This window comes from Lepeophtheirus salmonis, chromosome 10 (genome assembly GCF_016086655.4).
Source record: "Lepeophtheirus salmonis chromosome 10, UVic_Lsal_1.4, whole genome shotgun sequence".
NCBI lineage: Eukaryota > Metazoa > Arthropoda > Copepoda > Siphonostomatoida > Caligidae > Lepeophtheirus > Lepeophtheirus salmonis.
Window position 1 is genome coordinate 7,237,469 of NC_052140.2, and position 144,179 is coordinate 7,381,647.

Genomic DNA, 144,179 nt, shown 5'->3' on the forward strand with positions numbered 1-144,179 from the left:
GTTTGCTCTTGCTCATAAGGTCAAATCAAAATTCTATTATTAGGTTATTTTTCGTTCTATTTATCCTTTTTCGTCTCTCATGAAGTTATAGTCAACATTTATATTTCAATATAGCATATTTTGTCATTCAAATGATCGTTACAGAAAAAAAAGAATATTCATTTTGTGATCTAATAGATACTCTTTCATTTTCTGGGAACCAGGCCGGTTGTGGTAGTAAGGGTATCCCTGATTGGAGTCTTCTTGGTTAATTTTTCGAGAAAGCTTAGTGTGAATATACCGTAGGTATTTGTTTTTTGCCTCTAAACCACTTTCATAAAATTCCCTGTTACAGAACACCTGGTTCGTTCTATCAATGATCACTAGGGTGCAATCTAGCTGTGTCCTGTTGGACTGATGTTAATTCATATATCATAACCAATGTTGTTGTTAAGTATTGGGGAAAAAATCAATACAAGAAGGACGACAACTTCTTATTGTGTGGATCCTCTTTTTATTTGTCCCCCCTAAGAAGAACTCACCGGCTCTTTAGAACGAACTTTGTAGAATTGATTCTTGTTACGATCTATATAGGAGAGATGCCGTTTCTTGCTTTTGATTTGTACAGAAACTTGTGGTCCAGCTGGTGAGCGATATTTGGGTTTGACATCCGACAGCTTCACGTCTAGCCCAGTGCTCTGGCTTCAGAGTTATAAATTAACATGTAATCCCACGTATGTAGAAGGCAAATACTTTACTAGGAACTTGGCATTCTCTCGATCTCTAAAACTCACAATCGTACAAAAAGCTAGCTAGTACTCTTTCTAATGCAACAACAAATCATACACCTTCCTGACTTGCTCCCTAAGCTCAACAACAGTCAAGGTAGGAGGGAACCTCGTGCGCAGGTTCGTTCACAGGATTACATATATATATTTGGGGGAATTGGAAAAATTTAACGCTTAAATTTTTTTGCTTTGTCCCAGGATTTCGTCAAATGACTTTTTTTTCAGTAAATTTTTCTTGGTTAAGACAAAAATACTTTAATTTGAGGGCAGAAGTCCCTCCAGCCCTCCCTTGAGGACGACCCTTGCGAGTCAATTGGATTATGATGAGAAACTCCAGCAGCTCAGTGAGTTTAGTGTTGTGAAAGTTTGTAATTCCCATTCTATTGTGGGTATACAATAGAAAAGTTGAGTTAAGATCTTCTCAACTAGTTGAAAATATGACTATAAGATATTTGGAACAAACAAATCTCGCTTTGATTGATTTATTGGTTGATTCTGGGCAATAGGCGAAATTTCTTAGCAAAGTATTTGAAAAATAAACACGTATCTTTAATTATTGGGTCGCATAAATAAATTAAACACTGTGTCTGTGATAAAGCCTGAATGTTTTACTCTTTTTCATTCTTGCAACAAAAGTTAATCCAATCCGTTTTTCATCAAAAGTACACGATTTTACCTCACAGACTGCCGATATAAATATGATCCTTGGGAATTATTGTCATAATATGTATACAATACACGTCATATTCACACCTTCCGGATTATAGAGATGTACAAGAATTTTATTCGAGTAGTCAAGATATGTATGTAGGAAGGTATTTACATATATCTTACATACAATTGACAAAGATTTATGGGAAGGAAGGAAATAGTGATTAAACTTCTTATTTAAAATGAACATCGAACTCTTTTCTTCTTCTAATATCAAAGGCATAAATCTTAATTAATTCAACTGATTTTTATACATATAATTTTTTATAAAAAAGAAAAGGATAAAAAAATCATTCTCTTAATAAAGTACATACGTTTGTAAGTACTGTGCTTAAGACTTTAATCTTTAAATAAGAGATTTATAGTTATGATTATTTTTTATGCTCTCTACAGACAAAAAAAAGGGGAAGGGATCGATGGCTTGATCCTTCAAATTTTTTTGTCAAAGGCAGAGGAAGATAGTTGCAAGTAAAGCGTTAAAGTAAAGTAGCGCAACAAAGCAAATGTAAACAAAAAAAGACATAAATTTGTTGTTGGACATAAAATAGTTTATTTTTTAAACGTTAGATGTCGCTTTTCCATTTAACATTTCATTCAAACAGGTAAAGAGGAGTTGATGAAGGATGAATTAGAATAAACACATAATAAGTGTACTGAATACTTGTAAGTGGATAGATTATAACTAGTCACTAGTATTCAGTACAAAGTTATATTCCCAACCTCAATCTACATGGGTGGATGTTAATCTTACTCTATTAATCATTTTTGGTTCACTAAAGGCAGGGATCCCTTTGTCAAGATGGGCCATGTTCTTGTAGCGCCACTTTACTTTAACGCTTTAGTTACAAGTAAAGTTGTGACGATCCATATTCATTCTCCTGGGACCGTTCTTAATTGTCGGTCCTTGGAATGTTTCCTGAAAAAGGTCAATGGTTTATTGATCCAAATAAGATGTATAATATCATACGAATATATTATAAAGTAATTTCGTATTTATTTCGCTATATATAAATGTTTATAGCACATGCATGCAATATTTTATAAAAATTGTTATATGTTATTTGCTCTCTACCTCCCTTTGTATATTCTGTTCTAGTACGAATATTTACATTCATATATGAAAATTTAAAAAGTTGGGACATATATATGTAAAATAAAATAAAAACAATGTTCAGTAATAATGAGAATGAATTTTTAGAATATAATATTGAAAATAATAGTTTAAAACGGCATTGGCTCCGACTTGTTCATCATGTTATTAAGCGTCAGATGACGATTGGATTAAAACCCTTGGAGAATGTTTGAAAAGGTATAATTTCTCCATTGTTTAAAATTTTAAAAACTTGTCCATATTGCAATTCCATAAACCAATTGACAACCAGTGTTTAATTAGAGGTTAAAGATATTGGTTTAGTAAAAATAGATTTTAGAACAAGTATTTTTTTTTTAATGAATCAATTAAACTTAACCATTCCCCCACTTTAACCGCACTATCAATTGGGGAGTGAGCTACTGGCTGAAAAAGAATATAACACTTAATGTTTTTAGACTAGATGCTAATTATATCGTTATATTGTTGAAGAAAAATAAAAACATGTGAGTTGGTGCGCTCCTATGACCGCTAGTGCGAACACTGATTTGGTCATAAGGAGGCTAAAATAAAATAAAAGCCCGCGTTTGGGTACGGCAATTTTCTGTTAAAATATGTAAAGATAATTGGCTCTCGCCCCTAGCTTTAAAATTTTATTTACAAAACTGTGCTGAAATTTACAGTTATTTAAAGAAAAAAAAATGTTTCAACTATTTACAAATATCAAAGTTATAAAAATAAAAAAAAAATAAAAATAGTTTTCAAGGAATAAATAACAAAACTTTTATAATGTTGAATTATCAAAATTTAATGTATCATAGTAGCAGATTAATATATACAGGGTTCAGAAGCAAACCGTAGACTAAATGACTCATTTTAGAAAAATGTCAATAATTTTATTTTTTGATTAATAATTTTGAAATTTTTTAAAGAAAACTTTGAGACACGACATTTGTGAACATATTCCATCAATATGCCCACCCTCAGCAGCAATCACAGCCTCCACACTGAGGCGGAAATCCTTGCAGGAGTTGATGATGAACTTCTCTGACAAATTTTTCCACTCCTGCACAATGAATGCCTTCAGCGAGTCCACGTTCGGGAGAGATGTCCGGTTAGTCTCCCTTTCCAAAGTTCCTCACGCAGCTAGTCCAACAAATTCAAATCTGGTGAAGATGATGGCCACATGTCCTTGTGCCTAAAATAAGCCATGTTGTCGGTGCAGAACTTCTGGTATTTGGCCGATGTGTGTGAGGGTGCACCATCTTGGCTACCCATATAGTTGTCCTTCGGGTAGGTGGCCTTGAGCAATGGCAGTGTGGTGAACCTCAGCACCTTGTATTAGGCCTCCAGTCGATTTTCTACCCAGCCTTAAAAAAGAAGGGAGATATCATCTTTCCGTCGGACAGCACGAACTCCTGGACAATAGTTTGGGCCGGAAGTTTTGTACAGAACATCTCCTTGACCTCCTCTGGTGATTTCCCAAGCCAACGGTCGTTCTGACGGTTGTAGACCTAATGCACGGTGAAAATTTTCTTGTCAGATAATTTTTTTACTGTGGATCCATTTGCCTTGATCTACGCATGAACTTTCTTCCACCTCTGCAGTCTCCTTTCCTTCAGAGTGTCCATCAACAGGTAGTGTGGGGTCCTTGTGTAAGAGGACAACCCCAAGTTCTCATTCACAGCCCTCCTGATTGTCCCCTCGTCCACGTCAAACTTGTTAGAAAGGTGGTTCATGGGTTTTGTGGGGTCCTTCTTGATCTTCTTCTTCAAGTCCCCCAAGAAACTCAGAACCCCTTTTCAAGTTGTGTCCCCCCCCCTTCCTTCTTTCCTTAAGAGGTCTTTTTCATCCTTTTTCATCGTGGCCACCTTGAAAATGAGGCTCCTGGAGCACTTCACAATCTCCATAATCTCTGCCACCTCAATTTTTGCATCCAGAAGGTCTGAGATCCTCTGCCTTTTTGTGTCTTACTCAATCATGATGAAAGATTTTAGAAATGTTTATGATCGTTTACTTATGCAGAAAGGAGAAGAGATTCGGAATACCCAGGGAAAAATGTTAAAACCTCTCTAAAATTTAGTTACAGAATTTGTATTAACATTTATTAACAGTCCACGTTTTGCTTCCGAACCCTGTATATAATAATTTTTATTCATGATAGATTACTGATCTGTATTTTAGATATGAGAAATGTCGTATATCGTTCCCCAAAACTATTCAGGACCCTGTTTAAGTAAACACACTTGTTTGATGGAAGGTATAATTATTCAAGAATATATTAGAGTAAACAATGATTGGAAAATTGCCACACTTGTAACAACTATTCCCTTTGTATTAAGAGAACTTACATTACTTATATCTATTTTCTCCATACCCAGTAAGTCTTGAATTTGATTAAATTATATCAATTGATAGCAAAAGAATAAATAATTCAAATAATATTAATTAATTACAACAAGGCCCGCCAATCTTCTTGTCCTAGAAATTCGTTCAGTGAAAAGGAAAAAAACAAAAAAAATGACCGAAAAAAATAAAATAATTAGCAGCATGTTTTTTGGTGGCAAAACGCAGGAAGAACCTTAATACGTAAGAAGAAGGAACCACTCCAAGAATAAAACAGTCAAAACCAAGTTTGTGCCCTTAGTGGTCTTGCAGTTTTAGTGGTTCAAGTGGTTCCCGTTCTTGAACCAATAGAACCAGAACCGACAAAGTCGAACCGAGACCCCTATATATTCCATATTGGTCTCAGTTTTTGTGCTTTTGTATATATATTTTGATATATGGTATTATATATAGTACAACAAATAAATACTGTTGAAATGCTAAATGCAGAATTTTTTGCATTAGTTACTGGATCGACGGAAAGTCCAGTTAAATTAACTTTATATCATATAATGTTATGTAAGGTTGCGAGTTATGATGTTTAAACTCTAGTCGGGTCGAAACTCGATTTTTAAAAAACCGGTTTTGAATAAAATAACATTTTTGATAACGACAATGAAAGCCAGAGAGAGGCCATAACTAAGGAGTACCTGAAGGGCAAATTTCGACCAGCCACCTTGAGGAACCTAAAGAGCCTGGATACCTCATACAAAGATCCATTGAGAGGTACTAGGAGACTCAATGTATCAAGAACAAACCCAGATCAGGCAGACCAAGGTCAAAAAGGACTCCCGGAGTCGTCAAGGCTAGGATCGTAAGAAATCCTACGACGAACCTCACCAAGATGGCCAAGGATTTCAACAGGGTACAACAACAATGAAATACCTGATACAGCATGACCTTGGGATATATCCCAACAAATTAAAGAGGCAACAGCGCCTGTCAAGCAAGGTCAAGGCTATAAGACTTTAGAGAAGTAATGAATGTCATTCTTCTGAAGCTGAGGACTGACACGACTCCCAACAGTGTGTTCAGTACGTGCAACATGCAAGTCCTTTCCAGAGAGACTTCGAGCTGTGGTCAAAGCTAAGGGTAACCATTTCAAATGAAGGTTATGTCACATGTTTTTGGAACTTGTGTTCACCTATGTAATTATATAATTATAAGCAAATTTTTAATTAGTTATATAATTCGTACTTTAACAAACATGTAACAGATCTTTCCGTGGACCCTGTATATTCTGGTATATTGTTCGAATATTTACCGTTGTAGTACTTTAAATGAATTAAATAATAAACTAACAGGATAGCAGCTCCAATGGAAGAAGTGTTAATAATTTCTCCGTTATCAATTCGAGATGGATTGTAGAACGAGCATTATATCAGAATAATTGATTGATAACGGAGAAGTGATTGAACACTTCTTGCACTCCAATCGCTGTCGTGATTGTTTACTATTTAATTTATCTAAAGTTCTACAACGGTAAAGATTCGAACTACATATATACAGTACTCTATTGTGTTGTGTTTATATAATGATTATTAATAAATATGATTCAAAATAAATACTTTTTTTTTTGTAAAACAACACTACTTAATTTATCTATCCGACATATACAGTCTTTAAACAAAACCAAATTGGGGAAAGAGGCATAGTAGAACTATTAAATCATACTCCACCTATCCACTAAAAACGATTCCAACAATAGGGAAGAGTTCATAGGACTATAAGCCATAGTTATACTTGGCCCGTTACTCCAACAAAAATCAACCAAGTATCATCTTAAATTGAATTATTTAAGAAATCGTATACATCAATATATTAAAAATCTTTTTTTTGCCAAATATTCCTAATGGTCCTACGGCGAATTGTCCATTCAGCAAATTGTCCTTCGGGTAAATGTCCTTTTGGCAAATTGTCTACAGTCAATTGTCATTCGGCTATAATATTTTCAGCCAATAGTCTACTCATGGATAATCTATATATACTAATGATGGTATTTTAGACTATAAAAATGAAACGATGGTATCAGATAATAGTGCAGGGGCGCCCACAATAAGGTGGGCTGGAGGTACTTTAGCCCCTTCCCCCAAATTAAGGAATTTTTGCTTTTTATCAGATATTTTTTTAGTGAGGATGAAAATATTTTACGAGAAATCAGTGGGAATTTTTTTTTAATAAAAATTTAATTTTCTAATTTTTTTTCCTACAAATTTAATTTTCAGTGAATAGCAATGGATTTTTGAAAATTCTTTCAAGAAATTAAATATTTGAAATTTTTTACAAAAATTTAATTTTTTTAAATAGCTGTCTCATTTCTGACATTTCTTGTGAATATCGTGTTTCAATTTTGAATTTTTTTCACAAAAAAATTAATATTCTAAAATGAATTTTAGAATATTTTTTTCCAAAATATTTAACCTTTTATCAATAGCTATAAATTTTCGAAAAAATTTCAATTTTTTTATTTTTGTCAATAACTGAGGATTTTTGAATTGATATTTAAAAAAATCAATATATAATATATGAAATTTTTTTCCAAAAATTTAACACTTAGTAAATAGCCATTGCTTTTTTTGATTTTTTTTCAAAAAATTATTTCTTGGGTTTTTTTTTTCTAAAAAAGATCCCAAAACCAACACACTCAAGTATAATCCTTTTAACACCCCTGTAGTTGGTCATTAGAAGGATAAATTTCATAATTAAATAATGCATTTTTAAAGACGACAACTTACTTATACAAGTAACAACTTGTACAGACATCACAACTTGTACACAACATATATATATGGATCTATAAGTGACTGAGTTCCTGACAAAACATATACGTATCTACAAAAAATACGAAGAAAATGTTACATCACCAACATCTGTCGATATAATTTTCCATTTATTTTTTTGAGAATTAGAATTGAATTTAATTTTGCTTATGTAACTTGAAGTAACTTTAATCTAAAAATCAATGATTTCAACATACATCCTACATAGTATTAAAATAATTTATGCGAGTGTCTCATGTTCATCCCATTTTGAAAATCAATAATAGAAATACATTTATTTAAAGACAGAGACCGATACAGACGATACAGACGTCCATAAATAAAATAATTTTGAGTTATGTATGTAAAGTTATGTTTCATTCTGATCAGACCAGGTTCCTGGGCTCAGAAGGGCAAGTTTGTTTTTTGATAATCATCAAATGAGAAGTTACATTTTTGCATGAATATATAAGTATTAGATATACTTGGACCTTATTTTAATACCCAAGTCCAGTATACACTCACCCGGATGTCATGCAGTCATTCATGAAGTATTAATATGTAGGCACTTTTGATCCACCTGAGTCACCTCTATGTTGACATATACCTACATTTACTTTTTATTCCATTATATTTGAGACACAAAAACAGCTTTATCAAACAATTTAGTCAAATACAAGTGCGAAACAGATATTACCTAAGTAAGTAAATATTTGTATTGGATTTTGTTCAAAAAAATCTAGAGCGGTCCCTGACCTTTAGTTTAGTCTAGAGGGATCACTAACACAAATTCATTCTACATCTGTCTTGATCGATCCCTTTTAAAATTCGATCTAAATAGATTATAAAGATGAATGGTTGATGACGTCTTGTGTGTTTCATATTTATAAAAACAGTTAAAATGACGTCATATCAAGTTGAAAGAGCTGTATTTGTGTATCTACTACTCTTATCAGAACAATACTTTTATTGGTTCACGCAACCTTTCATATATATAAAAATTTAAAAAAAGCCACAAATTAGTTAGTATTTAGCTAATTCTTCCATACTTTGGAATTTTTATTCGATCATTATTGATAGATAGTAAGAAAATTCGTGTGTATTGTGGGTCTGTTAAGAAAAAAAGAAATCAAAGATTAACGTGGTAACCCTGTTTTAGAGGAGAACAGCTTAGCTGTCATGATGTTTTTTTAGATAAACTTCAATCCGCTGTGACAAGGTAGGAAGGGGAAAAGGAAATAAACAAGGATACTGTTATCAATTACTACGATGTCGATCCTCAATTCTATATTGAGTCCAACAGGGACTCACACTTTTTACTCCGCAACAAATCCTCATTGTTACTCTCCGTCTTTTATGTGGACGAACGAATTTTGTATAGGATTTTGAATATAAATTAATCTATTTTGGAAAGGAAGATCACTACTCAGGAGTTAAATAATAATGACAACAGCTGAGGAAAAGTAAATTCATTCTTCAGATTACTAATTTAAAAAAACAGAACAAAGAACAACTAAAAAATACACCAGATTTTCCTCACTACTGGTAAATATTCAAAGTTCATAGTTTAACAAGAGATAATTTTAATTGAACCAATCAACGTTCAGAACATTGATTAGGGGGAAAGAAGAAGACACATCGACACTAAAAGTAAAATAAACTGTATATTTTTGTGTTAATATGTGTTCACGAAAGATAATGGGTCCATATAGAATGAAACTTCTCTTGGAACTTACTCTGAAATCTTAGCATAGTCTGATACCTTTTTAATTTATGTTTGACAAAAAAAAAAGAGTCTGGATTCGGTTCCAAGTTTCAACACTAAGTGAAATCGAAATAATTGGCTTACGATTTGAAAATGATTAAATTTCAGTACAAAGGCTCTGGCCTCGGTGTTGGCAGAAATATCAAATCAACTAACTCCAGAAAAATCCTATATGGCCAAACTGGATAAAAAAGAATCTATCTCGAACCCAGTGTCAACACTAGTATAACAATATAGTTGTTATTTGTTCTTTATATGAAACGTTTGCTTCATCATTTAAGGAGTCTGATTAGATGTCATCAAATTCTTAAATAATACAGTTAAATCACAAGGGTGAAATTTAAGAAAACGTGATCCTAATTGGAATTAAAAATAATTATTCTTGATGAATCATCTCTATTCAATGAATTTTTTTCATTCTGTAAAGATTCTTTCAATTTCTTTGGACAAGTTATAATTATACATATATTCATTATCAAGTTCTTTTTTTTTATTTCATGGAGACAAAGAATATTTACTGTTATCATAGATAGAATGAATGCATCAGCTCTGACTTTTGATATTTGATATTTCCGTAGCTAGAAACCCACATTAAGCCTTCATGTCTTCCTTGGAGTTTGTATACGCCGCCCCAAAGGCAGAAATATTCTTGCAATATCTCGTGTGTATAATGATATATTTCCCTTCTTAATATAACATATATTTCTTATCTTAAAATTAGTATTTTTGTAATGACCATAGGTTTTTGTGGTTGCTAGCTGAATATACAGGGCGTTAAGATCAAATTGGTGTTTGCTTGCACCGGCGATGCGATTAAGATGCAGCTACCTGATGGCGTCCTTTATTATATTTTTTTTTGCCGACAGAAACGTTGTCGTATGAACATACTTTTGTGAAGTTTTGGACATCATGATAACAGCTGCTCCAGATATAAAGAAGATTGAATTTACAGAGGAGGAACAGCGTTGTGCCGTGACAATGATTTTTGTCAACAAGATTTCAAATTGTGAGGTTTAAACTGGCGTCACATGGGAATGAAGCATGGCCTCCCAGCCCTCCAGATCTTCATAATAATTAATTTGTTTTGTCTGGGTATGTGTTGAATCTAAAAAAAAACGAACATCTCATGCCATCAATGACTTTCTGATTGCCAATATCCGGGAAACAATGGCCGACATGCCAAGGAACTACCTTTTCAACACCTGCTCCTCCTTTTGGGGCCGGATCCAGGCTGTTATTGATGTTGGAGACAGATTCATCAAATAAGCTCTGTCTCAATATTCATCTGTAGAATTCCACCTATTAATCTGCCTAAAAATGCGCCGATTTTTATTTTAACAATCTGTAAGTTTGTTTTTTATTTCCTCAAGCTATAATCACTACTCATATATTCTTAAAGAAAGAACATATAACTTATAAGTACAAAGTTATCACTAGTACGTTAAACACAAATTAAACTGAGGATTTGTTGTGGAATTATAAGTGTAAATCCTTGTTGAACTCGGAGTGAATTGAGGAATTGATTTAATAAGATAGCTCAAACGTTGATCATTATCCAATTAAAACCTCTGTTACTTCCCTAGGGTATTAACTACTCAAATATCCTCGTAATATGAACAAATTTTACAATTAATTATGGAGATTTCAATGTTTATGTATGTATGTATGTGAATTATTTATATACCCGTACGATAAATATGAAAGAGGGAGATGAAAGATTATTAATTATATAATTTGTAATTGATGATATAAGGATAATTGATGAATGTTAACGGTAAATGAGTAATTGCCTTTAGTCTTCTTCTTCTTTTGTCAAAAATTGTTACAAAACTTGTGAGCCCAGTAAAATTACGTCATACCAGGTAACCGTTATTACCATTATACTCATCTCTATTATACAAATTTTGGGAGATACCCTCACGTGAAAACGCTCTATGAAATTGTTTTAATTCATACATATTTAATTATTGCATATTTAGGTTATCAACTGATGAAGAGAAATCAGTTTTTTTTAATCAATATTTATGCATGTGTATTGTGGAAAATACACATGCATACATATAATGCAGAATTCAACTTCTTCTCGTCAGTGGAAGTCGTATCCTTGCAAAAACAGGAAAGGAAATTTTCAAACTCAGGAAATGACTTGAAATCCTCCATTGGACTAATAAATCATTCTTTTTTCATTCTCATAGTTAAAAAAACTCGAATTCTCAAGGTATATTTTAGTATTGAGAATCGATCCAAGACCGAGTCTCCTTCTTTTGGTTGGTCTTGAGTAATTTATTCTATAACTATTTGGACCGATATTTTAGTCCTGGTCGTCATCTCAAACCGTAGACCGGTTTTTCCACCTCAATCTATAAAAAGATTTTCTTCCCTATCCAGATTTATGTGTCTTACTTCCTTTGACATTATTTTGCCGAGATTCACAATTTTAAAACGCACATAAAACTATCCATTTTTATCAATTGCTCTATATAATGTATTTGGAGCGAATTTTAAATGATCCCAATGTATACCAAATTTTTCTCTCTAACAAATATAAATCAAATTATTTGTAAATTTGCGCCCATCAGTATTCTTTGTTTTGAATAGTTATTTATAAATAAGTATTTCACAGGAATAAAAGCATATTCCTTGATATTGACAATAAATAACTAAATACTTGATTACTAAAGACTCATTAATATTTCGAGTTTCAGTGGTTTGAGTTCAAATTATGTCAAATTTTTTAAAAGATATTTTGGACGAGTTTGAGTTATTTACAAAAATAAAAATCGTCTTTACTTATGTTGAGTATTTTTTTAGTTTGAGTAAAACTATAATCCAACTTTACTTCTTAAGAAAAATGTTCACCTATGCCACAACTAGTATCACTCAATGTGACCATCCTATGGAATAAGTACATTTTCTATAGGTGAACAGAAGCTGGTCCAGGTCTTTTGGATCTATTCATTGGATATTCGTTTCCTGTACTCCATGATGTTGGCCTTCAACTCGTTTACATTGCGGTGTGAGATATTGAAAGCATTCGACTCCAAAACGCTTTGCATACTGCAGACAAAAGGATTGAGATCAGGTGGGGATGCCTATAGTTGCAGTAGGCCCTAGCATCACCTTTTTCCTTGTGTTTGAAGAAATATGCTTGGGTGACTACTCATAGACACATAACCTGCACGGCTGGATGCTTTGTTCTAAAGGACCCCTTAAGTTATATGTATGATATTGTAATGAATATATCAATTCAATAGTTTACTTCATGTTCAAAAGTGAGAGTGTTCATGCTCGATAAAATTTTAGGGTACAAGATCAGAGATTAAAAAGTTGCTACAAGCTAATCGTGTTAGTTGTAGAATTATTCACAGTTCTTTTAGTAAACATGAAAAAGTCAGAGAATTTCCATAATCAAAGCTTGTTGTGCGGAAAATACTCCGCACAGGAGATAAATGACCTTCTTCAAATATCAAAATTTTATGACATGATTAAGGCCTTTGATGAGGAGGGAAATACTGAGAGAGCAGCTCATGCGAGAAGACCTCATAAAATCCGGACTAAAAGGTTTATAGGTGGTTTGAAACGATCAATTGACACTCATCCAGATACACCAATCGCGAGGCGCAACCGCAACGTGAGCAAAAATACCATCAAAAATGTCATCAAGATTGACCTGGGTTACTTGTCTAGTGTCAGAGTCTCAAAGAATATGCTAACAGAGCAGAATATGTCTGAAAAAATGACCATTTCTTCCAAAAGGTCTAGAGGGTGACCAAGGAGGTCCACAAGGACGGGGCAAGACTCAGCATCCGCTCATAAGGCCAAGACTGTCCAAGAGTTCTTAGGATAAAAATTTGTCGGATAGTTGGCTCCAATTCGATTGGCCAGCCAAGACCCCGAACCTCAATCCCTGTTATTTTTACCTGTGGGGGTGAGTGGAGAGGATTGCCTGCAAGAATAATCATACATCATTTGACACCTTGAAGGCTTCCATCGTCTAGACAATGAAAGAGTTGGATCCGCATTAGGTAGCAAGGGTATGTCTGGCATTCAGACCCTGTGTACAGATCGTGATCAAGAACGAAGGCTTTCATATTAAATAATTATTTCACATTTGCTTTAAAATGAATAAAAAATATGTCTATCTCTTATACAAGTCTCATAATTAGCCATTAAAATTATTCTGGATTTACTTTGTCCACAGTGTACAGTCATTTTTCGTCGGATTACTAAAATTATAAATTTAGGGGGAAAGCCAACTTGTCAAGAGATTGAATTTTGCTTTTATTTTACCCCTCAGATAATAATAAAATAAAATAAAACTTTGTTGAAAAATCACCTGCCGCACTTTGCATGATAAATAAGTTGTTTTAGTATATCAAAATAAAATGATAACATCAATTGTTAGGTGGTAATTAAAATGAAGAATGTTGTTCTCAAAAGGGGCCTTTAAAGATGTACAAATTGTAGGTTGTACAATATGCTTGTACAAGTTGCAACTTGTACATAATCTCGATTTATACAAAACAAAAAATGAATAGATTCTATATTCCCTGATTTTGGTGGCCTTAAAAATAAATTTATAATTGTGAATATTCTTTTTTGTTTTCCCACAGTTTTAAAAAACTTGGCTTGCCTTATTTATTAAGTAAGTTAAATGATGTTTCATTTCATAAGTATTAAGGATCAAACTTGTGGATATTTGTAAACTTCATTATAACCAAGATGAAGGTTTTCCGTATTCATGAAGTTTACAAATATCCACAAGTTAGATCCTTAATACTTATGAAATGAAACATCATTTAACTTATCAATTATCCGACTCAAATTAAACTTAAAAAAAATATACAAGGACTCGACTCGCGTCGAATGAATTTTAGAATTCCTACCCCTACCGAGAAATTTTCAAATTCATTCGACGCAAGTCGAGTCCTTGTATATTTTTTTCAAGTCTAATTTGAGTCGGAAAATTGATTTTGAGTTATTTCAAGCATATTGTTATAATATAGAATCCATAATAACTATTCTTTAGTTTAGTATACCCTAGGTTAATACTAAATACAAGATTATTTAATCATATAATCGGACTTACTAGAATTTTGAATTTGATGTACCGTACCGACTGTGCGGCAAGACAAACAGATATGACGGCATAGAGTATAACAGCGGTTCTCCAATAGAAACAGTCAAGGAAGGCGATATATAGCTACTCTTGGATGTGGTTATACTCTATGATGTCACTATTAAAAAGCGTGGTGCAAGTTAAACATTTGTAGGAAAAGCATTTTGGTATAACATTGTATTTCTATTAACTTTGAGTATATCTATACTGTTTTCCACAAATTGTCCACTCAAGAAATCCTAAACGTGCTCCTGCTCAGTTACTAATTTTGTGAGCGCGCTCCCACTTGTTTTTTAAGGAATGAGAGGGCTTCTGCTCATTTTTTCAATCGTAGATAATTTGACAACTCCTTATAATTGCAATCAAATTCAACATATTGTACGTTCAACACAGTGGTTGCTGTACGATTTGTGACAACCATACATAATTTGTAATAGCTTATAATAATCCAAATGATTGGTTCAATTAAAATAAGTGTCCCAAGAAAAAGTTTTATTTGTCTTTTGGTGAGTCTTGGGCACCAAAAGTTTGGGAACCCACTGTCTTAGGGGGGGAAGGGGTTGTATTAACAAGTTTTGTGTAATATCACAAAGTTAAGCCTTGAGCCTGAACAAATGTTTCTCAAATTTTTAACTTATCCTTGCGTGATATTTTGAGATCTTATGACAATTTACTACAAAAAGATATAAGAAAATCATGTTTCAGTTGAGAAAATTCGTTTACAAATAATAAGGATTGACCTTCCAATGCTATTTTATTCTTCTCAATGTGGCCAGCTACATGAGAGGCAAAAGAGTCAACCGAAAACAGCAGGGAGTCACAGATACAGCATGGAAAAAAGATATAACTTCAACCGACTATTCTTGCAATCTTTAAAATTATTAATTATCTCTCAAAAAATTTATGTTATCTCCTTAAGAGGTAGGTAGAAAAAGAAAAATACATTCAAATTTATACAAATAAGTGAAGATTGGAGAGGTTTTATCCCTCTTATAAAATGATGGGCGTGCTCCCACTCTCTCTCGTTATTTGAAACAATGAGTGCGCTCCCACTAAAGCTTAAGAATTTTAAACGGCGCTCAATTGAGCACCGCTCACTAATGCTTTACCCATACTAGATTTTTAGTACAATGGAATTGTAGAGTGGCAAGACACCAAAATATGGAATCAAGTCGGGCCACAAGTCTGGAGTCCAGTAGCATTTTTTTTTTTTTCTAAATGTTAGTAACTCATATTTTCAGACTAAAGTTAGGTTGAAATATAAATAAATCAGGATTGCTTCAGGGCGTTATTATGATCATGTTAGATGTTACAGGTGGAATTTTGTGACATATACATAAACTGTATTTTCTTGCGAATCGTTAACGAATTTTTCCAAGTTTATATCTATTAAGATCCTCAAAATTGAAGGTAGTACTTTATATAAACTATAAAATCTCAAAGTTGCCCCCCTTGGCCTCAACCATGCCCTCATTCTTAGGCCTGAAGGGATTGCAGATCTTATTTACGTACTCCTCTAAAATTTCAGCCAACTCCACATCAATCTTTGGATACATTAACTAAATTTTGTACTTATGTTGCCCTGTGTTGTCATTTCTGATCTTTAATGTGGCCATTACCATTGATAATGGTTTTATTGCCCTGTTGAAACTTTGACAGGTGGTAATAATGGGACACATGGAGTTCCAATGCTCATCAACGGAAGCTTGAAGTGCTTTGAGATTTGGTGTCTTTGTCCGAATGGACAACATGCGGACAAAAGGAAAAGTTGAGCAGTTAGTGTGGTCAAAACTTTTTTTTTTTTTTTTTTGACAGAATGGAATGTTGGAACCTAAAAAGGACTGTTTAACCATTATTATGTGTGCCCGTGCACCATCGTTTTCAAGTTCGTCTCGATGCTAATACCGTCATTTATGCCCATTAATGGTCACCATGTTGATTTTACTCAATACTTGTATCATAAAATAAAAAATTATAATAATAATAGGTTGATATTTTTTTTAAAATTTTATATAAATTACTTGCCTTTTTTTTTTTAATTTTTTTTTTTTTTTAATTTGATTTAAAGCAGGGGTCGGGTAACTTTTTTATCATTACCCTAAAAGAACTTGTAGTAAAAATAATTTACCCCAAACTTGTGCAGGGCATCTACAGGGTTATATATATAAAAAAAATATTTATGTATTTGTTTTTATTATTATTAATTTTTTTTGTGGGCTTGATTTTTGGAACTTTTTGAGAAAAAAACCTAAAAAATTAAACTTTTTGAAAAAAAAGAAAAATCTACAGCTGTTAACTGAAATATTTAAAAAAAAATTAAACAATTAAATTTCAAATTTTTTTTTTTTTATTTCAAAAATTCAAAGCTTTTCTCAAAAATACATTTTTTGGGAAAGAAATTTCAAAAATTAAATTTTAAAAATTAATTTTCTTAAAGATCCAACAGCCATTCACAAAAGGTAAATCTTTTGGAAAAAAATATTAAATCTTTTGAAAAAAAATACAAAAAATTATTTTTGTTCAAAAAAATTAAATTCTTTCGAAAGAATTTCAAAAATTATTGTTGTTCAAAAAAAATTAAATTCTTTGTAAAGAATTTCAAAAATTAAGTTTCAAATAAGAAATTTGTTGAAAAAAAATATACCAAATATTAAATTTTTGAAAAAAATTGGAAAAGTTCAATTAAATTTTTAAGGGGAAGCAAAAATTCCTTAATGGGGGGGCTCTAGTGGCATGATGTTTATTTATTTATTTCATTTAACAATATGCAGTAAAAGTCCTACTTTATGGCATGGTAATAATATCCACTCTCATTACCCCTGTTCCCCGACCATTGATCTAAAGGTTTGCAAGATTGATGACATTCATTTTTTCATTCCAGCAATTCATATTTTATACTTCCTAACATAGAGAGTAAATGTAATTAAATAATGCAATCAGAGAGCAATATTATACAGCACACTCTGTATACTCCCCCGATGCTGCATTCAAAACGCTTTCGTTATTTGATCAGAAATAGGTACATAAATGTAATATACATCGGGGATCCACACATATAGTATACATATTGTATTTGTTATGATCGATGCACAATGTCTACAAGATTTAATTAATAAGACTTTATCTACACAGTCCTACAGAATACAAATAAAGTTTTCTTTATTAATATACAGGTCCCGACCTTTGTTAAATAATCAACACGATTTATATTTTAAATGGACTTTCTTCTAACCTATTCAACCAAAAAACTAATACCAATGGAAAGCTGATTAAAAAAAAAAAATAATATATTTCAATTAGCAAGAATACGCTTTATGAAAGATAGCCAACGAAAAATAAAACAGATTTTATTTATATTTAGCTTGTTTATGTTAAAATTATAAACTAAAACGATCTATTAAAATGATATAATGGGTAAATTTCTATCTTAAAACTTCCTTGTATACAATATTTTTTGTTGTCTTCTGTCCATTTGATGTAAATATATTCAAACAAAGCAATTTATTCAAATTTTTGACCCTGTGACTTATTTATAGCCCTGACTAACTTACCCTGTTCCTTCTTGAATCATAATGAAGATTGAATATACATACTAAGATTAAGTCTCTCATCCTCTTATTAATTCTCTTTTTTAATTCGTATTTAGTATACATTTCCCTTTTTCCGTTAGTACAATAATTCGTTTTTTTTATTTTTTATTATTTTGTTGAATTTCCGAATCAACAACCCATACTTTAAAAAACTTTGAGACACGGATAATCAATCTTGTTTTATGAAGAAAAACAACTTGCCCTCCAATCACCCCAGAAATTTGGTCTGATCAGAATAAAACATAGGCCAATTATGTAACACGTAATTTTTTAACAACTTTTATTTTATGTCAAAAGTCTGTATCTGTCTCCGTTTTTGAAATAAAGTCGTTTTTATTATTGTTTTTTTATCACATACATAAATTATTTTAATTATGGGAGACAATGAACTCCAAAAAATAATTATACATTCAGGAAACAAGCAATCTTTATTTACTACTACACTACTCGGCAAATGGAGGTGGAAGAATTAATAAATACAATACTTAAGAAAAATGCAAATTTGGTCAGATTTTGTTAAAGCAAAAATCATTGCTTGGAAAATGTTATTTGTATAAATGATAAATTTTGTTACAGAAAAGGGAGATCAGGTTGAACAAAGTAAAAAGTAGTAAAACTAGGGAAAAAAGATTGTATAATTGATCATCGAAATATTTCAAAATAAAATGTTATACTAAAAATAAGTGTAATCATCTTTATAAATAAAACAAAGTTTCACTCCTGGGCATTCATAATAACATCAACTTTTGCTTTCTTCAATCTAAAAGAATGTTCCATCAGGGGAATTAGGGTATTTCAATATTTGACCAAGTATCATCCTAGGTGCAGCTTGTATAAGCAAATTGTACAAGTTGCAATCAAAAAATAAGATGAAGAATTTGAAGTAATTCTGATGATAGAGATGCAATGGTTATGGACCATCCATTGGATGGTTGATATATTAATGGTGTAATTTAAAAAAATAATAATAACACATCAATAAAAATTGTAATGCCCAAAGATTAATCGTAAATAACAAAAAAAAAATGTGTTACTCTAACGGATCATAATGAAGGGATTGCATCACTTCATTCAATTAAAAGAGTTATAAGTAGTTTTGCGTCAATCCTTTTTAAGAATTAATTATCACAATAGAGTGAGTCCCATCCAGTGAAGCCTTACATGTCGGTCCTATTAGAAGGATAAATTCATCACTCAAAACGTCATTGAGACTGAGCTTTTTTTCTTTTGAATTATTCTGTTATATGAGAGACCTATAAGAAGAGTTACGTTCCGACGTTTCAGCCCTCCCTTGTGACATATATCAAATGGCCCAAAAAGAACTTGAATACAATAAATAAATACTATAAAAAAATGATATTATTGAGCTTAAATACACGATTAATTATGATAAACAAACGAAATAATTACTTTAATTTACTTTATTTCGCAAACACAGTCTTTGCCTTCCAAAAATAAAAGAATCCATTCTATTTTCTTTGATAATCGCAGTTGGCGTTCCTAAATGTATGAGCATTCTCAAACTAACATACTTAGACACAGTGAAATATAAAATTTTATCACATTTGGGAACATTTATAGAGTACTCAATTAATAGAATAGCAACTTGAGTTATATAGTTTAATTTTTTTTTCATTTTTTTGAATTGATAAGATTTGAATAAAGACTCTATTTTTGCAAATTCATCCAAAAAGTTATTGACCCAATAGATTAATCCTCCATTGGACTGACGACATATAGTTCCTCAACGAATCTTAAGTGAAGTGAATTCTTGAGGTTTTTATATGAGCAAATGCGGATTTTGGAACGTGAAGATTTGCAACTTGAAAATGTCATCAGATCTGATTTAAATACCGAAGAGAGGTGCATGTCCAAATACTTAAGCTTTGATTCTGCGTCCCGAATTTTGACATCTTTCTCCTTCAACTTCTTTTTTAATTCCTTTATTTCTGTTTTATGGACACCAAGTTGGATTTGTAGGTTGGTATTCATGTCCTTTTAGATATGTTACCTCAGAAGAAATGTCTGCAATACATTTAAAGCAATTACTATTTTTGAAAGATAAAGTAACTAATTCAAAAACAAAATTACCATTATAAGAAGTTCCATCTACTATTGTTGATGAAATTGGACTCATGCCCTCTAAGGATGTAGGAGGTTCCAAATTAGGAGTAAAGTATATATGATCATAAAATTGTGAGATCTTTTTTTTCCCTGAAATTTGTTCTAACAAAATTGCTTGAAATTTCCTTAATTATTAAATTTGCTTAGCATCACCATTGTTCTCCAGAATGAAAATGGGTTTCTTGGAGTTTTGGGTGAGCCTTGGAACTTTATGTTTTAGATGTTTAAACAATGTTAAAATGACTTGACAGTTGGAGTTCTCTATGAATTGATTTTTTTCAAAATGTTTATAGCACAATCGAGAATTATCTGATGGTTTCAAAAGATTTCTTTTCATTTTTAGGACCCATTGCCTTCCAAGGAATACAAAAGGGCATACCAGGGTATTTTAACTAAATATATTGCCTATGTAAAGTTCTTCACCTAAAATATAGTATCAAATTTTGAATGTTTGGGCTGTGACTCAAACACATGAGGAAGTCAACTATCCTCAAAGCAGATAGCCTGGTGACGTAACTCTACTTATATGGCTTTGTGTTGCATAATATGGCATTACCTCTACTACAAAAAAATATAGAGCTGTCTTTGTTCCTTCTTCTTCTTGTCTTCTAATCAGTATTCGGAAGGTTTATTCGTTGAATGAGAATGAGTTCCTTGAAAACTGTTGGAAAAAATTACCTAACTAATACCAACTGATTAAGGGCCTTTTTTTGTTTCTTTTCACATTAAAAGTTGCAAGATACAATAAAACGACGTATTAATAGAATCTCTCTTAATAAAATACAATTGCACTCGTGAGTACTTAATATTTATTCTTTCCATAAATACACTTCAATCTAATCCATGAAATGATACAATTTGACTCAATGTAGCGAAACTTTTGTTTTTTTAAATCAAAATCTAGTTAATTGTAGTAAAAAATCTCTAAAAAGTAACATTGATTCAACTTAATAGCCATCTAGTGATTAAAAAATAATTTATATATCTCTGAATATTTGTTTGTTTGAAATAAGTCACCGGGTGAACTGTATATAGTGCTCCATGATGTATGTCATATACTGATACAGTATAAAGGAAAAAAAGGAAATACTTTATAAAATGAATTAAATCTTGCAAGCGTTTCGTTCAACTCATATCGAAAAAGAAAAGGAGGGATGTACTCTATATTAAATTAAAAAAATGAATGTGACTTTAGATAATATTTATGAACGAGCTAAAGTACTACCTGGCTCATTAAATCATATTATTATTTTTATCTAGCAGTTTTTATCATTTTTTTTATTCTTGAGGAGAGAATGTCTAAGTATTGAGTGAGTAGCTACGTTTGAGTGTGCTCATGAAAAACGGAAAGTAACACCAAGGACTTTTTGGAGAGTTAACTTCTATATTAATAAAAAAAATTGAAAGTTCTTCGACTCCTAATAACTCCAGGCATTGTCGTCTACGACCGCCAATATTTAATAAAATATTTTCTGTTAATGTTATCTTTTCAGTTATTTTTTCGTCATTTCTATTTGTTTATTTGTTACAAATCATCATCGATCCTATTATTGATTCAATTTCTCAAAAAGTTTTGAAAATATCTAAACTTAAAAAAAAAAAAAAAAATCTTGGATTTATTTAATGCGCTTAGTTTTTCTTTATATGAGGATTGAAATATTTTTGCTGTTCCATCCCTTCTTAATGTATCCCATAATTATAGATTTTTTCCCCTCGGAGCACGCCGAGAAGGCAGGAGCGAGACATATGGTACTACTGAAACCTTTGTTAATATCAGCTGCCTTTTATAGGATTTTGAGGGGATGAAATAAATTATTGGTATAAAGAGGAGAACCTTCTACATTTAAAATGGAATTGATACAGGAAAAATGTCAAAATTATATTTAAAATCATATATTTACTTTATTACGCATTTTTAATCAATTTACAATAAAGATAAGCGATAATTCTTCTATAAGAGAGAGATGTTAACATTACGAAGACCGATTGAATAATGAAGAAAAAGGAGAAAGAGCACAACAATCAACTGTTTTTCCTTTTCTAATTGCTATACTTTGTTTTTTCTTTACAGAGATCCTTTCCTTACCCATATAATACTAGGAATTATAAATACTAGATTTTTGTAGTATTAGTGATGTTTTTATGGAAAAAAATATTTATTAGATTCAAATAGTCAGACCTCTATAAAAAAATTAGGACTGTAAAATTCATAAATCACATTATTGTGTTTTATATAATTCTAATATCAAGCCTATCAGATGCCTCTTTTTTTTCATACAAATATGATCCATGGTTGACAAATGATTTTGTGAATTATTGTAGTAATTTCTCAGTTCTTCTAAACCATTAATAGTGGGCGAACATGAGCCTTCGCCTACAGGTTGCTAGTATTATATACCCATGATGACACCACACGACAATATCTGTATAATATATCGCAACCTTTCCATTCAAAAAGAAAAAAGGCCCAAATCAGTTTGTGGTTGCCCTATTCTTCCCAACTATTGAATTATTCTTCATTTGAATCTAGAAAACTCTTCACAGCTTAAAAAGACCTAATATGAGTTCAACTAATCAAAGTTTAGAAGTTTAAATATGTAAAAAATATTTTATGTGTGATTACATAGTTTTCTGATACCTATCGACCAATAACCATAGGTTATTGACCTTGATACTTGAAAAGACTCTGTTTTTTTTTTTACATATTTAATTATTATGCATCATTGCCTGCTCTTATCAAACAAACAAATATCTAACACATATCAAATTTGTTTAACCCCAATAAGTAGGTATGTAAAGTTTCAATAAATTAAATATATTTATTTTTGAGATTTAGAAAATATTTTGTATGAAAATTAGGAATAAAATGGAGAAATTGGAATCCAATAATCCAACTGGAGTATCCAATGATAATCTTTCGCTCTACGAAAGTGACAAAAGCTACATTAACTAACACAGGAACTCGAATGATAAAAAAACCCACAAAAGTTTATGATTACTCGTCCTTTACTAACTTTAATCAATTAGCAAAATCCATTGCTCTCACTATTATCTGTATAATTGGCATTAACAATGATGAGCTCCACAAATTTTTGAGCATTGCCACAATGCAGTTCTGTATTTATTGATAAAATGTTAATTTATCAATATATCGTATTAGAGCCTTTGATATTTTGTATGACCGGTAATTTCATTCCCAGTAAATTAATTCCCTGTAAAATTCATTCCCGAACATTTCATTCCCTCTTTGAAGAGGTATAGTCAGTGACGTCATACGGTTAATGTTTCTACACTAGTTAGTAGTTTTTGTGTAGGGCTGTAGAGGGAGGGCTCGACAGTGGGCAGTCGGTACTAGAGAGGAGTGAGGACTAGGGATGGATGGGAGACGGATATGAATGATTTATGGTGTATATGGATTAGAAATGACGACATGATAAATCTTTAATAGTGAGCAGGGATGGAATCTCGATCCGTGGTTATTATTTATACCTTGAGAAATAGAAGTAAATCACGTCATTAATATACTTCTTGTTCATCGTCTATCACTACTTGCTCCTGCTCATCCATGGAACATCATCAATTTCATCATCCTCCCTTCCTCTTTTCACAATTCAAATATATGTTAACAATAAACAAGTTTGCTCGGGCCCCTCACTCCCTTCTCCAGGATCACTTAATCTCCCCTGCTTCAAGCTCAACTCTGAAATGAATCCTATAACAATCATCATCATTCGACATAGGATCATGCTGGTACTCGTAAAAGATCTTTAAAATATATTCTTCAGCCCCTTCTCATCCAATCACACATGATCAAACTCTAATACGTAGTTTTCAAAGCAATTGGAAGGAATCACGGAATACTAATGCTACGGTCCGATGCGAAGAATCATTGATATTCATATACAGTCCCTTTCTTCCTCAAAAGGGCTTGACGAAGATTGTATTAGAGTTACTGAAGTAGAGCAAGATGGGGATCTCGTATATAAAAGTCTGCATGCATACTCACAAATGTGTCGAGAAATTGTTAATTCTTTCTTTATGTTTTCTTTAATTTTTAAATTCAATAAGTCCAATAATAAAAGACCTCCATCACAAAATTCAGGTGCATCTATTGAAAATGAAAGTCTAATCAGTAATGGTTGGCCTAAATATATATATATAGGCCAACCAGGAATGATTTGACTTCTGAGCACGGAGAAGAACTAACTTTTTAAATAATTTTAAATGCAAATTATTACCAACTAATTATAATCATAATTAATAATTATTATTTGTATATTTATGTATTTTTTTGTCAAGCACTAATTCAGAAAAAGTTAAAAATAAAAAATGGTTATTTGTTTACGTCTTTCCTTCATACAAAATATTAATAAGGAATTGGAATGGGTATCAAAATCAGCTGACATTTTGGTACCAGACTCAAGGAAAAGAGCTGACAAACCAAAAATCTACAACAAGAACAAAAATATAAGGGAAAGAAATAAGATCTTAATCTTCAGTTATTCCACCGACTGATTCATGATTTAAGATGGTTATTTTTTATAAGATAGTTGTGAATATTTTTGATTTATTATCTTTATTAATGAATTTAATTTTTTTTTTTAAATAAATATAAAGCATACATATAATTAAGGCCAATTATCAAGAAATGTGTTGCACAATCTCATGCATACTTGCGTTTTTGCAATCCCGAATGTTGTTCCTTATTCCTCCTTCCTCTGTTCGTCTCTTTCGAGAAAGTTTTGCAAACATCTTAACGCGAACTTGTCAATATTTTCTAACAATTTTTGTTATATATTTATTATTTCTTTTTCAATTATATCTTGCAGGATTCTTGTTATATCTTTCCAATCATTAATTTTTTTAGTTTGAATAAAGTTGCGAAATCGCTTCTCGGCTGCAATATGAATATACTTGAAGATATCCCTGATACAGAGGCATAAAGATTGGTGGGTATAATCTTTTAGATCAAGGAGTTTTGAATACGGGTCAATATCATTAGTGTCCAAAATACCAAAACCAAGACAATCAACACAGTATCTTCTTCTAGCTGAGGAGTTAGTTCTTGAAGAAAAGATGCAGTATCCGCTTTCATCAAATTAATTTCTTCCTTCTTTTAAATCATCTAGGAAATCGATTAGATAATCGCTATCATCATATCGATAATTGGTAGATCCCTTATCCTACATGAACTATAAAGCAATTATTCTTGGATTTTTTTGACCCTCTAATGATGTTGGTGTTGTGTTCTTATACCTAATAAGGCTGAATAAATTTTCCACTGCATCTTGAGTCAATCTTCCAGTAATAATGAATGAAAATCCTTCATCAAGTAGTTCCTTGGGCAACTGAAGGATGGAAGTTGTCGACAAAATGATACCAGTTTACCATGGCTTCCAATAAACTTTTTTTTCCATTGACGAATGACTTCGATTACATTTTTTAAACTCTGAATAGTTTCATATTTCAATATTTATCAAGATTTTGATGACTTAAAGCCATCATTGGTGATCGAGAGGTCATGAGTTCGAACCAGGAACGAATTAGATCAATAAATTCTGTAATTAATAAGATTGACCCATCAGACTCCTGGATTGTCAAATATCTCAGGCCTACAATTGTTACATGGAAAAAAAAGTCATTGCATACGCAACATTCATTTTTGAAAAGTGGCTGGGTTTGTGACATTTTCAGAAAGCTTTGGAACAATTTTCAATTCCTGAACTTTTTCTCACTCTACTAGTTTTAAAAGATATTTTACAGGAACAATATGGTTTGATAAATGTCTTTCTCCCCAAAAAAGGATGGCAAAATAATTTCAATATTGTTGACTAAAGATGTTCGAAGATTTGTTAGATGATGAGGAACATCATAACGAAAGTGTAAGGTTAATTTCGGATTTGCTGGATGAGGGACGGAGTCAACAATTTCATTTTTTCTTCCAAAATTAACTCCCTACCAACGGAACATTGCCTGGTTTGATAGGCCCATATCTGTGGTAATTGATCTTACACGTAGATCAAATCCTTGATGAAGAAGGGATTCATTCCCTGACGAACCACAAGCAAATCTGAAGAGTGTAATAAACCATTTCAAATTCATAAGAAAGGACATAGCTTCAAAATCAGGCATAAAATAATCGTAAATACATTCATTCTATTTATTTGTTTACCTTAATTTTAGTGCTTTTTTAACTGTTTGACTTGACCAATTGATTCTAGAGTTATTTCCTTTCTTGGACAAACATCTTACTTGATCGCCATTCAAGAACCCTTCAATATAGGTTTTGTGAAAAAACTGAGCCTAAAACAATAAATATGATAAAAGTAATATACTACTGTATCATTTACAGATACCACCTTTTTCGATATATTTTTACGGCTTTTTTTAGTTGACATTATTAAAGGCTTGTTCCTGGCAAGTTTCGCTTGAAGATGCTGTATTTTTGCAGATAAAGATTGTTTTGCAGCTACTGAACTGATACAATTAAAGCATGGTACGTATGTTAAACTTAAATCTCAGGGGCTTCTTGTAAAAAAATGTATTATGAGAATGGGCTTTGAGCTTCGTGATCAGGATAATCTTCCTTATTTGATGTCCCATGTATTTTAGCATACGAATGTTCTAACAATAGAATTCTTTGCTTCCTATTATGTTCTTTGCGTCTCTATTTCGGTTAAACAGGAGATTTCTTTTGTTTTTTAAAATCTTAGAATGCTCAAATAAAGTAGGAATTGCATTATGTACCAAACGCCACCGTCCTTTTGGAGACTTCCGCAGAAATATTGATTCTTCAAAGTGAGCCTAAAGTGAAAAAAATTCATTATGAATAATTACAATATGGAGCCCAGTGACATCATTATAAAACAGCCCATTAATTTAATTTTTACATCCCTCACATGGTAACAAATGTCGATTATATTACTTGGCAAACTCTTGAGTTTTTGGTAGGAGTCCAATTCGCATATTTGATGGCATTGATCCACATCTTTCTACAATTGATGTCTTTTGGAAAATTAAACATTTTCTTGGGCGATAAGCCAGGAAACTTTTTAGTCAAAGTTGAACTATTATGACAATACACTGCACTACACGTTACCATTATGCACAATATATTGTAATTAATAAGTAATGCCTAATTTTAAAAATAGTAATAAAATTAAGCTCACAAAATAGTACATAAATTAAATTCTAAACCTTTAAAATTGCCCTGATGGCAGCAGACAATTTTAAGCCAATCAGCAAAGAGAAAAAAAAACAACCTGTTCTTCTTCAACTGATCGTCCACTCTTTAGTCCCTTAGTTCTTACCAATGCTGATATCTATGATGTCATAATTATTTCTTTGGTACGCTTTAGTATAATATTTGAATACGACCTTCAGGCTTAGGCTGGGACATGGCTAAATGGTTAAAATGTTGAGACTATCCTGCTACATTGTGAATTATTTATTCTAATTGTAATGCGTGCATAGAGTGCTAGAAAACTCTATTTTAGTTATATTTTCTTAATGTTTTGATAAATGATTTATTCATTATAATATTATGTGGATGAGGAAACTCGACGTTGATTTATAATTAATGTATCATTACTAATATGTAACTACAGTTTTCCAACAATAGAATTCGTCTCCAACCAATGTCATTAATCTTGACTCAATATATTTTTGATAATTATGTTACATTAGGGTGATAATCCATATTGAGTAAGTACTAAAGCTTAGTTACTAATCAATGTCTAAGAAAAAATTAATTGTCACTCCATACCTTTGTTAAAAAAATTTTCTATTCAACTTTTTCTATCCTTATCATCAAGTCCATGAAGTATAGTGTTATAGACTACATTGATTTTATCCATCCTTTTTGTTGATTTGGAAATATTTTTTTTATTGATTTATAGTTATAACAATGAACTAAAGAATAAACGTTACATTGCGACTTAAAAAGGTTTGATAAAAAAACTCGTTTAACATTTAGTTTTTAGTTATAAGGTTCCGTGAAACTGTTTCAAAATTCAATAAAATTAAGTCGATTATTTGACACTAATTGTAATAAGTAATGAATATTTTAGAGCCAGGAAAACCTCAATGGACAACACGCTCGGCATAAATTATTCTAATTCAATGTGCGCAGGTTTGTGTTTCGGTAGAGAAAAATATACTTTATTATATGGACATCAAAGAAGATTCCTTCAGATGTAAATGTAAAACTTAATACCTAATTACTCCATCTTCAATTAAAAAAATAATATTACAATTAGTCATATAATGATATATTTTATTTCGAAAATGCATATTTATTTTGAAATATTTACAAATGAAAAGATATCAATGTTTTTACTAATGACCCAAGGTTTAAGGAACGATTATTCAACCAAAGTGAGCAAACGAAGAGTTGTTAATCTAATCAAACTGTATAAGAATGAATATACAGGGTTCAAATTACAGATAAAACCCCTGCCTCAAATACTTTTTAATAAATTTGTCTACTTCCTTTGAAAGAGAAATAACTCCCAGGAACGTGAGCATTTTTCAAAATCCTCTTATCTCAAAATGATATCGTACTACGACACTCCACTAGATCTAGAAACTTCAAATCCTCATAATGGTGCCTTTACAAAGGACGAAGAAAATTCTTGTTATAATTGGAATTATTAAGAAATATTTGTCATACTAGCATCGTCTGTTTCCTGAGAAAGAGGGATTTTGATACGATTGATTTCGTACTGACATACATTGAACACTTAAAATGAAAAATTGGAGTATTTGTAAGATCGAAAAGTCATAAGCAAACTAAAATAACTTTCTCAAGATGTAAATCTTCAAAATTAATGCCTTTTTATTCAATTGATTTATTGGTATTTGACTTCATTTACATGCAGATGTTTTAAAGATATTTAGCTCTCATGGGTTTAAATTAGAATATCTTTATATTTTGCCCTGAAATCTGCCACATTGCCGCCCTTCTTAGCTGGAATACCGATATTTTCTAGCCTGATGTACCTCTAGTTTACTAACAAAGGATTAATGTGTTACTCAACCCCTGAAGATATTTTGTCAGACAAAACGGGGCCATTAGGGATATGGCAACCTTTCCCATTCGGCATGCATAGTGTCCAAAAAAGACAAATTTCCAAAAACTCTTGAAGAAACTTTATCAATGGCTTTGAAAAGGGAAAAAGTATTGTGAATATTTCAGTATGGAGGAGGCCTAAGCTAAATTAATTAAATAAAGAGCTAATTGCAATAAATAGAGTTAAAGCTTGACCTCCCAACTTACTATATACATATATATGTTAAGGGGGTTCAATTTCGTATTGTATAAAAAAATAAATGAACCTATATGAAGTTTGGTCTCTTGTGAAGGATTTGAGTATTGTACAAAGAATGATGAATTAACAAAATCATATGAACAATCCTAAAAAAAAAAATCGTCAGACTTGAACGTTCATTTACTAATAATAATTGTCATTACGTGCCAGTATTATCAAGAACGACTTTGTAGGTAACTCTTGTTTCGAATCAATAAATAGATTTGCTTTTTAGTATTTTGAATACATCTCTAAATCAAATAAGAATGATTTGGAATTACTTGTTATCTTCATTACAAATCTCAACCATTTCTTCAAAAAGTACTAAAGTAATTGGTAGTCAGAAATGAGAACCAAGGTCGGTTTTAGCGGGCGTTAGGTTAGGGGAAAAGATCATTGTTGTGGGGAATTTCCTTTCTTTCCTTTTTAAAACTTGATTTAAAAAAAAAATAATTTACCTTCTTTAGAAAATAAAATATGGAGCCTTTGTCTTCTGTTTTCAAATGACATTTTGTCAAAAAAAAAAAAAAAAAAAAAAACAGTTCTTGAGCGGCCCTTTTTAATAAATTATATGTAATACAGAGCGCGACAGGGAAATTCTCCGCGTCATTAAAATCATTTTTTTTTTTTGCCCTAATTAGGATTTCAGGAGACATCCCAAGTAATGTTCAGATAAGTTGTTTTTTTGCACATTGTTTTGATTTGATTAAAATCTAACGAAAAGTGAGTAAACAGGAATATAAAAAGGCAAAGGGTTTCGGATCTTCTCGACGCAGATGTTGATCCAAAAAGAATTTCATACATTGTCGGCGTGACCATCAGAACAGTACAAAATGTCAGTGTGGCCAAGAATAATGGGATAGAGGAAGGCATAAGTGGAGGAAATGGTTTGAAGGGAGATGCAAGATTTCTCAAGTCCCCTGAGGCCACAAATAAGGAAGATCCAACAGCATCAATGCGCCACTTGGCTGATGAGTTCAACGTGGACGAAGTCACCATCAGGAGGGTAGTTCATGATGACCACGACCTTAAGATATTTATCAGGACTCCAAGACATATCCTCCCCGACAGGATGAAGGCCTTAAGGCTTCGGGGATGCAAAAAGTTCTTAATTACTTGAAGAGCATCCTTCGACTGTGAAGACCTTCTCAGACAAGAAGATCTTCACAGTCGGCTAGGTTTTGAACCACAGCAATGACAGATTTATAAGAAGTCCAGGACAAAACATCAGGCCCAAACAATGTGCTTGGGAGTCGTGGCCCCTGATGGGAATAAAATGGATCCCTTCTATAAAGTCCTGAGGTGGAAAATCTTGCCCTGGCTGAAGGCTAACTGCGGACTTAAGATACGGCCATGAAGTCATAGAACTTTTGCAAAAAGCACTATGCTGACTTCTGGGACAAGATCTTTAGGTCCTTTTTCAGTTCTTATCTCCATTCCCTTGACTTCAGTGGTTGGAGCGTCTTAGAGAGCAAAATTGAAAAGACATGATACAGAAATGTGCATGAGCACAAGGCCATCATCAAGAAGAAATGGGCCAAAATGTCCGCCAATTATATTGTGACGACCTGCACCAAGTTCCTACCTATTCTTGCGGCTGTGATAATGGCTGGAGTCGGGCATAGTAAATAATTCTTGGCAAGATTGATTGGTAAAAGTTTTTTCAATAACATTTTTCATTATACTTTTCTAATAAAAAGTTATTAAGGGTTAAGTCTTGCTTTTTAATCACGGAAAATTTCCTTGATGCACTGAGTACAGAGGGGGATCCAATACTTGCAGTAGGATGACTAAATAACGAAAAACGTGATTTTTTTTGGAATCAAGAGAAGACAACTCTAAATCAATTTGTGACATGTTTAAATTGTATATTTAACTCATACTTTTTATTAAATATGTCCTCTTTTATAAACACTAGCAAAGGTTTACCCAGCAATGCTCGGGCCAATGAAAAATTCAAATTTAACTTCAATTTATTCAAAATCATAAAAGTTATGGACAAAATAAGAAATAGGTGAAAATTGCGCTTTTTTTTTTTTTTTTTTTTTTTTGGAAACAAAAAAATGCATTTCCAATCAAATATTGGATTCATAGATAAAATAGCTGTTAAACATCTATTATTATGTGTCAAATTTATATGCTAACACATTTACAGACAAATTTATACAAACTTTATTTAATCTATGAATACAATTTTCCATTGGAACCACATTTTTTTTGCTTCCAAAAAAAAAAAAATAAAGTCCAATTTTCACCTATTTCTGATTTTGTCCATAACTTTTATGATTTTGAATAAATTTAGAAAACGCCTTTATTCGTAAAGTTGTTGTTGAAACATCAATCACTTTTTTCATTGATAACTCAACCCTCTATAAAGTCCTTTTGATTTCCAAAAATAGTTTCTGTGTTTTGTATCTAGAAAAAACACCTCCTATATGACCCTCCCTTAAAAATCGGCACCACGCCTTAGCCTGACCAGGTTTAAAAGAGGTCTCCTTTCAAAATTTCAGCCTCTTAGGTTAAACGGTGTTTAAGAAAACACAGAAACTCTATTTTATATATAAACGGATAACAACATCGCCACGCCGGCGAACAGATTCTCCAAGACGTCCTAAACAATAAAGTATAAGGGGTTTATCATCAGGACTGGAGTTTGGCCACATGGAGGCAGGATAGAAATTTTGGTTTTTCTTGCTTGTATTGGGATGTAACTAACTTTTTGAAATTATAGACAGTCCGGATGGAGATGGCAATGGTCACTACAGCCTGCTCGTTATTGACATAAACGCAGAGGAAATCGCATACCGTTGCCTTTTTAGCTGTCCTTTCAAAAAATTTACACTTAGAGACATTGTTTATTTTGCTTCAACTGTCGTTTGGTTGCGTAATAAAACCTAGCAAATTAAAAATAATGGGAATAAAATTGTAAGAAAATACTACAGCAAGTCTTGCGTCCACACTTTGTATGTGGTGCAAGTTCATAAAAACAACCTGAACAAAAATCAAGAAGATGAGAACATCCAAATATATCAGCTTACTTTATTTACCAAGTGGTCCCTTAAAATCTGAACACTTTGAGTATTAAACTTCAACAAATATAATTTATCCAGTAACAAAAGAAATTCAACATAATTTATACTATAAATAGATGTTTTATGAGCTCTTTTTATCATTAATGTAGCAGCCCTAACGGTAATGATGCCTTCCAGGCAGCTGCAGTATGCCCGTCACACACGAAAGATGTAGTCATCTGTCCTGGCATCCCAGAGCTGCTATTGGACAATCCCTTTGAGAGCCTCGTTATTAGGATGACGGACACCTTTTGGTTGCAGTCGAGGGGTTTGGATCAGGGCTATAGGGGGCCAATGGTCTCAAAAAAAAAGTTGAAAAGAACTCAAAAGAGTCTTGCAACGGAGATATGGGTCTCCTTCATTGTTGGTTTCAAAAAAGGTCTCTCCACTCACACAAGCCTCATTCCACCCACTTTTTTGATAGCTCTCTACAAAGTCTATGGGATAAACAACAAGCCATCTTGCATGGACTCCTATGGACTTGAAGGAATTGGCCTGAGCTGTTTCTTTCAACTCCTCCAGGTCCAGTTTGTACTTTTTGCTAGAATATTTCTTCCTCTCCATGTTACGGACTTGCTGACGGCGTAGATTGTGGTCCTGGAGACGGCCAGCGTCATGGAGTGCGTGAATGGAAATTCGTCGATCACGTTCAAGTGTCACTTTCTTGACTTTTACGTGAGCTAGAGAGCTCAGGTTTGTTTGCTTTTTTAAATTATTATTTATGTTTTAGTATATCGAAATATGAATTAATTGCAATCTTCAACCTTCATTAACTATTGAATTAGTATGCCCGGACATTTTTCACATTGCCTGCTCTAACGGGCTTTTTTCAGATTGCTCGGGGTGTTCAGATTCCAATAGACCAACCGGTAGGTACATAGAAGCCAATATTTCATAGATTTATTTGATTCAATTATAGGTCTTGTATTCAAATTTGTGGCATGAGTTGAGACGCCCAAGAATGTGTGCTATAGTTTGGAACCTTTATTGATCTTAAAAAACTTATATGGGGCCTGATATGCCCTTTCAATTAAAATCTGTCGATTTCTCTTTTTTTTTTTTTTTTTTTTTTTGGGAATCGATTTTGGGTACTTAAAGTAATGTTAAATTGTGACACATCCTAAAGGTTTCATAAGAATAATTTGTTGATAGAAATTGACGATAATTTGTATAAGAATATAAATGTAATCAATCCAATCCTAATTTTATGAGAAAACATTCCAGCTTGATTTTGTCTTGACGAGCCACATATCCTCGAATGATTTTTTTTTTTTTTTTTAGAAAATAATATTTTATTTTTAGATGAAAAATTATTTTTCATGGCATATTTAAATATTGGATGCATATTTCGTAGACTTATGTTTTTATGTTTTTTTTAGAAAGATTTAAATCTATTTACTTTTTTAAAATGATCTCATTTTTTATAAATTATTCAATCCTCTTCTTAGAGAACACTTATCAGTGTCTATATTTCAATTTTTTAAACTATCAGGGACAACAGTCACAAGCGGAGGGTTGTTCAAGTGCTCTCCTTTTAGAATAGCTCTGACTACAGCATCTATATTAAATATTGGACTTTATTCTTAATTATAAATTCGAATATCTTCTCTCGTTAACAAGATTTAATTCGAGTTTAACAAATTAACGTTTTTACCCCAATAAAAAGGAAGAATAATAATAAAAAGGTCAATAGTTGACAAAAAAATACATTTTTGATGTTTTGAGATATCATTGTGAGCCCTAAATTGATCCAATAAAAATGTCAGAACTTTGAGAGCAATTTTATTACAATATTGCGAAATCCCAGATTTGAAGCTTTCCATTTAATCAAATTATTACGTAACTCGTTACGTTATCATTTGGCGTAGCAACTTACTTTTAATTTGTTTTTGAAATATGAATGGTTACCTTGTTCGGTGTGAATTGGGCCTTGGCCAATGATAAATGTGCAATGTTTCCTTTTTTTTTTAAAGTTTCACTTTTCGGAAATGATTAATTCTTTTTAGAAAGACGATCCAATAATGGGAGAGCCGTCAGGCCTATTTAAATTGAATTTATTATCATCAGAAAAAACTTCAACTTTAACTTTGATCCCATGTAAATTTATACCCCCCTCCCCCACTCGAGTCGTACCATCTTATGAAGAGATGTTATTCTATAGCAAAAGTTGAATAATTTGTAATGAAAAAACGACCTTTAGAAATTAGAAAAGGAAAAACAGATTTTCCGTGCCCTCGTTCTTCTTTTTTGTTCACCATTTAATCAGTTGTCGTGGTGTGTTAACTTTTCGCTCTGAAGTATGCAATATTGCCTATCTTTGATGTAAACTATCTTAAAAGTGCATAATAAAATAAATATATCGGAATTTAAATATATTTATAATATTTCCCTGCACTAATGCTATTTTAAACGTAGAAGATTAACTTCCCTATACCAGTAATTCATTTTCTCCCTCCAAAATCATATAACAGACAGCGAAAATTAACAAGGGTCTTAATTCATTAATCCATATGTCTTTCTCCCGCCTTCTCCTTACGCTCTTACACAAATCCCATCATTCGGAATAATGCATACTTCAGAGTAAGAAGTTAACACCACAACGCCCGATTAAATAAGTAACACAAAGGAAGAAAGAGCACACGCAACAACGGTTTTTCCTTTTCTAATTTTTTAAGTTAAGGAGGTAGTTTTTTCATTACAAACTACTCAACTCTAATTATTATTTTGTTTTTGTCAGATAAGAAAGTTTGGCATCTTTTGACCTGCTCCGGTATTTTCTACTTTTGAAAAGAAGGGAAAATGTGTTTAAGGGAAAGTTCTTTAAAAACTTTTGAAAGATTGTATATTCTTCAAAGTTTAGCATTTTGTCAAAAATAACTATCGAGGTATAGTCCTCCTTCCCCCTCTTTAAAAAAAAAAGTTTTTATTCAATAAAGAGTTAGTTAAAAAAACAAAAACAAAATTAATACTAATCCCTTTAACAGGATTTAAAGCCATTAATGAAACAAACGCCTTTTATAGAGAGGTGTAATTAATATTATCTGATTAATACTATAAAAGTATTTCATCATAAAATATAGCCTAAGGATGATATTATGTTACTCCTGCTATCAAATTTATCGTTCCAGGAACTCATACATCAAACTCATCTATTGGATAATACTTTTACATTATTTCTTATTCCCCATTTTAATGTCATATAATCAATTTAATGAGCTAGCTTTTACGTTAAGAATGATGTTATATGGTTTTGCACTAGTGTTGGTTTCGAGTACACATTTTCGAGTTAATTGTACTTTGTTTCACCACGTCTTGATTTACAACTTAACTCAAAAACTCAAAGACAAAACAATGTAGGGATCGTTTTGATATTTTTTTTTCTCAGCTAGGGTTATTGACTATATTTAAATCATAGATAAAATAAAGTGTACAAAGTGTTACTTGAGGGAGCTCTTCTCACTTAAAATCATCTCAGCTCTTTTTGGAAGATTAATAATATATTTGTATACTAGCAAATATAAATAAAAAAAGTTAATAATATAAGAGATAACACTCCAACAAATCATTGGTGTTACCCTCCATTTTTCATGAGCACAATCAAACCTAGCTTCTCACTAAATATTTAGACATTTTCTATTCAAGAATAAATAAATCTCAATAAGAGATTGAGAAAATAAAATTAATATGATTTGATGAGCCAGGGAGTACTTTAGCTCGTTGTTAATCCACTTTTAAAGTTATATTTCTTTTTGTATAATTTATGGGAAGTATTTCCCGTTTTAATTTTTTTAATTTTTTTAAATACAAGTTAAACTGAACGCCTGCAAGACTTCATTTATTTTATACCGTGATCCCTGTATATTATACTACCTTTTTTTCTTTATATCATAATGTTATATGAATCAAGGAGTACTATATATAGTACACCCGGTGACGTGTTTTCATTCATTTATTAATTATTTTTTACCGTCTAGATGGCTCTTAATTTGAAACAACGTTACTTTGTAAAGACTATTTTACAATGATTCACAAGATCTTGTGCAAAAGAACAATTCTGTCAAATTTTATCAAGTCACTAAATAGTACAATTAAGTCTCAAGGTCGCATATTGAAAAGACTTAATTATCTCAATGGAACATCCTTTTCGATATAAGGAAGCAGGAGTTGATGTTATTATAGATACTCTGGAGTGCAATTTTTTTTTATTAATAGAAAATAAAAGGTGTGGTAAATGAAAAAGCTTGGTTTTGATATTTTTTTTTCGCATTCCATTAATGTTTATCTCCTAGACAATAAAACAGTTCTATCATGTCGGTCAGACTCAAAGACTTCCAATATTTTCTCCATATTTTGCCTAAGCAGAATGTGTTACATCCTTGACATGAAAATTACAGGAACGGAATCGACGAAACCAAAACAACTCGTGATTGACTGTTACAAATTTAGAAATTTAGGACCATACACACTATTCATATTTTCAGCCGTCTGATTTGCTTTTTCTCCTTGCTCGAAAAAAAACCGGTAAAATATGCTGCATTTTCTCTATGACGCGCTCAAAAATACCAAGTCAAACAATCACAAAACTGTCTGAGACGTTTTTTTAGTACAAAATTTTATGTTTCTAAAGGTATCTAATGTAAAAACCAATCGCACTCATACAACACGAGAATGTTCTCGGTTGACGCCATTTTGAAAAAGCAGAAAAGCCGCTATATCACAACTGAATATCCAGACAATGTCTCAGCTTCAGAACAAAATTCCGAGTGGAATCATGGTGTTAGGCGTTGTGAGTCTGTCCTCCCATTTTTGTGTAGAGAGGAGCCGCTCAATGCAGATGCTTACATCAAAATTCTGGGTAAGAAAGTTCTACCTTGGGCCAGAGAAAGTTTGGGGAAAACTTTGTGTTCACTTAACACGGAGCTCCTAGTCATCCCCCCATTAAGGCCCAGGCCTTTATTAGAGACAACTTTCTGGACTTTTAAGACCTCCACATTTGGCCACTCTCCTCTCCAGACGTGAACCCTTGGGACTACTCTATCTAAGCACATCCAGAGGAGAGGATGTTTTCTACTCCTTACAGGAGTGTCCCGTCTGTAGAAGCTTCCATCTAGAAGGACATCGAGTCTGACTCCATAGTCAAAGTCTGCAAGAGATTTAGGCCTCGTATTGAGGCAATTATTGGAGCTGAGGGTTCAGATATGAATAAAAGCTGTGCCAATCACTATTTACATATGATTTGTTAAACAAATGACCTCACAAAACCTCTTGCTTAAACTATTCTCTTGAAAAATTGAATAAAATAGAATGTGTACCAGCAGATAAGATCAACACTGTAGTTTTGTTCATATACGATATTAACACCCTTAAACAATCTGAACTTATCAAGGACCTGAATATTAATCTATTACTAACTATGCAACATCCATAAAATCACTCGTTTAACAGAACCAACTAATTCTGAAAAGGGAAAAAAGAAGTAAAAAATAAAACAAACAAGTCGAAATTTTCGATTTGGAGTTTTTGAATTCTGTGTGTAGTTCGTATTAGAACAAAATACAAGTTATCGAGGCCAGTTTCCCCTTTAGAGCAGAGACCATTGGTGGAGTGGAACGATTTTTAGAGGGTAGCCATTGTATGAGCTTTAGTCCCTACGCAATAGATTTACAAAAGTTTATTCATTATAAAATTATTTTGCTCATTGACAGTGAAATTTTTGCAGTCTTAGATTGTCTTTCGATTTGGCTCCCCTTCATTATTATTTTTTTTTTTTTGTATGAAATCCTTTCGTCGGCCTTTTTCTTTGAAGGTAAATATGTACACAGTCATAAGCCATAGGACAACTTCTACAGCCAAGAAAGTACACATATATTTATTTCTCGAAACATCTTTTTGCACTATTGTAATCAACGGGAAATTTCCTTCAAAAAGAGTGCCAGTTCATTCCACATGGCTACCATTTGTGGCAACTACAGTTCTCAGACGCTTTGGAACTGCTTTAGACGCTACAACAAGTTGTCCCGAACTATGGTGGCATTCAATTCCTTGACGTAGCGGTAGGAAGTTAGAATAACATCCATGTCCAGAATGGACTATATGGAGAAGTCCATCATGTTAAACTTGGTGTCTTAATACCTATGGGTCACTCTGTATATATTCTGTAAAAGTTGTGATTTTGTTCAAGTTGTGACCTGTATATGCAAATTGTACAAGTTGCAACCAAAAATGAGATCCATAATTTGAAATGAAGGATTTACAATACTTGAGATGAGGATTATGTAAAAATTGAATTTTCATGGATGATCGAAGAAATAATGTTGTATTTTTTGCTATTTCATTACACATTACTAAAATATAAGTATTATGTGGCGCATTATAAAGTTCTTTTGGAAACAGAGCATATGTATAGTATGACTTATTACTAGTGATGGGATGATTACTTACAATCAGGATCAATATCCGGGATAATAATGTATTCCGATTCTTATTTATTTCCGGTATATAACTATTTATTACTTTACTAAGTTATTTGCTTTTAACTAGAGAATTTAATATTTGAATTTTTTTTCCAAAAATTTAATATGGAAATTTAACTTCATTTAAAACAAAAAATCAAAAAAACAAAATTTTTCCTAATTTATTTTTATAAAATCTATTTTTTGTGAATAACTATCTATTTGTGATTTTTTTTTTTTTCCAAAAAATTTAATGTTTGATTTTTTTTTAAATTTTATATTTTATTTTTTAATTTTTTGAAAAAAATTTCGAAAATCCAGAGCTAACTAAAATTTCTTAATTGTTGGGGGGGGGAGATACAGCCCCTCCAGACCACCCCTCCGAAAGCACCTTTGTAATAAAATATTTGAATACTTTTTAAGGTCAAATACAAGGGCATTTCTAGCTTTCATCATTTGGGTGGCTTAGCCCACCCAAAAAAATCCACAACGTAATATAATTACTAGTTTAAATAGGTTTATTACATATGTTGCGTATAAGTAGTAATTTGTATAAGCGAATTCTACAAATTACAACCAAAAAATGAGATGAATAATTTAAAATGAAGGATTTACAGTACTTTGAATAAGGATATTTCAATCATTGAATATTTCATGGATGATCGATCCATTATTGTTGTAATTTTTGATTATTTTATCAAAAATTACTAATATATAAGTATTCTGTGGCACATGAAAATGTTGAACTTTCGACAAGATAGCCTTTGTAGATGCAACTTTTGGTTTCTATCTGGTCCAAATTTAAATATGATGGATTTTGGATTCTTATCCATTTTGGAGGATAGGGCCTTCAATAAGCCTCCTTCAAATAATGAATTACAATAAGCCCCTCTAATTAGATAATCGTATAACATTACCATGGATCGGTCCGTTCCTCCTGCAACTGACTAAAGGCTGAAACATCTGCAAAAGGAGGTCATTTTGAATCATTTGTTGTTATGATATCTTATAGTATAAAATATTATGAAGTATTCAAGCAAGATTTTGGATTTTCTAATTATATAAGTAAATAAATAAGTTATATGCATTTATTTATTTTATAGTATTTAAGGTTAATCCTATATATGAGGTTGTTTAGGTAAATTGTGAAAACCGTTAAAGGCTTACAACAAACAAACTAGATGAGGTGACACCATATTTTATTTTATTATTTGAAAGCTACATTTAATGTCATTCAATTATTTATAATGAGGATCCTTTCATGATAACTTGAGCTACACGACGCTGGAAGCTTTGGCAGGCTCTGGAGACCTTATTTGAAACCAAATCATCTTGGTTACCATTTTGATTTCCGGTTTTTTTTTAAACATGCCTAAGTATACACAAATTTTCATCGCTAGTTATATATAATCGTAAGTCTTTGTTGGACTCAGAGGTGAATTGAGTCATTCCCGCCAATTTCTTTGTTCGATACAAAGTTGGATTTGTGTTCATTTCCTTCATCTCAGAGCTGCTTGCAGCTGCTTTAATAAAACACCATGACAATTAATTTACTTTTCTCCAAAAAATTCTTCAAATTGTGAGGATTCAAAAGTTTATTGTCGGTATTTTATTTTTACATACCGGACAGGATATGATCAATTCAATACTCATACCAAAATAAATACCCTTGATGTGGCTCAATGTTAATTTTTTTTCACCAGTAATAGTGTCAAGGGATCTTTGGTTAAATTAAAAAACAGTAGAAATCACATTAGAGTAAATACATAATTACCTCTATTATTACCGAATGACTTTTATTCTTTTAATTAAGATTATTAATTAAAAGACTTTAAGTATGTTTATGTGTATACTGATATAGGCATACTTTATCAACACAGAATAAAGGGAAAACTGACACTTAAAATTGAGTCATGTATATCTTTAATCATGACTTTAGTTATATGAAGTTAATAAACATGCGAACAAGAACTGCCTATAAAATGGCCATGCTCTGTTTGTTTATTCAAAGAAATTTGATGATTTTCGAAAAGAAAAAAAAAAGAGACACTCATTTCTTAGATTGTCAGTAGTTAACCTACATATTTAAAAAAATCATAATTTAATACGTATGAATTATAGTTAATGGCATGTGATAAACCAAGCAAACATGTGACGTCATCAAAATGGAAGCTGGCCACCGGTTATAGGTGATTGCTTAATAATGTGTATATATGTGGTCAGTTGAATAAAAGAAGTATAGTAGATTATTTGTGTCTGTGTTATTGACTGTATGACGGAGGCCAAGAAACTATAACCTGTCACAGCCTTGACTACCTTCAAAATTGTTGGATGTAATCAAAGGCCTGAGATGATAATGTATAAATAATGTCAGAATGGGCCAGAATCTTATAGCAGGTGGTCCATTGAACTCTGAACACTTACTAATTCAATCATTTATTAAGGCTGAGTGATTGAATTTAAATCATATTTCGGTATATTCGGTGAATTTCCATTCGCACACTCTACGAAGTTGGGCGTCTCCATGACCACCTTCTTCAGAGTCAGAGAAAGTCCGAAACGTTGTAGAGAACTTCAGGACAAGGTACTAACATGGGTTGTTTTTTTGGATCTTCCAGCATATGAATGACCCAAAACATATGGCTAAAGGAACAGAAGTGCTCAAAAAGAATGATATTAATGATACTAGTCTCCAGGCCTCAATCTCATAGAAAACCTTTGTCTGTGGGCAAACTTACACAATCAGCAAGGGATCAAATGTTAGGATATCAAGAGAAAAAATGTCTTATTCTTTACATTGTAAAAGTTAATTTTTATCTACAATATATAAATAAGCATGTATAACGATATAATAACGTATTTTTAATTATATAATTAATGAATATAACTATCATGAAAGGATTCGAAATGAATCATTAAATACTTAACGGATGAATACATGGATGGAAAAATTAAGAATAATTTAATTAGTTATAGGAGATGGAATTATTCCTAGCAGATGGATTAGTCGAGAGGTAGTAGCGTGTCATGGATTATCATGTTATAGATAACTTTTTTTTTTATTATTCCTTAAATCTCATATGTTCATACCTAACTCCTAGAATTTAAGACTTAAAATCCACATACGAAGACATCAGATGAAGGTAAAATCACCTTTACCTTGATAAATATGTACTTGTTATTTATACACGTAGTGTGAAACCTTTGAACTGCAAGGATGAATCTACATAATATCTAGGTCAGAGCCTTCAATGATGATATTATTTGGGAATCATATATTATTTTGTCAATTTTTGTTATTATTGGAGAATCAGAAACCTTTATGTATTGTAGTAGCCAGTGTAGCATAAAATATGGCCTGCTGTAATGTAAAAATAAAAAATCAACTTGATAATCCTGACAATTTGAATTTTTTTTAGAAGGAGAGCCCCTTAGCTGGCATTATTGTTGTGCTGGTCATTATAAAGGGCCGCGGTCTAGTCCTGTCCCACTTATCGGTCCTTAAAGAAAGTATAATCGATCCTTCGTGACGTCATTAAGGTTTTTTTCCTTCTTTTATTAAGGTATTCCGTTATATAATGGACTGAATAATAAAAACTAAGTAAAAATATAAAATGTTCGTATTTTATTGTATTATATGAAAAATAGGATTTTTTTTTTCAATATATGTGCAATGATCTTGATACTAAAGACGGATCGGAACGGTCCTAAGACTTGGCTGACCGAATAAATAAGGACCAACACAACACTAGCTGTTATGAAGTTGTATTAGATCAGCTGCAAGGAGCGATGAAAGGAAGGAAATTAATTCACAAATCTCCTCTGCATATACAGGATTGATCTTATCCAGTAGTACACATTTTATTATTTCCAATCCGGAATGACATACGTACAAAATCACAGAGGAAGAGGACAGCAAGTTTTGCTCTTTTCTGATGAAACAATTGTCACTGTTGATGCCACTGTGACTAAGCAGAATGCGAAAATCAAAGTACAGCTTCAGTGAAATATGTTCGGAACAAAAAACCAAGTGGCTAACCTAAGTTTGCACTCCCGTTTTTGTGAAGAAGAACAGCCCTAAGTTGATTTTCACACTTTTGGATAAAAAAGTGTTACCTTGGAAGAGAACAACTTTGTTTTCCTCAAGAAGGAGCTCCGTGTCATCACGCCGCTGTGACCCAGGTCTTCCTGAGAATTGATTAACGTAAGAGGTTTAAGGGACATCATCATAGTTATGAAATCATTCAACCAGGATCTCAAGTTTTTAATTAAGTTTCAACATCAAAATTGTTTATTTATTATACATTAAACGGTACTCGTTGCTTATTTTGATATCTTCATGACGGGATTGGGTGTCTGTCATTTGAAACATTATGGTTGTAAATCAGCCTTTCATACTGTCATTATTAATGCTAAGAGTACTAACACGAAAATAAATACAATGTGTTGGGTGGAGAGAGTGACATTTTGTAGAAGTACATAAGTCTCACGGCAATTGTCTACGACTTGAGAGCACTGCATTTCCCCATTTTGTTTTATAGTTGTTTTGGATAAGGCTACAATGAATTAAGCTTCCCTTTATGTAATTCATAAAATATCAAAAGTGGAACAAGGATGAGCATCAATCTATCTGCTTATTATATAAAATTGTAGACATGGAATCGTCATGTAACTAATACGTTGAAAAAGAAAATGGCAGAGATCCGAAAGTGACAAGAGAGAAGAACCGGTTTTTCTATTATTATCATAACATAACTAAATTTTGCAGCTCCATCTCTCTACGCCCTTTCTTCAACTGCAACTCATTAGCACACAAAACAAAGGCAATCCTTTATTTACATTCTCTGAATGTTATGTAATAATTGGTAGAGTACTACTTCAGAATACGAGTGTAATTCGTTCTGATGTAAGTCATACCCGTAAGTCAAAACAATTTATCTCATAGGAAATTACTAACAAACGCATTGGAAGTAGTTCTTGCCTCCCGTCGCCAACTCTCAACAACGTTATATCTTTAAAAAAAGATTATACTGCAAGTCAAATTTTTACTCCGAATTCAGCTAGTATGGTGGGAGGGTCTCTCTTAAATCAAGTTATGACTGCAATGTATACAAAATTTGAATATTTTTCTACAATTAATATTCCTTCCCATGTTTTGGAGATGATTATACGAAGTGTGTTCAAAAAGTAGGGTGACTTTTTAAATTTCGCGGGCAAGGTACATTAGGTAGGCTATATTTTTTTGATTTTTTTCTGTTAGTATACTCGCCACAAACATATATTTACTGTTTCAGCTATATTATATGTTTAGTTTGTTTGTGAGAGGTATAACTGTTAGAAGTATTAACTTATTCTGTGATTTTTTACTATTGAAAAACATAGATCAAAGAATTTGCATCAACTTTTGTGTTACAAATGAAAATAAGTCCTCCAAAACACTGGAAATGTTAACAGTGGCAACCGCTGAAACTGTTCTGAATAAATAAAAAATGTTTACAAGGGGTACCAACTCTACCAAGATGGCCGGGAAGATACCAATGACGATCCTCGCTCTAGACGCCTAACTACGTCAACAACAGATGAAAACGTTGAAGCAGGAAAGAAAATTGTTTTTTAAAACTGTAGAATAACTATCAGAGAGGTTGCTGAGGATATTGACACATGGGTTGGCTCGTGCCAATTATCGAACGTATTGGGCATGAGACGAGAGACAGCAAAGTTTGGTCCGAACTGCTTACTTTTTACCTTAAGAAAACAACACCACAGTCATGCCTCAGCTACCATGTACACCGGATTTGGGCTCATGTGACTTTTTCTTGTTTCTAAATCTGAAGATACCTATGAAAGGATGGACATTTGAAACGAATGAGGAGATAAAGACAGCATCACTGGAAGAGCTCAAGGCTATACCGAAAAGTGCTTTGAGGATTGAAAAAAGGATTGGGATAAGTGTATTGTATCTGAGGGGGATTACTTTGAAAGGGACAACATAAATATTGATGAATGAATTAATATTTTTTCCTAGAAAAATACAAAGTAACCTTACTTTTTGAACTCACGTCCTAATTATATAAATATATTAAAACATTCAACAAGTTATTGGAACGTTTAAAAAAAAAAAAAAAAAAGAGTTACGCCATGAGAAACGCGTTAGAGAGGATTTTTCTTTCTGATCACCCCATCTATCGAGGAATATAACAAGTGTGCGCTCGACCCTCCTTTCAATTATTTTCCTTCTCTTTCCTAGTCACCCTCCAGCTCATCGTACTCTTTTTACGTACTTTTTATACGCTGTTTTTTTACTACGAATACTCCTAAAGCCAAAGTACTTGACTTCCTCCCCGTCAAATTTAATTTTTTCCCCGTCACAAAAAGGAAAAAAAATATACATGCATAGTCAACGACTAGTGACTACTACCACTCTACGTCTCTTATTAAAAACATAGCCAGTTGATCATCAAAGGAGTTACACTTAAGGATGACCTAATAACCACAACAACGATACATCTCATAATAGTACATAAATACACCACCGAAAAAGTACTCCATACTATCATATCATGAATAATTCATGATGGTTATGGTTCGAAGTCGATTTTGGAGGAAAAAGTCGGTGCTTTTAGGTAAGGGGATCATCCCAGAAATTTCTCTCTCGTGTATATTGTGTTAAAATAATAATAAGAAACTCCCCAAAAATGATTATATTTATGTAGGTACTACTACAACTAATAATAGCAGCACTTTCGCTCAAAGAATTTAACAGATTATATTTATATTTATTTTATAATCTTTGTGTTTAGATATTGCGTCATAGTATTCATTTGTTTTTGCTATGTAATGTTGTGTTTTATAACATAAGTCTTACTAGTTATTACTACTATAAGTTTGAGGCTAAAAAAACTTGATTGACTGACATTGTACTGCAGTCAAGTAAATTATATGATTACTATTTTTCTCCTTTAGTATGTGTTGTTATAAAAAATAACAAAAAAATTGTCATAATCGGGGAAAAGCTGCCGTACATTTTATAGAGTTAACATAATATTATTTTAATAAGTAAAGTAACCAGTATATATATTCTACAGCAGTAATAATCAGAAGGGACAGGTAGAAAAAAATTTCAAGGAGGAACTCCTATAAAACATTGGTTTCAAGGGGGGGGAGGAGAAGAATGTATTTTATTTATTAGAGTGGGTCGAAAATCAGAATTTTAGAAATCCATGGAGTGATTTCATGTGACGTCAAGAATGTTGATGTCCGCTATTTTAGGTGCCTAAACAACATAGTTTTATACCCGGAGCACGGCGGTCTTTAGCCACTAGCCAACAATGGGGCGTCTGCAGGATTATATTGTGTGTCTGTGAAAGGGGAGGGGCTGTTTTATGAAAAAAAATTGCAAAAAATAATTATTTTTGTACAAAATTTCAAAAATCCATAGCTACTCACAAAAAATCAAAAATCCACAGCTGGTCACAAAAAATTCAATTTTTAGGAATTAATTTTCAAATATTACATTTTATGCAAAAAAAAAAAAGCATAGCTGTTCACAAAAAAATAAATTTTTAAGAAAAAATTTGAGAACTTTTTTGAAAACCATTGTCCTAAGCAAACTATGTTTTGGGTTATCTACTGGAACTTGGGCCACAACGCACTCTTCTGCGGCTAGGAAATGTACCTAATATAATTTTCTGGGCCCGAATTTCTAAAAAGTCTCTTGTTTTAAGTGCCTCTTTCTTAAATGAACCTGTATAAAAAGGAACCGAGACGGAAGACCGGAACCGAGCCCTATAAAACTGAGCCGAGGCCCGCAATAATAGAAGCGGTGAAACTGAACTTCACAACCTTGGCCACGGCCTAGCGTGTCTGTCGTGCCCTGATAATAATAATACCCCTTTTTTAATTAATATTAATTAAGGGAAATAGTCGCTTTCAAAACCATACCAACAATTAAAAGGACTTAAAACTTATTGTCAATCAATATGGTATCCCTCAATTACCTTGTTTTATGACCAAATGACCAGTGGAGTCCCTAGCCCCATTTTGGGTGGCTTGATGTCCCCTCCCACCTAATTTTATCATATACAAGTACAATTTGCCCTATTTTTACCTCTAAATCCATTATTTAACTACACTATTGGTCATACTAATTACCAACTGGGTTAATATTGATACAATCACTCAATTTTGATATATCATAATCACATGGTTATTATATAAAGTGGTCAAAAATTACATCATTAATATATGGATTGTTAATAATTGCATTATTCCCACCCCAAGAAACTGTAAATCCTTCAATTAAAACTATACCTTCTATTTTTTATTGTAATTTTTACAATTTGCTTATACGAGTTGCAACTTGTAGACAAGATATAAAATAAAAAGATTTATACTTGTAATTATATAACGGTGTGGGTTTTTTAGGGGTAGCTAAGCCCCTCAAATGATGAAAGCTAGAAGTGGCCCTGTAAATTACCCAAAATATGTTATTGCAAAGGTGCGTCCACAGGGCCCCCCAAATTAAGGAATTTTTACTTTTTACTAGATTTTTTATAGCTATGGATTTTAGAAATTTTTTTCCAGAAAATTTAATATTTGAAATTTTTTCTCAAAAACTTAATTTTCTTTGAATAACTATGGATTTTTGAAATTTAAAAAAAAAATTAAGTTTAATTTTAGATTTTTTTTTCAAAAAAAAAAAAGTTTTTTTTTGTGGAAAAGCTTTGAATTTTTGAACATTTTTGTTAAGAGCTATGCATTTTTTTTAAAAGTTAATTTTTTAATAAATAGTTGTGGATATTAGACATTTAAAAAAAAAAAAAATACATGAAATTTTTGTGTAAAATCCAAAATTTATTTTACAAATCGAACTGTTATAGGGATTTTCAATCAGTTGCTTTAATTATGTTAAAAAAAATATATCTTTTTCTCTAACTATCCCAATTTTCTCGTACCTAATCGATCAAAAAAAGTTTTCAAATCTATCCATTTTTAGGGAAATTTAGTACATATTATGTACTTTGATTATATTCAAATGTCACTGTTGATCATTGATATTAAGAAGTGTTCAATGCCAGTGTTAAGTCATTTTTATTCTTGAAGCCATTAGATGGAGTTTAATTTGTCTTGTTTTTTTTGTAAAAATGTCCACTATGAGCTTTTGAGATTCCCCAAGTCAGTTGAAATACTTATTTTTATGCATAGTTTTTGGATTTATTTAATATTTTTTTCAAATATAATTAGGATTTTTCTCCTGGGATCTCATTTCCCGGAATTTCTCGGGGATTTTAGAGCTACCAGAAATTATCGAATATCCTGCATAAAATTATTTCACATTACAAGTTTCGTTAAATAAAATGTTAAAAACATATTCAATAAAGAATCACTTGATTTAAAGTGTTTACGAGAAAGGTTTTGCAAAAGATGCGGCGTATGGTTCGATAATAGATAATGTTGGATCGGTCAAAAAAAATAAATAGACTGCAGTTGTTTCAGTCTGGTCCTAATAAAATTTGTCAAGTATGGGTCTTTTATGGTGACTAAGAAAGGTGATCGGTTCTAAGGACACAATGTAAAATGGTTTTTATTGTAAAATAGATCGGGCCGATAAAAAAACTGAAAGTGGCGGTAAAATGTACTGATTAGGAAATCCGTCCTAGTAATAGTTAGAGATAGGATTTGTGAAAGAGCGCGAGGAGAAAGTGGGAGCGAGAGATATGGTAATATTGAATTAATACCATTGTAAATATCAGCTGCCTGTTTTGTAATTAAGGGGGGAGAAAATGAATTACTGCTATAGAGTAGAGAACCTTCCGCATTTAAATTACCATTAGTTGGGGGTAAATTTTGTAATTATATTACAAATATATATATATTTATCTTCGTTTAACACTAGAACTACCAATGGGTCATTTTTGAGCATTTTTGAACTTTGGGAATTTGATTTCTCAGCTAAATGAGCTCTAATTCGTCAATATATCCATTCAAGGATTTAGATTATTATTTTTTGTATGGCTTCATATACCTTATTAACATATCCAAAGCTCTAATTCGTCAATATATCCATTCAAGAAATATCAACCACACCCCCTACAACTACCAAGGGATCATATTTTGACCCTTATACTATAGAACATTATTTTATGAAGTGATAACAACATATTGCAATCTAACATCCCGAAAGTGTAAGAATTGTCGAATAAAAGACAAAAGAAGAAATGCCAAAATGTAATATGTTTGTGTGTGCTAATGTTGGCAGACTAATTGTAAAATTGTATTGAAAAGTAAAATGACCGTAAAAAATTAAGCCAAACCTTACAACTATGGTCAAAAATGTGGATTGTTCAAAAATTATTTAAAATGCCAAAAAATGTAATACTATACAAGGTCTAATTGTAAAAATTGTATTGAAAAGTAAAATACAAAGTGGTTTTAAACAAGATACATCAAAGATGAACGATAATATCCACGACTGCGTTATTCTAAAAACAGTGCCAGTAGGCTCTGAAAAAAAAAAAAAAATTATAAGCATTTCCTCTTAAAGTATAAAAAGAAAACTTTAATTTCACAGTATTTATTGCACTTACTCCGGCTGAACGACCATTTCCGAGAAAATGAAAATCCCAATTATAACGAATGATTACCAGACCATATTTTTACTTATAGCAATAATCAAATCGTTCAGGTCTTGGTTTTATTTGACAAAAAAATAATAGGTAATACCAGAGGCGTAGCTATTTTCATCATTAGGGGAGGGGGCTTAGCCCCAACATAGTAATATAATTACTTATATATTTATATATATGATAAATGTTTTAAGGAGGTTTCAGAAACTTCAGAGGCTAGCAACGCTAATGTTGTATTTTCTGTGAAATATTTATGTATCAAAAATGAAACATAATCAATATTAATTAATCATCATCAAGGCCTAATAAAGGATTAATGCTGAATTAGGGTAGTTATCTTGTCTTAATGATAGAAAAGGCATGTAAGTTATCCTTAACAAAATACATCGATTATATGAAAAGAATAGACGATCCGAAACCCACTCCCTCGAGCTCATATCGTACATAAATTATTTTTATACCTAGGCACAACTTTTCTCAATATCCCATTGTCAAAATTCGAAATAGCTGACCACCCTTACAAAACAACACACCCTAATATATGTATACACATATAAATTATGGTGTACCATGGTACAGCCCAATTTTTGTAGCCTATTTCTTATTATTTGTCTTCCCTTTTCTACATTTCAAATTTCCCCAAAATAATAAGGAATTAAAAAAACTACTTTTTACGCGTACTTTTTTGAACAAATCCTTGACAATAAAGGACTGATCCTATTTCATCAGTACATGACTTAACATAATAGGAATATCCTTAGCATGGGGGGACGGAATCTTTGGAAAAAAAGAGACTACATGCATTGTATAAGTTATCATAATAATAAATACTCACTCCAAAGAGTACGTATTAGTTGAGGAGGAGTGAAGCAAGAAGTTTAATCATCTTCTTCCTTACTTGGAGATTGCGCTTGCTGGGATATTATTATGCTGTACGTACTATTGCATACGATAACTTTCAGTGTGACTGTAACGTCTCAGTCGGGAAGAAGAAGGGAATGGGAATCATCTCTTTATGTAGTTGTTGAAAAATACTAAAACCAACATGATTAGATATTTGAAATATTCAGGTAATTATTACTTAGTTATAATTCATACCAAGAGATTAGTAAATACACGGTAGGGTTAGCTGTTGATATTAATGTTGTGTCAGTCCTTATGTAGGACTGCAGTCCCGTCCAATTCAGTCTCGTACCGACAGTCTTAAGGACCGTTCCTAGTACTAGACTAGACCGAATAAATAAGGAATGACTGAACACCAGTTGAGATAACCAAAAAATATTGAACCTTTATCGTACAAAAGCGGCCAGTTTATACATATATTGAAATTGTTGGATGTTACTAAAAATTGCTAATTTATTTTTTTATTCGAAGAAAGGAAAAAGAATATTTACCAATCAAAGAGTTGAGAATTCGAGTAAAAAAAATTCACTTAAAAATATAGTTGCAATTTTTGTATTTGACAAAAGATGCTTTGATCATCAATTTCTTAAGAAGTTATAATCCATCAAAATCCATAAGTTGAGCATATATAACTCAACTTATGGATTTTTTTGTGTAAAAACTTGTTTGTTAGTATTCCAGCACTCATTGATTCTTAAAGAGAAGAGTAATTTTTTCTAAACCGGTATTTTGGTCCAGACCATGGTCTGAAATGTTTTTCCAATATTTTATTATCTAAAAAAAATAGTCGTTTTTGTACTACGAGATCGATCTTGACCGAAGTTGGGCTTTTAATGCGTTAGTTTGGTCTAACAATAATTATAAGTGTCTTAAATCCGTCTAGGATTTCTAAATTGAAACCACTTGTATAGATAGCCAAACTTGTAAGTTTAATTTAAAGTAATTATCGTTCATTAATTCATGTTATATTAAATAAACATTTTTTGGTAATTTTTGATGACGGTTTTTTTTTTCTTTTTAGAAAATACATTTTCCGTGATGACCTTGATAACTTTGTGGACCCTACATCCCGGAGTCCTTGTGCTCAATCCCCCGATTGGGAATCCCTGATATAACCTACATTTAAACCCTTTTAAGCTAAATTGTCTTGTTAGTCTTGAAAATACATATTAATATTGCCCTGAAATACATCTTTTACGCTTTAATTTTATCTGCGAGCCCCCTATTCAAAAAATTTATATTGCCAATTGATTTATTTCTTATTCTTCTTACAGGGATCCTAATCCTAGCAATTCTACTCTTATGCGTCCATTTATCTTATATCCGGAGCAACACTCAAGAAATTCCGCCAAATGAGGCTTCTCCAAAGCATAGGAAGTTCAAGGCATATCCTGCCATTCCAGACAATTACCCTAATCCTCCTCGACACTCCATCAAGAAAAATAAAAAGGTACATAGGTTGGATGATTTGGAAGTGGAGGAAGACACTTTCGAAGGAGCTCGCTTCTTGAATAAAAAAAACTCTGCTCATAAATTGGCTCTCTCAGAGTCTGAAAAACTCTTTTTAAAAGATCGTAGCATGGACTTGCTTATAAAAAAAGAAAAGTTGGACAATCGTAAAGTTGCTAGTCGATATCGGAATCTTCCTCCACAAATATCTCCAATGAATAGTAATTTGGAATATGATATCCCACCGCCAGTATACTACGGATCTATGAAAAAGAACAGTAACGGTGGTGAAAGGTCGGAAGGAGAAGTGACAAGTCAAAATTCGGCTCCATATGTTCCTGCTCATCGATTAGTGCATTTAGATCTCAAGGGTGCTCCTCCATCTATTCATTTTTTACTCCAAGTACTTCAAACATCCAAAGAATTGGGTGCAACTGGAGTTCTCTTAGAGTATGAGGACATGTTTCCTTTTGAAGGAAGACTCCAAGTTACGTCTGCATCAAATCATTATACAAAAGATGATTTGAAAGCAATTTTAAGTACCTGTACGTCCCTAGGCTTCATAGTCATTCCTCTCATACAGACATTTGGTCATATGGAATTCATACTCAAATTGAAGGAATTTGCCTATCTGCGAGATGTGGCCGACATGCCTGAGTCCATTTGTCCTTGCCATGAGGACGCCATGGGCCTCTTAAAGGAAATGGTTGATCAAGTCTCCAATTTTCATAAGGAACATGATCCAAACTTTCAATACATACACATAGGCTGTGATGAAGTCTTTCACTTAGGGGAATGTGAGCCTTGCTCAAATATGAGAATAAGTGGAAGAAGAAATGAGATTTTCACTCAGCATGTAGTCAATATAGCATCCTACATTAAGAACAAGTTTAGTGTTATGCCTATAATATGGGATGACATGCTTCGCAACTTTATGTCTGACGAAATGACTCCACTTTCTCACTTGGTTGAGCCAATGGTTTGGGTTTACGCTGAAGATGTCTATAGATTTGTTCCCACTTATACTTGGGATAAATTGGCTGAGGTGTTTGACACCGTATGGACTGCAAGTGCTTTCAAAGGAGCCCATGGCTCAACTCTAGTCGTTCCTAATATAAAGCGTCATTTAGAAAATAACTTAAACTGGTTAGACGTTATGAAAAACGAAGAAAATAAGTTCAAGACCGATCTACGTGGAATTGTTTTGACAGGATGGCAACGATATGATCACTTTGCCATTCTCTGTGAATTACTCCCTGGTGGAATTCCATCATTGGCTGTCAATTTATTAGCCACGTCCAATGGCTACTTTAATGGTTCTCTTACAGCTAAATTAAACAAAGTTCTTCAATGCTCATCTTCGCTTCCTCATTCTATGAGGAACAGTGACTCAAGAGATCCAAATGAATTGGATCTAGTGAATGATCCTTATTTATTTAATCAAATGTCTTGGTGTTTTTTCACGGGTAGTACTTTCTTTAAAACTCTTCAGAGCCTCCTATCGACAAAAAAAGATGTTGAAGCCTTCATTAAAAAAGTAAAGGAGGAGCACGCATGGACCACAGACTACTCCATGCGGAGAAACTATACATCTCCATACAGAATCGACGAAGTCATGGGCGACTGGGACCGTGTGTACTACGAAATAGAGCGACTCATGAAATCCGCTAAATATTCCCTTATAGATATATTTGATGTCTACACGCAGTCAGAATGGATCGAGCAGAACATATATCCCCAATATTTGAAAATGAAGGAAATAAAAGAAAAGGCTAAGGCTCTTCGAAAACGAACAGTTTGGGAGCGAAGACCTCTACCCCCTCTGAAAGTCTTAGAAACTGAATTTGGAGTGGGTCTAAAAAGAAAAAACTCCAGTAGGATTCAACCCATAGAAGGAGAGGACATTGGTATATCATCGGGTAGACGGTATAATTCTGGAGTTACTGGTAGACCAAAAAGACTTGTTCAACAGCCGGACTACTACAGACATCCACCTGGATACTAGATATAATTACTCATTAAAAAAATCATTTATGGTTCTTCTGTGAAGAACTTTATTGCTAGGTTACGGAAATAGAAAACTATACAAATTGTTATATTTGGTTCATATATTATCAGTGGCGTAGGAACCACGGGGGGGGGGCTGACTCCCTTTTCTTATAAAAGTTTGTTATAACAATTTTTTACTCATAGAAAATTTATTTTTGTTTGAAATTATATTGAATTAAATCCATTCAGGGAGTTGTATAATTTTATCACAAAACGACGCCACTCTCTAGTGCCTTATTTACAAACTAAACAACGCTCATGCCCTATTGTAAATGAGTGCCATTTTTAAATGAATGTTACTTTTCATTTCAAATAAGACTATTCATATATTATCAATTAATCAAAATAATTATTTAATCTCTCCGTATAATTAGTAAAAATGAGGGACTAAGATGTCATTTTCTTGAATAAAAGACATAAATTCCTCATAAAATACATATCAGGGGGGGAATAACTTTTGAAGAAGTTCAAATTACTTGATCTACTTCTTAGATTTTATACAAAATATTTCTGCACTTATAATTCAGGATTATAATTTATTTCGTTCTTTAGAGAATTGTCACATAATTCTATGGAACTTGACCTGGAACCCCAATATGAAAACACTTCCTACGCCCCTATATTACATATTGAATAGTATATTTAGGTGGATGTGATTTTTTACTACGACAACCCCCTCTGCTTTTCTTGTAAATCGTGTTTATATAAAGAAATTTTATACTATTCTAATGTTATTTATTAATTTTGCTACTTTTTAGGAGAAGCACTTCTTTGTTTATTCTGTTTTCTTCACACTACGTGTATTTGTGAGGGAAGAAAAATATGTGATATAATAAAAACAATAAGAAATATATATTATATATTTAATTTGTAAAACTGTTTTAATAATTTATGTGATACATATAGAGAAACATCCATTCTAATCACTGACTGAATCACATGTCATAGTTATATTATTAGAATATTTACATCCCTTTTCCGTCCTCTTAAAGGCTCTGAGATCCCCAATTCATATTTGATGATTTGTATAATTTTCTATTTTGCGAATGCTGACAAATTTTTTAGACATACATTCATGGCTTGATTTGAAAGCAAAAATAACTAAGTCTCATGAACGATCGAAAAAATTTAAGTTATATAATTAATTCAAAAAAGAACTCAGAAGCGTTAAGTGGAAAAAGAATTTATATGTAAAATTAATTAAAAATTCGCACCTAGTTGATGATAAACATGAATAGATAGATAAGGGAAAGAAAAGAACCAAAAAACGAAAAATGAAATAAAATATAACAATTATATCCAACAATTCAAGAGGTCATTAAATTAGGATCCTCTTCCGACGAATTTAGACGACGATAAAGTAAGTAAGCGATGGCGACGACAATAACTATGATTATTCCATCATAAATATTTGTAAGAAATGAATTATTTCCTCTTCCTCCAGTAGTAGCCTCCTCTCTAATATTTCGAGATGAACCTGAAATTCTACGAGAGGATTGATCCATAGAAGACAATGAAGTGTTGCTATCAGAGGTTCTTGAAGATGTGCTCGAAGTGGAGGAGGAGGAGGATGTAACGAGATCTCCAAGTCTAGATGCCAATTTTTTCCTGAATTTTTCACGGGTCTTTATAGAGGCCTCTCGTATGATTTCCTTTTCAGATTTCACTTCTTCCTAAAATATTTTTTTTTTAAATAAGACATCATCAAAATGGGGGGGAAAAATTAAAAGAAAGAAACTTCACCTTCATCGCTATATTTTTGACTATTTCACGCATCTCCATCTGATCATTATCCTTTTGTGGATTCTCAACATCATCTTTTTCATCCTTTAGCAAAGTTGAGATGGGACCACATGTTTGACATTTAAATGTCATTGATTTCTGTGCAAGAGATTTCCTTTCCTCTGGAGACACTTCAATAGACTCCAAAGTTGGAGCACCACCTTGAGGCAAAAAAGCAATGATGGCAAGGAGTGCAGTACGGATTGACCAAGCGGGCTGCCAAGTTTCTGGATGATGACCAGATATGGAGAGGCAAATTTTTCTATTTGTTTGAAATCGACCATTCGGCTATAATAATAAAAATATCATATTTACAAGGTGTAACATGATTCATGCCTTTCAAATAAATTATATTAAAATAAAAGACAGGAATGAACGTCAATCATAAATCATTAATATTAATGTGTTAGCATATGTGCACAATCACTTTATGAAATGGAATCCCTTCATTGAAGAAGCTGCAATGCGTTATGAATTGTAGCCCCTTCATAAAGTGAAAGTAGTGCCGGGAGTTATTTTTGGGACTGAAGACTGCAGTCTCGTCCTGTTCAATCCTGCATATCAGTCCTAAAACTTATCAAATTCGGTTCTTCACTCAAATTAAAAATGTTCATTTTTCTAAATCAGTTCTAGTACCGAGAGTCCGAAGGACCGGCCTTAAGATTAGACTAGACTGAATAAATAAGGACTGACACAACACTAGTTGAAAGTACACAAACGATATAAATAAAAAAGGTTATAATACAAGTCCTTAATATTTTGAACAACTCATCCTCATCAATTTGCACCCAACATGACCTTGAACTTGAGTACATACATTCTAATTCCCTTAGAACATACATAAAAATCCTTATTTTGAATCGTTTTTTTAAATGATGGGCTATAAGTAACAGAATCATACACACAACAATGCTTTATAAATTCTGCAAGGTAATGTTGGTATTATTTAAAATGATTCTACTTAATTATATATTTATATCAATAAACGTTAGAAAATTGAGTCAAAAAATAATTATGCACTAAATGATTAATAATTCATAATATGCAAAACGTGGCAATTGTTGAAATTGATAAATTAATCCCGTTATATTTATTCTAGATAGGCAACGCACCTTATTTTAAAGTAAATAAAGATAAATATTATTTCAAATATAAATACACCATGAACTAAGGTTATTAATTGCATTTCAATATTCATTTCCCACTCCCGAGCAGTGTTAATTTCCTCTTGTCTTTGTTTCGTCAAGAAAAAAGACGATTTGTCAGACGAATCATTCAAAAAAAAATTATTCTAATCAGTCTCATAATCGTCTTGCAAATACAGTCTTTATTGAATACATTACCTGGCTGACAAAATTAACACCGCTCCCCAGATAATAACGAACTCACTGTGAGGATTATAATACTCGGTGGCTTCATGGGATACTCAAAAGGTAGAATGATGCGTCCATGATAAATCCCTCCTTCATAGTCCGTTTCCGATGGTCCCCGAATGGTAAAATGCCATTCAAAAATGTTATCATCCAGAGGTTGAGCATAGTAGTAGGATGTGGGCTCTGAGAGCTCCATAGCCTCACGCATTAGTCTCTTCACAGCTTTAAAAAAAAAAAAAAAGAGGAATTAGTTCTACTCTTTAAGATAATTACTTTGAAGTCATTTGAATAACAACATACTTGGTATAGACTAAGAACACACTACTATAAATGAATGAGATGATGAAGGAGTCTATTAGGTTTAAGTTAGAATTAGACTACACTTATTTTATTACATATTTAGAAACATATGGAACAAAAATACAAATTATGGAGTAAGAGGAGAGATCAATGTTGTACACAGCAATGACAATAAGAGAGAATCGAGCTCTTTCAAAGGAAAATATCATTATTACAATTAATTGACTTGGTACATCAGCTCGAAGAGGAGGAATGAGAGTAACAATGTCGGTGCCTTGTTTATGTGTTCGTTCCTTTCTTGCTTTATAATAATATATAGGGGATACACTTTTTTTTTTTAAAACAACACGTTTCATAGTACTTCAAGTAGATGAGGATCTCAAAAGAAAATGTAGTAAGTTTCCAGGTTTATCTACCCGTAAAATCTATAAATATATAATCTATAAATTATAATAAACTATATTCATCAAATAAACACAATATAATAAATTTAAAGGACTAATTCACTTCTCATCACTTTACGAAATTTTTCAACCTGTTGGATGCTAGTAGATATTCGGCCGAATGCGTTAAAAAGTGCCACAATTTCATTACGAGTTAAATAGAAATTCTCTTTGGTTGTATCAGAGAATAAGAGCTTTAAAGCCGTGCCAAGTCCAGTGATCTGCAATTTCCCCCATAATTTACACTTATCACATTCAACACAGTCCATGAGACGAGTAATGTTATGAAAATGATTGCGAAATTCAGATTTCAGGATTTCAGTTCCTTTAGTTGCAAACATTGTCGTTTCGTCAAAGGTTTCGCTAGGAAAGGATCGCAATAGATTTAGTATTTCCTTGATTGCGATTTGAGTATCTTTATCCTCTTCTTCGTTGCCTGTATAGAAGAGTTGTTTGCTCAAGTAGTCGGAGGCTTTTGTAATTGCTCTGAGCTCCAAAAGATAGACAAAGTACAGGTTTTTCAACCAGTGTGGACCCTGATTCTTTGTTCTTTTTGGATCAAATCGACTGATGAATTCCTCAAGATTAGGACCCCATGTAGACTTGACAGGAAGATTTCCTTTTCCATTCTTGCTTAAAAGATAATTGGCACAGAGATGTATGGTAATGCTAGTGTGAAGGCCTGAAAGAGCACGATAGAAAGCTCTCTTTTCCAAACACATATCTTTTTCGACTCTAGAATGGAGAAAGGCCTCTTTGAAACCTTTAGAGAAATCCACATTAGTAGGGCGGAAACAGTTTTCTTCATAGATGGCTCTCCAAATACGATGTGAAGCCTCTCCATCATAGCCAGTAAAGCGTTCAGGATTAAGAGTAAGATCTACATAGTCACAATCTGGACAATATTCTTCATCCCTATCGCAAAAGTCAATAACACTTTCATCATGAGTATTCCACGCCTCCAAATCAGAGCGTGTCTTTTCACTAATGGTATCGTCGACAGCATTACCATTATCTTGACCTTCTTCAGAACAAGTGGATTCCTTGTACTTTCTCTTTGCATCCCCATTTGCTTTAGCAGAATCCTCAGCTAAAATCCCTTCTGGTAAATCCTTGATGCTGCAGGCACGAACCCCACAGTTAGAAGACTTGCATTTACCCATATCTTTCCAAAAGGGACAGGGCTTCTTTGCATTATAACGAAAATATCGAAAGTAATCCCTCGTGAGTATACTCATCATCCTCGGAAAGATTTTTATATTGTTAAAATGATCAACAGATTCGACTGTGCATGAACAATCATTGATTCGCCCTTTTAGCTCACAGAAACATTGATCTCCATCTTCTGGAATAACTTGTTGTTTTATAGCTGTTCCCCAGGACCCGCCGGAGATTTGTAGAAAACTCATACATATGAGGAGAAAGAGAACTAAGCGCATTTCAGAGTATTGCATGATGTCAGTTGATGATCTTACTCCTGTGTTGGACAGATGAGGAGTGACAACAATCCTCAACAGAGTTATGGAACAATTAGTGAATGAGTATTCTGCGTCCCATCTGACATTAAAGGATACTATCCACAAAGGTAAAAAAGTCTATCTCCACGTCCGCTTAAATTTCCTTCATACGGGAAAACCTTCCCTTTATATTGAATTGTGACAGTAGTACAAGTAACTCTTCTAAAGGGGCTGGCGCTGCTAAACAGCTCTTTACACACACTCCCAAATTACGTCAATAGCAGCAGCTCCTACTGGTCTTTTACTCTCTCTCTCTCTCCTCTGCTCTACACACAACTCGAGACTATATTACGCATGAAAGCCTAAACAAACGTGGCTCTTTCTGTATGGTCTTAATAAAAGAAAAACATTCACTGATCGCCTCTTTTTTTTAAAGATTATTAATATATTAATCAACCTCATTTATTTATAGAGCGTTATTACTAAAGTCATATATTGCATCATAATTTAAGGCAAGGACATCTTGGGGACTCATAGTCGATCTTTTTACTAGATCAAGTGAAACTCCATCAAATGGTTTTAAGAATAAAAAAGACTAAATACGTACTTGCATAGTATTTGATGACATTCTTTAGTAGCGATATTTAAATATAATCAAAGTAATATCTAATATGTACTGGGAAATGACTAAATTTGCACATTTTTTTTTTTTTTTTTTGGGACAGATTGTATACGAGAAAAATTAGGATAATATGTGAAAAATATATACCTAATTATTTCGATTGTAATAGTTTATTTTTATGTACAATATGGAAATAAAGATTCTATAACGATGTAATAACATATTTTTAATACATTTTAGGGTCATATATATATATATATTTATATTAAGGTAAATGGAGGGATACAATTTTAATGGACAATAAGGTTCAAGTCCTTTTATTTGTTGGTCCCATTTTCATATCTAATACTCAATTATTTTCAACACTCTATTAATTAGTTGATATAATAAACCTTATTTTTTTAATAGAGAAAAAATCTCTCTGATGCAATCCGCAATGGATTTCATCATAAAGAATGAAATGATAAAAAAAAAAGTATTCTCATCTTACCTGGAGACTTTGAATTGAGCATTGTAGCCATGATTATATGAACAACTCAATCTGTAAAACAAAAAATATACAGTTTTATACTTGTTATGAGCAAATCAATTTGATATTATATATAACTATAAACAATATATGCCTATTTTTTCATACTGCAGTCCCGTATCTTCTGAATTATATGGCTCGACCCATAACATTTCAAAAACTCACAAACCTTAATTATTCCCTGCCCTACAAATATACTTATAGAATATATACTAATTCTATGTATTTAAATACAATTTATAAATCTATTCACTAAATTGCCTACCTATAAATATTTCCATCCATGAGGAAATTACCGTATAAAGCAGTGGTTCATAAGCTAGTTGGAGTACCTGAACCCCAACAGTTTCATGTGAAGATTCGCCAAAACCTTCTCAATTGATCAAATTGCTAGTTTCATTACAAATCATATGAATTGGATGTGTGTCTTCACCTCTACAGAGCCCAGACCCACTGTTCTAAATTTTGTCTTGTTTGTGATATAACATATTCGAATGATAGGACCTTCTATTATGATATTTTTCGATTTATTTTACAACTAGTCAGAGAAATGCTAGAACATAACATTCTCAACCGTTTAACGTTCAACTATAGTTGCCAAACAAATGTCCTCACGAGGTCATCTTTTCTCTGTTTAAAAAAAATATGTGACATGGGAAAAGGTGGTTTGTTTGAGCTTCCAGCATATCGTATGATACTTGAGAGCCGTGGTATAGGGAGTGTTTTTGTATGAAATATAACACTCAACGTGATGAACGAGCTTATTGTTGTTAGAACTGCAGGTGTGACATACAGAGTTCGATCCTCAGGATCCACTGCCTAAAAGTACATGTATCCCTAATGAATACAATAAACAACGACGTGGAATATCAGTCCATATTTTATCAGAAATGGGAGTATAAATAAACAAATAAAATAACTACTTGTAGATAATGTGATAGAACAAATAACAAATACATAAAGATAAAAGGCAAATCATAAAATTTCAAGTCAGAAATATTATGCATATATTTATGGGCCTTTCATGATTATGAATACTAATATTTTTGACAAAATAATATCAACAGAGTCAATCCAATACTTGGAAACAATCGTGCATGCTATTCATAATTTATAAGGAACTTATATATTCATAATTATGTAGAAACTAAGGGTAAAAACTATTGTTTAATATCGTCCAAAGGATTTCATTAATAATTCATATTGTTTCATGGGATCAAGGAATAAATAGTTGAAATCCTTCATGGCACATAAAAAGAAGGACTATACCCATTTTTTGCAATCAAATTACTATGTGTAAATAATTAAAAACCTTTTTGCAACGTTGAATACTCATTACTTATGAAAAAAATCAATAAGTAACAAATTAAACACAAACAATCATCATTTAAGCCAATAAATGGACGTTTCGAATTTATCACGTCAGATATATGATTCATAAGATCGATCATAAGTATGTATTTAAAACTTATCATATACATACTAGGACGTACCCGTATTATATATTTTATTAATGCTTTAAATTACTAATTTCAAAATTTAGTAAAACTTGTCGATGGACAACATTTCAAGTCCTTCCGTCCCTTTGGCCATTATAATTAGAAATATCAACTATAATGAATATATATACTAAGACTAACTCGCTAATTATCTTCTTCCTTCATTTACCTAATTCCCTTTTTTAATTAGTATTCAATATACACTCTCCCTTTTTTCCTTTGTACGATAATTAGTTTTTCGGATTTTAAATTTTTTTTGGTGCATTTTCGAAATTAAATCCTATACCTTCAAAAAAAAACTTAGACACCGTGAATCGATCTTGCTCTATTAAAAATAATCAACTTATTAGCAAAAAAAAACAAAAATACCCTCCAAAGCCCAGGAATTTGGTCTGATCAGAATAAAACATAACTTTAGCTACGTAACTAAGATGACTGAACAACTTTTATTTCATGTCTAAAGTCGGCATCTGTTTCTGAAATAAATAGCCTATGGGTTTTTATAAGGGGACATACAACTATAATATTATATTATAGAAGATTATCAAAACTATCCCAAATCATACATGTAAGCAAAATGCTAATTTTAATCTGTACACATATATATATAATAGAGTTTGTATGTGTGTGTCTTTTATGGGCCCCCACACCGTTGGGCCTATACACCAAAAACACAATAAATGTTTTTTTTGGAGCTCAATGAGACAAGATAGAGGACTTAAATTATAAATAAAAGTGAATGCCGTCTCAAAAACCAACTATTCAAATTAGGACGTTTTCTAAATTTATCCAAAATCAAAAAATTTATGGGCAAAACAAGAAATCGGTAAAAATGAAAGTTTCTTTTTTTTCAGCTGCCAAAAAAAAAATATTGTTGGATTAGTCCTAGGAATGATTGCCTAATCAACGTATAATAATTATAATAATACGTTCTAATCACACACATGGGGCGTGTGTCACATATGTCAAGTTTACACACTTTTTATAAATTTTTGACATGGTCATCACCGATTTGATATTTTGTGGTCAGTGTCTATCCCAACAAAGAAACAACATCTGTGAAATTTAGACTTGTGGAGGTACGAGGGCCCGTTTGGAAAACATTAATGCAAAATATAAAAATGGCGCCTAGCCAAGCTTCAAAAATTAATTTGCCCATTTTTAAAAAAAAGAAATTTAACCTACTCATATTCTATATGCTGGCAAAAAATTAGAGTGGTATCTCAAGGAGGTCACCTTTATTTAGGCCTACAATTGGAGAAGGTCAAAATCACCATAATATTAAACTCCGGTCTTTTTATTTAAAAAAAAAAAATAATTATGTGTTATTCTTAATAAATATATACAGACGCTATAATATAATGCATTATAGAATAACCTAAAGCTTGCACGCACCGAATGGAACATAATATTAATCAATGTTAATTTCCCGCACCTTTTTTAGGCCGTGCAACACTAAGTAACCCTTTCTAGTAATAGTACATACAAATGAAAGTGTATTTTTCACAAAATTGGATTCTGATTAAAAGTCCTTTCACCGACAAATACAACTGAATTAGTCTTCTTCTGAAGGCATACATATTACTTCAGAGGTGTTTGACATTTTAATTATTTCCTTTAATAAGATAGAAGTAGGTGTCACATGGAATATTTACTGACGTCATACATTGAATCATAATTGAAGAAAACGACATCTTAGAGGTTTATGCTTGAAATTCTTACCACATAAAATGGACAAATTTCAAAGAAAAAATGAAACTTCATCAAATGGCTTTATGAATAATAAAAAGGCTTCATCCTTCCATTGAATACCGCTTGATAACAATGAAAAACAGGGATATTTAAATAGGTACTGACATCATAATTCAAGGAGACGACATCTTGAGGGATTTCAGTTGATATTTTTATTATATAAAATGAACAAATTTCTACTAAATCTAATAGCTTTAAGGGTAAAAAAAAAGACTGAACATTTGCATTGAATACTAATTGATGCAAATGATACAAAAATGATATTTGGATTAAATCAATGTAGTGTGTACTAAAAATGGTTAGGTTTGTACAATTTTTTATAGTGGATTAAGGAAAAGATAAGAAGGATAATCAGAGATAAATATCCTATTTTTTCTATTGTAATAGTTAACTTTTATGTACAATATGGAAATAATGTTATAAAACGTTGTAATTAGATATATAATACATTTTAAGATCGGATATATATTCAAACTAGGCAATAGAGGAATACATTTTTGATAGACAGTTAAGTTTATGTCCTTTACTCCCATTTTGACAGCCCAACAGTTCACTATTTTTCTTAATATTAAAATTAAAAAATGATCGCCAACATGAATCATAACGTCACCTTGAAAACCCTCTAAATCAAATATAGAGAATTATATTAGTACCTATATTCAAATGAGCCAAAAAATTCATTCGTGACAAAAACTGACATTTTACATTTCCTCTCAGGCCTACACTATGTTGATTTTAAGCCCAATTTGATAATATCATTTGTAGATACGTGTATTTTTGTAGAAAAAATACACGTAAAAATTGTGGGTTTGAAGTTTAAATAGGATTAAATATTGTACATTATTGAGTGATTACAAATATTATGTCACCTTTGTAATACATTTTAAATATGGCATTAGTTCAATTATAAGAAACGTAAATTTCTTAAAGCCTAAAAGTAAAATATCATGTTGTACTCGAGTAAAATTTTTCAAACTTGATAGAGTTTGGGTTAGGACAATATTTCAATTTTCACGTTCAGACGAGTTCAGGGGTACTAGGATTTCCATATAATTTGTAATGTTGTTTTTTCCCCCCAATACAAAGATATGTAATACGTCTGTAGTTTTTTACTCATGTTCTTTTGAGTGAGAATATAATTTTGAAAATCATCAATACTCTATGTCTCAAGTTGTGATTATAATTCAAGTTCAAGTCATTTTCAAAAACATGTATCTGGTGAGTTACGGGGATTTATAGAACATTGTTGACTTTAATAGTAAAGTTAAGATTTTTCTCGAGTTGGAATAATTTTCGAATCCAACAGCACTATCATATATGAGATTTTTAATTAACTTTTTAAAGAAGAGGCTTCAGATTAATGAGAATAGGCAAAAGGTACCTTTTGAAGGTTATTGGACAATTTCTCATTAAGTTATTTTGTCACTCATTTTATGTTACTTTAATTGGAATATGCGACACACCCAAAGGGTGAATAAGAATAATTTGTTGATAGAAATGGACAAATATTCGTTTAAAGAATACAAATGTAATCCACACTCAATTTTGGGAAACATAATTACAGCTTGCTTTTGGATTGACGGGCCACATAGGTAATCTAAACAGATCCCTGAAATACAATAGTGCAGTATGCAATATGTTATTGATCTCCACGTCGTTAAAACCCCCATAAAACAACGAATAAAATCATCCAAAAATCCGCTAAATAGAAATAAAATAAATCCACTCCGGAAATTCTCTTCCAACTCACCTAAAAAGAAAAAATAATTAAGATGAGTAATCTCAGGACAATAGCAATTAATTCATTAACTTACCAATCCTTAGAATAGTAGTAGAAGTGTCTCCGACCCACCGAATCAACTCACAAATACAAAATAAAATAAGACCAACTCTGATAAATAATATTTCAGTAACAAGTAATAACTAATAACTTTAAATAACTAATAAGAAAATACGTCTTTTAGAGTATTCTACGGCAATGCAGACATTACTTTGTACAAAAATGAAGCTATGGTCAAATATAACTATATATCTAAATAGTAATAAAAATGATGGAACACCACGTGACTTAAAGGAGAGTTATTCCCTCCAATAAAAATATGATGATTGATGACGCAGACTCAGTCGTCTTTTGTGTACGTACATTGGAATACAGAAGTACATTGTTAAATATAAACCTTGATCTGGAGGAGTACAAGCTCCAATCACGCAACCTGTTGTGGTGAAAAACATAAATTTTGATGATAAATTCTACTTGTTACTTTAAGCAACACTTCCATTTTGAAATCCCAAAAAATTTGTAGATTTATATTAAAGTGTCTTCTAAAGTAAATGTTCAATATATTATCCAACTAATTATTTAATCCTGGGATATCCCAAGTTAAACTGATGAATTTGTCCTTTAAAAATAAATTAACAACTTCAGTTTGGGTTTACACAACATCGTTATGTAGTAAGTTTCATTCCAATAATTCATTAGTATGAAATTTTATTCTTCGATTGATCTTTGGATATAATGTGATTAATCCATAAAGTCGGTAGACTAAAGTGTATTTGCACAATGAGTCAAAAGGATTTGGAGTCGCATTATTAAAATGGTTGGATTTAGAGCCCAAAATCAAAAAATATTATTCCAATCTTTAAATTAAGAATAATTGATTCTTAGATGTGTGTAGTTTGAATGAAATTGTTTATGCTTATTTATTATTTTAGGTACTGAGAATTTGAATTTAATTTCTAAAGTATTATTCGAATAGTTTATTGAGGTTGGATTTATAATATTGAGAGATCCTGGCTCCAAATCTGGAGCTATTTTAAAATTTGTGACTCCAAATCATAGGTAAATATACATATTCTCTTTGTTCCAAGGTTAATAGAAATACATATTACATCTTTATTTCTATTAACCTTGCTGTGTTCCATACCGACTCAGTAAGAAAATACATGAAACTCTTCTGATTCCCGGCTCATTCATCATCCATAATTATTATTTCATGGGAATTAGATGTACCTAGTTAGTAAAACTTACGTTATTTTCATCCTTTTAAGCTCATTAATGGGAATATATAAATTCGATACAGTCTGACTGTTGTTTCAAATTGGTTCTATTTCGGCACCAAAAATAAGAATCTTGTTCATCCCCTATGAATTACTTACGTTATGAATGGAAAATTAATGGGGAAATATTTCATATTATTTGAATAAAACTTATTCCAAATCTATTCAAGTCCGTGCGTAAATACATACGGCTTTACTAACTCACGGCTCAATTAATGGTAATTACTTAAAACTACATTATTTTGATCTTTTTAAACTCTTGAATTTGGGATATGAGTAATCGATACAGTTTGTATGAAGTTTTCTACCCATAAAATACAAGTAATCATCTTTCTGAATTAATTAAATTATGAAATTATTGAATGATCGATGGAGGTTATATTATTATTTGAATAAAATTTACTACATAATTTTGTACAAATCGGATCTGAAGTTGACTCTTTATTTTTGAAGGGCAAATTCAATGGTTTAAATGACTAGTTTGTTGACTTTTTTAAAAGCTTACTTTAGAAAACCCTTTTACATCTATCTACTTTGATTTTGAGTTATATAAATTAAATCAATCCATCATTTTTTGCTCCAAAATAATGTTTTAGGATTTCAAATATTATCCCAAAATGAAAGAGTTGCTTAAAATACCACGTGATGATGGTAGAAAATCACAGCTATGACAAGTATTATAGCTTAATAATTGTACAAAGTTCTTATGAGTTTACCAAGAGGAATTTCTCATAAAAAACGATGTTTTTCACCACAGCAGGTTACGTGATTGGAGTTTGTGCTCCTCCAGATAGTGTTAGAACTCACTGACAATGTTTTCTTAGCTTCCCTAATCTCTTGCTTGCTAGCTATTTTTAATAAATAGGGTTGTGAAAATTGTTGAAATACTAGTGCTTAATCGAGCTTACATTTAAAAAAAAGTATACATATGTTTGTAACCTGCTCTTATTAACTATTCCTCCATATTTTGAAAACGAAAACGTACTAATGAGCAAGGAATACCTTAGAAAGTTTTTTTATCACGTCACAATTTGGATGACGTTCATATGGGGGGGGGGGCTAAAAAAAATATTTTTTTATTATGATTTTTGAGGGTATAATGAAAGTATTTATTAGTTAAATGTTTAATAAAGATATACTACGTATAATTGACTTTGACGTTTTTTATCCGTTACAGTAAATTTGAAAACGTCACACTCCATGAAATTGTAATTCATTATGAACCATATTCTCAGAATAATAAATAATGAAACGACAAAGTAGAGTATTTCGAAATATATTTGAAGTTTCAAGTTTAAAAAAGAAGGCTTAAATTAAATATAATCTACAAACTAAAAAATAAAGGATTATCTATTTATGTTAAATATACAAAATTAAACAATTAGAATCATATAACTAATAATAACAATGAATTAATTATAAATACAGAATATTGAAATAATCGATTGATCCAAATAATATTTTCTTGGTCTTACATTGGAATTCAGTTAAATATGTCATAAGTTTAGGTTGCAAAACTCAATCCAGACGTGTATTTTAATCGCCACCCCTTTTTCCTCATGTGGAAGTTGCTATATACAATTGTGCATAGGATAGATATATCTCTACCGATCAGATCTAAATAATTATTAATAATAAAGTAAATGCCAAAATAATAAAATTAGACAATAAATATACTAATAAAAAAATGTTAGAATTAAATCCATCTCTTCTTCCAATCTTAGTAGAAATAGCTTTTAGAATCCTACTTTCATTTATTTCATGTTTATCTAAAAAAAGAAAAGTTAATCCATGTAGTCTAATTTTAAACCTTAATTACTTATCTTAGATATAAAAATAAGACTCCTTAATAACTGATAAGACAATTCAGGTAACCATTATTGACTTAATGTAGTTTTCTAACATGACATCGTAAAGATTTAGAGCAAAAGCTAATTATGTAGTAATGTCCGGCGATATTACTCCTTATTAAGAGTATCAAAAAAGCAATAAGAAGCTCCATCGGTAATAAACACCTTCAGGCGAGTAGCATTAAAGTTGGTTCCAAGAGTAACTTGAATACTCTCGACAACAAAATTTATGATGTTCTTGTCATTAGCACTTTTAATGTCTATCACGTTGATGAGATATGGACGACCCAAGAAATAGTCGTCCAAAGAACCAATCAATAAAGCAGTTATTGATCACTCCTGATTATCTTTCGTCTCATCGACAGCAACAAAAATATACTTCTTATTTAACTTTTTCTTTGATTTTGGAGATTAAATCATTACCAACATCCCCCATTAAATTAATTATGGTTCCTCGGGAAGGAACAAGTTTACCCGTGTATTTCTCCATAAATTTTTTGAACGTAGGATAATTAGCAATGGATAAGGGTACATTACATGCAATAAGCATCTTTGTGAGTTCAAAGTTAGAGTCTGACTTGATGTATTCATCATTAATTTGATTTTATAGATGAATAACCATGCTCTTGATATGAGATGATGAGACTGAGTGGTGTTTAATTCTAGACGGGGACTAAAGGCACATTTATATCGACAAATACACCAAGCCATTTGTTTCTCGTCCAGTAAGTATTTCTAAATTCCTGGGCCTCCATTTCCAGAAATCCAGACAGAAGGAGACGAAATTTTAAGCATTTTATTCAGTTCTCTATCGAATATCAGAATCTAATATTATATTAATATTGAATAATAAAGGGGGGAATGGATAACGTTCTTGATAGAGGTAGATGTTTATTATTTTAATCAATGATACCATAAGTATTTCTTCCCTTCTCCTCGCACGCTTTTGTATCCTTACCACTATTATAAACCATAGCAATATTATAACAATAGTAATCAGTATCGAATGAATTACTATGTAGGATTTTAATATAATGGAATTTATCTTTTTGTAATTCATTTTCAAAATTGTGGATAAATAATAGGACAATGATAGCCTGGAAGTACTTAAAAGATAAATAACAGTTGGTATGACTTACTTATTTAGCTAAATACCAGATGCTTTCGGGCATTTTTTAGTTTCTCTTTAGAGAAAAGTTTGCTTAATATAATAAAAGTTACGACATGTCAATAATTTTATCATTCAAGGAGTCATTTTACGCTATTACTCAGTCAAGAGGCCCTTAAAACCGGCCATGCGGAACAATTTGTGCTTGTCCTTGAATTGACGGAATAATATTTTATTTGAATTACGATGTACTTTTTTCGACGGTTGGCATCATAATGAAGAAAAAAATGTTTAGGTACCAAATCAGAAGGGAGATCCACAACTCTTTGTTGTAGCTACTTTAAAAATGGATTCTATCAAACATCAAGAGGTACAAAATAATAGACCAATCAAAATGGTACTATGGGACTTAATCATTTAATAAAAGGTTTACTCATTAGCAAGAACGCAATTGGCGTGGCTTCTGTGGGCACGGTCTGCAGTTGTCTCATTCCTAAAAATCCTGATCTCTTAAAAAATGCATCTATAATATTCACATCCTAGAATCACTTTGTTTTATTATTATTTAACTGGGAAATAGTAAGTGTTATAATCTGAGGCTTTGCATGTCTGGCAATCCTTGAAGTAAGAAAATATAAAATAAGTACTGATGAAACACAATGTGTTTCCCATGTGCATATAATAATTTGCCAAGCTGGCGAATTGTACAACCATTGTACAAATGGGTAAGGATGGGCGTGTTTGGTCAAATAAACTAGTTTTTGAGATTAGAAAAGGAAAACAGTTGTTAACTTTTCCTTTTTATCTTATTAATTCATGATTTCTCTAATTATTGCTGTGCTCACATCTCCTCTAACAAAGAATCTATTGTTTGCCGAGTACCTTTGAGTTTGTAACTAAAATTACAGAAATGTCGAAAAAAAAATCTCCCTACACCTGGATTGAAATTAGTGGATGTCATAAAATTTGGAACTACCTAGCGGACGACAATAAAATATTTTTTCAAATATACCCATCCAAAGTCAAACGACACTTAATGTCCTCTTCCCACATGAATATGAATGCATACGAACAACATTTGACTCATGATGATTCTGATAACTTCAATACCGACCTCTTAAAGATGCTTGTTTCCTGTAATATACCTTTTTTTCACCGTGGAGAACCCCAATTTCTCAAAATTTATGAGCAATATGCCGATAGAACTGTCCTAATAGAAGGACTCTACATAGATTAATGAATAATTTAATCTCCAAAATTACAAGAAAAATTGGAGATAAAAATCCTTTTCATAGCTGTTGATGAGACTAAAGACAACCGGGAACCTTCAATGACAGCTATATTGATGGTTCCTTTGGATACCCGTTTATATAAAAGACTATTCCTTGCTGTTGTTGAAGATCCTGGAAAATAGTTTTATTGTTAGTAGATTTTTTATAATAGTCTGAAATGACCTACCATTAGAAATAATACTCTAGATATTATCATTTTTTCGTCTTTGTATAGAAGGACTTGAACGAGGTGTCAAATATGGGAAAAAATTATTTAAGGTAAATAAGGTTCAATAGTTAATAACTTTGACATCTAAAATTATATTTAAAATATAAAAAAATCCATAAAATGATTAATTTAATGTTTTAACTATAAAATATTTGTTTTATTGACGTAAAATTTTTTTTTTTTTTTTGAAAGTTTTCATCTTTTCAAACCTGGCATCTATCCTTAAATAATTGATCACCTTTATAAATACTCTCTCAACAGTAGCTGAGGACATTCGTTTATAATTCAGTAGGTAACATTTCTGCCTAATTAGATCTAACGGCAATTCTGCCAAATATTCAAATATCTTGGAATAAAAATGATTAAGTTGATAAAATTCACATTGTCATATGTAAATAACATATTATTAAGTGCTAATGGGTATTGGTTCCCAAACAGTGTATCTTTAGGCAAGATCAAATAAGTTGTACGATTTGTGACAACCATGTATTATTTGCAATAGCTTATAATAATCCAAATAATTTGTTTAATTAAAAAAGGGTTGATGGATTTTTATTTGTCTTTTGGTGTGTCTTGGGTACAAAAAGTTTGGGAACCCCTGTCTTAGGGGACATATTATTACGATGTTTCGTGCATTATCATCCAGTTAAGCCTGATAATTAGCTTGAGCTTGAACACAGGATTCTCAAGTTTTTGAACTTATTTTTGAGTGAGATTTTATGTCGATTTACACCATAAAAATATAAGAAAATCGTATTTCAGTTGGGAAAATTCGTTTTCAAAAAAGAAAGATTTATTTTCCAACTTAAACTAACACACATCAAGGAGCCGGCGGTGTCTCTGAGCGAACTGATGTCGGAGTGTTCTTAGAGTCGCCAGCTACATGAGAGGCAAACTCGTCAATCGAAAACAGCAGAGAGCCACCGATACAGTCTAGAAAAAAAGATTCTACCTTATCTTGAGACATAACTTCAACCGTCTTTTTTTCAAATCTTTCAAATTATTATTAAAATCTCATTTTTTTTTGGCGTTGTATAAAAGGAATAAGTATGACATTTTTTTTATAAATAAGCGAAAATTTTATGGGGTTTTCGATAACAATTTATAAAAGCTCATGGAATGGTTCTTGAATGTTTCCTCCTCGGAACTTTGGCCATCTGAGTAAAAGTCATTGTGTGCAAATGTGAAACAGATAGTGATCAATGTATTTCTTTAGCATTTATTGCATATTTTACATATAACTTCCCTTTTAAATGATAATACAACAAAGAAATCAGTTTATTTAAATCCAGTAGGAAAAAATACCCTATTTTAATCCAAAAATAGAAATTTTTGACATATTGTTTTCATGATAATATCCATAATATGTAATTGTTTTATAGGTTATAATTGCTGAGTCTGAGAAGAATTGATATATCACAGCAGTGGCGCCGGAACCATACGGACCAAGGGTTATCCTCCCTCCGCACTATTTCATAATTTTTATAGTTAACATAATAAAAATGTTTCCTCTTGTCTGAAAAATTTTAAATTACATAATTTTTTTGGGGAAATAATCAATTTCCCTCTTTGTTCAAAATTGCTATTCATTCAAAAATAGTATATTCTGAAAAATTTAGCTCTAAAATATAGAAAAAAAGTTTTTCCCGCTTCTAAAAAAATATTTGTCAAATTGTGCATTTATAAAAAAGAAGAAAAACTTTTCAGTCAAAATTGTCAAAAGACCTTAGACACCCACCAAAAAAAAAAAAATCATCTGTCAATACACTTGTCAATATATTCAGGTACCTGTATATATCACAGCATCACCTAACAAACACCAACTTTTGCTATGTATACAGAAGGGATTTTTGTAAAGAAAAAAATAAGTTTACCGATTAAAAAAAAGGAAAAAGGGTTGATACATGCGCTCTTTTTTGTTCATTATTTAATTAGTCGCGAGGGTGTTAACATCTTACTCTAAAAAATTGTTCTTGTGTTACTCTGAGTTGAAGTTCAAGGGTCACAAAATCTGAAAAAAATTACTGGCATCTCTAACATGACGTCTTGATTTGGTTGCGTTTTTTTCTACCCTTGAATAAAAATAATACCCTTCCAGTTTTTTGATATCTTATAGTAGACAGTATAAGCTTTAATTTCCATGCAAGGTCCGGTCAATGTCACGAAGTCTTCAAGGTCAAATTATAGTTTATAAGGTCATTACCCCGTTTTATATACCAAGTCTGATCATTTTTTTCAAATTTGAATCCTTCATCACTTATCAAGAAAGTATTACGATAAGATCAACTCTCTTCTAAAAGGAACACGGATATAGATAGGGCGGTCAGGATTCTTTTGGGCAAAAAAATATAATTTCAAGACGTGATATACGAAGAAGGAGTGGAGTGCCTACGTTCGATCCATCTCCCAAAATCGATAATTTCATAATTTTTTCAAAGAAATAAGAATATCAGATACTGAGCTTCATTTTTGGTATCTGAGGATGTCAAAATATGGTTTTGACTCTATTTTCTAATTGGTATATCTATTCAATATTTGAATAAAGTCAAAATACTATATGTTAAAATTTCTATCTTCCAGGTTGATCTCTTATTTCTCGAATGGGGTTTTCGGGCTCATCAAGTAGTCCTATAATAACCGTTGAACTGTTAGAAGAGAGTTGATACTATCGTAATAGTTTCTTACAGAGTGGGCTATTAAAATCGGAACATTTTTGTTACAGATTTTTACTGTTTCTCTCTTCTCCTTCTCAGGCAGTTGTCAATTTACTGAAAATGCTTTATCATCCAAAAACAACGGAACCACTCCTGTCATGTCTTCTACCAATTGGTCCATTAAAACCTGAACTTAATCATTAGTGTAGCTGCTCTTAGCGCCAATGATGGCTTCCAGGAAGGACTGTAGTTCTCTGTCATGGCGTCCCGGTTCTGGCTGACTGTGGCTTTGAGGGCCTTGGTGTTCGGATGATAGACACTGAAGGCCTTTACCTCGACATCCACCCAAAAAGATGTATTCAAGCGTGCTGGCATTGCAGGCTGTAGAGGGCTAAAAGTATCAAAAAATAGTTTAAAATACCTCAAAAGTCTCATTCAAAAGAGTCTTGCAACGGAGGAGATGGCTTTCTTTCATTACTGGTTTCAAAAGGGGTCTCTTCATCAAGGATCCTCATGGTCTTGAGGGGATTAGCCAGGGCTGTTTTTTTTTTAACCTCATCCAGTCCATTTTGGCTTTTGACAGAGCCCTTCTTCCTCTCCAACGTTTAGGACTTGCTGTAGCCAGTCGTCCAGGAAAAGCTCAACATCTTTATGCGCGGGAAGGGAAATCCGTCAATCACGTTCAAATGTCATTTCCTCGACTTCTACATAAGCTAGAGAGCTCAGTTTTTTTTAAAGCTAATTATTTATGATTTAATATATTGAAATATGAATTAATTTCAATCACTCAACCTTTATTAATTTTTGAATTAGTAAATGTTCAGATTTCAATAAAATAACTCGTAATGGATACATGATGACTGAATGCGGTATTTTTATGTTTATCCTGTCTTATATCTTTTGTTTGGGTTGCTCTCAGATTGAGTTGAAGCCCATCTGATTGTAGGCTAATAGATTAAGGGTGGATAAAATTTCGTCCCATTTATGGAATCTTTTAAACTGTGTACATTTCCTGTATGCTCCAAAAATTAAACTATAATAGAAGTTTGAAAATAAACACGAATATGCACTTTAGGGATTTAATTATTTAAGTGAAAAGAAGTGATGGGTATGACATAAAAAAAATAGCTAATTTTTTTCAAATAATAATATACTTTTAACAAATGCATTTTTAATAATAATGATTAAATATTGATATTATTATTTTTTTTTTTCATTAGGAAATATATTATTTTGCGAGGAAAAATAAACTGACCATCAAATGTTTAAAATGCTCTATCCATGTTTTTGATACAATAGTGCATAAGCTAAGAAAAATAAAAAATGTATTAGGTTAAGTAAAAGTTCGGAAGGTTTTTTGCTAGATTTCTCACGATTAATACAGTGTATAAAAAAACACTTAAATTATGCTTAAAGCTAAACAAAGTTATTGAGACAAAATGTTCAATCAAAATTACGTTTTATTTTTTTAATATTTCACGAAATTAATGTTTTATTTCAATAATCATGTAATAATTATTTTATTATGCACATATTAAAAAAAATAAGACAAACTCGCTAATCGTCTTCTTTCCCTTTATTACGAATTATTTTATTATGCAGATAATAACAATACTAAGACAAAATTGCTAATCCATGGACGGACAGACGGACAAACACGTAATATAATATAATTTTTTATTAGATATAAAGTGTATGTATTGCCATATTTTGATGGTAAAGTTATAAGGAAGAAGAAACAATAATATTGTAGCTATTATTTTGTATACAGGAGTGTGCACAGTGGGTAAGCTGGAGGGGATGTAGCCCTTCCCTGAATAATGAAATTTTTGTTTATACTAGAAAATGTAATAATTTAATAAATTTTTTATTTTTTTTCTAAAACTTTGATTTTTCAAATTATTTCAATTTAATTTTTTGGAAAAAAAATCCAATGGAAATAATTTGAAAAATTAGAGAATCTTTTTTACCATTTCTTTCTCCATAATGTATCAGTGCTGTGATCGATGACTAATGAAACAAATTCAGGGTTTCTTTGCGGAGCTCTCTGAATAAAGCCGTTGAAAAACTTTTCCAAAACATAGACAAAATTAAGTTTTTTGAGAATAGCTATGGATTTTTGAAATTTTTTGTGAATGAAATATACAAAAACGTTCTAATTCAGATTGAGGACATGTCTATGACCATGTGTGGCCAATACTTTTTTAAGGTAGGCTTTAAAGATATTAAGCCAAGGCGAGTTTGAGAAAATGCGCTCTCAAGGGATATTTTATGGGAAGCAACATATGTTATTGATCAGCTCAATCCCTTGGTTACCCAAAATTCTTCTAAATCAAGAGCAACGTTATGCTTATCATCAGATCAATCAATTCATCGATGATATGGTAAATCAGCTATTTTTCTTAGATGCACCTGGTAGCACTGGCAAAACCTACGTTATTAATCTGATCCTGGCCAAGATTAGATCATAAGAAAAAATGCCATTGCTGTAGCCATATCTGGCATTGCTGCTACCCAGCTACCTGGTGGTCGCACTGATCAGTTATCACTCAACTTTTAAGCTTACAAAAATATTACTGGAAAAAATGAGCCAGTTTGTAATATTACCTAAGGTCCTAGACTTGATAAACTTCTCAGGCATAGTAACCTTACTATATAGGATGAGTGTACAATGGCTCATAACACAATGTTCGAGGTTTTTGATTGTACTCTTCTGGACATTCGGGAAAATAACAGTCTCATGGGAGGACTAGCATTGGTATTGTTGGGAGATTTTCGTCAGACGCTCCCTGTTATTCCAAGGGGCACTCCAGCAGATGAGCTTAAAGCCTGCCTCCAGGATTCACATCTTTGGAGGAGGATTCACCAGATACTGCTTCATACAACATGCGTGCTCAATTTCAGTAATATATTTAAGCAGCAGAGTTTTCAAAGGTACTGCAGACAATAGGTGATGGAAAAATAAGAACAGATAACAATGGAGACATAACCATTCCTTATGGATTTGGCATGTAGTTGAGCAACGTTCTTAATTGCTGCAGCAAGTCTATCCCGATATAGAGAAACAATTTTATTCACCCAACTGGATGGACTGACATTCTCATTGAGCTATTCTGGGTCCAAAAAATGATATGGTAGAGCTGATTAATAGCTTTTGGGGGTACAAGGTCTACCTGGACAATTTACTTCTGACAAATCCATTGATACTATAACTGATCCCGACCAGGCAGTGCATTACCCTGTTGAATTCCTACATGCCCAACCGTCAGCCAGATTTTCTCCACACAATCTAATCCTGAAAGAGCGAGCACCAATCATGTTGCTGCGGATTCTGGATGCACCAAAATCTATAATGGCAACCGATTTGTGGTTAAACGACTTTTGGAATATGTGTGATTGAAGCAACAATTATGACTGGCTATGCCAAGGGAGAAAATGACTTCATTCCCCGTATTCCCCTAATTCCAAATGACTGGCTTTTTCAGTTTAAAAAGCTTCAATTCCGACTCAGATTGGCATTTGCAATGCCAATCAACAAGTCGCAAGGCCAGACACTCAAAGTTGTCGGAGTTGATGTCACAGATAACTGCTTCTCTCATAGTCAGTTTTACGTAGCTTGCTCAAGAGTAGGTAAAAGCAAAAATCTTCACCTTTTAGTACCGAACGGGAATACAAAAATTATAGTTTACCCCTCAGCCCTGAGCTAATAATGGTTATCAACCACCGATGAAAAAAGAGGAAAACTTAATAGATTGACATTAAATTACTGGCCATTAAAAATATTTTCCAAATTGATAGATGACCAAGAACTCGTAGAAAAATGAAAAATTTAATATTTTATTTATGTTAAAAATGTACCATACAAAATAAATATTTCCTTTAAGTAAATAAATAATTTAAAAAAAATAAAAAAATCTTAAAATTCTTAGAATAAATACAATATATCTATTTAACACCGGCAACCTACTCTAATTATTATTGAAAAATAAAGTTTTTTTCTATCAATATCTTATCTTCATAAAAGTATTTTTAGCTTTTTAATTGATATTTACGTCTATTAAAATTGATGGAATAGTTGGAAAGACGATATTACATTTTGAATGGTGTAATTGTTATAATCGTTCAACTCAAATATCATGTAATTCAATTCGTTTTATTGTTGGGGTTTCTAATTGGAGCCATCTCTACTTCATATGTAAAATAAATTGGTTACAATATAAAAATACGATTCCTCAGATCCATTTATGCGTCCTCAAAGGCAATATTAACCTTCCCAGTTGATATGGTGTCCACCACTTCTGAATCATTCTTGATTTTGTCTCTAAAAAAGAGACAAGTACCGTACATTTGATTTTTTTGACTTTTAACAAATAAATGATTTGTTTTTTTTTGCTTTTTTCTTTCTTGTGTAAAAAGTGTTATAAAAGTATAGAACACAGTCACTTACTTTTTGCTGTTAAGCATTTCTTCAATTTCATCGAGATGTAAACCTTTTGTTTCAGGCACCAGGAAATATAGAATGGATCCTCCAAAAGAACCAAAAATGCCATAAATCAAAAAAATGATTGAGAGTCCAAAAAGTCTCTTCATCCAAGGAAAACTTTGAATTGCTAAAAACATGAAGCCATAGGCGACACAGGTCGTTAGTCCAACACCAAATGCCGATACATCGACTAAATATTATTTATAAATGTAGTTATGTAATGAATTAATTATGAGAAGGTTGGGTTGTATCGATCCTGTCAATAGACGCATTTCAGGGGCATCTGAAAGGAATGGGCTCGAGGGTTATAGCTCAACCCATATTAAGGAACTTTGGCTTATTACTGGAAAATGTAATATTTGATTTTTTTTTTGGAAAAAAGTAATATTTGAACTTTTTTTGGAAAAAATGTAATATTTGAAATTTAATTTTTCAAATTTTTTTCCAAAAAATTTAGTTTTCTATGAGTGCTTTGGATTTTAAAAATTTTTCTCCAAAAAAATTAATATTTTGTAAACAGCTGTGCATTTTGGATTTTTTTTCCAGACAATTTAATTTTTTGAGAATAGCTATGGATTTTACAAATTTTTTTCCAAAAAAAATTTGTGAACAGCTGAGCATTTTTGAAAAAATATCAAAAAATTTGGTTTTTCAAATTAAAAAAAAAAAAAAAATCCAGCTCCCTCCCCCATATAATCCTGCGGACGCCTTTTGCATTTTGAAATTTAAATTAGAAGATGCCAAGAATCTGAAATTTATACTAGGGGAGTGGGGAGGTAATTAATTTTATTGGCATACTACGAGGACAGCCCCAGAATTACCGGGCTTGACTAAGAGATGGTGGTAATTCGAAAGACCACAGTTCATAAAAAATTAAACTTTGAAGGTGCCATATGGTTTAGTATTTGTTTTGGAGCCATTAATAGTGCATGTTGTCAATGAATTTGTGAAAATAATAAAATTTGTCATAAATATGTGATGCTTTACTTTTTATTTGAAAGGCCTTAGTCACGCCAATACAAAAGCTGAACTGGATTCTACTCTGAGTGAGTCTGTTCCTTTATTTACAGAAGTAAACTTTGGTCACAAATGGTCATCCTTTATCATCAATAGTTATTTTTTAGTTTCGAGAATGGGAAATACTATAATCTATCGACCTACCTTCGGGTATGCTTAAAAAAAAGGAAACTAAAAAATGAAGTGGCAATCCTGATAATTTGAATTAGCTCTAATGAAGTTTTATTAGAACAGCTGTAAGGATCCATGAAAGGAAGGAAATAAACACAAACCCCACTCCATAATATAAATCTAGCATGAACAGGAATGAATGGATGTAGGAACTCATGAATATTGAATATCCAATTCCAGAAATCAACACAAAGGTGGATTGTTGAATGAAAGTACACGATCTAGCAGACATTGTATGCATTTCAAAAAGTACGGTTTATTGCATATTATCTGGACATTTGGACAGGAGAAAGTTATGTCCAAGATGGGAGATGTGTTAGCTCACACTCGAGGAAAAACAGTGTAATTTTCAATTGAGTGTTTTATAAATTTCACGGCCACAAAGCAGAATTTTAGATTTTTTTAACAAGTGTACAGAGCTAAAAGTAGATTATTTTGCAAAATAAATTATTTTTAACCGAAGTTTTAGTGTTTTCTTATTTGGGTTGTGTATTTCTGCCCCCCACCCGTAGATATATGTACAGTGTACAGTAGAGTGTGGCTGCGCCGAGCAAACTCTTAAAGTTTGATGAGTACCACTTAACCGGTATTTGGTAATGTTTAATAGTGTTGTATTGGCTCTTATTTAGGACTGTGGTCCAGTCTGGTCTGGTCACATCCAGTCTCACATAACGGTCATGCAAGAATGTAAAATCGATCCCTCGTGACGTCAATGGGGGTGGCTGTTTTACATTTTTTTTAAATTATTTCCTTTATATAATAGAATCAATTATATAATATAGTATGGTCTTATTATATTGTATTATAATAATAATAAAAATATTTTTTGCATGTATGTAGAATAATCATACTATATATTTCATATACCTATCTAATTTGTCTCAATTCATCATCAATATTTTCTGAAAAATTCCAAGGATCAACAGTTAAAGACCGGTCCCAATGATCGGCAGTCCCAGGAATGGACTGGACAGAATAAATAAGGACCAACAAAACAGAAGATTAGGTGGGACATGTCGTACTGCAAATTGCACCAAGATCTCTTGATCGTTTTGTAAATAAACTAATATAAGTAAACAAAGCTCATGCCCTAATGTGCTCCTTCAATAATACCTCTACAGGGGGAGTCCGCAGTAATATTGTATCGGCCCTTATTTGGAACTGATCACCGCGGTCCAGTTCAGTCCGGTCCCATGAATTCCAGTCCCATTTGTCAGTTCCTACAAAAGATATAATCCATCCCTCGTGTGTTTTTCCTTTTTTAAATATTCTGTTACATAAAAGAATAAATCATATGAACAATATAATATTTTCGTATTATAATGAAAATATATTTTTTTTGCAAGATCTGTGCAAGAATTTTAATTCATTTTCATATATATTATTTGCCTTTATAAACTATCAAAATTTTATATGAAAAATTCCAAATACCGACAGTTAAGTACCACTCCCAAGGACAGACGGTCTTAAAAACCGATTCCAAGACTGGACTTGACCGAATAAATGAGGATTATTGTTTGTAGGATTTTATTTTTGGTGAGACTTGGTTTTTGATTTTTTTGAAAAAAAATCAAAAAATTACATTTTTTTGGCAAATATTTCAAATATTAAATTTTTGCAAAAGTAAACTTTTGGGAAAAAATTCAAAATCCACAGCTTTTCTAATGGGTAAACTTAGTTTTTTCTTTACACAGATCCCTTCTTTAGATGAGAGATGAACTTTAATTAACAGTGAGATTTAACCAGGGCTGTGACTGGATCCAGTTCAGCGTCTCTGTCGGTCTCTGTTCTTTCATACCAACAGTCTATATGTAGATTTACCTTTATCAGTCACGGTACTTTTTATACAGGCTCATTTTGCTAACAAGGACTTAAAACAAAGGGTGTCTCTAGAAAAATCGGGCCAAGGAAATTATACTAGATACAAACGGAGCCGCAGCTACCTTCCATGCAGAGTGCGTAGGGCCCCAAGTTCCAGCAGGTACCCGAAATCTAAGGTTGTATAAGATGTTGGTTTTCAAAGTGGGCTGGAAGATGGAGAATTGAGGATTACTTTCAGTAGACGTATACATAGTAGACATGTTTCGTATAAATTAGGCCTCCTTTATGAAGATGGAATATTAAAAGTTCATAACGATACCAAAGAATATAAAAAAACTAAAATATGTACAAAAAAAAAGCCCGATACTAATAAGCAATACATTGCGGTCTCGGTTCGAATTTGTCGATTCCGGTTCTAGCAGTTGAAGAACTGGAACTGCTAGACCAATAAGGTAAAACCTTGGATTTCACCCTTTTAATTTATCCCTTACTAATAAAAGATATTTTTGATAAAATAATTTTGTTACTTTTTAAACTAATGACGATTTTTAATGAAATAATTGGTTTTTTTTTAGAGTTTTTTGAATCTCCTTTTTTTAGTCTCTGTCAATATTTAGTTAAATTACTTTTTTAAAAAAGCAATATATTTCTATTTATTCTTAAAAAGTCATTTTATTGAAAAAAGTATATTTTTTTAGTCATCACAAAAATATATATTTAAAAGTTCCGGGTGACATCCTATTTTTCCGACTCAGGTACTCTAGATTGGGGGTGGGGGTGGGTCATACCCATTGCAACGGATTTGGTTTTAGACTTTGTTGGTTAATGTTTTTCTTTATTCGCGAGAGACAACTTTATTTGAATAAAAAATATTGTGTTCTATAATACAAATTCATCCATTTGAACCCGATATAGCAACATTAACAAGATGACTAATGATGAAGATCATTAGATAATTAGATTTTCATTAAAAATTAATTTTTTGGAATAGCTGTGGATTTAAAAAAATCGAAAATCAACATGGTAAACCTGACAATCCGATGAATGTTTTGGAAGAGAGCAGCTGCAATCAGCAGTAATAATTCGTGAGGGAAGAAGGGAATAAAAAAATACATTGGCAAGAATTACTCTGATGTCGATTTTCCATTCTACTCTGAGTCCAACAAGGACCTAAAATCCTAATTTCTCAACAAATCAAAGTTACTATCCAATCAGGTTTTGAATTTAATTGAATCTATTTAGGAAAGGATGTTCACTACTCTGAAATTAATTAATAATGAGGACAGATAAGGAATATAAAATTCTTTCTTTAGATTACCCATTCCAAAAAAGTGGGCCAGCTAAAAAATACACACGATTACCATGTTCAAGTTTGCAATTTTGAGACCGATACATCCCTACTGATTACTTTGAATAATTACCTGGAAATAGCTCTCCCAGAAGGACCCATGGAATAGAGCCGAGTCCATTCGCATAAACTAATATGAATGCAAGTATGAGAATATATGGAATCCATGAGTTTTTTGTGTTCAAATGTTTCTCAAGGAAGAGGCATAGACTCAGTAATGCACAAAGAGCCGTTGACGTCAACAAGAGTGTCCTTCTTTTGAATTGATGTAGTCCGTAGATCCCAAGACCAGATGCTAGGAGGTGTACGACCCCTACAGTTAATGCAGCATGATATTCATTGAGTTGAACTCCTGATTCCTATTAAAAGAATAATTTGGAAGTGGACACTATTCCTAGATCAACAACGTATACTCACATTCATAATAGTCACAGCATATGACAGGATGCAAATAAATCCGCACCATGACTGTGTCCAAAAAGCAAAAATTAAGATTCCAAGAGGTTTGAGAAACCGATAGCTCAAACATCTTTTCAATAACGATGCCTTTACTTCTTGTTTTGGAGTCTAGAACAAAGAATATTTGATATTGTGGTCACTTTATCATTACACTAGTCCAAACATATTTGATCCTGAATTGAGATAGTGTGTTCCTAAATATTTTTAACTCGAGAAAAATATGTAAACATGACTGATATATTCTAAAGTTTCTGGTTGTATAACCTACAGAGAAAAAAACATTTCTTATACTTCAAACAATAAACAAAGATCTAGCGTATTTTGCTTTCAACTGTATGGAGTAATTTTCATAAGTTGATACCTATATGATTTACAGGAGCTGACTTTACATGTTTTCATGATTTTTATTTCTATCTGTGAAGAGTCTTCGTTTATAATTCATGTCATGTCATATTCAGTTATTGATAATATTATAAGTTCAATCCATGTTTCATGGTCTGAAATCCTGGGCTATTTTTTTTAAATTCATCTCATTTTCAATTAGTACCAAACTTAAAAGGATGGATGTCAATATTTAATGACAGCCTGTTCTTTCGTTTGTGAGTTATTGTGCTAAGTGTGTCGTTACTTTTGTTAATTCCGAAACAGTTGATCAAAAATAATTTCGTGTTTTAATTTTACACTGCTTTTTGATGGGAAAAAATACCTTTCAAGCTAAGTAATTCCTTGCAATGTGGTATGGGGACTCTGCTCAATAAAGCAAATAAAATAAACAAAACAAAATTGAACAAAAAAACACACGTTTTTTCTTTGTTAAGCCTGGGAATTTTCAGCCATGTGTAATTAATTAAAAACTGTTATCTAAACAATAACTGACAACATGAACAATACAAAAGGCTTGCTACCATATGTTTTTATTTATATTTTTCCTTTCCATGTTGTCAGTTGAGTTTGAGAGTGGATAGAAAATCTAGTCAATACGCGGAACTTCAGTAACTAGTCAAAGGGTCTTCTCATCTTCTGGGTAAATAGTTTCTAAGAAAAGAAACAGGATTAATTACAATGTAGTAGTAAATATGTTCATTACTCTTCATGTTAAACACGATTAATATAGTATTAAGGTTTAGATAATTCAAGAATTATCAGAACGAATGTATAACTTTTTTAAATAACTTCCTTTGTGTGTCACTAAACGTGATCCCGTGGTATTAAATGAAAGATATATAGGAGTATATCGCATTAATAGGCAACCTAACTTCTCTTAGAGATGCTATTTCTTGATAACAATCTCGAGCCTGATTTTAGAAACTCGAAGTAAAATATAATTACCTTAATCGAACTCAACTAAACTTCAATCATTGAAAGCTCAAACTAAACCGAACTAAAGAATTTAGACAACAATCCCACCTTAGTTAAAATTAATGAGGAACACACCATCTCAATGCAGGGGCAATCACAATTTGAAATTTTGTTTATCACTACTTTAATGATGATTGTTAGCCCTACATTTCTGGATTCAAACTCCTCCAATGTTATTCCAAGTTGATGAAGCATATTTTCTGCCTTATCCATCTTTTGATTTTGTTTCAGCCAATACGGAGATTCTGGAAGGAAACATTGAGCAAGTAGAGATAGCAGAGAGGAGATTCCACACACCAACGCGGATGTCTATATTTAGAAAGGAAGACATTTACAATTTGTTTTATGATAATTATTCATGATTTTACTCGCCAAGTCCAAATTGATCCGATTAGATATATCCCCACGACTCCAAGAGCAATAATCAAATTCCCGGATGAGGCAAAAGGTCCTCTTCGTTTTGTGGACACAATTTCACAAACGTATAAGGAATGTATGGACCCCTCAATGCCACATCCTATCCCCGTTCCAATCCGTCCAATAATGATCCAATAAACTCCATTGCCCCAATATATTAAGGACCATCCAGGAATGAGAAATAGGCTGGAAACTATCATGTTTAATTTACGACCAAAGCGATGCGAAATGAAGGCTGAAAATATACTCCCAATGATTTGGCCAATACATATGCAAGAGGCAATAATTGCAATCTCCGATTCCGTGGTATGAAGCTCCGTACGTAATTGTGGAATGGATACTGCAGAGTAACCCAGGGTTAGACCTATATTGAATTGTCCAAAGTTGAGTGAAGAGACTGCCAAAATCTTGACAAACATATATTAGAACGCTCGACAAATTAGGGTGTTTAAGGAGTGTCATAATTACCTGTTTTAATAAAGCTTGCTTATCTGAAAAAAGCATTGCTTAGTTTTGTTAAGGGTGGGTGTGTCTTATGGTGTACATAGAACTCTTGTAGAGGAAGTGAAAGCAAGAACTGTGAAAAGAGTCATTTTTTTATCTGTAGATAATTAATTGAATATATCTTTTTTTCTACTCGTTGGAAGAGAATCGATAACTGTCAAAGAAATATCCGTTCCTCTTAAGATGTATATCTACATACAAAGTTCTCTAAATCCTTTTATATCATGTTACATGAACTAACTCTTGTAATATTATTGCACATACAATATGTATATATATTAAAGATGACGAACGAAACTACTAATCTAAAAAAAAATTAATAAGATAATGTTATAAGGAAATTACTGATAGTCTAAAGATGTTTAATCACGAAAATAAAGCTTCGAAATGAAGAAAAAAGAAAGTGTGATAGATAGGCCTAAAATATGCCTATTCAAAGAAATTAGTACGAGATGCATTTCAGATTATTTTGATGAATTGATATAATTCTGGGCTACATATTTCTCTAAAATTTCGATACACTGCGTGTACAGTGTGCCTTGTAAAATCGTGGACTTGACTTTAAATCAATATGGATTACTCTAGGGTAAATATTTTAAGATACTAGATTGCGTTATTAAAAGAAAGTACATTTCCGATTAATAAACAATAAAAAAACATACATTCAAAAATTAACTTGGAGTACATAAAATAAAATAGAAAAATCTTGTATTGAAGAAGTAAATGTTGTATTCTTCCCCATTCTTGCAAAAGGATAGATCATGCTTTAATATCTTCGTTTCTTTTTTCGTATTTGAGGAGAGCAGCTACCCAATTAGAACCATCTTCTGATCCCAAAAGGATGGTATTAAATTTTTTGACTGCCCAACAAGTAAGGTTTTCAAAATACCGAAGGGGATATTCAAAGTGGAAGAGTATAAATCGTCTCTCAGTATTAAATTAAGAACTTCCTTTGATCCTGATTTTTTCTCCAAAATAGTACAAAAAAATATTTTAGACACCACACCGTCTTATATGCATTTAAAGAAGAGGGAGAAACAGTTCCAAGAAGATATAGAAAGATTAATGAGTGAAGCCTCTTTATTTGTACAATATATTACAGCAGAGATTTTTATCTTATATCGAGTATCTGAGATCGCAGAAGAATAAATAGCTAGTTCAGTCGAAAAAGAATGCAACCCCATGAGAAGATTTAAGATGTTGTCATCTGAAAATAATTATTCAGTCCAAAAAATTAAAATAAGACTTTTTATTGGTAATGTAGAACTCAGAGACTCAAAATCGATACTGAATATATTTCATGATCATTTACAAAAAGTAGGTGGTTGGGGCCCTAGAAATAACTTTCCAAAGCCAAAAGAAAAAAAAAAAGACCTCTCTTTGTTTTCTCATAAAAACATTTTGGATTATATTTGGAAATCATATAAGGATGATAAAGCCTCTGGTCCAGACCGCATCAAAGGTAAACTTTTCACTCTTTGCTCCAAAGACGTGATCCTTTGTTTTGGAAATGATATGGAGAGGGAGGGTAAGCTACCCCCATCCCTTAACAGCGGTAGAATAGCCATAATCCCGAAAAAGTGATTGGAACAAATCACAGACATTGGAGACCCTTGACGATTTTGAACGAATCTTATAGGAAATTGCCAGGTACTTTATCTCAGCAAATATATTTTAAATGAGAAGCTGGAATCTAAGCAGAAAGATTTTCTTAAGAACAGAAACATTGCAGATGTTTCTGGAATATTTTAGCTTCTATGGATTCGATGAGGTATAGAAAAAAATATGGTGCATTCATTGCTATTGATTTAAGCTATGCGTTTAAAACAATTTCCCATTTATTCATCCTCAGAGCTGTGAAGAAATACTTACCTAGACGTTTTTTTAGCCTCATACATGTTTTTCTTTATAATGGAGCATCCTCCATCTCCATCAATGAAATACAGAGTGGACCAATTGAGTTGTGAAAAAGTTGTAGACAGTTTTGCCTAGTTTTTCCTTTTCTTATTCGTTGCATTTGTGTAATTATTGAAGTATAATTTATTATGTAAGGACGGAGGTTTTGGCATCTTCCTTGATGAGAAAAGATATCCTCCTCTCTTTCTTCGGTAAGTTCTCAGTGAAATCAGGATTGAAAATCAATGGTGAGAAGGCCTCAATTATCCCGAAGGCCAATGGAAACCGTTATCATTTAATGTTATCTACTCATTTAAAGTGAGCAACAAGGTGAACATTTTGGAATAGTATGGAACTCTGAAGGAGCCCTTCCCTCACATTCGTCGTATTTACGTTCTTTTGCAGAAAGATTTTGCTATGAATGGTCTGAATTTAACTAGCAAAAAAGAGTCGATCTATGTAATACCGAGCTTGTTTCAAAAATAATATATTTAATAATAATAATTTAAGTAACGTAGCCTATTCCCAGAGATTGGCAGAGAAAGTCATGAAAGAGGAAGAAGTTTTGTTGAAAATACTTTTCCATAATATATATATTTCCGCCTTAAAAAATACCCCGCAAGAAATTGGGAGGGGATTGTCCAAATATATATGGAAAGTTAATTGTTGATATTACTAAAACGCCTCAATTAGAATAGAGAAGTTTAATAACAAAATCGTCAATCTTTGTATGACATTCTTATTTTTGCTTCTGTTATCTTAAATTATTCCATCAGTGTGTTATCTACTGAATGGACAGCTGTACAAAGAATTATTTGGTCTAGGACTCCAAGATTTGACAATAATAGGACGATTGATATCATCCAATAAAACCAACATAGAAGACACTTATTCATAAGCCTTCCAGGACCCGAGGAGCTTGAGAGCAGTACTCTGGTTGAAAAAAACCCTTACGGTTCACGATCTGAAACTTGATTCCTATTTTAATAGTGGAAGATTCTTCTTCAGAGAGCATCGAAAATACACCTACTTTTGATGCCAAAATATATGAAATTTAATAATTGGTTTGTGAAGTCTGCGAAACATTTTATAAAAAGTATATGTTATTGCTAGATTTGCCAGTATCTTGGGATAATAAAATACTGTGTTTAATGAGAGGCATTTATGAAGAGAGGAGGAAATTCCCTTCTCAGTTCATAAATTATTTTAAGCTATGCAAAGACTGTGGGAAGTGTTCAATATTACACTGAACGCCTTTTTTTGACTATCCCTCTCTGTGGATAGTCTATACGTTTTACGGTTAAATTTGAAGAAAACGTAGTCCAATGTTTTTTAAAAAACTTACAATGTTATTTTGCATTACTTCTAGTCAGTTACTGAAGAAGAAAAGGCATTGAATATTGCCATCAGTAGCGTAAAATGTAGCACATTAATTAGCTGAAGAAAAACTTATGAAGCAAACCGATATTCGAAGGATAATGATGTCAGATATTTAAAGTTTTTCATGATAATTCCACAGTTGCACGGAATAAATAGGGATTTTGCCGCATATGTACTGAAATTTTATCTATCATTCTCTGCCAGACATTTCAAAACTTTAATATTGATCAGAACACCGTTTAGAAAGCATTAAAATAAAGGTTTAAGTCTGAGTGTATGATACTTATTGTAAAATCATTGATTTTTTTGATTTTTATTGTTCTTATTATTTAATTTTTTCATTTCTTATACCTTTCTGAAAGGGTTTCTTCATACATTTCTTAGTTAGTTTGCTTTTATATTCTAATAGTGTATGGGTGAATATAATTGTTTTTCGGTCTTTAAAAGGAAATTAATTTTTAACTATAATGTTGAATTATGTTTTTACAAACACAATTTTTCTTTTATGCATTTATTTTTCATTTTTATATTTATATATACACAATTATGAATAAAGACCTTGCTGTTGAAAAAAAAAAAGTTTACCCTATTAGGTTTGGAGCTTATACGATAAATTTACAAAATGTGAAGGTGTAAAGAACGTTTTGAGACTCGGTCTTTTTTTGGTTTCGTCTAAAGTTATTTTTTTTTTGGTCCAGACCAGGGTCTCTGACTGTGGACCCATATTTTTTACCCTCACTCTATCAATCGATTTTTTTGATCTCATATAATGTGAATGACCAATTTTTTTTTTTTTTTAGATCAACCGTCATTGATATTTTTATTATATTAGACAAAGATCTTACATAGACTATATAAATATCTGGATAACCTTGAAAATCTAAAAAGTACGCAATATGTTCTAACACAAATACTGTATTCAGATGTATACTGTTCGATGGAGTTTATACTGATTTATAATAAGTAAATATCATAGTACTCGTGAAAGTAATGGATGGGCTGAAAAGTCCCGGATTTAACAAAGAAAAAAGTTTTTTTAAATTATTTATATTTTTAAACCATACCACTTTTCAAAACATTGCTAAGCTTCATTGTATTTTTTCCCGCCAAGAAGCAGTGCTAATTTGTAACACAAAATTAAATGACATCGTCTAATCTCGCACATGTAGTTCTCCCTAGTTGAGATCCTTGATTCACCAACGCCATTTCCATCTCTACCTCTTCTGTTGCCGGGGTATCCTCTATTTATCTAGTAGGATATCGAGGTGCTGCATCTGAAACTGCCATTGTTTTACCTCAGAGATGTACAATTTTAAATCCCCAAAACATAGTGCGTTGTTTTAGTTTAAAAAGTTGCATAGTTGGAATTTGATCCGATGACCAGGCCACCGCTGTACATATCGTTTTCTGTCTTGGATAAAAAACGTAACCCAACGAAGGTAACCTTCCAGCTGTCGTCACAACATTTGGGAAGCTCAGAGTCACATACACAATGCTTCTGACTTAAGTAACAACCAAGATCACCAATGAATTTCCAACTGATCGTCGTTGAGTAAAGTCTCGTTCACACATCATACCCTGTTCACAACATCAGGCATAATTTCATCAAAACGTCTATTATAACCATTTCCACTTGATAAGAATCCCTAAGGGGCCCTTGAGTACCAAAATCTTCCAATTGGTGAAATGAAAGTAGTCATGTGCCCGTCCTCATTTCTTATCCAGGTACTATGAAACCCATTCCAGGTCGTCTGTGACAGTCTTATAGGCTCCAGAAGGAATTGATGTAGTCATTTGAAATGTACATTTCTTTGCATGCGTTTCCCTCTTGCAATACTTATATAATGGAGACAGTTCTACCGTACGTCTTGGCTACCTATTGCTCTTTCTTGTTACTATCATTCTATCACACCATTCACTTGGCTCTATGATTTCCATCTTTTCGTCGTATTGGAGGGGCTCCTCCTCTACTTTGTCCTTCAACTATATAGATATTGGTAAAGGGACATGAACTGATTTTGGACCATAATTCTCTACAATCAGAATCTTAATTAGAGGTCCCTTTATAGTAGATAAAGGTTGAGGAGGGCACATATTAAACGAGGACGCTGCGTAGTTATCCAATAACCACTTTCGCATTAAAAGGATATTCATCTTTGTGCATTCAAAAGGTAGGATTTAATGTCTTTTAGGAGGTTCTGTTCTTTTTAAGCGTAATCCACAATCAGCATTATTTCTGTTTGAAATCACTGCTTTGATAGGCATAGGGAACAAAAGAGTTAAAAACTTTTAGAATGGGGACTCATACATACAATTGCCCCTGCTTCATTCCTAACTTCTCCCATTGTTACCAAACGTAGTAAAACCACACTATCAATATCGATTGTGGCTGTTGCGTAATCTTGAACTTCATCAAGTCTTTGAGTCGGCTTTCACACTTAAAAAACTCTTTCCTTTCCCAAAAACATAACTGAGCACCAGAGTATGCAACCTTTTATAATATTACATGACACATTTGAGTGTACTTAACTCCTAAACGTATGTAATCTGAATTTAAGTTAAATCACCTCACCCGTAACTTTGGTTGATCATGGGATTGTCTTTTTACCCAAGAATTATATCTGAATGCAAGATGTCTGATGTATGTAGTGTTGAAACTCACTACCTTCAAGCTCTTGTTTATTGTTCCCGTGTACTGCTGATCCTATTTTCTCAGTTTTACTCCTTCATTTCTTCCTACAATCCAAGCACTCCCTTAGAGGTATTTGATTCCCTCCCCTGAAACCCTCAGGGAATATTTTAAATACATTTAAACTGGGGACATTTTTTTTGATTTAATTGACCGTTCCTGGATCTGATTAATATCCAACTGTTTTTTTTTTAAATAGATACTGCTGCCAAAATTGATGTATTACTTATGACATTACAAGACTGTTCTCTGGATTCAATCATTTGTATGAACTCAGAGAGTCTTTTCTTATCCTCATCTTGAATGTTAATGATTTCTTTCAATATTTCTGGATTATGTTTACCCGTCTTAAGCACGATACAATTGATTTACTCTGTATAATCAATACTTCTTTCATATTTAAACTTCATCAAAAACACACACGTATTTGTCATATTTCGAACCTTCACTGCAAATGATTTTATGGACTCTGCAGGAGATTGCTTCATAGAGAATACATCCGTCTGGTTCACACATTTTATCTCATGTCTCACTACAAGTGGTTTTGTCACATCTAAGACAGTATCTTTGTCTTTATTTAAGATGCCTGGATTAGACTTCCAACTTCATTACCCAATTTCGTTTGACAGCACTGAAACAACTGGTCGACCTTTTCTTCATCCCCAACCTTAATGACTCTTTTGAACAATTTCCATCGGTCCAAAAACCCACTCCATTCTTCTTCTGAGGCTTGAACGAGACCACTGGTCTCTCACATGGAGGAAGACGGCTTACCTTATCTAACACTAGGCTCTTAGTATTCTCAGCACGTTTAGTGGCTTGCTGACGACACAACTATCTGTCGTGAATATATCTATTGCCAAAGCCTCAGAATCATTTTCTACGACAATTTTGCATTCGGAAAATGGAAACTCGATTTTTTTTGGCGCTTTTGACATCTTATCCACTTAATTTCTGATAGTGTAAATCCAACTTTGACAATATCAAAATACATGAATAAGAATGCTCTTGAGATAAATGATCAAGATTGCTATAACATAAATATAAAATGACAAAACAATAATTAAACTAATTAAAACAGATACACTTACAAATATTAAAAAGTCCAAAATGTATTTAAGAGATAAAAATATTCCCTACTCATTATTTAATTCACAACACCTTGTCTTACGCAACGTTTCTAATTTATCGCCACGCAACCTTTGACATTCTTCAGTTTTATGTTCTCCCTCAACAATGACGGTATTATGATAAAAATAGGTAAGGTTGATGTAATTTTATCAAAATTCAAACTTTACTTTTGAAATATTCAATACAAACAAGTGCACCTATTTTCTCTGCATTATTTCTCATTTATTTGTTTACTGGCCCAGGCCCAGGGTTATTAGGCATCGTCGTAAAAGACACGTTGTTTAAATAATATAGGGGATAACAAGTGATGGATGTCGTGTGAATTCTATAGCCGGTCTGTTTTTTTGGAATTTTCCTTAGCCGTTGTCATTATTATTCAATTCTTGGGTAGTGAAATTCATTTCCTAAATAGATTCAATTATATTCAAAGCCTGACTGAACATTTGTGTCTGCCCATAAAAGGAGGAAAGCAAGCTTGAATATTTGTTGGCGAGTTATAATTGTAAGTCCTATTTGGACTCAGAGTATAACTGTGGAACGACATCAGATTAATTCTTGCCAATGACCTTGTTAATTTACATCTTCTCCCTTCTCACAGTAAATATCCTCCAAAACATTCTTCAAATTGTCAGGGTTAACATACTTATTTTCGGTTTTTTTTTTTTTTTTTTTTACATGCCTGCGATACACACGGTTTTCATCATTAAAGAAAAATGAATAAATCTGAAAAAAAATGAATAAAAACATTTTTCAACAAAAAAAAAAACAAAAAAAGCAACTTTTTGGAAAAAATTTCAAAAATTCAGGTGTTCACATAAAAATTATTAAACTAAGTTTCAAATGTTAAATCTTTCTAAGAAAAATTTCAAAAATCTATAGATATTCACAATAAATTAAATATTTTCACAAAAAATTAAAATTAAATATTTTCGAAAAAAATTCTAAAATTAAATTTCAAATATTAAATTTTTCGGACAAAAAATTCAAAAATCTATAGCTATTCTCAGACAATTAAATTTTTTGGAAAAAAAAAAAAAAAAAAAAAAAAAATCAAATTTCAAATATTAAATTTTCTAGTAAGAATAAAAAATTCCTTATTATTATTTTTTCTTCCCCATTTAGCCCTTCCCTGTGGACGCCCCTGATAGTCTATGGATTTATAATTCATTTAATAAAATTATATTTTAAACATTCTGAAAAGGCCTACCTCCCTATGGGAGCTGGTTAATTATTAACCTATGACCAGTATCAGTAACCAGTTTACCATGAGGTTTACACACATATTTTCAACTCTAAGCTTTTAAGTCTTGCTTTAGAATATGGAACATCTTAGAAACGGCTATTGGTTAAGTTATGTTCCTTATTATTTTCACACACAACACGTTCAACAACGTTTTTATTACATGGAGGAGATAGAATAACAAGAATATGTTCTCTCAAGTTTCTGTTTTCGTCATTGAGTTGAAATAAAATTTTGTTATCAGTCAGATATTTTCTATAAAAACCATATCTTCTTATGAATCACTATTCCTACCCTACTTGTGAGAGGTTAAATTTTTAACCAGCGAATTTTCAAATGAAATAAAAATGTTAAAAATAAATAGAAATGATAAAAATAGATCATAAGCAACATGTAGAATCACAAAAAAATGTCCTATTGTAATTGAATATGTATGTAGACTTTATATTTTACGAGATGTTCGCCATTTCCTAGAAGCCATTATTTTGAATTGAGCGACACTTTCGATTCGAGCAAGTTTTCGGAGTAATGCAGTGCCCATATAAGGAATTTAAGATTCTATTTTTTACATAATATTAAGTTAAGTACTCCAAACGACAGATAAACAGAAATTAATTAATAAATGTTGCATGCATTTAGATTGAAAAATGTAAATTTATATTTAGTAGTAAATATATTAACAGGCGATACGCCTGTAATTGGTTAATATTGATTACAATGACTTAAATAATCCATGAAAAATATACGTTTTATTCCGAGTCTCAATCTTTCTATTTAAACACTTATAGCAACAGCTTCCTAAAGAAGAATGATGCCGAGGGTATCATTGGAAAATATAATGTATGGGCAACCAAACTAAAAAAAGATGGTTATTTGATCAAAGAAGTCATTTAAAGGTGAGCTTTCTTAACTATCGGCAGTGATAATATATAAAATCTCTCTGGATCAGTAATTCAAGGTATACAAAAACCAAAATGGGAATCCTAACAATTTGAAAAATGTTTTGGAAGAGAGCAGCTTAGCTGTCATGAGGTTTCATTAGATTAACTGCAAGCAGTGCTTAGGAGAGGAAAATATACACAAGTCCTACCTCGCATCTAGGAGTGATATAGACAGGAATGACTCCGATGTGGATCAACAATTCACTCCGACTAAAATAAGAACTTATAAACTAGTAACTCCCGAACAAACCCTCATTGTTACTCAGATCCGTCTTTCATGAGCACACGCTCTAGATAATAAATGTTCAACCCGTGGCCCGAAGGCTGCTTAATGTTTAAGTGTGGCCCAATACTCATTCTCAATTCAAGTTGTATTTTTTGAAAAATTATACCTCTAGGGGGAAAAAAGCAAAAAAATATGAGAAAACATAGAATAAAATTAACATTTTATAACCTATTTAAGTTAGCCATTAGGTATTTATGAATACCCACAACTTCAGTTCCTAGGGAAATCTGCTGGGGAAATAGTTCATAATTGAATTGATTTTTTTAGTTCATCTTTTCATTTAGATGATGCTCCCTTGATAAACAAAATATTCATTAATTGTTGCAAAAAGATCGGTTAGTTATGATTAATTGAATTTGTCTGACTATTGGGTTCATTCGTTAACAGTCCCGCTTACATGGTTGTAAAATATTAATGTTCATGTTGGTATTATTTTATCATTACTTGTGTTAAGCAGTTTGTAATTTTAAAAAAATGAGTACGAGGAGATGATGGGAGCGAGACGTATGTTACACTTGTATTAAGAACTTTGTAAATATCAGCTGTCTGTCATATTATTTTGGGGAGAGAAAATGAATTACTGCTGTACCTTTAACATTTAAAATAGCATTAGTGCAGGGAAAAATATAGTAGTTATACTTAAATTCAAGTATATTTATTTTATTACGCATTTTAAAAACAATTTTCCCGAACAATAGGCAATAATGCTTACCATAGAGGGAGATGTTATCACCATGAAGATATATTAAATAATGAAAAAAGCAAAAAAAAAAGAAGAGCACTTGCACAACCGTTTTTCCTTTTCTAATTTTTGAAGGTAGTTTTTTAATTACAACTTACTCAACTTTAATGCATAAATATTGTAATATTAGAGAAAAAAATTAATTACAAATGTTTCAATCGTATCACAATAACTGGCTTATATAAAGTGTAGTCCTTCTAATTTCTATAAATTTAAAAATTTCATAAGGCGGCAGATACTCTATCAGGGATTGATGGCTTTGAATGTAACAAATGAATATTAAATAATCTAGACTTGTCCTTAAGAAATTATGAAATTTTACAGATGACTCTACTTTTTGTTTAAAAAAATTCTTGCATTTTTTTTATATGTACACTTTTTTTTGTGAAGAGAATCACTATTTGATAAAGAGAAAGTGTATGATTATTGCAAGTTTGTGATTTTTTTCCCAAGACATAATGAAGAGCTTAAAGGGATTGAAAATAAATAAATCATATGTTCCTTGCATTGTTAATACATCATACATAAATGAAATTTTACAAAAAAATAAAGAAAAGTTTCATCTTTTCTTTCATAAATTCACACGTTCGTATAAAATATAAATGCTAAGGATGGATCCAGGACATAGTCGGAACTTCAACAAAAAAATACCCAAATATGAGCCGCAATAACGGGTACCCTGAGGGTAATTACGAGTGTTGAGACAATAGAGATAAAATACATAGTGTATAGATACTTAGCAGTAGCAAGGGATTTTTTTTAAAGTCGCAACAGTAGACGAGAGAAAAATTAATTGTTGACCAACACAAATGATAACATAGTATTTTACGCTATAAGCTCAAAGAATTTTATAGTATTAGTATAGCCGTTGTAAAAAAAAAAAATATCGACTTTAAGAAAAATAATAAAACCTCTCAATTTATTAATGATCATGTCTTGGATTCATCTCTGCAATGGCCATATATACCTTAGAAAAGAGCCACTCCAAAATCCAAGTAAGAAGAATTATAGATCTCTTAAAGAATTTCAATCGAGGATACTCAAAAGAGGATGTAACCAATGCCCTCATCTTACGAATTATTAGTTCGCGAGACATTGAATATTTACGTTCCAAGAAACTTCATCCATTGCCCAGTCTCCAAACTCAAGAAATCTTTTTACAAGATTTTAAGTATGAATCTGGCATCCTCTTAGATAGCATCAAAATTATCTTTGAAAAAATAAGTGTTTCAGAAAAATATCAAGAGCGTATGGCGGTTCTCCGTTTCGATGAAATGGAATTAAGAAGGACGATTGAAATTTCCTCTAAACTTAAGCAAATATTTGGACCTTGGAAAAAAATGCAGGTTACAATCGTAAGATGGATTTTTCATGCATGGAAGCAACCAATATATGTGAAATTCGACTCACATATGAAAAAGAAATGGTTGTTCCCTTTATTGAAAGGCTTGAACAAGCTGGAATTTTAATCAAAGCCATTGCTTTTGATTTAGGTAACAAATCATTCATCTCCCAGTTACAGCTTTCTCCGGCCAAATTTTCCTTTGCATATCCTGTGGATAAAAAACGCCAAATTATGCCTTCTTGACTATCCTCATTTGCTCAAATTATTTCGAAATCATTCATTTGACCATGGAATCATTTTCAATGATTTGGATGGTAATTCTGCAAGTTTGACTAAAGAGGACTTCCAAGACCTTCTTGAATAAGATTTTGGTGAGTTGAAGATAACCTTCAAAGTGCCAAAAGAATCCCATCTTGAATATAATGGAAATGCAAAACAACGAGTTAGAACTGCGGCGAAGCTTTTATCGAACACAATGTCCAAAGCATTTTTATTCATCTATGGGTACAAGAAAGAATTTTAGTCTAGAATCATTCAAATAGGTAATGATTGGTTTGACTGTATGAATGCTAGTTGATCATACAGCAAAAAAAGACTTTCTTCTGGGTTTGGTATACATTTAGAAGAACAAATGCATGCTTTGAACGAAATGGAGCAGTTAGTTTTGTTCATGACAGTTATGGGGATAAATTTTCAGCTTCCATTTCAAAAGGGAAATTTAATATCCATTCGTTCAACAAAATCATTATTTCAAAGTATCAAGTGTAATGTAATGAAATTAATTTTAACCACTCCTCTAAATCAAGATTGTCTAGAGAATGTATTCTCACGTGCCATAACAGGAAACAATACTCCTCCATCCCCAGTGGAAGCCCTCAGAAGACCAAAAGTAATTTTAATTGGAAGGAATCATGAACTTGTATTTGAAATCCAGCTGTTGAAGAGGAGTTAAATGATGAGGATGATGGCGAAATATTTACTAAATCAATGATGAGTCACTTCTTTTCGTCAAATATACAAGAAAATGAGCATGATGATGATGCAATTGTATCATAGGAAACTTTATAATATTATGGACTTCTTGAAGCTCTTGAAGCCGGAAAAGTAATTACAACAGATACAGAAGAATCATCTCAAGTTTCCAATAATTGTTCAGATCAGGGTCTGGCTTACATTGCAGGATTTTTGGGGAAAAAATTGAAAGACCTTTATTCAAATCTAGGGAAAAAGACATGTGACTTCAGATTTTATGAAGACACGTCTAGCCCATGGATTGAATTGGTATCTATGAGAGGCCTGACGAATTTTGTCATTGTCTGGAAAAACATATCAATGCTCTTCATTGTTACCATGAAGACGCAATTGACAAAAAACAAATGTATTTGAAAGGCGGCATAATCATCTTATTCCATTATATCCCAACTGTCCTAAAAAAGTCATCATATCCTTTGTGAAAACAAGAACAAGAAATAACCTTAACAAAAAGCTCAAACTGAAGAACGCAAGTGCTAATCTGAGAAAACAGAGACAGATTGCTCAATTTACAAATTAATATTTATTATTCATGTATGTATTTAAAAACATATGTATGCTATAATTTTTACTTATTGCTATTCTTTTATTCACTACTCTTTATATTATGTAATAAAATGGGAAATTAGATAATATACATAAAACATATTAATATAAGCTTACATACAGATAGTTTATTATTATTAATATGCTAATTAATGTTAGTCTTTTTAAATAATTAGTTCTGAAATTGATTTTATAATTCTATAAAGTATCAAGCAAGGATATCGTCAAGTTTCATAACAATCGAAATAAGTATTGGAAAGTATTTAATTTGATAGATATTGATATATAAGTTATAAGTTAAATATTTCTGCTTTGTATACTTTTTGATATGGTCCTAAGTTTAACATTTTGTACAATAAATAAATTATAATGATCTTTATTTAATTAATTTGTATTGCCTTACAAAAGTCTGGATTTTAAAATTATTACTTAACAATTATCTAAGACAGAGTGCTATGTGCCTCAACAGTAACGTCATTTAATTGTTCATCCTACTGATATTTCGGTTCAGACTGCGATCTCAAACTGAGGAACGAAATATAATCGATTCCAAATCATGGACCAATTTTTTTCGTCAAATGATAGAAATTGATTTTTTTTAGATCTTAATTTATGAATACTAAATTTTGAGTTTTACAAAAATGGTGGTTTATGGAGCACGTTCAACTTCTTTTGACATTATTGCTCGAATATTAACAATTTTAAAGCACACATGACATCATAAAAATTTGAAAAAAGACCAATATTGACTGATTCTTTTGTAAGACCATTCCATCATGTATTTTTCTTTCAAACTTCTTTAAAAACCGAATTAGTTCGATCAACTAAAAATCCAAAAGGGTCTCAGATTTGTCTCGGATTTTCAGAACCAAAACCAACACAAATAGTTATTCCTTGGTGGATAAAATTATTCAGATTCTTATTTATCAGCGGCTAATCGTTTTATCACAGGTATTTGTCATATATCTATCACTATTATTGACGGGTAATTTCGAATCCTTTCTTTTTGAAAGAGTACTTATGCACTAGAGCTCATAGTTTTCTTGTGACATTATCATCTGTCTTGAAAACTCTGTGAGCAATTTGAGTATTACGTCACTAGTTGAACGGAATATATGTTTTTGTCTCTGTTTGTTTGTTAGTCATCAGGATTACGGCAAAAGTTACTGATCGATTTAGATCAAACTTGCTACAAAGATTATAAACTGTCGCAGTAAAAACCCATTAAATTTTGAGATGTCAATAACTAAGGTCAGGATAGCACGTCCAAAATGCATTAGCGACCATAGCTTCCCAACAAATTAAGATACATAGCTCAATTTTATTTGAGGGAGAGGTTTTGCCCTCGCCCAAGTACATCTTCTAGTAATAAATAGTATCTTGAAAGCCCCCAGCGAGACCAATCAGTCGGAGGGGATCATTCTCTCCTTAATATGCTTCCAAATATTAGCATCAACTACTTTTACCACAGGGGTGATTCGACAGCAAAAGTAGAAGAGGTGGAAGGATGTTTCTGTGTTACTCCCACAAAAATGGCACATCTACTCCTCAGGGATATCTTGGCTCTTGTTTGTATAGATCGATGAAGTTGCCAATCTATATCTAAACCATTTTTGTTTTCCATCGCCTAATGGATTTTGGGAAAATCATGTTCGGATTTGCATCCGAAGAATTTCAGTCTACATTCAGACTCTCCATTATTTTCTTCCATTGTAGTAAATATGGACTGAAGGATAATAATAATCGAGGTATATATAATTAAGTATGTTCTTTTGAACTTTTCAAGCGTGCCCACCAGAAATACGGTTCGGCACAGATTGTGACGTCATTGGATTTAAAATATCAATTATAGTATACTACTAGTAGGTTGACGTTTTGGAAGAATTATGGGATGTGAGGGTTTATATATCCATCTGTAGATGTAATAATTATCATTATATACCTTTAACAAGTCAGACCGTTGCTTAGCAGAAGGAGTAATTTTTTAATCTGAAGATAATTGAAAGCTCTGAGGATCTCCAAGCCTAGATTATCAAAGTTTATATCCATAGGTAATTGGCCAATTTATGTGTTTTTATCTCCTTAATAAATTTATGCTTAGTTGTTCGTGGATATTAGCTATTCTAATTTTTGGAAAAAAAAAAGAAGAAAAAGGATCAAGTTAAATTAAAGTAGGTTTATTAATTTCTTAACAAAGATAGTCATACAGAGTTATACGAATTAAAGCGTTTTTATTATAACCAAAAAAATTAAATATTATGGGATAATTCCTTTAATTTTATGCAAATTTAATTATTTTTTTGTTAATTTATACTAATATTCAGGGCCTTAATTCTTATAAATGTTCTTAGACGAGCGTACTTTCTAATAATATCTTGGTGGAAATCTGGAGCTAAACTTTGAAGAATTGATATTGAAGTCTCAATAACATTAGGTTGGCTCGATATTTCCTGTCCATGATATGCTTCAAAGGTTGCATCATATTTTTTTATCTGAGTGAGTAAGGAATTTGTAGATTTTGTCAGTCCTCCTTAAGATAATACTGATATCCACGGTGTCATATCTGAATCACAAAAAAGGTCATCTCTAGTCTTGAAACGGATTTCAGGATATTTCGAAGAAAACTTCTTGGTCAAGTATCCAGTGATATAATCCAATCCTTGAAGTCTACAGTCATAGACTGAGGAGGAAAAATTTGACGGTGCTTCGAATTCCAGATCCAGATTTATAGCCAACTCGGCAGCTAAAAGCGAAGCATCTTCATATTCTTCCTAATCTATTTCCGTTTCTTTATTTTCCAGTTCTATTTCATTAATTAAACAACCATGAAAGTTATCCATTGATGAGGTTTCTACCTCTTCTATTCGAACTTATGTTGATCCAATATGAAGTCGGTCGGCTTGGCAAGAACAACTAGTCTTAGTCAATCAATACTAGTTGGGTTGTCGTTGGATACTCCCAAGGCCCTTAAGTGTGAGAAAAAGTTTTCCAGACAATCTTGATTACACCTAGAAGTAAGTATGTATTTGATTCTAGATACTTTCTTCAGGTAGTTGAATAAGTTTTCCAAAGAGGCAATGGAAATCAAAATTTCACGCTGGAAAGGAATAATTTTATTCCTTTACCAATTCCCCGGATACATTTAATTGTATCTTTCATCTTTTTAAGAGCCTCTTCCTGTTCCTTCATATGATTACCAAATCCACACAAGTTTATTTTGGAGTCAAAAGGCTTCCTACTATTGAAGACATCGAACCATGAATCTACAGTTTTGACAAAATCCGCTGGAGGCTTCTTTTCAGGAAATAGATATTTCGGTGCAGAGCCAGAGTTGTATGGCTCAATAGTTGTGTTGCTAGATAAACACGTTGTCTCTGACTATTTTGGCATTCTAAATGAATATCTTAAATCTTATAAGCCATTTTTAGTTTGTTTGAATCTTTTGCCATCAATGCTAGAAAATCATTTTTTGGGATTGTAGATCCGTCCAGCAAGATAAATCCTTTATCCAAGAGATGTTTCCTCAATAGTTTAATGAGGTGAGGTGTATCATACAAGACGTATGTCAGAATCAAAATAAACAGGCATCATCCAAGAATCACAAAGACCTCGAATAATTACCACCTGAATCTTCTTGTTTGGGCCAAAGACTTGATCAAAGGATTGAGAATAGTCACAACTTCGTTTCAATTCCATTTCATCAAAAGACAACACTCCAAGAGGCTTAAATGGACATCCATTTGAGAGAGTTCTAAAAAGGAAAACAATCCGAAATCATTCATTATAATTATCCATAACAATAATGTATTCCTATATTTACCATCTATTTGGTTATTTAAAATGTCCAAAAGTTTGTATTGAATTCCAGGACCACATTTAAATTTGGAAATCCACTTCCTTAATGTGGATAAAGCTGGCAAGGGAAGTGATAATTTATTCTGGAGATATTTATAGGCTTTTCCTCCAGTCATTGATCTCAGAATGAGAGACCTCTGAATATATTCCTCCGTCCATTTTTTAGGTCTGGTGTTAACATTCTCATTCATTAGAGCATTGACTTGACTTGGTGCAAATATTTTACTTAATTTACATTCACTTCTTTTAGATGTATTTTTGTCAAACTAACTCTTTGAGGGGAAATATTTTTTTTTCAAGTCTATTCATTTTCATAAGAAGTCTTTTCTTTTCCTTCCCCCAATGAAGAAGCTGTTTGTATCTGTCTGTACTGACACATTTATGTTTTGTTGTGGTATTACATGCTCTTCAATAGTCCCCAAGGAGACATCCAAAGAGGGTTTTAAATATTCAAATGATACTTCTATAGCATCAGAGCATTCTTCAGGTAGCTTATCAATTTTCAAACTTCCTTGTTTGGGAGTAGTGAGAAGTTCATTGACAATTTTTTTGTGTGTTCCTGGAGGAGAGCCTAGGATAAATATATGAATATGTATAAAATAGATCTGCTTAATTTCTTATGCATATAGTTATTTATTCTATCAATTAGTTTTTCGTCCTTTTAACATTGGATTTCTCTGTCTCTACAGCTCGAATAGAGCTTTCAGGAACCAAATATAAAGAAGGAAAAACATTGGATTTCAAAGTTTTCCGAACCTTGCTACTAGAAGTCCTTCCGTAGTTAGACAAGAGTTCGGCCTATAGATTTCTCTGAAAGCAGGGTTCCTCAAAATGTCTAGAACAAACTCTGGCAGTTTCGGAATTGAATGGCTCTTGTCTATGACAAGCTTGGATTCATTTTACACGAATGTCCTTGGCTTTGGGAAATCTATAGTAAGAATAACCTTCACCAGAGGTCACATGAGGGGAGTAGCAGATTGACACAGCACAAGGTAAAAGATTTCTCTTCGGAGTGTTCATTTTGAAACTATTAGGAAAATCGTAGAGGCTAGACATTTAAAGTAAATGATGATAATATAAATATTAATTATATTTTGAATTTGTTCATCTGTTATCAATTATTTTAAATCAAATGACGTCAGATGAAATTTGCTCTATTCAATAACAAATCAAAAACATTTCAAAAGAACATACCTGAATATATGTACCTTGATAATAATAAAAGGGAGAAATTATGCGTGCTCAATGAGTGCGTAAGCGCTTCAGTGAACTAAGGAATACTTAAGGTTGATAATGTTGGTAAGGATGCAAAAGCGTACGAGGAGAAGAGAAGAAATACTTATGGTATCATTGTCCATTGACTAAAATAATAAACATCTTCCTCTATCAAGAACGTTATCATTCCCGCCTTCATTATTCAATATTAATATAATATTAGATACTGATAGTTGATAGAGAACTGAATAAAATCCCTAAAATAACGTTTCCTTCCGTCTCGATTTCTGGAAATGGAGGCTCAGGAATTTGGAAATACTTACCAGACGAGAAACAGATGCCTTGTCGGATTTGTCGATATAAATGTGCCTTTAGTCCCCCGTCTAGAATTAAACGCCACTCATTATCCCCATCTCATATCAAGAGCATGGATATTCATCTATAAAATCAAGTTAATGATGAATACTTGAACTCAGACTTTAACTCTGATCTCAAAAAGATGCTTATTGCATGTAATATACCCTTGTTCATTGCTAATCATCCTACGTTCAAAAAAATTATGGGGAAATACACGGGTAACCCCGTTCCTTCCCCAGGAACCATCATTAAATTAATGGAGGATGTTGGTAATGATGATATTTATAGAAATACATCCATTGTAAATTGTGAAGTTGGGATAATTTTCAGCATGTGTTGAGTCATCCACACCAAATTACGATACAAGTTATCTGTAAAAAGTATAAAATATTTACTAATTTCGAAATGGAACTCTGAATTTTGTATAATCTAATAGTAAGTATTCATTTTTTTTTAAATTTACCGATAAAATATGTTCTATTTTAGCTAAAAATATAAAGAACTATGATACACAACTCATTAAATGCCAAAAACAACTACTAAAAGGTTCACAACAAAGGGGGTAGTTACATTGGGTGTAGCATTATAATTAGTAATTGTGCGTATTCTGCATGATAATAGTATGCTGTTATATAAGCATAAATAACGGGGGGGGGATATTTTTTGATTCTCTTAATAAGGAGTAATATCATCTGATATTACTACATAATTGGCTTTTGCTCTCAATCTTTACAATGGATTTAATTCTAACATTTTTTTATTGCTACATATATTTATTATCTAATTTTATGATTTTGACATTTACTTTATTATTAATAATTAGTTAGATCTCATCGGTAGAGATATATCTATCCTATGCACAATTGTATATAGCAACTTCCACATGAAGAAAAAGGGGGGATTATCTTTTTGATTAAACTCCACGTCTGGTTTGAGTTTTGCAACCTAAACTTATGATAAATTTAATTGAATTCCAATGTCAGACCAAGAAAATATTATTTGGATCAATCGATTATTTCAATATTCTGTATTTATAATTAATTCATTGTTATTATTAGTTATATGATTCAAATTGTTTAATTTTGTATATTTAACATAAATGGATAATCCTTTATTTTTTAGTTTGTAGACTATATTTAATTTAAGCCTTCTTTTTTAAACTTGGAACTTCAAATATATTTTGAAATACTCTACTTTGTCGTTTCATTATTTATTATTCTAAGAATATAGCTCATAATGAATTACAATTTCAATATGAGTGTGACGTTTTCAAATCTACTGTAACGGATAAAAACGTCTAAGTCAATTATACGTAGTATATCTTTATTAAACATTTTGCTAATAAAAACTTTTCTTATACCCTCAAAAATCATAATAAAGCAGGCAGCTGATAATCAGATCAGTATTTTAAACAATGATACAATAAGTCTTCCCCCCTTCTCCTTGCACGCGTTTTTCTCTACAGGATTATCAACTTTAGTATTCCTATAGTCTACTAAAAGAATACTAAAACTACTGGAAAAGAAAGAAAAATATTGCACTCCCACAAAGAGGCTGACTCCTTCTTTTCCCATAACTACAAAAGCACGAAATAACTAGTATGATTTATGAACATTGATTGATAAATTTATCCGACTCGTAAAAATATCTCACGATCATAAATTAATCAATTTCTTAACTTATCCTAAATTATATTTATCCTTTAACTTAATAATTTCATTTTATATCCAGACAAATTAAATCCTTATTTATATTACTTTTGAGATGCATTTAGCATTTTTTTTTACATTAGTTTAAAAATAGTTTTTATTTCCTGTCTAATGATAAAAATATAATATTTGAAAAAGTTATCAATTGAAGTTTGGTAATATTCTGTTGTTGTACTGGTATGGTAAATATTTTATATTCAGTAAGCATCGCAAAAATTTTCATCACTACGTTCAAAAATTTATCCACAATTTTAGAAATATAGATAGAGAAACAGTGACCAGATTTGCTAGCTGTTGATAGTATTTAACAATATATAGGATAACATACATAGTCAATACTCAATCACTGTGAACTTGGCCAGTTTTTGGATAATGATTGTGATATATATCTGCTATAAATGCAAAGGTATCCCTTCTCTGAAAACAATTAAGCACCTTCAAATTCCCTACTTCCCTACTTTTGGGTTTATTAGTTAATAATATGTGAACTGTTACATTGTGATTTCTTCTTGATGTTAGACCCCTTCGGCACGGGTGCACAATGTGATAAATAATAGTAGTATTACTATGAATTAAAAAAAGTGTTATAAACTTCAAATAAGATACACTCATAGATTTGATTAAATGAAAGTTCCATCTTTTATTTTGCCAAAGTTTCAGTTTCCATGGTAGAATGTTGTTATAGGCACCCATAAAGGACAAACAAACTCTATTATATATATAAATATACAGATAACTGTGTGGAATTTAATTTGATAATATGCCAATTAATACTTATATTTTAGTAATTTGTATTCAAAATGCCAAAGATTACAGCATTTATATATCAATTTTTGCATTAACCTCATCCCAATTAATGTAAATCCATCATTTAAAATTATTCATCTTATTTTTTGTTTGCATACTTTTACAATACCCTTGTACAAGTTGCAACTCGTCAGCAGGATTAAATTGGAGGGAGGGGGGTTGGTTTTTGGAACTTTTTTGATTTTATTTTTATAAAAATAATTCAAAAACAGTTGTTTTTTTTTTTATTTTTATAAAAATAATTCAAAACTCCACAGTTGTTCAAAAATTTTTCAAAAATCCATAGTTATTTACAACAATTTCAAAAATTAAACCTTTTGAATTTTTTTTTCAAAAATCTATACTTGTTCATAAAAAGTTAAATTTATTGGGAAAAAATGATAAAAAAAATTTTTTTGGAAAAAAGTTTCAAAAATTCACAGCTGTTCACAAAAAATTAAATTTATCAAAAAAAAATTCAGATATAAATTTTTGGAAATAAATTTCAAAAATCCAAAGCTATTTACGGAAAGTAAAATTTTTTGAAAAAAAATTGGAAGTAGTTAATTTTTTTGGAAAATAATTTGACAAATTAAAATAAATATTAACTATAAAATTTTCTAGTAAAAAGCAAAAATACCTGAATTTGGTGGGGGAGCCCCTTCAGCCCCCCTGCGGACGCCCCAGAAGTTTTAACACTATAATATATATATACAAATAAACAAATAACCATCATTTTGTTCTTTCTCTTATCCTCAGCTTCTTCAGTTAACTTCTCTCTTTTAACTCATCTAAGTCTCCTGCTCAATTTTGAAAAGTACCTTTCAACTTGAGCATGATAATATAAAATAACTACATATTTATCTTCAGCTATTTCGGAAGACAATTGATCAAAATAATTATCTACTCTTGGAAGATCTAGAAGATCCAAATTGCCTGACTCTAGTCTCACCGGTAGGTAAGACTTAATAGTCAAAAAACTATTGCTAATTTTATGTTACATTATCTTCAGACCCTTTAGGCATTTTTATATGTTAAATTAACTTAAACGAAAAACTCATATACATAGATATGTACGGAAAACACCAAATAATGATCAATAAATAAAGTCAGACGTCTTTAAAGCAACTATTAAACCTAAATTTTACTAAACTAATATATAATGCCATTAAAATTCAACTTATAATGAAAAAATATAAAAGGTTTCGTTAACGACTTTGATGACTTGAATTGTTCCGCACAGTTTCAAAAGTATTCAATAGTCTTGGTTTTCGATCTATAAATTCTTGACCGGCTATCACATTTTTTTTTTTTGACCGAATTAATAGTCTAGGAGAGCAAAGAAGTCCACTTAATAAAATAATAAAACAAACCAATGGGGGAGGAAAGATTCCTAATTCTTATTACTTATACGACTTATTATGTATTACACAACTGATTTGTTTGTATAATGGAAATGAATAAATATATATTATATGTATACAGTATTTGTTCTAGAGAATATCTTGTACTATTGAGATTTTTTTGAAAAAATCAATGACGGTTGATCTAGAAAAAAAATTAATCTGGTCTTTCATAATATATGAGACCGAAAAAAATCGGTACATAAAGTGAGACCGGGGAAAAAATAGGTTCACGGTCTGAGCCTGCGGCCTGACCCGAAATATCGGTCCAAATTGGTCTAGAAAAAATCATTTAAGACTGAACCAGAAACAAATTTGGTGCTGGAACGAGTTTCAACAATAGTATTTAATAAGATGTCCAGGGATTACCGTTACTAGGATTGATGTCCGCATTTGCTTCAAAGTTATCCAGCTCGAAGGACCAATTGTTAGAGCCCTTTCGACTGCTCCACTTTCCTTCTTTCTTGTTTGGGCAGAACGTTGATTAGTAAATAATATGCGGACTGTAATATTTTCTTTATTAATATATATTCCATTGTAAGCAAATTCAATATTGATAAATAAACTCGCTAAGATGGTGTGTGTGTGTGGGGGTAGATCTCCTTTACACGTTCCCACACCGTGGAACCTAGGAGGCTGAAATTTTGCATGGGCCCCTCTTTTGAGCTTGCACGGGCTAATACAGGCAGTGTCTATTTTTTTTGGGTGGCGGTTCATATAATAGGGGCTTATGCTATGCCCAAAACACAAAAACCGTTTTTTGCAGCTCATGGAGACTAAATAGGGATTTGAGTTATTTATCAAAAAGAGATTGGCGTTTCAAACAACAACTATACGAATAACTACGTTTTCTAAATTCATTCCAAATCAAAAAAGTTAATGGGTAAAAGCGAAATCGGTGAAAATTGAAATTTCGTTTATTTCAGGTGCAAAAAATTAACTTCCAATTGAATATGGGATTAGTAAATAGTATAAAGTTTGTAGAAATTTGTCTGGAGATTGGCTTGCATATAAATTTGCCAAATAAAAAATTGATGTTTAACTGAAATATCTGTCATTTTCTGAATAATTTTTCATTTTTTCTCTCTTTTTCCTCCTATTTTTTTATAAAACGTCAACTTTCAATATTTTTCAAAGAAATACCACAAAACGATACATTTTGACAAATTTGAGGCTTTAATTGTTCAATGAAATATTTTCAATTTACGAAACGTTTTGCTACATAATTTTCGAAATATTTGCAAAAATCATATCGAGGGTTATTTTTTCGACAACATAATTCTTCATAACTTTTCTGTTTTTACAAGGACGATAAAAAATTTGGTAGATTTGTGTTTCTTTTACAATTCCAATAAATGTTATTAACTTTTTTTTTTGCAAAATATGCGCAAAAAAAGTTTTTTGCAATTTACTTTGCGAATTTCGATTTGGGATGGTATGTTATTTGAAGTTTATAAAACATTAATGTTTTTTTATATTCATAATAATAATTCTAAGGTTACAAGAGGCAATAATAAGAGTAATTTTTTTTTCTCGGGGGAATTTGCCTTTGATGAGACGTTGTATATTACATTACTTAACCGGATTGATGTAGTCTGAAGAATCCTAGGGAAATAGAATTAGTGTTATCAGTACCTTTTTCGACAACAACGAAACATTCATATTATAATTATTGGGATATAGAAGTATTTTCCGAATATTTTTTCTAATTTTCTCAATTAATTTGACCATTTTCAATGTGATTTCGCTCTCCCTCCTTAGCCGGAGCAACGCCGGGTAATCCTTAGCTGCTATATATATATTCAAAACACTCACTCTTTTACGAGTGAACATACACCCCATGATGAGCAACTCTTCTTTTACTTTGAGCGGGTAATAATAATGACAAATTATTTGAGGGTCTGTGGAAATCTTTACCATTAGGATTCCTAACTTCAACACTTCTTACTAATCCTTCAGAACCAGGAATGTTGCAAACTATCTATCCTGGAGGCCAGTCCTTTTGCTCTTGGATGTCGTCGAACATAACTTCGAACATAACATAACGTCATCCCCAATTAAATTTCTTACAATGGTCTTCCATTTAAATTTTAATTGTAAATTAAATACATATTCCTTCATACAGCAATTTCTAAAATATTTTAGCAAAATAGTTAGTTTTTTTCCAGTGTGATAATGGTGAAAAATTATTTTCAATTATCCGATCTGGCAGATCAGAGATGTTAAATTCTGATATCAGCATTGAGGGTGCAACATCTTCCACATTAGAAGAAAGTACTGAAATAGGTCTACTATTTATCACAGATTCGACATTGATTAAAGCAGTCGATAATTGTGGATCGCATCGATGAGAAGATGAACTTGTTTCGAACTATCTTGATGGTGAGGAATTGAGATCTGAAGATTACTTCAACGCAGATTATAGATGTATAATTTTCTTTTTACTGTATAATTGCCAACAAGGAATGCCACAAGAATGCTCATGATGGAATTGTACTGATTAAACAGGAACTCCGCTGTTAAGTTTTATACCGGGATGAGGGCAACAACGTCCCTCTATTTTCCCGAGGCTGACTTGATTATGAAGGTGAGGACAGTCTTAGAGTTTGGATATTTGTAGCTCCCAAACGTTGTCGAATGCCTCTTTTTCTGTCTGACCTTGGAGTGCAGAAAAACTGTAATGTTGATGGCTTCATCGTTGGTGTTAATTTTATTATTTGAATTGTTGCAGTGTGTTAATAAGATCTTATTTAGGATGTTGTTACAGATAAATATGAAGGAGAGGTATTCTTCCACTGGAATCTTTAGCTCTTTCGTATCTGAATGTATGATTTTGAAAAGCTCAAGTTATGGAGTTTTAAGAAACAAGAGCCATTTGGGAAATGATTCCGAAGATATTTTATCTTAGAGATCTTGTGCTGACAGAACAGTGTCTTCCATAAACATTGTATACTTCAGAGTGTTTTATCTTTCATTCTCTAAATGCACTCTTTCGGTGTTAGTTGATGCCTGTGTTGGTCTTAGAGATAGGTTGCCAGATTCAGCCACTTTGATGGGATGTCATAATTTTTCAGTTGCCTGTGGATACATAAATATAATTTCAACAGATAGCTACGTAACAATCCTCTCAGTATGTAGGTAAACCAAATGTACGATTAATAATTTTTGTGTTGATGCTTTTTTTTTGTCACAAATAAAAGTTTATTATAAAAACCTTTGTAAATTAAACCCTTATCAACCCTTTTGTGAATAAACTAACCAACTCCTAACTAAATTGCGTAAAGTAAAGATCGCTTAATACATGCACCAACTACATAATAACTTTAAAATTACTTTACTTCCAAAGAAATTAGTATCCTGCGTAATATCCAATGCTTCAATAGAATGCTTATAAGTGGTCATTTGAATTGTGGGAATAAGTGTTTATTTGAATTGCAGCAATCCAAGACGAATTAACTGGATAATACAATGTTCCCTTCACCTCTTATTTTTAATAGTAAATAGAGCTAGAAGAAAGCTAAAATGGTTGCTAAGCAGGTAAAATGGAGAGGAAGATAGATATATTTATTTTTGTATATATAAGATTTATTTATTCTTTCAAATTTCAAAAAAACATAAACTACATTATTTATTTACTGGGGGCTCGTAATTTCACCTTAAAATATTTTAACTTGGGACATTTCGTCCTAAAACCCTTTTCTGTCAATGATATTTCCTCTAAATTTATATAAATGAGGTTTATATGTCGTTATTGTTTATTTTTTGGTTCAAATTAATGTTCTATTTGAATTTAATCAAAAAATATAATAATTATTAATATGAATTGTCTTTAATTTTTGTTTTCTTTTGGAATAATGATGAAATTGTGCTCTTGCCTCATATTATGCTTGTTCGTTCATCCATGAGTATTTTCCCATATGAATAATACATCATGTCGAACGATAATTGATGACAGAGAAGTGATTTGTACTTCTTCTATGCGAATCGTTACAGTATATTTTTGTTTTTCTTAAGATACTAATTTTATTAGATATTTTTTCTCTAGTTTGAACTCATTACATTGTGAGATTTTGACAGTATGTTTGTATTCAAATTTTGGGCAATAACACATTATTATTTATTTATATTTTTAGGGGACTTGAGACAAAATAAGTTTAAATCAAAATGTCCGAAGGTGTAATAGTTTATTGCAAGATATCCTGTGGCAAAACAGTGTAACATCCAACTAAATGACATTATAAATAATTATTATAAAAAACAACTAAATTCAGTTAATGCTCGGATTGTTATATACTTGATAGGAAAAAGTGTTTAATTCACACATTTCCCCTTCTCAATCTAGATAATAACAAACAAATCATTCATGAGCGGTCTCAATCGCAGATTCTTGATAAAGTACGTCATCTGGGGTATCTCAAAAGCAACATCTACCTTTGAATAAAATTTTCTCGTAGCCAAAGAACGTCCTGAAGCTAACAAATATGTTTCACCTACTTGGTTTATAGCTTAGAGGTCATGTACGAGGGTTGTTTAAAAAGTCCCTACAATGTACGAGAGATAGTACTACTGGCGCGTATTGAGGTTAGTTTTTGTTAGTAGCATCTCTTGTAATAAGACACAACAACTTTTAGCCATATCCGTCATTTTGTTTGTTTGTAGCTCGGTACAACTATATTTCCACTTATCCTTTTATTAAAGCATTAGTTTTAATTTTGTAGCTTATTAGATACAATATTCTTCAATATTATTATCCTAAAATCCTTAGGCAATGGTGTTCTTATTTATCTAAATTTATATAGCATAACTTGTACTTTTGCAGCTATGAAATTTATTTCCACTTGATATGGGACGGTATAAAAATAACAAAAAAAATTATGCTCAAGACTGAACTTAAAATTAAAAAGAAACAAACTCAATAACTTGGTTAATTATACAAATTACACTGTCTAACATGCTCTATTTAATAGAGCTTGATTCCAAATATGGTCCTATTTTTTCTCTCATAGCCTCGTGGGCTTTAGAAAATGCCAAAGTAGTTTTAAGCCCTCGGTGTTGATGATAGGGATACATTATGTAAATATATTTTAAAGGCGAATATTAAAAAATTCTAAAACTATTTTTAAAATCTCTGCATCATACTTTTAACTCGAGTTATCTTTGTTTAAAGTGGAAAATAGATGCTTTTTATTCTGAGGCTCATAGCTTCAAGACCAATAGATTCAAAATGTTTTAAAGTATTGCTTTTGATAGCTGAAAGTATGATCTTTAATTTTTTTTTAAAAGAGCCTCTCCAAAAACACTCAATATCATTGTCAATTTAAGATTAGGTCACGACAATATTTCAAGGATAAAACTCATTTTTGAATTGATCTCATATTAAAAGTCCATAAGTATTCGTAGGCCCCAACGACAAGAGATAGAAACAATGAGAGAGAAGAAGAAATGAGATAGAAACAAAGAGAGATAATATGAAAATGGATTTGCTCCGGGGACTCCCTTGTATGTCCGTTTTTTGGAATCCCTTACTCACTAAGGATATGCAACGAGTTCTCTTGTGTTCATTAAGCTAGAAATAATTTATTTATATAGTTTGAGACATGAGGCTTAATGTTATAACAAATTGTATAATATATCATTTCTTCTTCTCTTGCTTTGTTTTTATCTATTGAAATTGGATTTCTAGTTCTGTGAGTATATCGAGTTGGAACCCTATTTCCATTAATTTTGCAATCACAACTGCTGAGGTGTGAGCTGGTGCATTGTCGTGATGGAAATTGACTTTTTAGTAGGCCAATCATGGGTATTTTTTTTATAGCTCAGTTTTCAAACAGTCCAATAACGATGAATAATAAGCACCTGTAATAGTTTTACCCTCTTTTAGATAATTGATCAGGATTATTACTTACAAATCCAAAAGATAGTTCGTTCAATCGTTCCGACCAATTTCTCGATTAAACGAATGCCAAACAGAAAGAAATACACCAATCTGGCTGTGTTCTTCCAGGAAATGTTACTAACTAAACATAATTTCGATGCACGCTAGTAGTAACATCTCTTGAACTTTGCACATACTTTTCAAACGACCCTCATATATAATTATCACGGACGTAGAAAATTAAGTAAAAATGAACATAACCTTTCTTCCTTTCAAAAATTTTCATTACTCTATCACACAAACTTACCTCTAAAAATAAAATGAAGAAACGCCTGAAATCATCTGGTAGCAAGTGTTTTTTGAAAAAACTACAAATCTAATTTTTAGAAGTCGTATATATAAAAAAAATCATTAGATATTTTTTTATAGATCTATTCTAGGACAGTCTGTCAGTTAATTATTAAATTATTGAATAAAAATTTCCAAAAATTAATATCTGCTCACTAAAAATAATTTTTTTGGAAAAAAATTTCAAAAATGAAATTGCATATATAAAATTTTTGGAATTTTTTTTCAAATATTAAATGTTTGCTAAGAAAATTCATAGCTATTCAATGGAAATTAAATTATTTTTGGTTATTTCGGGTGTAGGTTTCAGCCCGTCCGGCCCACCCCCTGCAGACGCCTGTGTAATTGTAATATATTAATTAGTTCCACAAAAAAAATCTGAAGAGCCTTTTGGGAGCCGAGCCGAAAGAGCTCCTTCCCTATAAAGAGCCGGAATTCTCATCACTGGTATATAGAGATTTGTTCAGTAAAAGTCAAAGGGATATTAAATACGATCATCCTTATTGAAATTTCTCAAGTCTCTAAAAAAACCATTTAACATCTTCTTTTTTCTATCATATTAATATTTGTTTTAAATGGTTATCGATTATGGTTAAGTAAATTTGTGGTTCTTAGGAAGTACTTATGACTATCATTAAATGAAGAAAAACAAGTCATCTGTTTCGTCTTCATTTTTTGTAACATCTACATGGATGTACAACTTTGGATTTCATTTTTGAAAATATAATTGATATGTATGACTATTTCAATTAAGTCCATGGATTACAAAACAGACCGTATGTATACAAGAAGTTATAAATGCTGGTCTTGTAAACATAGGAAAAACTTAATGCAGGACCAAGTTAGTGCTCTCAAAATACTAATATCTTTTGTACAAAATAGGTATCAGTATTTCTTTACATTTAAAAAAAAAATTATTGTAAATAGATTGTATTAGCGGGTAAGCTGAAAACTTACTGATTCAATAATTAATGGAGGTTGAGTGATTGAAATAAATTCATATATCAAAGCATTAACAATTTGTTACAAAAAAAAACACATGTGGAGAAAATTACATTTGAAAATGATCGACGAATTTCCATTTGCTCACTCCAATCAGTTGAACGTCTCCAGGACCAACTTCTACGCCGTTAGCAAGTTTGAAAGGTTGGAAAGGAAGAAGCACTCCGTCAAAAAGGCCAAACTATACCTGGAGGAGTTAAGAAAACAGAATGAGTGTTGTGAGCTCTTTTGAACTTTTTTGAGACTTTTCGCAGCCCTAATGCTAACCCCCTCGAAACAACCTTTTGGTTGCATGTCAAGGGGAAGGTCTTCAGCGTACATTATCCAAACACCCATGCCCTAAAAGCCACTGTCAGCCAGCATTGGGATGCCATAATAGAGGACTATATCTGCAACGGGTGGCATGCCTTTCACCACCGCCTGGGAGCCATCATTGCCACTAAGGGCGTCTACATTAATGAGTCAGAGAGCTTAGACACACATATATTTATTGTAATAATTTTGTTGAATTTCATTGTTAATTAATAACTTATATTTTGTTGAAATTTAAAATTCAAAGTGTTCAGATTTCAAAGAACCACCTGGTACATTCATATCTCTGTCTCCTTTCTTCTACCTTCATTCTTTGTTTATATTCTCTTGTATTCAGCCTACAATACGGGCACCCTCTGCTAATGTATATATTAATTAAGCCTGTTATTATAAGTAGCCATCTGTGTTGATATTTTTTGGAGGCTAAGCTCCGCCTCCTAAAAAAATGATGAAAGTTAGAAACACCCCTGTCTTAAATTAAAACTTGTCCAAAGGCTGAAAGACAATAACTTTGAGAAGCAGCTCCTGTTAATATCAAATAAAGAGCTAGTAGATAAATAACTTATCCATATATTTTATTATTCGCCGACAGACTATGTATATTTTAGTTTTTTTCTACATATATTTTATTTTTTTATTATAGTAAAATATTGTAAATAAATACATTTGAAAAAAGTGTATAAACCGTTCAATTTAAGTTTAAAAGGTATATAATATATATATAGTTTTAGTTATAGGTTTAAAAAATTTGTAGATTTGAATATGATTGCAAATGAATGGATAAAATTGCTAAACGCAAATTGCCTTGATCGTTATATTGCTTCATTGCAATGAAGTTCTGATTGAAATTTTTTCCCTGATCGCTCACAAGACTGATAATATCATTGTTTATTTTTACAAGCAAAATGTAATCCAAAGCCTTTCATATTCAAGAGGTATAGAGTTATTTCTCTCGAAGCTGTACATAGTTGTATGAATGGCACAATATAATGTTTCATTGGATAAGCTTTTTGATTTAATTTTCATATCTTTCCACTTCTTCAACCATACCTCAAATCTTCCATGAACTTTATATTCTCACTATTCATTGATTTCAAGAATGAATCAGTGTCTTTCCACTCATGATATTTATTTGAAAATAAAACAACAAGGCTTCAATTGTTGATTTATGAAAGAGAGAGTCAACAATCTATACGTGCACCTCTATTGATCTTGGGTTTAAAACCTTTTCGATTCAACTTTTACGCACATTCAAGATCTTTTCCAAAATTCAAGGGTGCACACAGAACATGTCTTCAATTTGTTTCATCCTTGGTTTTACCAGATTGCTTTCAAAGTTTGAACATTCAAATTCCTTCCAAAATGGAAATACACTTGACTTCCCTCCTTATTGGGATTTGGCACTGACAATTTCATCTCTCCACGACATAATTCGTGAAGGAAATTTTTTCTATTGCTACTGTGTCTATCCATTGGTGAGGGTAAATACAATATATTGTTATTAGCTAACTGTTTATTGAGAGCAGTTGAAGTTATATGCTATGATGATATAGCTACATTAATAAGGAAAGGAGACTATCTTCTGGCTGATATATTTTTCAAGTAAAGTTGAATCCGTTCTGATAATAGATCCATCCTATTTCTTACTTTCCATTTATTTCTTTGCTTCATTCAGGAATTGAACTGATAAGTATATTTTGTCCATTGGATTTTCTTCGTCTGCTGAGTTTTTCAGGACCAAAATAATGGAAAGAACACTATTTTATTTGTAATTCTATAACCATTGACGCTTATTGAAAAAAACAAAAACAAAGAAAAACATGACCTCCTTCATTTCTAAACAAGACCTTACTTCGAGAGATCCAACTTCAGTCTTGCTCAGCAAGATGAAATTTTAGCTACTAATATTATTAATAGATGAAACACCAGCAAGCAGTTGATTTTCCAATATTCACTTCTGGATATCAATGAGAGAGTTGACCTTGTATAGTTGATATTTATTCTCCATTGCCTCACTCATAGACTCTTCCGTATCTTTCTTTATATTTTCTTGTCTTTGTCTAAGAAAAATTGACATTGATTCTCTATTGCCTAATGAAATCATAAGATCTTCTGTATATCTCTCTTTATTAGAAGAAGATACTAACCTACTATGAGTGATCCTCCTTGATAAATTAGCTAGAAGGTTGTAAAATTGGGATGGCACGACGTCCTTTTTCAAACAATGGCAGGTCAGACATTTTGACTTCCTCTTTTTGTATTTTTTTGCATCCTCGCTATTGCTCTTGAAGTCACTTGAAAGGAAAAAGACTACTAACTCTAGTTATCACGATGTATTGCTCGGATCCATTTTATGCGGATATTCAGAGATTTCATAAATGCATGAAAGCTGACATTGTTAATCTCGTGACCATTGTACTCACTATTGCATTCTTCTGCTACACATTTATTAACCATCTGTAAAAAAATTAAGCAATTATTTAAATTTCAAAGATTGAATTAAAAATAAATTTTTATTAAGACTTCCTGGACTTCACTACTATAAATAGGACTGACTATAACTGGACTATTATGCCAAGTTCCTTAACGACAATAATGGATTGGAAATATTTATCGATCAATTTGCAGGGCTTCCGAAGGGTAGATACGAGTAATTTGTTTATATAATTAGAGGATAATTCGTCTAAGAATACAAATCTAATTCAGGCTCAAATTTGAGAAAAATTAGTCTAGCCTGTGTTTGTATTGACGGGCCGCCACATATTTAAGTATTATTGAAACATATGTTTAACCACTTATTGTTTTTAATTCTCATGATGTTTTCTACTTGACAGTTTATAGGTACTTTAAAAAAAAAAATGTAGTTTCAAGTGTGAAAATAAGGTATGTATGTATATTAAGAATAAAACAACATTTAACAATTAATTAGCTTTAGCATAATTACTAATATATGTACATAATTGGGCTATAAAATATCATATTTTGGAGTAATTTTTTAATTACCCATAACTCAAGAACTGCTGATTCGGACATTTTATTTTTATACAGTATATGAAAGATAATAAAAATATCGTCTATAATCAAAACGACTAGGCATACAGGGTTAAATGAGCAGATTTAGGGTTATAATTATTGAAGAAGTTTTTGTAGTGGGATAAGAGATTGTGCGAGGGAAACTGATGGGACTACTGAATTAAGATCTTTGTTTACTAAAGCTGTCTTGTATACGATTAAAATTAATTACGTATATAGAGATGAGAACCTTTTACATTAAAAATAGAATTAGTTTAAGGAAAATATTTCAACTCTATTCGGTGCACTGTATATTGTAAAAGTAGAGCTGACTAGTTTGTAATGAAAGAAACTACCTTCAAAAATTAGAAAAGGAGAAACGGTTGATGCGTGTGCTCCTCCTTCTTTTTTGTTCATTATTTAATAAGTCGTCGTGCACAGCATTACCTAGCCAACACAAAATACCCCATGTTCCCCGGCGAACAATCAGGCGAGTGAGGCCTTTTTCTTAAGCTTGTTGAGAAGAATCTTCGACCTTGGGAGGCGTTTTTCCTTGTCTACAGGCTTGAGGGGTTCTCTAGACCTTAAGGCAAAGATGTTTCTTAAGTAGCCGGTCCATGGTCCTTCTGCTGACGGTGACCTTGCCTCTCTTGTCCTCGACATACTTTTTCACGGCAGCAGCCATTTCGTACGACCTTCGAGGCCTTGACTTAGATCTTGTGGTCGCCTCAGTAAATGGTGGTGCGGCTGCACTTCAGAACCTTGGGAATTTCAGTGGGAGTTTTTCCCCCCATGGAAAGTTCCAAAATTGCGACTCGACGTCTCTCCATATTATCGGCTGTTGTTTCACTGTTGCTATTTAGATTTTGCTAGAGTTTTGTTTATAACTAGTCAAAACCCTTGCCTCGAAGTATAAACCGGTTTCAACTCAATAAAATCACAAATATGGCGTAAAATATAAAGGAGTGTTCTGTTTTCGTCGCGCACACCCGTATATATATTTTTAAAAAAATAGGAGAAACAAAATAATAATGATAGTGGGTGTTACTTAAGATATAAGTAACCGTTGGATCTTTGAGTTGCTGTGTCCAAAATTAAACTTAGAATAGACCTGATGTGCGCAATGCACAAGTGTCAAATTATTACCTTGATTTGTTAATAAACCTATCCACACCCTGTAATGTTATTTGTTTATGAACCTCAACTTTGACTTTATTTACCGCAAAAAAAGAAGAGAATTTACAGATTAGAAATGATTGCACTGGGTATATATATCCCTGATTAAATATTTACGATATTTTCAATTATTTCTTCGTTCTATTTTTTTCTTTTCTTCTTATATTTTTCAATATATGCAGAGATAAAATCTTTATTTTTGATCAACATAGTAAGATAACTATTACTATTTGCCTCTTTGTTGAACTTTATAGGATTGATGTGTGGCCTTTAAGTAATCTATTTGCATCAAATGCACTCCAAATTTTGTATTCATCTTTCAATGAGAGGTGTAGGGGTCGCAAATTGTCTAGACACATATTTTAAGGGTCGAACACAAAAAAGTTTGGGGATCACTGCCTTATATTAGGAAATTTGATTTCCTTCGCCTGCATCCTTCAGTCCACAAATAGACTCCAAATCCCTCTCCTATCTCTCCAAATATCTCGAATAGTAGAGGATTTCTTTCAGATAGGAAGGGTTTTGGATCCAAATCCGTGGTACACAGGTACGGTATAAGTAAACGTGTATTATTTGAAAAGAAACTAAACCCAAACCGACTATCATATAAAAGACCCGAAGGATTTTTGGATCTTAAAAATCTTATAGTATTTCTTAATATCAGTTATCCTTGTTTATAAAACAAATTTATTATATTTCTTTGGTTTAAATTCTCATAAAATTCGAGACAAGTATCCGTCTAATTTTAGTGTCGGATCTAGATCCAAAAGTTCGAGTACTCTAAATTTACCCAATTATTTAGGTCTAAAGATCCGAAAATATGGATCTGTCTTATCTTTAATACCCTCATCCTTCACCAATAATATATTTTCAAGCTTTGGGAATCATTTTTTTTTTTTTTTTTTGAAAAGGAACACTATGAAACTTCCCACTATATCTTTCCTTTTCCCAAAAAGTAAAATAATTGTCGCCTTAATTTCCATGAACACCTCTGCGTTTCTCTCAATCTCTCTTAATCGAACTCCAGATTAACAATTTGTTATTTCATCAAATTGGATATTCTTTTAAAAGGATTACTTAATTCTCTCCATGATTATTTCAATTAAACTCTCGCCTTTGAATTTCTTTTTTCGTTTAAAATAGCTTTAAAAGAAAATAATAATTATTGTTCAATGGTCAAATTTGAAGTCCTTGATTGGTAATTAAATTAATCAAGACTGCGTTGAAAACCATACACAGGCAGTAATTATCTGGTCAATTCCTTAAGTGATATTAATTAAATACTCAAAGATAAAGAAAGAGCTATTACGATAATTAATACATCGGTTAGTGAGATACCTAAATAGTTGGTTAGTGAGGGACTTGGGCAAGAAATATTTATTTTCTTGAACTTATTACGAGAGTATTGACCGTACAAGACATTGCTTGGAGTTATTAAGTGTCGATGAACAGACAAAAATACAGACAAACTTGCCTTAATAACATAGATTTGGTTTATTAATATAAAACATGTAGCCACTCAATACTTAGATTTTCTCTCCTTAATAATAAAAGAATAATGATTTTTAACAGGAGAGTGTGTAGCAAAAGCTCAGCCCTTGATACTAAAAAAAAAGGGGAAATACAGCTGAATGAAGGATAAAACGTATTGTTCAAGTTTCCAACAACAACAAAATTGCAAACTAAAATATGGTCAGGATTTACAATCAAAAGTATACAAGAGTGTTTTGAAAAGTTTACGACTTAACAAAGATATAAGATATTTTATCTGAATGTTTGAAATGACTGAAACTTTGGTGAGTAACGTTTAAGAGATACTAAATAGATTTAACTAGCTTTTATTTACGATTGCTGCCATCTTCATGTTGAGGTCAGAACCTTTTCAGACTACCTTTGGAAGTACTCCTTTTTTTATAGTGTGACGTGCTGAGCTTTTGCTATACACGCTCGTGTTAAAAATGAGGCCTCCAGCGACAAAAAAATCGACAAGCTTTGATTTATTAATATAGATTACTTCTTATAGTCATTTCAACAAAGGTTTAATCAATCTTATATAAAGTTTATTCAAGAACCATACAAGAAAATCGAGGACAAACAAATTTTAAGGTTTATTAGAAAAGTTATAAGTATTTGATAGTGTAACCTTTACATAGATTCAAACAATAGCAGATATTGTTAAAATTTGACGCCTCTAAGTCAATCGAACTCGGAGTAATTTAACCAAAAACAAAAAATGTCTCGTGAACAATTATTTTACATAAATTCTACTCTGAGTCCAACATGGATTTACAATCATAACTCCATAACAAATCCTCAAGGTTACTCTCCGTCTTTTATGTTCACCTACATATGAATGTTCAATTAAGTTTTGAATCTAATAAGGAAGGGAAATTCACCCTTCAAGAATTAAAAAGTAATTACACCAGCTAAAAAATACTCACGATTTACAGCACTATGTATTAGGGTAATCGCTCTGTCCCATTTTTTCAAAAAGTTACAGGATGTGCCTGGCCTTTATTCTGCTTATGAGACTTAACCTTTTTAACAACTCTTCAAAATTTGGATTATTTTCATTTTATTCCATAACATAAACATACATATGTATATTGTTTAACAAATTATAATGATTTATATTTTCTTTTAATATAGGATTTAATCACATTGACTTAGATATCATCTTTTATTATTCAAATGATTTTTTAACTAATTTGGTATGCAGCCACAACATTTATCGACTACTTATAGGATGTTTTAAAAGTTTTTTTCGTTTTTTGAGGTGGCTACATAGTCATTGCAAAGCTTCCCTTCCTTCTCTGCTGCATCGTTTACAAGAGATTATTTTCCACGGTGGATTACTACTGTTTGTTTTTAATTTAGATACAGGTGTCTTTAAAAAAACAGAATTGAAATTTAATAAATAAAATAATCCTCAACTATCTGACCCAATGGACTCTGACAAATCAATTGTATTTTCTTTAGGTACAAGTGTAAATTTTTGTTTTCCACACCCAGTTACATCTTTGTTTAAGCATTTCAATGGGGTGTCTATTTCGATGATTTTGCTCGTTATCCTCAATTTCGCTGTTTCCTTGATTGACTCACTTCTTTGAGGCAATACATTTATTCGGGGGATAGTAGTATCATTTTAATTGAGCATTTTTGCCATTCGCCGAGTATAGTGAAGTGCTCTTTGAAATTTATTTCAATTCCAGAAGGGCTTCACCAAGATAATCGAGTGTGGGAAAACTTTTTTTAAAATCTTCTAAATAAAGAAACTTTAGGACTTTTTGATACTTCAAAGGTCAATGCAACACAAGAATTCAATCTTTCCCCAATATGATGGGTACAAGCAAACCACGACAACTCTCTCTCTCTCTTCAATAATTGTTTAAAATATATGTAAGTCGCAGATAGTTTCCCAGATCTCTATACTGTTGGGTCAAAAACCATTCCTCTAACTTTTTTGTACATTTCCAATCACTCAATAAATTATAAGGAGTCTTTGCAATTCTCGCCTGAGTAAATCAATTTTATTTTGTGTTGAAATGCAGGAACACCAAGTAATTTTACTCCACCAATCCTCGAAACAAGTATGGGTAATCTTTCTTCCAAGCAATTAGGATTTTCAAGGGTTTCCATGAGTTATCTATCCCAGTGCATCCCAGGAACTTTTAGTTTGTTTTGCAATACTAGTAACGCTTTCAATATAATATTTGTAGGCTTCAGCATAACTTCATGACGTCAGCGTTTGCTTGCTTTGAACAATGCTGACGATTTTCATAGCGGTGAAGGAAACATTATTCCTGACGGTAGACTCAAAAACGCTAGGGTTTTTAAGAAGATCATGTGACGAGAAACCTGTAGGTCCAGATTTAACAATTCGACGATGTTTTCGATCTTGACACATATTTGAGGAGTAAAAAAAAATATGACAAAGAGACAGCAAAGAACAAAGGATTTTTTTGCAATATAACACCGATCGAAAATAACAATGTGACAACACTAGATAATCGCCAATTTGGATAAAATTCTGGATTTAGCCTCAGTATATCAAATCTCAAGAGACTGTTCGTATGGCCAGGAGGATCAAAAAAGGTTACACTACTATGTATTTACTATAAACTATTTTATGGAATAGTTGTAGAAAATATGACTTGCCGGTCTACCAAATAATTTTCCCATCTCTGTAAACCGTTCAAATAGTAGTCCGCGTTTTTCTCTACATACTATGTAATTGTTATCAAGACACTTTCAGTTTTTGAGTCAATTACTCCGAGTTGGATTGAATTAGATGCGTCACATTTTATAACAACAAGTATTTATATACCTAATATTGTTTGAATCTATTTAAAGGTTACACTTTCAAAAACAAATATTGAATGACAGCTCGATTTTGTCCATATTCACAATAACACTCATATCAACCCACTCAAACGACTCTTACGTAACAAAGGCTGAAACTTTTGCGAGTAACTGTCGACTGATGCTGGATGGAGTTGATTAGTTTTTATTTAAAAGTAGTTTCATCTTCACGTTGAGCTTGGAAAATTTTCAAACCACCCTCGCGTATGTGATTCATGAAATAATAATAAGTTAAAAAATATAAATTAATATTAAAAAACCCTCTTCAGTTTGCAACTACTCGTTTAATTTTTTACAAGTATAATTATCCACTCCAAATTGAAATAATTTTCTCCTAAGGATTATTTACTTATTTTCTTAATGAGACCATATGACGTAGTTTGTTAAATATCTATTATACAATCTTTCAACATTTTTCAAAGATAATCACTTTATTCCTGATAAAAGAATACAAGGGCGTCTATCCTTTTGGATTTTTTTATAAATTAAAGCTTTTGGAAAAAAAATCAAATATAAAATTTTTTGAAGAAACATTTCAAAAATTCATAGTTATTCCCAGAAAATTAATTTTTTGGGGAAATAAAATTGATATGTAATACTAAATTAAAAAAGCATTCCTATCCACATCTGTGCAGATTAGTGATAATAAATTATCGGTCTTTTTGGGATTACCGGGAATCGATAATATATATAATGCTTGAAAAATTATCGGGAAAATTATCGACACAAATAAGTTTAATATTTCAGTTGTTAGATCCTTAAAATTGACATTTGTGCGTATTAATAACAAAGAATGAAGGACATCATCTACTAATTGATTGCAAAACTTGTTATAATTTTTTTCCAGACTAGAAAAACTGCGTTCTGGCTCAGTAGAAGTTGGTAGAATAGTTTAGAGTGCCTCTTTAAATGTAGCACAGATTCTAGGTTTTTTAAAAATATATTTTTTAGAATTTTTTATTTGTTTGCAATATTTTTCAATACCTTTTTTTCTTCTGAGTCTTCATCTAAGTTGATCTCATATTTTCTCCTTGCATGTTCATTGTTCACAAAGTCCAGTTGTATTACCACAAAAATTGCATTTGTGCTGTTATGTTGTTCTATTATAGGTGAAATGATCCCAAACTTTACTAAAATGAGTATTGTACACATCCAAAAAGTCCGACATTTTGTTTAGAGCAGAGCGTCAATGTGATGAAATATAATTAAAACAAGATTAAACTAGTCGAGACTGCATTTTACCGCTATGTGCATCATTAAATGATAGTCAACTTGTAGAAACTTTTTAGTTATTACAGATTCAGAATAACTACAAAACTAGAGTCCATAACTTTTTCGGGAATTTCCAACAAATTATTAGGAGTCGATAAAAAAAGTTTCTTAAAATTAATGGGAATGATCGAATCTTTAATCCCATTCAATCCATTCTCCAAAAAGTAATAATTTTGAAAAAAAAATTCAGAAATACACAGCGGTTTCCAAAAAATTTCAAACATAAAATTTTGTAGAAAAAAAAATCAAAAATTCAAACCTTTTCTCAAAAAATTAAATTTTTTGGATCAAAAATTTCAAAAATCTACAGTGGTTCACGAAAAATCAAATATTTTGTAAAAAAAAATTGAAAAGTCCACAGAAATTCACAAACAATTAATTTTTTTAAAAATCCAAAGCCATTATTAAGAAATTAAATTTTCGGGAAAAAATTCAAAAATCCACAACTGATCACAAAAAATTTCATGTTTCCGAGAAAATTATTGTAATTTATATCTTCTCACGCAAAATTTATTTCTTTGGGAAAAATATTGGAGAAATGTAATTAAATTTCCAAGTTAAATTCTTTGAATTTTATTTATCAAATATTACAATTTTCTAGTAAAAGTAAAAATTCCTTTATTTTTTTTTTTTTTGGGGGGCTACATCCCTCCAACCCCCTCCTTGCGGACCTCCCTGCCTATCCGCTACTCTTGTACATCACAGAGTCACTATAGAAAGTGGCATCTACCTAAATATATAAACACAGAATTCAAATGAACAAGTCATGTCATTTTTTGAGAAAACGTGAGAAAATAATTCAATTTTCGGCATAGGAAAATCACAATAAGTCAGTGTTTCTCCAACAAATAAAAGTAAATTTTGTGTCAATAAAATATAATACATTGTAGAAATATATTTAAAGGCCTTGATTAAGTTATTTTTGAATATAGTTATAATATACTTATATAAAAAATTATTATGTAAATTTAAGATCAAATCGGCATTTGCGTGTACTGGCGATTTTGTTATAATGCAGCTGTATGATGGCATCTCTTTTTTTGCCTTCAGAAACGATGTAGTATTAACAAACTTGAGTAAGTTTTGAGTATCATGGTGAAAGCTTCTCCAGATATAAAGAAGATTGAATTTACTAAAGAGGAACAGCATTGTGCCGTGACGAGGATTTTTTGACTACAAGAACATAGAGATTTCAAATTAAGAGGTCTCAAAAGATCAGTTTTGGATCTGGCAACAAGACTCAGTACCTTGTGATGTCTCAGACAGGTCACACTAAAGTGTGTCAGTGAGCACTGCTATGACTTCATTGGGAAGGAAATATGGGTTCCATTAGTTCCGATCTTAATTAAATTGTTTGAGGATAGGTTGGATCTAAAACAAATTAAACATCTCACTTCATCCAGTTCTCTCTGATTTCCTCCATCAAGGAAAAAATTACCCACAGGCCTAGGAACTACCTCATCAACGCCTACTTTTCTTTTCAGGCCGTGATTGATTCTGGAGACAAATACGTCAATTGAACTATTTTCACTATTTATATGTACATTTAAAGCCAATTTTCAAGTAAATACCCCATGAAATGTGGCCTCATTAAGAACTTAAATATTTTTGAAAAGTAATCGGAAATTAATTTAACACTCTATATTTAATCTAAATGTTCAATAAGACTTTTCCTTCATTTCCATCTTTTTGTAATCATTATTCCATATTGTAAATTATTATTTGACAGATGTACGCATATAAAATCTCATTGTTGAAGACACTAATTACCCTTATATCAAATGACGTCATTGCATTTATTTTAACTTAATTTACATAAAAGAGTATTTATGAATATTTAATTGTTTTTATTCCATTTGATTTGGTCAAAATTGCGTAAATTTTATAGCAATATCGAACAAATGACGTATTTTTTATACATCAAGAATGCTATTTTATGGTTTAAGTGACCTTTTTCAAGGCCAAGTCTTTGTATGACTTTTGTATTAAATTATTTCCACATTCCGATTCAAATATTAAAGGATCCTTTTCTTTAATGATAGGCATTATTTCAATTTTTCTAAGTCACTACATCGGTATATAGCATACTCCTTATGTTGAGACTCAAATAAGCCCTGGGCAGAGTTGAGTTTTTGTAATAAAAAAACTATCTTTAAAAATTAGAAAAGGAAAAACGGTTGTTGCGTGTGCTCTTTCTTCTTTTTGTACATTATTTAAGAGTTCTTCGCGGTGTTAACTCCACACTCTGAAGTATGCATTATTGCCTATCTTTGGTGTAATTTAAAAAAATGCAAAAAAAATAAAATATATATGAATTTTAATATAATTACAACACCTATTTTTCCTGCACTAATAATTTTTTAAATGTAGAGGACTCTTCTCTTTACAGCAGTAATTCATTTTCTACCTCCTAAATCGTATGACGGCCAGCTGATATTAGCAAGGGTCTTAATTCATATGTACCATATGTATCGCTCCAAGCCTTCTCCTCGAGCAATTTTTTTTTTCATTACAAATATATTAACTCTACACATAGTGTCACCCACCTCTGAGGCGACAGTGCTAGCTGAGGGTACCATGAATTACTCTATATAGTTTTTGACTGAGATTATAAATTGAATCGTTATTGAAGGAGGTGTCATCTTGGAGGCTCAAAGTTACCTAAGATTTTCTGGTTATAATCTAGAGCAACCAATCAATTAAAAAAATGCATAAGTCCATCCTTAAAATACGTTTTTTTGCTTGATTAGGAACTACACTGGAATGTAGACTTTAAGCACGTACTTGACAGCACTTCAAAGTTTTTTAATGGATTATGAGTACTTGTGTAAAGTCTGAGTAAACGATTTGCAGTAGTAACCCATCTTGTGTGTCCCAATTTTCCGGGTTTACAGCTTGCCAGCTCAGGAGTACAGGAACCAGTTGAAACGGCATGATATATTTTATACAGATATTTTTCATCTGTACTTATGGGATCTACCACATTCTTCGGCAAGTTAGGGAAATTACGAGTCACTACAGAAAAAAGAACGACAGTTTCCTTTAGTTGCATTTTCCAGTCAGCTATTCGTTTTCCGATTGACCCGGAATATTCTTTAGGACCCAAAGTGCAACTACCTAAGCTCAACAATAAATGAAGAAGGGGTAACTCATTGGCATGAAGCATACAAATGAACGATTGTAATAGTCTTTTGAAATAGTATTCAATCATACCACCTTTCCAAACGGTGTTAGATGTAGTTCCGTCACATCCAACGGAAATTAGGACATCTAAATTCCCACCATGTCCCTTTAATAATTTTGAGATCGAAGTAAAATTGGCCCTACTTGTAACACGACTTGTCGTTGTATGTCCCAAATAAACAGATCCAGGTTCTGATGAAACTGAGATGTGATCTTCTATAACTTCTTAGTGATGGTAACGGTCCCATATTTCCCTATTTATCTGAGTTTTGTCTTTTTGTCCATCAAAGTAAATACTTCTAATGACAACTCCTTCAAAAAGCTTTTGAACTTCTACACGAGCTTTACGAACCAAGTCCGTCTTCTTTAAAATCTTGTTTTTATCAATGAATAGAGTGAATTTTTGACAGAAACTAAGCCGAAATTAGTCTAGACTACAAAAGCAACAGCAAGAGCAGGCCGCAGATTTAATAAAATAAAGTATAATAATAAAAGTTACAGATCGATTTTGATCAAACTTGGTACTAAGATTATATATGGTAACAGTAAAAGGCTATTATATTTTTGAGAGGGCAAAGTCCAAGGTCAAGGTCACACCAAAAAATTACCATATGCGGAGGTTTTGTGCTCTACCAAATGCCCATTCTTGTTTTAATTATAAAACAATTCTCAAAATTCATTTTGTATTATATTAAACATTCCGTTTAAATCTATGAAAACGTAAATTTGAACAAAAATTTGAAGTGCTGTAAAGCCCGCCAAACGATGCACAATTTTTTTATATTACTATTTTCATAATTTTCTTTAAAATTACGCAAAATTTTGATGCCCCTTGTATTTGCATACCTAGAAAAAATATATTTACAGGACACCCAAAAGTATATGGGTACAAGGGTACCAATTTTTTCGACAGTAAGGTTTATTAGTCACATTTTGACAACCAATAATTCACTATTTTCATTATATTAATAAAAAGGTTTTCATTTTTATAAAACTGGCTTGTTTAAGCCCTCAAAATGGACATCAAAATTATGACGTCACATGAAAATGCTCTGTTGTTCAGTAACTGCATAATCTGCGTAAATTCCATTCCTTTTTAATTGAATTAACATGGTGAATTCTCAAAATGGAAGAATAAATTTAAAAATTGATAAATTGGCGTCATGTATGGGTGATATACCTCGTGGAGGGGAAGGGGGGAGTTTTCGTGTAGCCAAATTAACTTTCACGAGCTAATACGTACGTTTCGTCATTTTACTTTGAGCCTTAATTTCTAGTGAGTGAAGATTTGTAGAATTGAGGAAGTCTGAATCAGAAGTGGAGAGTTCTCGAACATGGGTCAATGATAAGTCTTAATAACTGTGACTTTTAACTCGACTTGGAGGACTCAAAAGTTAGAGTCCTCTTCGAGGCCGTCTAGCTTCAGTTCTAAAAGTCTGGCAATTTTTGAACTTGGCGTCATTCGAAAGAGGTGGCAAAAATCTAGAATTTGATGTTTGTTTTGTATTTATAAAATCAAAAATGTTCGAGCAACAGGCAAAACAACTGAGGGTGTGGGATCTCCTTTGCACAAAAGTCGATTTCTCATAAGAAGATCTTCACAGAAGACGCTGTTATGAACAGGAAAAATGATCGCTTCTTCGCTGAATCAAGAGCTCAGGCCTTGGGCATGTTTTAAAATATTTTCATTATATAAAACATGTTTATTAACACTATAATCAAATACCATGCAAGGAAAATTTAGATATGATGCAAGGTGGAGTCATTATCGATGAAGTCCAAATGTTTTGGAAAAGGTGCAACTCTAGGAACAGAAGAAGTTCAAGAAGATATGGAGTTTTTAAAAATGCTCAGAGCAGGAGAAAATGTACATGTGGGAGCAAAAGATAGGGCATCAGAAAAGACAATTAAAAGATATATAAAGAGAAGAAAAGCAATGTTTCGGAAAAGAAAAACAATGATGAATCTTGATAATGCAAAAAATAATCAATTTTCAAATGAAGAATGTCCTATGACACAAACAGGACGTTGAGTTCTAAAGGATTTATAATTTGTTCCCATAGAGAAGAAACTCTCTGATTAACTTGCATAAAAAATTAGAAGGTGACCTTGCCAAAAATGCTATTGCATCTCAGGAAGTAGCCAAAGTCATTGATAAAGGAAATTTTTTCAATAGAATGGCAATTCTGCTGATTATAGCAACAATTAAAGCTGTTGGAGGAGATATTGTGGATTTTCTTCTTTCAAAGTCATCAACAGCTAGAGTTCGAGAGGAAATACGCGCAAATATAATACCCAAATAAGTGAAAAACTCTTTCAGAAAAGTAACATTGAGAATAACCATTCACTAAGATTAAAATATGATATAAAATGTAGAGAGATTCGCAGTAGTTGCAACTGGAGCCTCTTTGAATGAAAAAATATTGGATATCCCATTAATTGAAAGAGCAATTGGTGAAAAGCAGGCTAATGCTACATGTAATGTTATAAACAAGTGGAATATAAAATAAAATGTATCTGCTATGTCTTTTGGTACAAGAGCATCAAATACTGCAGCAGTTCATAAAGGAGCAAGTTTTATTATTGAAAGAGCTCTAGAAAACCCCCCTTCTTAATTTAGCTTGTAGGCATTATATTGGAAAGTTAACAATGTAATCTGCATAACTTTCTATTTTTGGTAAAAGTACATGTCAAGGATATCCAAACAAGGTCCTACTGTTCACAATGAAGACCATCTTCAAACAAAAATTCAATTGGTTGAAAACCATCATTAAAAAGTAAAGAGCTCCAGTTCAAAGGCTTTGTTTTTCCAACAATTATAGTCTTTTCAATACCTTAGTTAGGTCAAACATATAAAATGATTGATTATAACAAACGAAATAAGAACAACATTAAAAAATTTACATATATACAAAAATGAAAAAAAAGGGGTATAAAAATATTTATAGGCACAAAATTAAAAAAAAAATCCTTAGAGAAGCAATCAACGTTAACGTGGTTCTACGGCTTTAAACTATCAGGTTGCAAAAATTTGTTCTTCTTTATATACTTAACCACATTTTGTTGAAAAAAATGTAATATAATTGACTAATGTTAGGCCTTAAATTTAATGAACTTAGGGCTGGCTGAATTTTTAATGTATTTATATAATATTAGGTTTAGAGATAGATTTAGGTAAGCCTCATAATAAAATAACACAAGTTTCATAATTAAAAGAAAAATTGTTTTTTAACACAAGTTTCATAATTAAAAGAAAAATTGTTTTTTAACACAAGTTTCATAATTAAAAGAAAAATTGGTTTTTTTTTGGACACTCTACTGTAAATATCTAATCATTTTATTAAGATTTTCATTAAATATGACTTTGATTACATTTACATATTGTTGTTTATTATAGGCATCAAGTCATATTCAACGGAGGGGTTCTTTTTATTTATTTATTGTTAAGCCATTTCATTTTCTTTTATTAATATTGATTTGAAATTTGTCAATTTGATGCAGTACAAATATCAACAACTATGAGCCTTGAAACATGAAACACATCAAATCTCATGCTCGAGCCTCCCCTAGAGATATAAATTATATAGGTTCAGGTCTGGGTTGTTTGCAGGCCAAAAAATCTGGGCTTCGAAAGTGAGGATATTTTGTGGCCAATACATTTTTTTGGGCTTGTGGGCCGGTGCACTGTCTTGTTGGAAGGTGTAATTTCTTCTTTGGGATACTCCATCCATCCATCCATCCAGGGAATGTAAATTAAAATTACAAAACCAGAACTAGTGCAATAGTAAAGCTTTATACGCTCGGGCTTGCCAAAGCTTCCGGCCGAGTTTATGGAGAGAGGCGGATTCCATTATAAATAATTGAATTTTATGAAATGTAGCTTTCAAATAATAAAAATATATTGTTCTCCCCGTCTAATTCTTTAAAGATTTTCCCAATTTATCTGGACCACCTGTATTAGATATGTTACAAAGTCTGAAAAAAGTCAAAATATAAATTTGAAAAGAGGCTTTTACGTTGTGTATGGAGTGTCTCTTTCCATAAATACCTCAATTCGGGGTCGAAAATTTAATCCGTCTTCTCCTAATATGGACAATGATGAAGTCACGTGTAAACGATTTATAGTCAAGATTTTTAGACGGTCAATATATTAATAGTACAATTATTGTCGTTCTTGACGAGTATTACTTTTTTATAAACCCCCTATGGTACATTAAATAACTATTAGTCTGTAATCCACAGGTCCATTAATACCAAATATATATTTCAATGAATAAGTAACACAATGCATAGTTGTTAAAATAATATATTTTGTAACACTTGGGACTCAATGAGGCGTAGAAATGAAACCTTTAATGATTATATTTTAAAATTATTTATGTTATCTATCTACATCTAAGATCTATTATATTGAAATAATATTTGTGTCATGTCATACCATAATATGAAACGAAGATTGTTGATTTTAGAATACCGGCTGGAAATATCTTTGAAATTTAATTTGATTTGATTTCTGCATTTTATGAGTTATTTGATAAGTAAAATAACAACTTTGGTATTTCCACTTGGCTTAAAATGGTGAAAAACTGATGTAGAAGTAATTCCCTCAACCCATTAATCGTTCTGACTCATTGGTAAGCAATAGCAAGGGTCCAATGATATTCTTTGTTAATAACACAAGAAAACAATTGATGAAGGCCTTGGACAGGGCTCACCACTCCTGCTCGACGGAGGTATTCACATCCTCTAAATTTCAATGAGGGGTAGTAGAAGGTCTAATCTCCGAATTGCATAGTAGAGAGGAGATTGGCAAAACCAACAACCTATTATACTTGAACCAAGTTAACCATTTCTGGCCTCTTTTGACCCGGTTAGCATTGGTTGCTGTTGAAACCAGTTGCAGATGTTATCGTACATCCCAAATCATTCACATACCTCAATCACTGACATTGAGATACTTAGCATGCTGCCTCATTCACTTGGCCAGACTTCTGGTGATCATGGTGTCCATGATTACAATTGTCGGGAGTGTGCTGCTTCCACTATCCAAAAAAGAAGATAGTAATTTTTGTTAAAGCTCTGACCTGAAGCTACCATACTTGAAATACTGTAAACAAGACTCCGGGACCACCCGGCAACCTGCAAGACTTCCTCGACACTCTGCTGGACGAGGAGCGAATCAGGCAGACTTTCTGATTTTTCAAAACTTGTTATTTATTAACTAAAGATGTCCCATGTTTGAAAGATTAACATCAAGTCCACCATTTTACCTTGCACACTGCAGATATTTATTGAAACCTCCTTTCGTAACAAAGTACGCAATTTCGCAACCTCTCCAACTTGTATGAGTACTTTGTGCGTAACCCCTAAGTTTGCTCTTGCTTCCATTCCTCCAGCTCCGATATTCTGTACAAAGGTGCATCATTATTTAAATAGTTTAAAAAACAACAACATTGAAGTGAGTCTTTCTTCATTGTAGACAAAGCATAACATTGCTATTATAATTCTTTAATTTAATTCATAACATGGACTCCTACGCACTTGGTTCAGTTATGTTATGTTGTATAAAGAACTACACGCCCTATCTCATTTTTTTCATTGACGATTTAATAATAATGAAAACCACTTAAAATTCAATTATCTCATTTTTATTAAATATCCAAAAAAGAAGAAAATAATTGTTATTCGATCTATAAAATTGAACTCTATCAATCCACTCCCTTCAAGAAATTGATGAATGACTTAATTGCTAGTATTTTGTCGATCCTTATTTAGGACTGCAGACTGCAATCCCGTCCAATTCAGTCCTGCGTATGAATTGCTTATACGTAAAGCTAGCCTCATACAGCCCCTTTCTAATTATACACGTCTAGACGGGTTCAAAGAAACATCCAAACCCCGTCCAGGCTACTATAAATACACTAGATAGTAGATTCCCAGCCTGTGGGTCGCAACCCCAACTAGGGTTGTTTGACAATTTTTGGTTCATCTAAGGCCTTCTAAAATATTATTATATGCAAGGACAACAGACAGAAAAAAATCAGCTGCAGGCCCATTTTCATGCTTTATTCTTTATATTGTTCTGATGGAATTGTGGATGTTTTCTGGACCTAGGCAACACGTATGGATATGAGCTCCCGATGTGCAGTGGAATAGGAGTTGAGTTATTCTAAACGTGATATTTTTAATTTTGTGGTTAGAGGCTGAGAGCTAATCCTCTTGGACGGTATAATTCCGACGGCATCAATGTAGATATTGCTCAAAAGTAACTGGATACTTGTTTTGTGAATTCACTTTGGATGTAATCAAGTGGCATGAAAACTTAGATGGGGATCCCGAATCCTGTTGATGTTTCTACAAAATAAATGACAAAATGAGGTATAAATTTGATTCAACGGAGAGTGTTGCCTATAATCCAGCCGTATGAAGATAAGAGGGTCCTCTACCCATAAAATGAATTTGTATTCATGCTTAGGACTTATTGAATCCCAGCCACATAAATGTTGGGATCAGCTGCTCTAAATATTATCCATAAACATATCTTGAGCTTAGTTTCTTTATCATTTTTGCATCGTTCCCCCTTCCCGAAATGCAGTTCTCTAAAATAAAGTTCGTAAAAATTTGACCGGAAATTCGTTTGAATATAAATTTGAGACATACAAATTGGTGTTTAAATCTGCTGACATTTCCAGAATATTTTTTTATTTTTTGTCTTTACTATTTTATCAAACGTCAATTTTCAATTTTTAAGAAGAAATGCCACCAAAAGATGTCCATTGGGAATAAAATCATATATTTAATGGAGTATTTTCAATTTACGTAACATTTCATCACATAATTTTTGCAATATTTGCCAAAATGAACCAGTTTTTGCGGTTTATTTTTTCGAGAAAATTATTCTCCATAGCTTTTTCTTTTTGCAAGTACAAAAAAATATTGGTAGATGTATGTTTTCTTTACAATTAAATAAGTACTATTAAGTTGTTTTTTTTGCAAAATTAGTAAAACAAAGTTTGTTGCTATTTTTTTCGCAAATTTTGATTTGACAATTTTTTTAACAAAAAAAAAATGTAATTCTTGTCTATACACTTTTATTAATTCATATATATTGGTATGTTCTTTGAAGTTTATAACACAATATATATATATTTTGTAGCTGTATTTGGGGGGCTTGCTGAGATGAGATGAGACTTATAAGGTATAGTCAATTTGCTGCTCCATCGTTTTTATCATAGTTAGAGATATATAATTATCAGGATCTTTCTCAACAACAACCAAACATTCATATTATAATTATTAGTATATAGAAGTATTACCTAAATATAATTTTTCAATTATTTTGACCATGGTGAATGTGATTTCCTGCTCCCCCTTATTCCGAGCAACGCCGGGTAACCCTTTGCTAATATGGAATAAAATGAACCCTTTAGTGTTATTTAACATTTTTATTGATATCTAAATATTTATATAATCAAAATAGTCTATACAAGTCATTACTAATCTTAGAAGTATATATTTATTTTGAAAAAAATACATAGTGAATCTTGAAGACATAAAATATATAATTTAAAACTAACAGACGGGAGTATTTCTTTCAAAAGAAGCTATAATTCTTTTCTTAATATTTTCACTTTTTGGAAAAAAATAATTAAATAATAAATCTAATTAACGAACCACAGGCAATATGGCTGCTATTATATTTATAAAAAAATGTAGGATTATTTATAATTTAAATGAATTTGACATACTTAGTATGTAATACTTATTCTTCCACAGAGAATTATTAATTTCTAATAAATAAAATGCTGAGCTCTTTCGTCAGTTTCTCTATTGATACATCATCCGCTCATCAAAGGGACTGTTACTTTGATATGGCTTGTGCAAATAACGCTGTGAGGGAACCTGTGATCCCTGTCGCCTTCGAGGTGATGGCTGTACTGGACCTTGCTGTCTATAAGGGCTAGCAGATGATCTTGAAGAAAATATTTCATCATTCAAAAAGCTGTTGCTGCGGCTCCCTTCGTTTTTTGCCTTCTCCTCAGCATCTTTCCTGCCCAGAGCAAATTGATTCTCATACAGTTGATTATAAATGAGTTCTGGAGGGTTGTAATTTACTTTTGAACCAAGTTTGGGTACATCAGAAAACCCAAAAAAGTTTTGTGTTGTAGCAACCATTGCTGGAGGGGGTGGAAGGAGAGGGAAGCCCCTGTCGTAGTCATAAACGACTTCTTTATGTCCAGATTGATCTAAATAGCCGGAGAATTCAGAGTTTCCCCGAAATTCGTGAAATTTTGAATCGATTTGCGTGTCACTATCCTCTGGGGCATATTGCTTGATGGGTTTGTACTCGTTTTTTTGTGGTGCATTATAGGTCTTTGGAGGTATATAATTGTTTACCTTGGGTGGTGTGTAGGTGGGTGGCTGGGAGTAGGACTGATATTGGGGTCTGGAAGATCCATATGAGCTGAATCTACTTCTTGTGGGTGGCACCACTTTCTTTGGTTTTGGAGTAGGGTATCGTTGTTGCTCCTGGGTTTTGTACTGAGGGTGCATGGGCTTTGGCTTAGGGGTTTCATCATATTGTGAAGAGTAGGGGGAGTTGAATACATTTTGACCAAAGGAAGTGGATGGGACAAAAAAGTCTTGTTCCTTGGATAGTTCTACAAATTGTGTTGGAGAAGAAGGATGTTGTCGATTATTGCCATGCCCAAACTGTGGTTTCTTATATGTGTTGTGGAATTGTCGTCTTGGAGGAGTTCTCCGACGTTGGGGTGGTGGTGGTAAATCTCTATATCCGGGATGGTTAGCAAAGGAGGATCCATGGATAATTCTATGCTCTGCCTTCAGGTGAGAAACATCTTTCTCAACTTCAAAGTTTTCCTTTGACGGTAATTTTTGGTAATCATAGTCGTTTATTCGAGGAAAGCGACGTTGAAGAGACTTGACAAGTGAGGGTTTAGGCTTGGATTGTTTGGTTGTGGTAGTTCTAGCCATTGGAGTCGATGTTGTGACCATCCTTGTTGTAGTTGTAGCTGTTGTTGTAGGAATGGTTGGAACGAATTCTGTGTATTTTTCATTTGCCTGATGTATTTTTGGTATATCAAAATGCCCTGTTTGAGGATCAACATATCCCGTGTCATAAATCCCCGTATCCATTGGATTTCGCTGTGATAAGGGCTCGGCATAGGGATGTCCATATTTTGGAGTATAAATTGGCTGTTCTCTAGAAGATGGCGGTGAATCTTTCATCATCTCCTTTTTAAAATTAGCTTTTTTATACTCTTGCTTGTTATAATTGATATATCCTGGATCTCTATCAGACTTGCTTTGTGCTGGAAATAGATTTTCAAGCTCAGCATAGAGCATTTCCTCTTCTTTAGGATCAATCTTTTTCCCCAATTCTGGGTCAGAAAAGAAGAGTGGTTCTTTATCATCATCGTATTCATCATAATGCCCTCCTCTAAGTCCATTCCGATCAAAGTAATCGATTTCGTAATCATAACTCCGCTCAGAAAAATCTTTCATGTTCTCAGGTTTGGGCACATAAATAGGTCTATTACGCATATGTGGAGGCTCTGTGGGGTATGGAGTCATAGTAGTAGATGCTGTTGTTACTGTAGTAAATGGTGTGGGGGAAGATTGCCTTGAAGTGTCACTGAAAGTCGTTTGTCGTTGACGAAGATGAATCCTTTTCTTCATTTTTTTTAGTGGGAGATTCATTGGTTCCAAGGGATACGACATTTCCTTCACCTTCGGTTCTTTTTTCTTTGGACGAAGTTTTCGTTTACGAATAACTTTTTTGTTTGCAAATTCCTTGAGGAGTTCATCAGGATCTATTTTTCCATAGAAGGGAGAGGAGTTGTAGTAATTGGCAATGATTTCGTTGAATGCCGTGTCACTGATCTCATTTCCTTTTGGGGATTGGGCCTCTACATGGATGATGAAGAGAAGAAGAAGAGTTAAAAGATGGAGATAAGATCCTTTCCTACTTGGTGTAGCACCTTTCATTACTTGACTCTTTGTCTAGCTTTATTATGTATGTATGTACTGTAGGAACAGTGGTGTGCCTGTAAACCTTGATACACATCGACTGAATTACCTAGGATATTTCATTTGAAAAAAAAAATGTATGTATCAAGAATAATAAAAACAAAAATGAATAATATAGTTTTCCTTCATTCGTTCGTTCGCTCTTTATTACATTTTTTGCGGTATGCGTTCCGTGTATAAACGCACACAACGTTTGATGATGCGCGTCATATTCTTTAAATAAAAAGAACATAATTCTAGAGATCTCTATTATTAAGACAGATGGCTGTTATCTTACTTTTAATAATATGTACTACATACATAAATAATAATATTTTTCCTCAACGATGAAGGTCACAAAAGATGAGAAATTAAATGACTTAACTAAATTCAGAAACAGATCTTCCAAATTATATATGTTTTAGAGTTGGTTCCTCTAAGGGGCACATTGCCCTTGGAGCATTAGTTCAAGGTGTTGACTACGTATATATATCCAACTCCAAGGATTTGGATGATTCGTAAGATCTGGAAAAATAAATAGAGCGGATCGCTATGGATAAAGTTCATCATATAGACACGCAAGTAACGAATAAAGTAAAGGATTACTTAAAAACAACCAATCAGAGACACTAACCGAACTGTTGGATGAAATAATTCGTCCAATACATATTACTTGCTAATAACAGTAAAACTACTGCCAAACATACATTATAATCAATTACTGTTAGATATCAAGAACTATGATATTCATAATAACTTTTCTTTCCTTAATTGTATCAACAACCTTTCATTTCGTAAATAAACCGGGAAAAGGCCAAAATCTGTTGTTGTTTTTTTAAAATTTGCAATAAAGAATACCATTTCGATTTTAAATAACTGATATTAATGTAATATACAATCTTATCAAAGTAATTCAAATATATCCCGTATAAATTTAAGAGAATAAGTTTTAATATATGGATTATGAATAGGACTAATGAGTGTTGAATCATAATGATAATGAGACTTAACTGTGTAAGAATAGTAAAATAAATAAGAATTAGTGATGTAAATCGTGTTTATTATTTAGCTGGCCCAGTATTTTTTTTGTATTAGGTAATCTGAAGAATTAATATTCTATTCATCAGCTGGTATTATAATTATTTAACTCCTGAGTAGTGTATTTTTTTAACTATTAACATTTTTCTATTATAAAAATTATGATATTTCTCATCAGTATAAATAAATTATAAGGTTCTAAATAAGAGTGTCATGTTTTATCATTTTTCAGCCTAAAAATTGAAATATATTGGGTTCAGAACAAGATAGGGACTCCATAAAATAGGCTTTATATATTCCAACTTTTAATTTAGGGATTTTTTTCAGTGTCAAATATGTCTCTGGACGATAATAGTCTCGAATGACTATAAAATAGGTATTTCATAATTCAGATGACGAGCGAAAAAAATTGAGATTAGTTTTGAATTCTGCACTCAATGATAAATTCCTATTTTTAGCTTCAATTTATTTGTACAAAATGAGTGTTCCCTGTTGTCATTTTTATGTTGAATAAATACAAACTAATAGTGGACCATTATAGGCTTTAATTATTACTGCTTGTCGAAAAATAAATAAATCCAATAAAGTAACTAAAAGTCCAAGCTCAATGTTATTTATTTATTTATTTTTTTCAATGTTTTTGTTTGTACTAAAATATTGGAACATAGGTGTATTATTTCACTGTTTTGTAAATAAAAAAAAGATGTGCTCAATACTTCCGGTTATGAACCATCAAATTTTTATATCTTACTCGTATATAGTCTTTGTACATATGTTTATATGATAACTAGTTAGTTGTGTCCAAATTATACAAACAATACAAATTTGCATTTTATGTTCTTATTTGCCTTTTCGACATTTAGTATTATTTTACCTCACCATTTTGATGTAAAAAATGTTCAGTTATTTAAGTACAGGGAGGATCGAGTGCGAGTAGAGGAAAGGATAAGTCCATTGGTGCCATGACTTATACAGGGAAACAACGTATTCGGATACTCAAAAATATATTAAATCCATCTTGCCACCAAAGCTATTTAGATTTTTTTACGATCCTTTTATTCTCTATAAATATAAACGGGCAACCAGTAGAATTTATTTTCAATTTATTTACATTCATTCGAAGTGAAATACCATCTTTATAAATTGTCCATGCCTAAGATAGTGGACCCTTTAGTACTCATTAAGGAGCTCGATGGCTCCAAGATTTGGACATAAGTGTTGAAACAATGTATCTGCTATGTAGCCTATGCAACTTTAGTGCTAAAACTAACAGGAAGTTTGTCCTAGAATTGTATGCACAGTGCCCTAGGCTCAAAAAGAATATAAGTTAAAACAACAAGGGAGACAAAGCTACACAAAAAGGTGCTCAACGTTATCCCTTTCCAATCATATCGGCGATGGCGTCTTGAATACTGATCTAGTGAAGCCCTTAGTCTTTGCTAATATCCCCATTGCCAAGATAAAAAAACAGGAGTTCAAAGACTACTAGGAGAAGTATTCTAAGAAGACGATACCTCGCCACACCAGATGATAATTCAATGGAACCTGCTTGATTGAAAAATATTAATTATCAATTTATTTTTTACCAAAATACCTTTTATTTTACCAAATTTATTAGCATTTTTAGCTCATTTTTTTTTTTTTTGCTTTCTTTGGACATGTCAAATTGATAACTAGACCTATCTTTAAAAATATATAAATTACTTCCGTGCGGTTACACCGGAGCCATAGTAGCAAAGAGACCATTACCCTCCTCTATATAATTCTTTGAAAAACAATGGGGTATGGAGGGGGTGAAAAGAGTGGTTACTATGCAGGGTCTTAATCACAAGGAGAATATGGGAAATGTACTGAGACTGATTTCCGAATCGTCAGGACCGCCTATTAGTTAGTCCTATAGTCCTAGCTATTTTTAACTCATAGCTAGGATTGAATAGTATAAAAGCGAAGAACATAATGAATAATAGCTTGAAAATATAATAATAATTTCTAGCCACACAATTATTTCTTTAAACTTAAGTTATCTTGTCTCTTTATAAGTGATTATGTTGAACAGGGGAAATGACTTAGTAACTACGTCATTTCAGCTGCTGTAGTGACTATAAAAGCCGTTAAAGACCCGTCCTAGTACTGACAAATTTTATTAGAACCGGACTGTAGTTTTTTTAGTATTTTGTAGATAGATCTTACACTAAGAATCAGGGCGGCTTGAGCTCCCTAACAGTTATTAGTTATTCTTTATCACTACAGTGAAATATTGGGCTCTATGTTTATATGAAGAAAAAAATATTTTTTTCTTTATTTTTCTTTAATATTAGTTTTATGTTGAACCACAACTGTACTTGTAAATATATAGGGTGAGTACTCAAAAATTAGAATCCTCCTTGAGTCTGACTAGTTTCAGTTATTAAAGTTTGACAATGATCCCTTCTTGCCTGAATCAAGAGCTCAGGTCAAGGGAACCTTCAGCACACACCATCCAGCTCAGGTAATGGTTCTCGGTGTTGGTGGGTCCACCGGCTGCAAGATACCTCCTTCCTTCTTCAAAAACAATGAAAAAGTCAACACGGATGTCTACAACAAGTTCCTCAGGTACCATGATTTGCCATGGTCGAAGAGCACGTTCCCCAGGGACAACTTTACCCAAGATGGCGCCCTGGCACACTCGTCCAAGAATGTCCAGTGTATCTGCAGGAGAAACATGGCTGCCTTCTTGCCGTCAGACTTCTTGAATTCATCCTCCCCGACGTGATCTCCCTGGACTTTGCTGTTTAGTGCATCTTTGAGGGCAAGACAAGCAAGACTTATCACCTTAATGTTGATGCCCTGAAGGATGTGATCTAGGAGGAGTGGAACAAGTTCAGCTGTGCTTCTATTCGTCCCCGTGTTGAAGCCATCATTCAGAATGGAGAGGACATATTGAATCAAAAGTGTAGAAATAGTTTGAATTACCAACTCTTGCTTCAAAAGTTTGCCATAAATATGGGACAAATAAAAATATGTCGAAGTGAATTCGGCCTTTAAAATTTTCTAATTTTTGAGTACTCGGCCTGTATTATACATTTTTATCTTTGTTGTGTACAAATTGCACTGTACTTACAAGTTACAACTTGTATCTTGTAAAATTGTAGAAGTTGCAATTTCTTCTTCTTAAGATGATTGATTTAATCGCAACATTGATCCTTCTAATCGCAAACTATTAAGCGATACTATCATTTAACTTTAATACCAATTCGAATTCAATGGTCACTATGTATTTATGAGTAATATAACTTTGGGGGCATTTCACCATTATGCTGTGCCACAGAGAAATTATATTTTAGTAATTTGTATTGAAATAGTCAAAAATTACAACATTAATATGTCAAGCATCCATAGAATATTTGATTATCGCATTATTTTCATCCCAAGGATTTGCAAATAAGTGATGGGACAATATCAAAAATCCGTGCCGATTCTTATGCAATTCGAGTAAAATTTCCAATCCCGATTTTTTAATATTTTAAATAATAGTTAAAAATACAAATTTACTATAAATTTCTAAGAATTACAATCAATAAAATAAATCGCTTTCTTTTTTATTATATTTTTAATATTATTTACTTTAAATAAAGGAAGGCGACCTTTTTCCAAGTCGAATTTTCCTAGGGCGAGCAATCCTACACTACACTTTCCACAGACAGATTTTGCAAAGGTAACCTCTCTTAGATCCATTTTAAAAACTTATTCTTCTAAAAAAAAAATATCTGCCCCGACCATATGTGTTTAGAACACTTTTATTCACGTTTACTCTGTGTTCAATTTTTTTCTTCTCAGTTTTCGATCATTTTTATCATAAATTATTTTATTAGGGTATCTATAAAATTATAGACTCAATTAAAAAAATAATATGGTTGTATAATGTATCTTAGCGAATATATATACTTTTTTTTTTCATAACTTAGAAAAGTAAAAAATAAGAATCGGAATCACAAATTAAACATTATTTGTCCGTTGCCAATTCCAAAATACACCCGATTCTCCGATTCCGATAAATTGTACCATCACTAAAGTAAATCCTTCATTGAAATTTTTATTTTTTATTTTCAACATGTTTGTATCCAAATTTGAGTGTATTTCGAAATACACTCAAATTTCTACTATTATACTCACAGTTTCAAATATATATATAATTTTTATGAATCATATTCCCCAATCCAACTTCCCTGACAATCCCCCAATATTGGCGCCAAATAACAAAAACAACAATAAAAAGGTGAATAATTTTTAAACCTTTGCAATGATGAATAATTACGGAAGGATTACCAACAATTCTAAAGAAATGGGAATGCCGAACACGGATAGT

General features: G+C 32.0%; 4 protein-coding genes and 1 long non-coding RNA gene across 10 annotated transcripts; 1 reads left to right on the plus strand and 4 right to left on the minus strand.

Annotated features, from left to right (window-relative positions):
* Positions 1-19,896: 19,896 nt before the first annotated feature.
* Positions 19,897-27,412, minus strand: LOC139906461 (uncharacterized). Its single transcript, XM_071891355.1, has 4 exons — positions 27,236-27,412; positions 26,483-26,613; positions 26,323-26,380; positions 19,897-20,181 (listed from the first exon to the last, which is right to left on the minus strand). The coding sequence occupies exons 1-4, from the start codon at positions 27,410-27,412 to the stop codon at positions 19,897-19,899; spliced, it is 651 nt and encodes a 216-aa protein (XP_071747456.1).
* Positions 27,413-45,427: 18,015 nt separating this feature from the next.
* On the plus strand, positions 45,428-55,043 carry LOC121125422 (hexosaminidase D). 4 transcript variants are annotated; one of them, XM_040720621.2, is made up of 2 exons: positions 45,428-45,764; positions 51,944-55,043. In XM_040720621.2, exons 1-2 carry the CDS (start codon positions 45,713-45,715, stop codon positions 54,121-54,123), a joined length of 2,232 nt encoding a protein of 743 aa, XP_040576555.1. In that variant the 5' UTR covers positions 45,428-45,712; the 3' UTR covers positions 54,124-55,043. The 4 variants fall into 4 exon arrangements, with proteins under 4 accessions (XP_040576555.1, XP_071747633.1, XP_040576556.1 ...); XM_071891532.1 differs by having other exon boundaries at positions 45,590-45,764; positions 51,691-55,043; XM_040720622.2 differs by lacking the exon at positions 45,428-45,764 and adding an exon at positions 50,494-50,836.
* LOC121125425 (ubiquitin-conjugating enzyme E2 J1) lies at positions 55,017-65,913 on the minus strand. 2 transcript variants are annotated; one of them, XM_040720624.2, is made up of 5 exons: positions 65,739-65,913; positions 60,635-60,685; positions 57,339-57,544; positions 55,911-56,237; positions 55,017-55,840 (listed from the first exon to the last, which is right to left on the minus strand). In XM_040720624.2, the coding sequence occupies exons 2-5, from the start codon at positions 60,663-60,665 to the stop codon at positions 55,475-55,477; spliced, it is 930 nt and encodes a 309-aa protein (XP_040576558.1). In that variant the 5' UTR covers positions 60,666-60,685; positions 65,739-65,913; the 3' UTR covers positions 55,017-55,474. The 2 variants fall into 2 exon arrangements, 1 of the variants encoding a protein (XP_040576558.1); XR_011782089.1 differs by lacking the exons at positions 60,635-60,685; positions 65,739-65,913 and adding an exon at positions 57,623-59,937.
* Positions 65,914-77,912: 11,999 nt separating this feature from the next.
* Positions 77,913-85,839, minus strand: LOC121125661 (uncharacterized). 2 transcript variants are annotated; one of them, XM_040720858.2, is made up of 7 exons: positions 85,637-85,837; positions 85,120-85,575; positions 84,899-85,060; positions 83,351-83,500; positions 83,007-83,292; positions 78,541-78,766; positions 77,913-78,414 (listed from the first exon to the last, which is right to left on the minus strand). In XM_040720858.2, the coding sequence occupies exons 1-7, from the start codon at positions 85,670-85,672 to the stop codon at positions 78,336-78,338; spliced, it is 1,395 nt and encodes a 464-aa protein (XP_040576792.1). In that variant the 5' UTR covers positions 85,673-85,837; the 3' UTR covers positions 77,913-78,335. The 2 variants fall into 2 exon arrangements, with proteins under 2 accessions (XP_040576792.1, XP_040576793.1); XM_040720859.2 differs by lacking the exons at positions 77,913-78,414; positions 78,541-78,766 and adding an exon at positions 80,791-81,034 and having other exon boundaries at positions 85,637-85,839.
* Positions 85,840-116,320: 30,481 nt separating this feature from the next.
* LOC139906502 (uncharacterized) lies at positions 116,321-118,219 on the minus strand. Its single transcript, XR_011782062.1, has 2 exons — positions 117,910-118,219; positions 116,321-117,853 (listed from the first exon to the last, which is right to left on the minus strand). It is a non-coding gene; the product is annotated as an uncharacterized lncRNA (long non-coding RNA).
* Positions 118,220-144,179: the final 25,960 nt, after the last annotated feature.

Bases quoted from the DNA above. Each gene is read 5' to 3' on its own strand.
- LOC139906461 (XM_071891355.1), bottom strand. From the start codon at position 27,412: ATGGTAACGTGTAGTGCAGTGTATTGTCATAATAGTTCAACTTTGACT. The intron at 26,614-27,235 runs GTAATATAATCG...TTATTGTTTTAG, and splicing joins AAAACTCAAGAGTTTGCCAA to GCTCAGTTTTTTCACAAAAC. The intron at 20,182-26,322 runs GTAAGATCAATT...CATATCTAAAAG, and splicing joins ATCAAGGATTTGATCTACGT to GACATGAATACCAACCTACA.
- LOC121125422 (XM_040720621.2), top strand. From the start codon at position 45,713: ATGATGGTTATGGTTCGAAGTCGATTTTGGAGGAAAAAGTCGGTGCTT. The intron at 45,765-51,943 runs GTAAGGGGATCA...TTCTTCTTACAG, and splicing joins GAAAAAGTCGGTGCTTTTAG to GGATCCTAATCCTAGCAATT.
- LOC121125425 (XM_040720624.2), bottom strand. From the start codon at position 60,665: ATGGCTACAATGCTCAATTCAAAGTCTCCAG. The intron at 56,238-57,338 runs GTGAGTTCGTTA...TTATTATTATAG, and splicing joins CGAGTATTATAATCCTCACA to CCGAATGGTCGATTTCAAAC. The intron at 55,841-55,910 runs GTGAAGTTTCTT...AAAATATTTTAG, and splicing joins TCAAAAATATAGCGATGAAG to GAAGAAGTGAAATCTGAAAA.
- LOC121125661 (XM_040720858.2), bottom strand. From the start codon at position 85,672: ATGCTTTTTTCAGATAAGCAAGCTTTATTAAAACAG. The intron at 85,061-85,119 runs GTAAAATCATGA...TTCTAAATATAG, and splicing joins GATCAATTTGGACTTGGCGA to ACATCCGCGTTGGTGTGTGG. The intron at 83,501-84,898 runs GTAGGGCTAACA...TCTTTGTTCTAG, and splicing joins AGGAGTTTGAATCCAGAAAT to ACTCCAAAACAAGAAGTAAA.